This window comes from Vipera ursinii (genome assembly GCF_947247035.1).
Source record: "Vipera ursinii genome assembly, chromosome: 6".
Classification (NCBI taxonomy): domain Eukaryota; kingdom Metazoa; phylum Chordata; class Lepidosauria; order Squamata; family Viperidae; genus Vipera; species Vipera ursinii.
The window spans coordinates 59,801,033-59,903,652 of NC_139515.1; the positions used below are offsets into that span (position 1 = coordinate 59,801,033).

At 38.4% G+C, this 102,620-nt stretch overlaps 2 protein-coding genes across 7 annotated transcripts; both read right to left on the reverse strand.

Annotated features, from left to right (window-relative positions):
- Positions 1–9,152: 9,152 nt before the first annotated feature.
- TEF (TEF transcription factor, PAR bZIP family member) lies at positions 9,153–32,811 on the reverse strand. Its single transcript, XM_083366776.1, is given in 6 exon segments — positions 9,153–18,629; positions 21,642–21,853; positions 23,778–23,813; positions 23,817–23,998; positions 25,887–26,213; positions 32,593–32,811. Coding segments are annotated over 6 exon segments (882 nt in total). The 5' UTR covers positions 32,696–32,811; the 3' UTR covers positions 9,153–18,607.
- An 18,744-nt stretch (positions 32,812–51,555) lies between these two features.
- On the reverse strand, positions 51,556–101,260 carry ZC3H7B (zinc finger CCCH-type containing 7B). 6 transcript variants are annotated; one of them, XM_083366400.1, is made up of 24 exons: positions 101,157–101,218; positions 100,631–100,674; positions 96,255–96,314; positions 95,404–95,437; positions 88,995–89,192; positions 87,654–87,812; positions 85,639–85,719; positions 85,266–85,325; positions 83,178–83,214; positions 81,525–81,784; positions 79,013–79,361; positions 77,500–77,558; positions 76,461–76,626; positions 76,223–76,384; positions 73,953–74,158; positions 72,420–72,520; positions 71,352–71,533; positions 70,185–70,270; positions 64,733–64,866; positions 64,241–64,346; positions 59,836–59,944; positions 58,157–58,287; positions 56,923–57,086; positions 51,556–55,755 (listed from the first exon to the last, which is right to left on the reverse strand). In XM_083366400.1, the coding sequence occupies exons 3-24, from the start codon at positions 96,305–96,307 to the stop codon at positions 55,563–55,565; spliced, it is 3,030 nt and encodes a 1,009-aa protein (XP_083222526.1). In that variant the 5' UTR covers positions 96,308–96,314; positions 100,631–100,674; positions 101,157–101,218; the 3' UTR covers positions 51,556–55,562. The 6 variants fall into 6 exon arrangements, with proteins under 6 accessions (XP_083222526.1, XP_083222523.1, XP_083222527.1 ...); XM_083366397.1 differs by lacking the exon at positions 100,631–100,674 and having other exon boundaries at positions 85,266–85,322; positions 101,157–101,260; XM_083366401.1 differs by lacking the exon at positions 100,631–100,674 and having other exon boundaries at positions 81,525–81,640; positions 101,157–101,260.
- Positions 101,261–102,620: the final 1,360 nt, after the last annotated feature.

The window sequence follows — 102,620 nt, forward strand, 5'->3', positions numbered from 1 at the left end:
TAAAACATTGCTTTTAATTTTAAATAGTTAGATGGAAAACAATCAATAGTTGAGGGAATACAAATATCAGGCTGCTCAAATTAGACAGAATTAGATAAATTTCCAATATAAAAATATACAAGGAAACGAAAGGTTCTGAGCAGATCTCAATATGACATAGCAACTTTGATCTAAAGAGATGCCAGTCTATATTAAATCCACAAAGACTGAGCATGCTGCAAGACAATAATTACCAGAGACATAGGTTAGATACTCAGAAAATGAAACAAAACTTAAGTCCTTATTTTTCCAGAGAATAGATTAGATCAGATGTAACTTCCATGCTGATTTGTTACCTTGAAAATCCTCCCCGCAAATTATAATTTATATCAAGTTTGGAGGGAAATCTTAGCTCTTTCTTCACAACCTTAAATTCTGGGATCTCATCATTGGAAGCGACTTCTGAATCACAGCTGATCTAAGCTGGATCGTGACATTAGTAATATTTCTACTATTTATCTACTTGATAAAAGTTAATTAGTAGACACCGTCACTCATGTTTAAATTAAAGCGGGGTCAAAAGAATTAAAAGATTGAAATTAGTATTGTATTTAATACTAATGTCTCCAAATTAAAAGCCATCTTAAATTTCTGCATAACTGCTTAGAATAAAAAGGCCCAGCTTAACATTATGATCTGATTTTGAATCTGCCCAGTATTCCAACCCTGCAGTAGGATGATTAGCAGGAGGTAGCAAAAGGAGAGAGAGATTACAGAAGTCAGACTTAAGGCACACAGAAGGAATCACTCTTTACTTCATTATTGAGATGTTATAAATCAGAAAACAATTCCAGATATTTAATATATACCCAAATATGAGAAAATCCTTCTAGTTTTTTTCCTTAAAAAGACATCAATTTTACAAATACCAGCCCCCTGCTCATATAGCTACTTCCTAAATTAAACCGAACAAATCTCAGGTTCTTTGTCAGTGATGTGATTTCCCCACTACAACCTTTCTAACCAGACAGTTTAGTTCTGACTTTCTTTGTGTTCTCTCACACTGTATCCATTTTCTCAAACAATTTTGTTTTACTGCCAATCCATCCAAGCACAGTTCACAGCTGTCACTTTTAGATGCAGGAAAGCAGCACGGTGATGCTTCACATCCATGCTGGGGTCCTGTCAGCCTTTTAGAAACAGAACTCTCATGTCACTGCTTCTCTATTCCAAACTTGAAATGATGCTCAAGTGGGAATCAGGATGGAACAGGGAAACTTACATACAATAAGTGAAAGAACCATAGCAATCAGAGAAAGGTGAGAGACAGACAGACAGACATTACTGAAACTCATTCTCATAACTTTTAACTGGGAAAAACAGTGCACCGCAGGACAAAACATTTTGAACCAAGATACCTCCTATGAGCTAACTTACAGAACATGTGCAAAATCCAGGACCCATGATTCCCATGGAACTGAAATATAAAAGTTTATGACATAAAAATTATTATAAAATAATTTATGACATGATACAAAATGTCATAAAACATTTCCTGATGTTTGAGTGCTACACAGTTCAACATAGACTATTTTCAGCACAGATACATCTGATTGTAATTCAAACTTTTCCAGTGAAAGCAATACATTAGAAGTTCTGTCATTGTTGAAGGCATTGATGAATCTGATGAGGAAATATCTCTGAAAGTGTGACTCAAGTGATCATGAGTTTTCTAGTGTGTGTGTGTATGTATTTATGAGGGCTACTATGTTATATTAAAAATCCAATCCTCTAGATTCAGGTAATTTATATAAATATTAATAGTTAAATTTAAATAAACAAACAAAGAACTTTGACAACAAGCTTTAAATAGGAGGAATGGCATGTTCCTGATTATCCTAGTAATAAATATAGAAGATGTGTATACTTCCTTTGATTAAAGATATTCTAAACCTTCAGACTGAACATGTCACCATTTCCACTACTACCCTTTTCTCACTGCTGATCCTGCTGTGTTTTCTTAATCTCCAACCCTGCTCCCTGTAGCACTGCCAGCCCCTCTTTTGGTGTAACATTAGAAAGGTCACGCACTTTCTAATGTCACCCTTTCATACCCAGAACAGGAAGGATGAAGAGATGGAAAAACCAATTCTTTTAATGTTCTAGCATTATAATAATATGACACTTTAAAATTGTCCAGTCAAGGAATAGAAAGTCTAAAGGAAGAAACTGCTTGCTTAAGGACTCTACAGTCACTATATTATTTAAGCTTACGGTATTTTTTTTAAAAAAACATACTAATTTTGGGGGGTGGGCTTTTCTCTTCTGTGTAGATGTATACTTAGTATCTTCCAATGCAGACCATCAACAAAATTACATAACAAGAACAACTTACTCCTATTTTTAATCAGTTTATCAGCCTCTCACACTGAGGGAGATCTTTTATACCTGGTCATTAATCCTTTCAATTTCCACTTGTAAATGGATACCATTTTAAGTAGATGACCATGCCTAAATATAAAAACAGGGCCTACTGTTTCCTAGGGTTTTTGTGCACTGCAGGGAGTCTTTCTAAAAGTATCATTTTTATTATAAAGGTGACAAATAATAGTTGGTGATTACTATGTTTAATTTGATGTTATGTTAATTACATTGAAATCAAATTTAGTTTTTATTCTCACTGTATGCACATTTTAAAAAATAACCTTCAGCACATCACTAAAATATAATCTTTTACCAACTGAATATAGAAAAGTTAACTTCTTTAATGTGAAATCTCCCATATAAAGCCTGTTAGAGAAAAAAACCTTTAAAAGAACTAAAATATGTAAATGAACAACTACAAAAACAAGATCTAATTTTTAAAAACATACCAAGTTACTGCAAGTATATCTTTTTCCATAATGATCAAACACAATTTACACTAACATACTGTAGTTTTGAAATGTGGTATGCATAATTTAAGGGATGCGGTGGCTCAGTGGGTTAGGACGCTGAGATTGTCGATCAGAAGGTCAGCAGTTTTGCGGGTTGAATCCTGAGTGCCGTGTAGCAGAGTGAGCGCCTGTTACTCGTCCCAGCTTCTGCCAACCTAGCAGTTCGAAAACACGTAAAAATGCAAGTAGAAAAATAGGGACCACTACAGTGGGAAGGTAACAGCGTTCCGTGCACCTTTGGTGTCTAGTCATGCCGGCCACATGACCACAGAGACGTCCTCGGACAAGCGCTGGCTCTTCGGCTTTGAAACGGAGATGAGCACCGGCCCCTAGAGTTGGAAATGACTAGCATGCATGTGCGTGGGAACCTTTACCTTTACCTTTATGCATAATTTAAAAAAGAGGAAAATGCCCAGCATATTCACTGAACATACCAGCCCACCCTTTTTCATCCTGGTTAAAAAATGAAGAATATTGGAAAGATAATCCTATCTGCTGTTCTTTAAATAAGCAACTATCTCTGTTGCTCGGTGACAACAGGTACACTTGGAAAACCTGAAGGACCAGGTTGAGAACAGACCTACCTAGACAAAATATTTGTGTGGTTGCTGAGTTGACTGTCAAACCTGACTCAACTCCATAGTTGTCTGTACCTTTTCACCCTCAGCTTTCCCAAAAAAGTAATGGGAGGAGGGTGGTGAATTCCTAAGAGCAGGGGGAAGCTATGGAATGCAAGTGAATCTTCTGTTGCCGGAGACCAAGGCCAAGTCATGAAGAATGTTTGACCAGAGCAGACAGTTTTTCCCAAAACAAAGGAACTGAACTCAGTTCGTGAACTATGAACCCTGGTGGCCCAGACGGGAAAGGGGGAGTTACCTATGTGGGTTTTCATGGGAAAATCCCAGAACTGACTTTGCTTCTGCCGTGCCTAGATGGATTTTTCAATAGTTTTGGTCAATCTAAAGAGCCGGGAGTTTCTTTTCTTGTAAGTGCCAAATGGGACGGTTGTCATTGACATTGATTTGAAGGCATATCGTCATCATCTCTTTGCTACCCTAAAGTATGCTGTTAGGAAACCAATGTTGTAGCAAAGGTTTGTACTGCTTCCTAGTGGAAATTGATACAAAATACTGCATGAATAAGAGATCTGAGTGATAATATTGCTAAAGAAAATAAATATTATTCTGGATAAATCAGTATAAATCAGGTTTGAAAAATGGTCTCTGAATTTAAATCATTAGGGCAATAAATCACATAATATATCCATATGGCTTTTCAGTAAGAATGTATTATAGAGCTATATTTCCCCATATTTTCTTTTCTTCCATTTATCACAACATATTAATATAGTTGTCTATAAAAAGCAAACAAATGAGATGTAAATGTACAGTAGAAACAACACTGGCATAAAAATAAAAACAAGAGATTTATTATTGATCAAAAGAAATCAATCTAAAAAACAAACTTGAATAGCCAATGAGTAACAATACCTAGAAAAATAGAAAGAGACCATGCCAGGGAAAATATTCCAATATGCCAATCTATATTGGGGAAAAAGGCTCCACATGATAAAAATTTATTATATGGATAGGTTTTAAAATGCTTTTTATTTTAAGGGCTTTTTGTATCATTAGCTTTTATCCTGGTTTATTTTTATTTTAATAATAAGCAGTTTGGAAATACCTTAAAGAGATAGATTATTGTCTTATAGCGCCTAGAAAAAGTCTGCATAAGTCTGCCAGGGCTAGTGTCAGTTAAGAATTTCTCAGCTAATTCTAAATCAATTAACACTGGTAAGACCTCTCAAAGGTAACATATATAAAACATTGCAAAAATCTCATCTTCACTTTATCCTAATGCAAAAGGGAACTATTATGGCCAAGCTCCATCTGTTTCAAAAGAGCCACTGTGGCAGGTAGTATATACGGAAATTAAATACAGTGCATAAGGTATTTTTGACCTGTAACAAAACTAGAAGAATTGGTGCTTCTGAGTAAGAGCCTAATCCTTTAATTTCTAAGCCTGTTGGCATTTAATTTAAACATTCCATGGATGTAATTACCAGATCCCAGCTGGATGAGATAGATTGAAAAGCAGAAAACAATATTACTAACTTTTCTTCAATATGGAACTCCCAATACCTCCTGCCCCTTACTTGGTATTTGGGCTGTGCTGGAGCCTTGTGGCTTATTGGGTCTTCAGATCCAAAGGAGAATTGTGTTGTAATCCATTACTGTACAGTTTAAAGCTTTTTTGATCCATAGTACAAATTATGAACTGAACATGGTTTTTTTTAAGATAAAAGTTTAAAAAAAAACCCACAACCTTCCAAATCTGCTCTTTGTAGAGTCAACACTATAATAGAAGAGTGATGAGAAGTAACCTTTTGTACAAAGAAGTTTGTGATTCCTATCTTGTAATATGAGAATGAAAAACCTAACCCCATGAGGCTATCATGCAGCTATAAACAGAATTTAGTAAAACAGAGGAGGAGGGAGGAGGAGGAGAAGGAGGAGGAGGAGGAGGTGATCAGAAAGGAAAGTGGTTGATTATAATAAGCAGGGGTAGGCAACTTGGTGATCTCCAGATGTTAATAGACTACAACTACAGAATGTATTAACGCTGCATGTTATTTGATACTTCTGGAGCTTGTAATCCATAATTTCTGGAGGGCATCAGGCTGCCATTGGAGCGTTTTTTGCAGTATAAAGAAGTAGAATTGAATTCTTACCATTTTTTAAAAAAAAACCTGCATCACAGCAGATATTTTTGTTGTGAGCAATCTGAAGGAAAACAAGGTATACAATCTGTTATAAATCCATTTTGTTTTCTCACAATATTTAAGGTAAAGATAAATGAAGGTGCTTTGTAACCTGGAGGTTAGAAAATTTGTATCTGTTTCTTCACTGACAAACCTCAGGCAAGCTATCACATTTTTCTCTAAGGGTTCTTCGCTCTTTTTTTTTTGCCTTGTAAATCAAAGCATTTTTCATGCATTCACTTTCCTCAAAGCTGCTCATTTATCCAAATAAAACTCAGTAAGAATGTGCGTGTTGCTAGAATCTTGGCCTGATTAAGTAGCCAATGCCATATGCCACCAAGCTGCAGAATTTAGGCTGGATTGATGGCACCAGAGAAAGCAGCTTGCTTCTCTCGTCTTCCTTAATTTCATATTATAACTTTAGTTTCTTGAATTCCACAGGATATCTCATTTATTTCTAAAGCAATAAGGGGAACATGTTAAACAGGAAAGGCTTTACTGGGCAGCCTTGCCTCCCTCAATGGAATAGGCACTGAGCTCAGAGACCATCTTGCTTTAAAGGGCAGTCCCTCCCTTCTCTACAGCAGCGTTTCCCAACCTTAGGAACTTGAAGATGCGTGGACTTCAACTCCCAGAATTCCCCAGCCAGCATAGCTGGCTGGGGAATTCTGGGAGTTGAAGTCCACGCATCTTCAAGTTCCTAAGGTTGGGAAACGCTGCTCTACAGAGCAGCTACCGATGGAAGGCATAAGAGGCAATCTCTTCTGCCCCTCCTCCCAGCCTTGGCATAAAATTGCCAAGGCTGAGCGGTGGAAGAAAAAGCAGCGAGTCAGTGATACGCTTTGGAGAGGGAAATGTAGTAAACCCTGAAGTTCGCTCAGTATCTATTGGCAACTTTGGGAGCTACACTTTAGCACTGAAAAATACTTGACATGTTACTTTTCAGCTTGATTGAGGGGCCTTCACAAACCATGGCAGGCAGTTCTTTTCCTGCCAGCTTTTAGCTGCAAGGGGGAGCTAAATCCTGAGGAACAGAGCCATTTGACAAGAGACCTGATAGATAAAAAGAATCTCTCCCATAATATTCTGCTGGTGGAAATCTGATAGGTACTGTAAATGTATGTAAATAAATGTTAATATTTAAATGTAATATTAACTTTTAACAGGCCTGTGGGTGGGGAAAATAGATTTTGCCCTGAAATGGCAGTGAGAAAGCTGGCTGGCTGTGGCAGGCCTCTGAGCCAAGAGATTGCTCAATCCTGATGTGTACAAAGGAAGAGTAGAAAGAACCGGACTCTCCAATTGCCAAAACCAGAATGGCTCTGGAGGACAATAGCCAAGGATTGGAGGGAGGCAGCTGCTTAAAATGACCAATAGGAGTTGACAAAATCCCATCTTACCTGCCTCACCAATGACATCATCAGTGAGGCATCCTAGATTGGATTAAGTCCATGGCAAACGTTGTGTCAGGAGGAGAGGGAGAATAATTATTTAAAGCTGGAATTGCAAAAGAGGACTTGAAGCTGATTCTGCTATGGACTACAGATGAGAAGAGGCAAAGTCATCAAGACATGTCACATGAAAGTGTTAACTGGAGCATCTTTATGCACTGATTAGTGGGAAACACAAGGATGAACACTTGTTATGCTGCAATATTGCCATCTAGTGTCAGGCTATTAGAAATAAAAAAGAGCATGTATGATTCATGTTCATTCCATTAGTACAGAACTGAACGTAAGTATTAAATGATTTCTTACAAGAGAAGAAATGTGTATATGTGGAAGTGGAGAGAGAACAAAGTCCTTTCCTACCTTATCTCTACTGTAGTTCATAAGAAAAGCTCTGCACCTGGAGAATGATTTACTGCAGGGCACTCAAGGGTAAAAATGGCCAAAGGCTAATTATCCTTAAAAAAAGGCAGCAGAAACAGATTCAAGCCAGGCAAGGCGTGAGCCTGTGTGTTTCCTCAGGCTGATTATTCTATTTATTTTCTATCCCAACTTTCTACCTAAGAGGCACTTAAAATTTATAGCAATCTAAAGCAAAATACAAGCAAGTAAAAACAAATAATTCAAATTCTTACTATTTGCAACTTAGCAGGTGTGGTTAAAGGAAGGTGTTAATTGTTTTTCTGGGGATGGATAAATGCTGTCTTAGTTGGGAATAGTGTATGAGAAGCTTATCCGACCTAGGCCTTTCATGCTAATCTTGCTGCTTTATCAAAGCCACAATGAAACAGGCAGAGTTGTCCCTCAAATAATCAGGCCCAAAAGAATAAATTTCCACTATTATCTGCTGTATTAAGAATTGCATTATTATTCTTAACACACAATATCATAAAACTGTATTAAGTATTCCATTATTATTGCTAATATAGAGTATCATAAAGCTATAAAAGTCAATGCTACTTCCTCAAAATTGCAATGCAAAGTGTTCATTTTCTTTGAACTTTGCACTAAGCATATTTAGAAGCACTTTTGAGTAACTGAAATTGTTAAAAATTGACAGCCACATACATCATAAATATGTTCAGTTTTTGAGAGCAAATGTATCCTGTGTAAATCACGTCATGGATCACCTGATAACCATGCCTGGACAACTGCCAGTACCTTTACTCTGAAATCTTGCAATTCCCATCTGCATACTCAATTACACAAGCTTAGCTTTCTGTGTAAGTCTCCTTCCATAAAAGGAGAAATCTGAAAGAATACCACTCTCTAAAAAGCATTCACCACGATGTAAAAAAGATATTGTGACTCTAGAAAGTGAACAGAGAAAAGCAACAAAGATGATTAGGGGACTGGAGGCTAAAACACATAAGGAACGGTTGCTGGAATTGGGTATATCTAGTCTAATGAAGAGAAGGACGAGGGCTGACATGATAGCAGTGTTCCAATATTTCAGGGGCTGCCACAAAGAAGAGGGAGTCAAACTATTCTCCAAAGCACCTGAAGGCAGGAGAAGAAGCAACTGATGGAAACTAATAAGAGAGAAGCAATCTAGAACTAAGGAGAAATTTCCTGACAGCTAGAACAATTCATCATTGGAACAACCTGCCTCCAGAAGCTGTGAATGCTCCAACACTGCAGGTTTTTAAGAAGAGGCTGGACAGCCATTTGTCTGAAATTGTATAGGGTTTCCTACCCAAAGGGATTGGATTAGATGACCTCCAGGGTCCCTTCCATCATCATCATCATCATCTTATCCTTCATAATCAGAAACTGTATAATTCAATTCTTACATAATATTTACTGTTTTCTACATTGTTTTAAAAGATGACTAAAATATGAAATATTTCAGTATTCTTAATTAACAGTTGACCACTTGAGAGAGGGGCATAAACTAGAGCATTTTACATCTGTGCTGCCAACATGTTTCAAGGAGAGTATGGATTTTTTTTTAATTCCTGGAAGTAGCAGTTATTATGTTTTATGTTTCTTCTGTACTCATGCTATATAAATGTGAAGAAAGGAAGAATGACTAAAATCTCCATGTGTATCATAGCCTACTTGAAATTCTAGCAACAGATCAGAACATTATGTTTAGCTAGTGGATTAGGTATACAATATATTGGTAGTCACAATATTTCAATTTAGTAGAATATATGTTTATTTCTTTTTCAGAAAGAAAAATATACTAACAATTCAATACAATCAAAACATATTTTAAACAAAACATTACAAAAACACTTTAGCAGAGACTTTAATATATTCAGAAAATCCAGCCCTGTTTCACACTCAGAGTTCATAATCTTAATTGCATCCTTTAAAAAAGAAACTGAAATAAAAATGGATACCATGTAGAATTTGATCACTGAAATGTTACTTCCTTTCCAGAACAGTTTAAATCAGAGGTAGGCAATCTATATTTTCTACATAATTAAACATTTCTACAATCCAAATCTCTATGTATACTGTTATGAATTATGAGAATTGTACTACCTGAACGGTATCAGGCTGCCTACCTGTGCTTTAAGCTTTTTCACTTGCCATTCATTAAGCTTTTGCATATTTTGTTTAAAAAAATAGGATTAGAGTATTTGCAGAAATAACAAATATAGCAAGATATAATTTATCTCAGATTTTTAATGGTAATAATCTTGTTATGGTGCTTTTATTCAGAATTCAATGTTTACATACGCATGTAAAAATATAAATATATATATATACATATATGTGTGTGTATATATACAGAAATTGGTCTTCACTCACTACAAACTAGACATACTAAAGAGAAATGCAAAAGATGTTGAAAGTATACAGCAACACAAGTACACACTTTTAATATAAAAAGTATTCAATTTTATAGTTTGTCAAATTTCCCCCTAATGATACAGGGGACTAAAATTGTTTATTCTATTAGAAAACAGGAAGAATTTAAACTGAAGTAAAAAAATAACATCCTATACCCACAATGCATACATTTCATGTTATTACATTAGAGATAGCTGATTACTTGCAACATTGTGATATTCTGAAGTTTCTTTAAAAACTTCTATACCTCTATTGTTCTTTCAAACCATGGAGTTTACCTGCAACTGTTTCCAGTACAAAATACTAATGTAGTGCAAATCTATAATTTTTTTTTCAAATCTATAATATTTTTTGCCCAAGTTTTCAAAATAGTCAATTAGCTGGTAAAGCATTTTGAAACACTATTCTGCCATAAAAAATCAGGCAAATTTTCCATTTATTAAAATGTGATTAGAACAGGAATATAAGTGCACAAAATGTGAAGCATGTCCAATTTCTGATAGTTAAAATGTTAGGAGTTTAAGTCATGAAATAATAAACGGTAATTTGCTGTATATTGATGAAAGGTGCAAATTAAGGCAAAATACAGAGGTCCTTTGTTTTTAAAATCACTATATAATTTTGTCAATAAGTTTTACTGTGTGACAAAACTACGTTAGCAGAACCCTTGTTGCTCAAATGAGTTTGCTTTAAGTACTGTATTACTATGAATAAATTCAGTAATCAAAGAAATAACTTTCATCACAATTCTTAACCCTAGAAATTTAATTAAATGTTTTAATAGAACATTACAATCCAAAACTCAACATTTAATTTTGTTTTGATATTTAATGTGGGAAAAAAAATCACCTTAAGCCATGCTACATTAAAACTTATTAAACAAGTTTGTAAAGATCGTAATGGAAGCACCTATTACTCCATGAGGACTGAGATTTTATATTAAAGTGTATTTACATATTTGTAATAAAAATGAAATATTCCAATAATGTTAATTAACCACCATAGTTCTGACATTAATATAGCATTCAAACATTTTTTGCTATTCTGAAATCTATTAAGCATTTTTTCAATTGAGGTTCCAAAGCAGAAGTAAATGATCCCAGTTCAGCCAAAATAAAATTAAATGATAAAATAATAAAATAAAGCCACCTTACTTTCAGATTCATTTATTTATGAAACTAGATCAAATTCATAATTAATAAAACCCCATAGCGATAAAGATATACCTAATGGACCAAACATGGAAGGAAATAGTATGTCCTTCTTTGTTATTGGATTCTAAATGTTCACAAGAAATATGATCAAGATTTTAAATTGTCACATCAAAAGCCATAAATGAATCCAAACTAATAAAATTAGATTCCTAATAATGACTATAGCATGCTAATATATCTATGGTCTCATTCTTATCCATTGTTTGTTTTACCTATGACTACAGACACACTTATAATTTGTATGATGCATATTTATTGTAAAGGGAAGGAGGCAGAAAAAATATGAAAGATGTCCACTCACTGCAAAGTCAGTTAGGCCGTGATCACCTATCCCAATAAAATTACCTGAAATTTTATTAATTTCAGCAATCTCATAACTGCATTTGGCTTCATCATGTTTGATATTTTTAGATACTACAGGTGGTCCTCAAATTATCTGCAGGTTAACAGCATTTCTTCAGTGACCATTTAAAATTAAAATGGTGCTGAATGACGAGGCATGTGACCCATGCCTGAAATTATAACTGTCAAAGTGCTCCCGTGGTCATGAGATCAAAATTTGGGTCTTTTGCAGTGCAGCCACACTTACAACTGCAGGGGCTAGCAACCTCTTATATCTCTCCCATCTATGCCCTTTTAAGGCTCACTATCACCCTCTGTTTCACTGCCTCAGTTGATCTTAACCACCGTCTTCTTGCTCCCACTTCTCATGAGGCATGCCTGGCCTCACTGCTGGGCCATATGGGGCTGATTTTATGCTGCAAAAAAGAAAGAGAAGCTTTTTCTTTGTCTGCAGCTCAAAGCCAGCCCCAATCCTGCCCAGAACTCTTTGCAACTTTGAGCTGTGAATACAGTAAGACAAAAAAGGTGATTTTTGTTTTCTTTTTCTTAGTGCAAAGCAAATCCCAAGTGCTCCTAGATGAGGCTGGAACTGACTTTGTGCTGGGAAAAAGTGCTTTAGCTTTTTTTTTTCCCCAGTGCAACGCCAACCCCAAAGAGCTTCTTGGATGAGAATCCTGCCTGGATTTTGGCACAGAGGATTTTCAGCCTCACTGCAGAAGGTTTCGGAGGAGGGCTTCCAAAGGGTCACAAGAACAGGGCTAGCTCGGAGAACAGCACAAGGCAGCCTCTATGAGAAGGCTGCACTTCACATAGGATGGGCACACCTGTCAGCAGTTGGAGATAAATGGCAAAGGTTAGTGAGGTGCTTTGCACGCAGTGATCAACTATATGGGAAATAAGGCTTCCCAAATCTCAGCAGCTTTGACTGAGTTTGTGGGCCAGGTGAGCAGTGAGGCTTCCCTGGATGGCTGCAGCTCAGTGCCACATTGCGGCACACACACCCCAACTCATAATTTGCCTGGGCCTCCCAGAGCTTCCCTCACTCCTCTGAGGCACCCCACATTCCTTACCTGGGACTCTGAAGATTAACAACTGCAACCAGGAATGCTAGCATCTCAGTCATTGAGCAAAACTGTCATGCTTAATGACAGTTGTACTCAATGACCAAGATTCTAATTGTGGTCATAAGTCAAGGTTTACCTGTATGGGGAATTCCAGAAGCTTCTATGTCCACAGATGCAGACCTGTTTTACTGTTGCTTTGCCAACAATCAAACATTTGATAAATGTTTGATTGATAGTTATGATAGTTATGGATGCAGAGCTAACAAGTAATTTTGTATCTCTTTTCTACTTTCTACTTTCGGCAAACTGCTTATATAACTATAGTAGTCTTTGACTTATGACTAGAACAGGGACCAGAAAATTCATCATTTAAGTGATACACTCATTAAGTGAGGCATCACATGACTGCACCTGATTTTATAACGTTTTTTGACCTTTTTATGACCATGACTTGTGACCTTCCCTGATGGCTTCCCCCTTGACTTTGCTTATCAGAAGTCAGCTGAGAAAGATGTAAATGGTGATCATATGACTGTGGGATGCCACCAAGAGTGAGCCAGTTACCAAATACCTGGACTGCAATCACATGACCAAAAGGACCAAGAGTTAAGTGCAGGGACCTTTCGTAAATCACTTTTTTTAGCCCTGTTGCAATTTTAAATGATTGCTAAATGAATGGTTATAAGTCAAAGACTGTACTATACTGTAATAAAAACTGTAAAGGAGTTGGATAAAAATACATTTCACTTGTGTATTAAAGAAAAGAACAGTTAAAGTGCAAATGAGTTGATTTGATTAATTTGAACGTAATATTAAGATTGCTGGAAGAAATATCAACAACCTAAGATATGCAGATGATACCACTCTAATGGCAGAAAGTGAAGAAGAACTAAAGAGCCTTGTGTTGCGGGTGAAGAAGGAGAGTGCAAAACTTGGGTTGAAACTTAACATTAAGAAAACCAAGATCATGGCATCTGGCCCTCTCAATTCCTGGCAAATAGATGGGGAAGAAATGGAGGTAGTGACAGATTTTATTTACCTGGGCTCCAAGATCACTGCAGATGGGGACTGCAGCCAAGAAATTAAAAGACGTTTGCTCCTGGGGAGGAAAGCCATGGCAAACCTAGACAGCACACTAAAAAGCAGAGACATCACCCTGTCAACAAAAGTGCGTATAGTCAAGGCTATGGTCTTCCCAGTTGCAATGTATGGCAGTGAAAGTTGGACCATAAAAAAGGCTGAGCGCCAAAGAATTGAGGCCTTTGAACTATGGTGCCAGAGAAGACTCCTGCGAGTCCCTTGGACTGCAAGGTGATCAAACCGGTCAGACCTAGAGGAGATCAACCCTTTAGAAGACCAGATCCTGAAGCTAAAACTCAAATACTTTGGCTACCTAATGAGAAGGAAGGACTCACTGGAGAAGAGCCTAATGCTGGGAAAGATTGAGGGCAATAGAAGAAGGGTACAACAGAGAATGAGGTGGCTGGATGGAGTCACTGAAGCAGTAGCCGTGAGCTTAAATGGACTCCAGAAGATGGTAGAGGACAGGAAGGCCTGGAGGAACGTTGTCCATAGGGTCGCGATGGGTCGGACACGACTTCGCAGCTAACAACAACAACATTTGGGGATTTTTTTAAAAAAATTCCATTTATATCCCGCCCTTCTCCGAAGACTCAGGGCGGCTTACAAGCTTAGCAGTAGCCTTCATTCTATGTATATGCCTGCTTATTAGGGCTTTCACCCCCCCCCCAAGTGGCATTATTACAAAGTCAGCTTAATTGCCCCCAACAATCTGGGTCCTCATTTTACCTACCTCGGAAGGATGGAAGGCTGAGTCAACCTTGAGCCTGGTGGGATGCGAACCTGCACTAACTGCAGGCAGCTGGTGTTACTTAAGGAGGCATTAGCCCACTGCTCCATCAAGGCTCCTTTTTTGTATTTTGTATCAAAAACAAGCAAAGTACCCAAAGCAAAGTATTATGAATATTAGAGAGCCACATCAGGTACTTTTGGTTATTCAAAGAATAATTTTCTAACATTTTTGTAATATATTTGCAAGCTTTTCTGCTCAATCTCTTCCACTCTCTACATCTAAAATACTTGATTATTCCAGGCAGCACAATACAATATAGCTCAAAAAGGACATGGAAAAATGCCAATAAATATATATTTTTAAAAAGCCACAGATTTCTCTGATTTTTTCCAATCATAGAAAATGGCAAACAAAGATAGCATAGATTAAATATTAAAGCTTCGAGAAGCTTCAGAATTTACAACATAAATGTCTCAACTACATTTTGAATGAATTATACCATCTGAGAGACTCAATCAAAATTTTACACAAAATCTGTACAGAGATCACAGAGGACTGCAAAATCTGCTTTAAGCCTAACCAAAGTAGATGGTTCACACAAATATTCAATATTTTTTTTAAAAAAATACTATGCTATGCCTACTCAAATCAATTATTTAAGACTATTTATAATTTTAAAAATATGTTAAAATAGGTATATGCATAAAATTAAAAAGGGATATGTTATTCTCCACTGTTATGAGTTATGGTTGATGGTATTGAATTACTGTTATGTATCTGGTTATTAAAACGATATAGACAAAATGGTAAAATATTGTTTTAAAATGGATACTAAATGTAAAAAACCAAAAGGAAAGCAATGGTTAAACTGGCTAAATAAGATGGCTAAAATTCCCAGTATCACTATACCTCTTTTGACAAGGAACTCAAATATTTGGTAGCTGGTACTGTATTTAACAAAGAGCGCAAATTTTTTTATCTGTAATGGCAATATTTCACATAGAAAGAACCCTATGACATACATTGTCCAGGAGTTTTTAAATGTTTTTTTTTCTTACAATCTTTCATTTAAAATCTTAAGGAAAGCTGAGGAAAAAAGATAATGCATGACAGGCATGGCAAACTCTAAAATACACATTTCCTACCAAACAAGTAAAATAGACTTTTCTCTCTATTTGGTGAATTTTTCATTCAAATTTGCTTAACAAATGTTTTGCAATCTTGTCTAGAATGCCCTTAAAATCACTTAGATTCCTGTATTATTTCATGAATTTTTCACCCCAGTTCTTAGAAGAAATTTCATAACGTGTGGCTATTCAGTCGCAGGTGCATAAAACCTGAATACCCATACAAAACTCATTGTTGCTCATAAACTTTTCCGTTTGTTTACTGTAGATCATACCAGTTTATAAAGAACAGGAGAATTTTTACATCTACTGTCCTGCCTTCATTTTGCATTACTTATTTGGATACATAATACTAAGAATTAGGGCAAATTAAGAATATATTTCTCTGCCACAATGGAATCACCAAGATGAAGAGTTACAAAAAATAGTCAGCCTACTTATGCTTGTAATCTATACATTTTCTCTTAATTTAATTTCTCTTAATTTTCCTAAATTTGTTCTTGAGTTGGGAGTTGGATTGAATTAGGACAATGTCATTTCTAACAAAATTCAGAAACTGTGATATAATTTCACATAGTTTTGTACTTAAATATAAAGTGATTATAAGGCTTCCAAGCAACTAACAAGCAAGTCAAATACTGCAATTTTCCTGCTGTATAGATAATTTTATAGCATGGTATTCAAATATAGTATGTTACACTACTGAAGACTTATATATGCAGGCCATAAATAATTAATAGTATTTCTGCTACTGAAGATTTTTAGTTACATAAATATATACAATGTCACTTGACATATTCCTACAATCTTTGCTAGATTGTATTATGCTGTTTATTAATAAAATCTTCACAAATTATGGCCAGAAAATTTAATGAATATCTAACACATAGATTATTATAAGCTGTATTTGTATCATAGTAGTAAAGTTATAGTAAAGTTACTAGAAATCTGGCACCAAACGCAAGTTATAAGAATTTGCAGCACAGTCTTTAGACAAGCATTAGATAAGATTGATATTATGATCATTTTTTCTCATTGATACCAATTTTCTCAATTTGTACAGTCCACATTCATAGAATTTGAAATAGCATCTTTATTTGCTTACTACCATAATTAGAAACAATCAAAACTGCATTTTAGGAAAGGCAAGGTCTAGCCTACCTTGGTTGACCTGGATAGCAGGAGCAGGGGGTTGGACTAGATGACCTCCAAGATCCCTTCCAACTTATTATTATTATTAGTGTCAGGACTGGAAATTACCAAAAAATACCAAGTCTATCAGCTAGCCTGAGAAGCTGAGAAAATATACTGTATTGCTACCATGAAAACTGTGGATATATTCATGAAATTGCGAGGAGGTGGGCTCAGGCTGAGTAAGCTTTTACTTTACATTTTGAAGTATGTCAGAAACAGCAATATTCATCTCTTATATGCTTTTAAAATAACGCTAACTGAATATTAATCATTAATAGATACATCCAAATATGTATTATTTTGACACACTACAATTTAATGTAGATTACAATTCTAATTTCCAGAATTGTAATTCTCATAACATCATTTGACCTTTGCTATGTGGTTCATCAACTATTTCTAAAACTTCCCAGGCATGTATCAGAATTATATTTCATTATTCTCTGTGATATTATAATTCTAAATTAAACTTTTATGAAAGTTCACAAATTCTCTAGGAAATGTAAAGAAAGATGACAAATAATTCCATTATTATTATTATTATTTTCAATTCAGAAAGCCAGAAAACTACCCCTCCTTTGAGGGGCTAGTACAAACTAAATGATTCACTGAAATAAAGAAAATGAGACACTGAGTTCTCTCCATCTCCATGTAAAATAGAGAAAATGTGGACTAATATTATTGCATCTTACATAATCTGACCTTTATTAATTATAATTCTTGTTTCTTATTAAATAGCTACAGTTAAAAGTACGTTTAGAAAAACAAGGACAAACTACACTACGTTTTATTACAAAGAGCATACTGTGAAAATGCATCAGCTTATCATCACAGTAATCTCACCAGAGTGTCATCGGATGTCAGGAAGTAAAAATGTTAACTTAGAAATCTTGGGATGCTTTCACAAACCTGTCTCATCTCTCCTACCCTATCCCGAGTAGCATTCCTGAAATCTCTGCTCTAACCACCATGAAGTAGACCTGCATTCCTCAGGATGAATAGTGGAAGGGCACAAAAAATGGCAGACAGCCCACTACCCCTATCAACCAGAGGAACAGTAATATTGCCCCTGGGGGAAAAAAACCTGGAGATTGGGAGCAGTAGGGAAGAATTTCCACAGCGTGAGATCCAACAATGGAAATCTTGCTGTCTCTCCTTCCCACCACCACCATGCAAAGAAACACCACAAACCGTTATTGCAGGGTTCCCTCTTGCTCCACAACAGGAGTAACAGTTAATCAGCTCAGTTTCTCAAAGTCCACAGACCCGCAGGACACGGGAGCAGCCCAGTTTCAGATCAGTGTGGCCCTCATGAGTGAAAGAAGCCCTAATGGCAACGTTTATGAATGACAAAAACAGCTGCCAACATTTGATAATATGCAGTCCATTTTAAGCTGCTTGGTTGTTTCACTGATTGGATATTGAATTGGATATTGATATTGGATATACGGTATTCTGGTCCATTTCTTATATTTTCTGTTTCAACAGTATTATTACTTAACAATGCTTGGAAGCAATTATCAATACCCTTTTTTCCAGAATAAAACGGAATTTTTAACTTTTTTATTTAGCTGAAGTGATTTTCAGTTAAAACTTGTTCTTTCCTCCTAAGAATTACCTTGCAAAACTACAGCTTGTCCACACTATATTCTGAATCGCAAATACCACATTGGTTGAAAAGAAATAAACAATGTACTGCAAATTGCCACAGCAAGGAAAAGAGCAGTACAAAGCGTAAAACTAGAGACCTTAGTCTCTTCATCAGGCTCAGCCCTTATGTAGTTCAAGGAGATACTTGCAGAGAAGCAGAGTCATCAGATGTTTGTGTAGAATACCTCAGATGTCTCACTGTTCACTTTGATGGCAGGTGGTTTCATGTGTAGTTTTTAGTTTCTTTGTGATTTTAAGAGTCTTTAAAGATGCATCACTCGGAATCGGATAAGTCACTTTAAACAAAGCAAAGCAAAAATATGACTATTTTTAAGACAGTACCTTTGTTACATTACACTTTCAGTGATGTCGCCTATTATTTTAAAGTATCTTTTCAGTTATTGAAGGAATTTTAAACTAACACTGAAGAGCAGCCAACTGTACCAAGAACAAGGTAATAATAAAAAAGAACAATTCTAACAAATTTCTCATTAATCGCACAAAATCAGAGCACCTTTCATCTCCACTGAGGAACAATATCAAAGTTTAAAATAATTGTTGATCCATATCTGACACTAGGTCTAGCTATTTATATGACAGTTGTTGATTTTTCTATGAAAAAGACAGATTGAAAAATAATGTGTACAGCAGAAGATAACCATTGGCATTCTAAAATAAAGGTAATAACTCAAACATTATCTTTCATTATAATAATAATAATAATTTAATTTCTATACCGCCCTTCTCCCGAAGGACTCAGGGCGGTGTACAGGGCAATACAATAAAAATAATAAAATTAATATTAAAATACCCCACTCCCATCAGACCAGGCCAGCTTGTTCAAATAAGTAAGTTTTTAGGTCACAGCAGAAGGAGCGAAGGTCAGGAGCCATCCGGAGCTCAACCGGTAAACGGTTCCAATGGTCTGGCGGGCCCACAGAGAACGCCCTCCCCCTGGGGGCCACCAGTCGACACTCTTTGACCGACGGCACCCTGAGGAGGCCCTCTCTGTGGGAGCGCACTGGACGAAGGGAAGTTGATGCCGGCAGCAGGTGCTCCCGTAGGTAGTCCGGACCCATGCCATTTAGGGCTTTATAGGTCATTACCAGCACCTTGAATCTCACCCGGAGGGCAACCGGAAGCCAATGCAGCTCGCAGAGTAGAGGTATTACATGGGAGTATCGGGAAGCCCCCACCACCACTCGCGCGACCGCATTCTGCACCAGCTGAAGCCTCCGAGTAGTCCTCAAGGGCAGCCCCATGTAGAGAGCATTGCAGTAGTCTAAACGAGAGGTCACGAGCGCATGAGTGACCGTACGCAAGGCATCCCGGTCCAGATAGGGCCGCAACTGGCGCACCAGGCGAACCTGGGTGAAGGCCCCCCTAGTCACAGCTCCTATATGATCTTCCAAGGAGAACTGTGAATCTAGGAGGACATCCAAGGTGCGAGCTCTATCTACTGGGGGTAATATCTCACCCCCCATAATTAGAGATGGAATAATCTGAATTTCCCGAGATGCCGGCACGTACAACCACTTAGTCTTGTCGGGATTGAGCCGAAGCCTGTTCCTCCCCATCCAGACCCGAACCGCCTCCAGGCAACGGGACATCACATCGAGGGCATCACTGGGGTGGTTTGGGGTAGAGATGAAACGCTGGGTATCATCAGCATATTGATGATACCCAACCCCAAAACCACGAATGATCTCACCCAGTGGCTTCATATAGATGTTGAACAGGAGAGGCAAGAGGACCGACCCCTGAGGAACTCCACAAACGAGAAGCCTCGAGGTCGACCTCTGCCCTCCTGCCAACACCGACTGCGAACATCCCAGTAGGTAGGAGAACCACCGTAAAACGGTGCCTCCCACTCCCAACCCCCTGAGACGCCACAGTAAGATACCATGGTCGATGGTATCGAAAGCCGCTGAGAGGTCTAATAGGACTAGGACAGAGGAACAACCCCTATCCCGAGCCCGCCAGAGATCATTCACCAGCGCGACCAATGCCATCTCCGTGCTGTACCCGGGCCTAAAAGCCAATTCAAACATTTAGCTTCCTTCTCTCTTTGAAACCGTTTATAAAGAGAAACTCTAATGTAAAGAGTCATTTTTTAATAAATACACTTATATCTAAATTTGCTGTACAGGTAGTCCTCAATTTACGACCACAATTGAGCCAAACTTTATGTTGCTAAATGAGAAATTTGTTAAGTGAAGTTTGCCCCATTTTACGACTTTTCTTGCCATAGTTGTTAAGTGAATCACTATAGTTGTTAAAATTAGTAACATGGTTAAATGAACCTTGTTTTCCCATTGACTTTCAGAAGGTTGCAAAAGCTGATCACATGACCCCAGAACACTGCAAATGTCATAAATACGAGTTAGTTGTTAAGCATCCGAGGGTAAATCACATAACCATGGTGGTGCTGCAATGGTCTAAGTGTGAAAAATGGTCATAAGTAACTTTTTCCAGTGCTGCTGTAACTTTGAATGGTCACTAAACGATCTGTTGTAAGTTGAGGACTATCTGTATAATAGTAAAATTATACAAGTAACCATTCTCCATTATTGATATAATTTATAACCTTAAGTTTTCTATTCAACAGTTAGTATAGGTGGGTAGGACAGTAGGCCGGGGGTTGCCACAGAAGGGGATTGGTGAGGAGAGGCAGGTGTCAATTCATGGGAGGCCTGGTAAGTGGGTGTGGGGTCTGTGGGGAAGCTCCACCCCCACCCCTGCTTGATTTTTAGGCTTGTGCCTCAGCCCAAAACTAGGCCTTATTTTTGGGGTAGGGCTTATATTGGGCCCACCCCAAAAAATCAAGCCAGGGCTTATTTTCAGTGTAGGTCTTACTTTCGGGAAAAAGCAGTATATACTTTCCTCAATACAGTATTAGAAATTGTGTTCATTATTTCAGATTGCTTTATACTTTTGTTAATGAATAAGGGAACAGTTTTCACGCATCATTTATTCCACATTATACAATATGTTATAAAGCAAAATAAAATAACTTTTGCATTAAGTATTTTCTTTCCAGTACCAGAATCAATTTAGGAAACCCAGAGAAGCTTGATTCATCAAATTAGCCTTTCTTATTACAAATGTCAAGTTCTATAAATGTGTTATTGTTCAAAAATATTAAAAAGTGACATACCGCAACACAAAAATCAAATCTGATCATGTTATGTTAGCAGAAGTGGAACTTGATTAAGCGATAACAAAAGTGCCTTATTATTTCTGTAAGTCTCTATAGAAAGCTGAACAATTCACATGACTAAATACAGTAAGGGAAAGAGTTTGCTTACAAGGATCCATATCTGCTCTCATATTTAGAGACAATGTTCTTGCATTTTCCCACTTCCTTCCGTAGTTCTGCAACTTCGGTCCTCAAGGCTGTGTTCTCCTTCTCCAGAAAAGCAGCTCGGATTGTGATCTGATTCTCTTTTAGGCGCCGAGCATCCCGAGATCGCTTGGCTGCCACGTTATTTTTCTTCCGCCTTGTCCAATATTTTTCATCCTATGTGGAAATAATCAGATTGATAGTTTAGTATTTAGAGGATATTTCATTGATTCTTGACCTATTATCTGATTTTTCTTATGACCAAATATGACTGGAGTGCTTGTCTGCAACCTACTGCCCACAATCATTGTTAACCATGCTCCAGTAACCTTCAGATTAGGCTACCACAATGAAGTGAAGAGGGCTACATATAGAGATTACTCAGAAATGTAGTCCAGAATATTATGATGTAACAGATACTGGAAGCAATGTAGTAGGAACTGACTAAAGATACTACTGTTGAGTAGAACTAATCAGGTAAAAAACCACACCGATTTTTCAATTAAAATTTTAAATTTTCTGACTACCTTTCACCTAATGGCAATCTTTTGTTCATCTACATGAGAATTTTGTTATGGCATCACAGTGCTCTTAAAATCAATTTATAAATCAGATGAACTGAACTGATAAAAATCAGATTGTGCCATTATTTGATTTTTATCTCACCTTTATTGCTTTATGTAACTCAAGGCAGCAAACATTTCCCATGCACTTTCTTCCTCCTATTTTTCTCATACCAACAACCCAGTGAGGTGGATTGGGCTGAGAAAGAGAAAGACTGGCCCAACGTCACCCAAGATGGCTTTCATTCCTAAAATGAGACTAGAACTTACATCTCTGGTTTCCAAGCCAGCGCTGTAATCACAACACCAAACTAGCTCTTGCCTTTCAATTCCATCAAGGATCTTTAGGAAGGTGAATTTAATTTATAATTAATCTCTACTGCTGGTAAAACCTAGACATAACAAATTGAATAGTCCTTAATTTGGGAAAGGAACAGTCACTTCCCTCAAAAGGTTGGCTTTCATAGCCATTCATTCAATAAACTGGTGACATCTGCTTAGAATGGAAAGAAGAAAAGCAAAAGGAACAAGATGGACTTCTATGAATTTCTAAGCATAAAGTCCACATGCTTTTTCTCCATCTTCTCCACAATAAACATTCACTGAAACCCCAAAGCTTATTCAAGGAGGTAATACTCAGTGGAGAATCAGCTTGATGTAGTAATTAAGAGTACTGGATTAGAAAGTGGGAATCTGGTCCTGTCTTAGTTATAAGCCCAACGAGGTGATTCTGGGTCACACTGTCTCAGCCCATGTAGGTGGTAAGAGTCAAAATAGACTTGAAAGTAAGTAGGTAGGTAAGTAAATTTCAACTAGATTAACTAGGCTGACTGTATTAATTTTACTTGATGTGTGTGGGATTGTTGCCTTCCCTATATTTCCCTTTTCCCAATTCATTTTTTATATCAACACATTTGGCTTAATTAATATAAGGCAATTTTTCATTATAATCTTCCCTGTATATACTATATAGCTACATTTTGTGCTTCAGGTTGTATACAAGATTTGTAAACCTTCTATAGTTCTGGGAATGAAGATTTTTTTCCCCAGACCCATCTCCCCACCCCCGCCACCCCCATTTTCTTGAAGCTGAACTGCAGGAGAAAATACTGGCTACTAAGGCAAAGAATTCTTCAGAAGGATTCTTCAGAAGTAAGGGACAACAGGAAGTTCAGCCTGACTAGTTGCAGTTTATAATATTTATCTTTCACTGGGGAAGCCTTGGAAAATATTTTAAATTATTGTCTGTCTGGATTGCAACAATCTGAAACAAATGAAACAAAGCATCCTTTATTAAATCCTAACAATGTTATTAAATTATATTATGGGGACAAGTAAGAAGATGATAAACTGCCATTCCTCAAGAAACTAAATCCACCAAATTTTAGAACAAATAATCTGCTGATTAAAAAGACTCCATTGTTGAGGGAAACTCCAGTAGCATAGTTAAAATTGTACTTTGCAGACAACAAACGTGATTTCAAATACTTCTGAAATATGTTCACTCATTTAAGCAATAACAGAACAAACACAATTACCTTTTGATCGTCTGGGACAAAGACTTTCTTGGCTTTTTAAATCATAGGCTGTGGTTTTAAGTCCTCTTCAGCAAACTTATGCTTTCGAGGATTAAAGAGCTCTCCTCCAGGCACACTGGACAGCACTAAATCAGCAGGGTCAGGGTTGAAATTCACATCAACCTCAACACAATCTGGATCAACAGGGCTGAGAGTCAATCTTTCATTATCTGGAGAGGTCTCTGGAAAAAAGAAGATAAATTTAATAGTAAGCAGCATGAAGAGGATAACTATGAAAAAACAAACATTAAAAGGAACCCTTTATTCATAAAAACTTATTATGTAGTGCAACACCAGTACCTAACGCTTTAGAAAGAATAACAGATATACAATATTAATAATTTTATGATAACCAACAGAAAGGCAATTAAAAGCGAAATAATATCCATTTTTTCACTTTCATGCCTAAAACCTAACTATCCAATAAAGTATGCATCATACTTTACATCAAAGGAAGGGAAAGATATGTGGCTTTGTGACGAACTATATTCTAGCTATCTGAAAGCATAATCAAAAATTACTGAAGGATATCTGCAGTTCTACCACAGTAAGTTCATAAGCAAAATCCAAGAAATGTACAGTAATAAAAGCTATTATTTTTACTGAAGCAAGGACACTCACATAAAAAGGATGCGACACTGGAAAGTCCTGTATTTAATCTTGCTTTAAGGAAGACAGTAATATTAATTTTCAGAATTCTCATTTTCTCTATGTCCACTAAGAATATTGAGGGGAAAGCAATTTTAAATGGCTCTCCAAATAAATATGTGAAAATCTGATGACAGATAATTTACCTGGCATAGAAAAACATTCCAGGAATTAAAACTAAAAATTAACATCTGCATGGGACTATTCTCATACATATTCCCAAAGGTTTATCTTGCACCTTAGGAGCCTACACAGTAGAGGTGCTTTTTTTCTGGATGAGAGGAAAGTAATGGTCTTCCAATAGAAATTCTTCAGGAAAGAAAGAATAATAAAGATGAAACCAAAAAAGGAGGTCCGCAGAAACTATTAAGAACTCTGAATATTCACAACTGCACTACTATTCAATAAGTTTTATGTCTAGAAAACAAAAGTGATGAGGTGAGAATACTGTTTAATAAAGGCAACGAAGTATAATTTTTAAGTCAAAATGGATTCTGGACAACTATAATCTATCTACTCATAAGGAAATATTTTGGTATTATACCCTTTGGACATTTGACTGAACGTAGAGGAATTCAGACGTATTATAACATGGGAAACATTAGAACATGAGCAAAAACAATCATAACATTTCTGCACTTTATTGGTAAATTCATATGCATTTTTATGTACATTTCTCTTTATATTTTCCAACATTTTTAAAATCAGTTTTTCCAAATAATATTTTTGACCTAGCATAAGCATTTTTCTAGATTGTTCCAAATGAGTATTTTTGAATACAAATTTTGAATGCATGCTGCAAAATGAAATTGTATAGTGTGAATTATAACTACTAACTAGCTAGTTTCCATATAACTTCAACAATGCAATTTCCACTGAAATGTAAACTGAGTATTCCTTTCTTAATAATGTATCACGAGTAAGAGAAGGAAACTGGCAAAATGTTTTCCTCTCCTTCATCAAGTCTGAAACCCAGTGATAAATGCCTTTAATGTAACAGCATATAAGGCAGCATATATTAGTACTAATCAAACAAGACAATTTCACAATAGTTCATTTTACGTTCTACATTTAGTTGAATTAAAATAACGTATTCCAGCACAAAGTAGCATACATAGTGCTACCCCTTTCACCTCGTTTACATAATATTAATATAATCAGTAGTGTGAACCAGTGAAATATTATTTGTTTCTGCCCTGTAACTTGCTCTGAAATTATTTGTTGTTAGATTGTGTATTACTGAACTACCCATTAGATTGTGTATTACTGAACTACCCATTTTTATTTTGCATGACAAGCAAATTGCTCATTCTAACCATTTAATTACTTTTCTGATTTTTGCATTGGAATTAAACTAATAACCCAATCACCACATAGGCAAACTTTTTTTGTACAGCATCCTTTTTTAACCCCTTAACACACCTGCATTTTTGGTAGTTTCTGATAGATTGAAAACCACTGTGGAAGATGATGCAGATGGAGTAGTAGCTTCAGAAAGAGTGGCTGGTTTTTTTCCTTCCAGTTCAGCCACAGGCAGAAGGGGATTCTGATTCAGATCCAGATGAGCAGGACTGGAAGGGATTCCATTTTCCAACAGGAATTCATCAAGATCCATATACTCCAGATGAAAAGACTCCCCGTCATAAGGAATAGTTTTATCCCAAATGGGAGGCATGAGGGAGGCAGAAACTGCCATTGTACTTGCAGCTGCTGCTTCATCTTCCTCAAGTTTTTCCTTCTTCTCTTTGTCTAGAAGAAAACAGAATGATGCTATTAGTCTTATGCAGACCTATATTTAACCATGAGTTTTTATATGATGATCCAAGAACTGGAACTATTTGTTATTTATCAGTCCTACAGATGGTAACACCTAGCTGACCATGGCTGATCCCCTAAAAGCAGTAGACTCTGTACTGCTGCCAAAACAATCTACATGGAGATTAGCCAGTTTGAACTTGCTGAAGAAATCTGATCAATCACCTTTGAGTATATGAACCAACAACAGAAAATAAAGTTGAAGAGGTTTTCAACATTTTAAATGGCTCATTTAATATATAGCCCTTTCATACCCAAATAATATAATAATGCACTGAATATGTGATGAAATGTCCATTTGCATTTCTAAGCATTTTAAGTATTTAAATATTTTAAGTATTTTAAGACATGTAAAAATACAAAGATGCGAACCAATTGGTCGGTTTTCTGTTTCCTGAAAATTATCCCTCCGTGTTCAACTAATTGTATTTTTAGTTATGTAGATATAGGACTGGCTCAATAAAAAAATACTGCATATCCTAGAATAATTTTGCTGCAATAATATATTATTGCAATTTTAGCACCAGAATTTAGTTCTTAATATTATAGCAATGTAACATGCAAAATAAACCATAGATGTTAAGAAATTAATTCAAGAGTATGAATTTCAAAAATGTAATCTTGTTTCAAATACCAAAACAGAAATGACTAATAAGGCAAAACATTATATATAGTCTTAAGTCCAGTTGCTTTGTATTCTTCAATCAATATGTAAAATCTTGAAGTTACATGGCTACTATGTCCTGAATATCAAGTGCACAATGCTGCTGTTTTTTTTAAGAAGGGGGAGACAGAGGATATCAGAGCTACGTTCATATAAATGAATATTTAAAACAAAAGATCTGATTATTCAAACTGAGGCACCAAGTGTTGGAAATTAAATCACCACTAACGTTTGCTGCTGAATTCAGCTAATTTACTACTTTCTTCTCTTATGCCACTGGTAAAAAAATGACTAATTCAGAGCATTTAAAAAGAAAATACGTAATGACAGCATGCAAAAGTCAGAAAAGCATTCATCTGGCAGATAAGGTAAAGAAGTATATGACACTACACATCCAGACTCAAACAACAGAAGGAAATCCCCTCCCAAACTAAACACAGAACCTTTTTTTTAATCTCAATTATTTTAGACAGTTATGCCACACGCAATTATCAAGAATCCCTCCGCGTGGCTTGTTATGAAGCGCCGAAAATAAATACATTCTAATTCCCCCCCCTCGGTACCAATAAATAACAACCCTTTGAAATCCTCGCGATTTCCCGAGCCTCTTTCTCAAAACTGGGAAGGGAAGAGCAGTGCGTGCATGCATGTGTGCGCCTTTCGCGCCTGTACTTTGCAATAGATAAGTGCAACAGCCCGATCCGGAACCTGAAATCCAACCGCTTCCCCGAAGGCAAAGGGTGTTCTTCCAGCACCCTTTCGGGGCCGATCGTCCCTGCAGGGGTCTTCAAACTTGGCCCTTTTATGACTTGTGGACTTCAACTCCCAGAATTCCTCAGCCAGCTTTGCTGGCTGAGGAATTCTGGGAGTTGAAGTCCACAAGTCATAAAAGGGCCAAGTTTGAAGACCCCTGCGTGTACACGGTTATCCCAAGGAAGTCCCGCTGTGTTAAATGCAGATTACTTTCAAGAAACCATTCACGGTTTCGCCGCCTCACGCGCTCAAGAGCTTCAAAAAACAGGCCCGGATATACGCAAAGAAGCGACGGGCGCTGCAGGTGCCGGGCGGTGAACCGCTCCGCGGCAAGCCCGAAAAGCAACCCCGTGGGGCGCCCGCCAGGCCACACGGCAAAAATGGATGCGACGTAGCCGTCCGAACTTGAGGCATTAGCCGCCGCCGCCGCCATTCCCCTATGCTCTCCACCGCCTCCCTCCCGTCTCCCTCCATCTGCGGAGGCCGAGTCTACCCCGAGACGCTCCCGCCCCCCTCACCCAGGCGTGCGTCCCGCGGAGGGTTTTCCATCAGTTTCTTCAGCACCAAGGGGAAGGCGCCCGTCAGGCCCCGTTCTTGCTGCCCGGCTCCCGCGGTCTCCGCCGCCGCTGCTACCTCCTGAGGCGCGGCACGGCTGGACATGCTATTGATGTGCAGGGGCCGGCCGGCGGAGCTCGAGCCCCACTGGAGGCCCAGAGGGAAGAGAGACGCGAGAAACGACGCCAGCGGAGCGGACGCCGCGGAAAAGGGGGAAAAAAATAATAATAATTAAATCTAGCGTTTGTCCGCCAAAGCTCACGAGAGCGCATGCGCCACTTCCCTCGGCCAGGAGATAACTTATTATTCGTGACCGCCTTTAAGTGGCTCGTGCTGTGATTGGCTGGCCCTGCCGAAAGACGGGAAGTGGCTTTGAGACCGCAGCCACTCCGCGACGAGCTGGAACGCAGGCCTGGCACGTGCCGCGGAGCGAGGAGCATTTGGCGAGGATGTGGGCACCGCCCCTTCCCCTCTGCTGGCGTCAGGAGCCCCGCCGAGACTCCTAGCGTTGAAAACGCGACGAGCGCCTCCAGAGCTAAAACCTCAAATGACCCCAGAGGGCGCGCCAACAATCGGAGAAACAGCGGCAAGGCGGAGCTTTTGAGCTGCAAGGAACTCTGGGGCGGGGCGAAGTAGAAAAGGAGCAGAAGGCTTTCACACCTCAGCTGGCATCAGGACGCTTAGAGCAGGGGTCTTCAAACTTGGCCCTTTTATGACTTGTGGACTTCAACTCCCAGAATTCCTCAGCCAGCTTTGCTGGCTGAGGAATTCTGGGAGTTGAAGTCCACAAGTCATAAAAGGGCCAAGTTTGAAGACCCCTGGCTTAGAGGGCCTCCGCTTCCAACGAAAGTGAGGCGCGGGAAAGACCGGGGTGAAAGGGAGAGGAAGGCGGTGATTGAGTAAGCTACTCCAACCTGTGGCCTGCCGGTTGGGTTCTACTACATTTCCTCATCTGGAGTGGTCAAAAGCCGTGGCCGGGCTGGCAATTACGGGAGCCCATTCAAAAATCTGGAGGAGCGCAGGTTGAGGAAGCGTCACGCTCGCAAATGTATGCCGTATATTATTCATTCAGGCAAGAAATGTTCAGGACAGGGCAGTCAAGTGGCCTGACCATAGGTCCAGTGAAGATGCTATATCCCTTTGATGACATCAAAATAATGCTCTGGTGGCAGTCCAACTGACTTAGCGACTGGGCTGGGAGGGAAAACACAATCTTGTCCTTCAAACAGCAAAACTTTCTTGGGCAGCTGTACACCCTTGAGGCTGAACCTTCAAAAATAGTTAAAACAGTGAAATACAAAAGAAAAGGGTCCATATATGCAGTCCCACCAGTTACCCTTTCATTGATTGCTCTTGTCTTCCCTATTGGCCATTTTGAATATAATTTCCTTGGGAAGTCAAATTTTGCTGATTGATAAAATGTTGCAGAAATATTAATTGATTGACATTTGATTCTTCAAAATCCTCTCTTAAATATTAAACATTACAGGTCACATCAAGTAATTGATCTTGGGGGGAAAAAGCTAATCAGGATCAGATCTGGCTAGTCTTTGGAGAGCAAGTCACCAGAAAATTCTCATATGATAAACTAGACTGGGAACTTGAAAAAACATCCCATAAGAAGATAATTACAAACTATTTCCACATTACTGCCAAGTAAACTGTGTGGACACTAGGAATTCAATTCAGTTTAAGGAAATTTTTAACATTAAATGTTACAAGTGAGCATGACGTACTATTACTTTGGCACATGGGTTAGTTTGATTGGTGTATGTATTCATATCGATCTTTTCTTACCCTACTTCAATAATTCAACAGGTATTAGTAAAGGTTCTAAAGAAACAGAGGCAAAGACTAGTTTCCTAGAATACACTAGTCAAAGTCAGAACAAAATAGTCTATATGAATTCCTTTTGATCGTTAATTCCAACACTAGCTGCTTCCTTATTTTTGAAAAATTCAACTGGATATTGCATATTCAGTCCCAAATGAAAACATTTTCTTGTCAGATAACAATAGTAACAACACCTCCAACAACAATAACTTATTAAATTTATCTAGAGCCTATGTAAACAAAATGAAACTCTCTCTGAAAAAGAAATTTGGAGCTCAGAATAATACAATTAATCATAATAAGATTTCTACACTCTTAATATATCCTCAGCACAAAAAAATGACGTGATGATTATCATATTTATAGCTTATATCCTCCAAGTTACTTTAACCAGACTATTTATTGTGAGGGATTGAAATGAGTCCATGGTACTCTTGCAGTTTGGTTGTTTTCTTGCAGACATTTCATTACACTGATGCTATCTAATTTGGGTAATGAAATATCTGCATGAAAACAACCAAGCTCAGAAAGCACCAAGGACTCCTCATTTCAACCCTGAGCTACAAAAGTTCTCCTCTGTTGATACCATTTGTTGTGCTTGAGAGGATGACCTGGTTAACCTCAGTTTGAAAGATGAAGGGGACAGGACCAAAGAAGCAATTTTCTCCATTATTGCTCTGATCTACTGGAGTAAAATGCACCTCCCCTCCCCAAGATATCTAGTTGGCCTCAGTCCCTACTTATGTCATCTTTTGGAAAGCTGTCAAAATCTAGCTGTTCTGACAAGTCTTTGGAAATCTGTATCTGTTCTTTGCCTACCATCTGTTTGGCAATACTGTATGCCAGACATGTCAAACACAAGGCCCGGGGGCCGGATCCGGCCCGCAAAGTGGTTTCATGTGGCCCACGAAGCCATCCTGGAAACAGTGAGGGAACGGCCCCCACTGCTTTGGCCCTGGCCCAGAGACCCTCCTTCTGCCAGAGACCCTCAGATCTGTCCCACTCCTGCCCAGGCCCCCATAGGCACCCTTGATGCCAACGATGTAGAGCTGGCCACGCCCACCCAGTAGGCCATACGCACTCTAGCCACACCCACCCAGTAGGCCACGCCCACCATGGCCAAACCCAACCGGCCTCCTGAGGGCAACCACAATGCTGATGTGGCTCTCAATGAAATTGAGTTTGACACCCCTGCTGTATGCTATCTTAAATGTACATTGTTTTAATGAATGTTACATTTTGGCTTTACCATTTTATTACTGAAGACAGGTTTTAAGATATTTTCAATTATGGCAGTATACATACAAATGAAGACAGACAGACAGACATAGAATCAATGACAACCTGAATTTGAGTCAAATGATTCTTAATGTATCTAGGAAATCTTATATGTTGGTGGCGTCTGCTAGAAGGACAACGATCTGATTTATGTTAACTGTCTCTGGTCCAGGGTCACAGTATTAGGAACTAGGTTGTTTCTTGCCTTTATTTTTAAATAAAATATATAAATACATATATTGCTGCCTCTAAGCTATCCAAAAAATTGTACCCATCAATTGGTGCATATAATGGCATCAGAATCTGAAAATGCAATTTCAAAATAGTCTAGATAAATCTGAACCTTTAGAGATCTCATTATTTCCTTAATATCTGATTCTATAGAATAAATTCCTTCAGATTTATTGACCAGCGAACAGACACTTGGTTTCATGTAACAGAGTCAGAACAGAGTCTGCAAGGAAGAAAACAGACTTATCAGTGATTTTAAAAAAATCTGTGTTAAGGGATCCCTAAACAATACTAACTATTGCCCATTTCCTTTCTTTTCATCATGGCATAAAATATCCATTCAATATCATTAGCCTCATATTGAAAAAGAGGTGCAGACAGGCGCAATCTCCTTCAATATTTCTGTTAACATTGTTATGGAGTATTCTTTTTCAAATTCATTACCTTAAATTTACAACTAGCTTATGTGACAATTTAAACAAGTATTCAGACTAGTATTAGTAGCCCAGTATTCAGAAATGCAGGAAGTGAGCAAAATTGTACCCTCATCAGAAAACGAGAACTTCCATAAATGAATGTTTCAAAAGTTGTAACTCTAGAGCCAACTTTTCACCAGAAATTCATTTTTAGAACACTTTTAAATAATGTTTCTCTGGAAAAGAGACTAGAGTAGAGAATAGAAAAGAGAATATCTGAACTGCTCTCAAAGTACATAACAAGTCTGAGAATTTAAATCGATCAGCAAAGGCCCACATCCTGCACTTTGTAGTCTTCCCCCCCCCCCTTTCTTGCATCTTCTTCAGCTCCTATCCCACTCCACATGCTCCTGGACTTTATTGCTGTTAAACTGCCTACTATGTTTCGTGGCACATGCCCTTTTCAAGATCGAGGGAAATTCACAAATGTCAGGCACTCAAACAGAAATCAAGATGAAATTCACCCCTTCCTTCTCACCGTCTGGGGAACGGAGAGGCGTGTGGTGGAGGTGATTTGTCCTACCTTTCAGAGTGCCTATCCAGGATAAACGGTATTCCAGAAGTGATTTCAGGACCTCAGGAAAGTCCACAGGTGGACCGGCCCCGCTGTTGTAGTAGCTAGTCATGGCCAATCAGGGGGCCGGCGGGAAGGGGAAGAATTCTCTATCTTTCCAAGGAAACGGCCCCTGGGTTGGTGACTGAGTGAGCCCCTGAATGCAAATAACTTTTTTTTATAACAAAAGTAACTTGAAGGCTTGGGCTATCTTTAACTATATTGCTAACATCTGTAATCTGAAAATGAGGAAGGAGTTTGAGAAAGGGAAAGCCAATCAGAAGTGAAACAGCATTCTTTCACTGAATTTCTCCCCCTCCCTTTAATCAATCAGCCAGTAATAAAAGAGGATTGGCTGAGCTGTCTGAGCTGGCTTATCAGGCCCGCCTCAGCCAATCAGAATACAGAGAATTGGGACAGTTATTTAACTTAGGAGTGGAAACAGTTTGGTGGTAAAAAAAGGCATTATACCAAATATGAGTGAATAAGCAACGGTAGCAAATGAAGGTCTGAAAGGGTAATAAGCTTACTGCAGTAGATTGACTGATAAAATCTGAGGTTCAGTATTCTGTTACAATCATAAGTGCTGGCTAACAAAGAATATTAATATAGAAGAAATGGATTAACATAAAGGCCCAATTTCTTTGAGGCTCTGAAAAGGTTTTAGTATTTTTAGTTTATCTCATAACAAAAAAAATCAGCTTCTTTGTGGGAAGATCATAACTCGAAAGATCAACATTTGGAGCCTAACATGGACAATTCTGAATATGAACAGAATTCAGAATTGTCTAAATGGTTGTAATGTATTGCTGAATAAGTCTCAGTCTGATTACAGTACCAATTACAGACTGATGCAATAAGACACAGGTAAATAGATATACAGGTATTTGGGAAGATACTGAAGTTACTCCAGAGAGCATTTTGACCAGATTTAGCTGTCCACTATTTAATATCTTTAGTTATTATTGTTATTATATACTTATGGTTCATTGCACAGTCAGCCAGATATTCTGACTGGATTTAGCATTTTTTTCTGCCTATCGAATCCTTTCCAAGGATCTGGGATAGGCAGATGTAAATGTTTGATCGTGTTACAGATATGGTTGCAGGTTATTATTTTTTGCTAATTGTGGATATATTGTTTTTTGATACCATGTCAAACATAGTTGAATAAATAAATAATAAAATAAAGATACAGCAATTTGTTGTTGTTTTTGTTAGTTGCAAAGTCGTGTGCAGCCCATCGCAACCCCATGGATAATGTTCCTCCAGGCCTTCCTGTCCTCTACCATCTTCTGGAGTCCATTTAGGCTCATGCCTACTGCTTCAGTGACTCCATCCAGCCACCTCATTCTCTGTCGTCACATTTTCTTGCCCTCAACCTTTCCCAGCATTAGGCTCTTCTCCATTGAGTCCTTCCTTCTCATTAGGTGGCCAAAGTATTTAAGTTTCAAATTCAGGATCTGTCCTTCTAAAGAGCATTCAGGGTTGATCTCCTCTAGGACTGACAGGAGTCTTCTCCAGCACCATAGTTGAAAGGGTTCAATTCTTTGGCGCTCAGCCTTTTTTATGGTCCAGCTTTCACTGCCATACATTGGAACTGGGAAGACCATAACCTTGACTATACTCACTTTTGTTGGCAGGCTGATGTCTCTGCTTTTTAGTGTGCTGTCTAGATTTGCCATGGCTTTCCTCCCCAGAAACAAGTGTCTTTTAATTTCTTGGCTGCAGTTCCCGTCTGTGGTGATCTAGGAGCCCAGGAAAATAAAATCTGTCACTACCTCCATTTCTTCCCCATCTATTTGCCAGGAATTGAGAGGGCCGGATGCCATGATCTTGGTTTTCTTAATGTTTAGTTTCAACCCAACTTTTGCACTCTCCTTCTTCACTCGCAACAAGAGGCTCTTTAGTTCCTCTTCACTTTCTGCCATTAGAGTGGTATCATCTGCATATCTTAGGTTGTTGATATTTCTCCCAGCAATCTTAATTCCAACTTTTGATTCATCTAGACCTGCTTTCTCATGATGTGCTCTGCATATAAATTAAACAGGCAGGGTGACAGTATACAGCCTTGCCAACTCCTTTCCCAATTTTGAACCAATCAGTGGTTCCGTGTCCAGTTCTCACTGTTGCTTCTTGACCCGCATATAGGTTCCTCAAGAGACAAATGAGATGGTCTGGTATTGCCATCTCTTTCAGAACTTGCCACAGTTTGTTGTGATCCACACAATTAAATGCTTTAGCATAGTCAATGAAGCAGAAGTAGATGTTTTTCTGGAACTCCCTAGCTTTCTCCATGATCCAGCGTATGTTGGCAATTTGATCTCTAGTTCCTCTGCCTCTTTGAAATCCTGCCTGTACTTCTGGTAGTTCTTGATCCACATACTGCTGGAATGTAGCTTGTAGGATTTTAAGCATAACTTTACAAGCATGTGAAATGAGTGAAATGGTGCGATAGTTTGAACATTCTTTGGCACTGCCTTTCTTTGGAATTGAAATGTAAACTGATCTTTTCCAATCCTGGGGCCACTGTTGAGTTTTCCAAATTTGCTGGCAAATTGAGTGTAACACTTTTATTGCATCGTCTTTTAAGATTTTGAATAGTTCAGCTGGAATACTGTCACCTGCACTAGCTTTGTTGTTGTTCAGCTTTCCTAAGGCCCACTTCACTTCACATTCTAGGATGTGAAGTCCCCCATGATGATAAGGACATCATTTTCTGGTGTTAGTTCTATAAGGTGCTGTAGGGCTTCGTAGAACCGGTCAATTTCAGCATCGGTGGTTGGGGCATAGAGTTGGTCTATTGTGATATTGAATGGCTTGCCTTGGATTTGAACTGAGATCATTCTGTCATTTTGGGGATTGTATCCCAGTATTGCTTTTCCTACTCTTTTATTGACTATGAAGGCTACTCCATTTCTTCTTAGGGATTCTTGCCCGCAGTAGTATACCGCAGTAGTAGTGGTATCTGAATTAAATTCACCTATTCCTGTCAATTTTAGCTTGCTGATTCCTAAGATATCGATGTTCAGTCTTGTCATCTCTTGTTTGACCACGTCCATTTTTCCTTGATTCATAGATCTTACATTCCAGGTTCCTATGGAGAAAAAATCTTTACAGCATCGGACTTTCCTTTCACCACCAGATACATCCACAGCTGAGCGTCCTTTCGGCTTTGGCCCAGTCGCTACATTCTTTCAGGCGCTACTAATACTAGCCCTCTGCTCTTCCCCAGTAGCATATTGGACGCCTTCCGACTTGGGGTCATCTTCCAGCATCATATCTTTTTTTCCTTTTGGTACTGTCCATGGGGTTTTCATGGCAAAGATACTGGAGTGGGTTGCCATTTCCTTCTCCACTGGATCACGTTTTGTCAGAACTCTCTGCTATGACCTGTCCGTCTTGGGTGGCCCTGCACGGCATAGCGCATAGCGCATTGAATTACGCAAGCCCCTTCACCACATCAAGGCAGTAATCTATGAAGGGGATACAGCAATACTAACTTTCAAATGGATTAACACAAAACCATTATTTCCAGAGTAGTTTGTATTTTGGAAACCTAACTGGAAGTCAAATCAACACAATTGACCAGTCACACATAAATTCAGGGACCTTGGGCACCATCACATAACATTACAATGGTTTACATTAATTATTCCAGGCAAAATGTCCGTTATCTGCAGTTTCAGTTATTGTTACTCCCACTGAACAAGTTATTTTTAATCAATAGTTGTTATTTGAATACTTTAATTTTTAAATCATGGTAGCTAATGAAGGGCTAGAATTATTTTCTTCCTAAAGCTTTATGCATTTATCTAATATTTTTATCTTTGTGCACTTTAATGTTCATTAACAGAATCTACATAAAGAATATTCTGAGAAGTAAAAGTAAATACAACAGCATTTTTAAACATAGAGAAAATTAAATACAATAAAAACATCAGAAAGGAGGGAGGGAAAAAAATTTAGCAGCTAAATCCAAGAGCATCCATGGGTTAACTTAGCTATGATGTCATTTCTTATTGAAAAACTGGGTAGCAATCTACTGCTCCACAGAAATCATGTCTGTTGGGAAAGGGTTTGATGACACTGCACAATGTATGCAGAAACAAAACCATAAAAATCCCACAATTACATTATTCTTTCCAAACTGGTATGTTGTAGTGAATTACTAACACACTCTGATTAATCCACTGGTGAAACTGACAGTGCTACAGTATATTTAGATCAGGATGCAAAATAATAATTTCCCACTGAAAGAAAAAAGTAATCAGTATCCAGTTGCAACTGTTTATGTTGGTGGCCATGAGCTTGGTATCCTTCATTAGACTCATAGAATTATAGAGCTGAAAGGAACCTTGACGGTCTTCTAATCCAGGGGTCCCCAACTTTTAGGGCTTGGTGGCCCATCGGGGGGGAGAGGGGAACTAGCCCATGCAAGCAGTGGGCTAGTGTGTTCATGCAAGTGCTGGCCTGCCACTCATGTGAGTCAAGCTGCACACATGCTAGCCCGCCACTCGTACAAGTCGAGCTGCATGTGTACCTGCCCACCACTTGTGCGACCCACTTCCAAACCAGCCATGGCTTTGTAGTGGGCTGTGGCCCAGGAGCTGGGGACCCCTTATTCTAGTCCAACCTCTGCCCAAGGCAGGAGTCCTTATATCATCCCAGACAAGTGGCTGTCCAATTTTTTTCTTGAAAACCTCCAGTGAATGAGTACTCACAACTCTGGGAGGCAAGTTGTTCCACTGATTAATCATTCTCACTGTCAGAAAATTCCTCCTTATTTCCAGGTTGGATCTCCCTCTGACGAGCTTCCACCCACTGTTTCTTGTCCTCTCCTCAGGTGTTATGTAGAATAAATTGACCCTTCATCTCTATGACCACTCTTCCAGTATTGGAAGATTGCTTTCATGTCTCCCCTAAGCCTTCACTTCATTAGGCTAAGCACACCTAGTTCCCTTAACTATTTAACCTGCAAGACCACTTATCATCTTTGTTGCTCTTCTATGCATTTTTTCTAGGATCTCAGCATGTTTCTTGTATTGTGGGAACCAGGCATGTGGACACAGTCTTTGAAATATGGCCTCATTAGTGCAACATAGAGCAGTACTATCACTTCCTGTGATCTTGACTGCATTGCCTTTTTTTAGCAGCTGCAGCATACTGCTGACTCATACTTGAGTCACTAGGGCACCTCAATGCCTCTCATAAGCACTACTATTGAGCCAGGTACTGACTATCATGTACTTGTATCTTTGGTTTTTCCTGCCTAATTCCAGGAACTTACCCTTTTCACCACTGAACTGCATCCTATTGGATAGGGTCCAGTGCTTAAGTCTGTCAAGATCCTTCTGAATCTTGAGTCTACCGTTCAAAGTGTTTGCAATTCCCTCCATCTTGGTGTCATGCACAAATTTGATGAGTGCCTCTTCAATCCCCTCATTTAAGTTATTTGTGAAGATGTTGAAGATCATTGTGCCCAACCTTGGTGTATCCCACTGCATATTTTCCTCCACATAGATCTTGTTCCATTGAGGATTACACGCTGAGTATTGTTGATCAGCCAACTGCAAATCCATCTGGTAGTGGTACTGTCTATCTCACACTGTTCTACCTAATTAAGAAGTAGGTTGTGGTCTACTTTATTAAATGCCACACTAACCCAAAGATGCTTTTTTCACACCTATAGCATCCCCCCCTTTTAACTGAATGTTGGTTTAGAGGAGAATCAAGCAGATAAGTCAGAATTTATAACAATCAGTCTTTCCTGTTAAAATAATTGCTATATTCATTATTTCACCCTGTGTGTGTATGGTCTCTGAAACTCTGGAGGAAGTAAAACCAGCCTTACTGACATATCCAAAGAACCTTGTCATTCATATCTAACCTTGCACTGAATTATTCTGCCAAAATCCATTTATCATTGGGGAATTAATGTAGCAGCTCACTTAGGTCCTTGTCACTGATTTGGGATAGCAATCCACATGCAGGAAAATAAGCATTCATTAATTTAAACCTGATTCTTTATCTGCTAGTTAATAGGAATAGCCACTTGGGCACAGATTACAAGAATAAAAACGGTTGAGCACAATTTGACAGAAAATAAGATAGTGTGATAGAACATCTAACATAGCCTGGGGACAAGAAGGAGGGAGCAAGACTGTTCTAGAAGGAATAAAACCAGTATAGAAAAGATTCTTTGGTTCAGGAGAGGAGGCAAATGTGAGACAAAGACTTAGAATAACTCTGCCTTAGTTATACTTAATATAAGTTGATCTGGAGACCTGCTTTGCCAGGGTTTCAAGTTTCTGTTACATTCCTCTACTAGTAATAAAGATCATCCAGAAATCTAAATGGTTCTTGTTTCCTGAATTTGCCAGCCTCACAGGGCTTGACATTAACATTGAAAGCCTCCAAAGTAACAAGACAATTATTTTTCGAAGACAATTATTTTGTGTCTTACGCTTTCAGACAATAGGCCATGGACATCTTCATACTCAAAGAGTTTCATTATAACCCTCTTAATAATAGTTCTTTCAATCATTCCTTATGGGGCTTAGTTTATAGCCCCATTATCATCATTATTTTCCTCTGAACCTCTTGCAATTTCTCTGAATCTTTCTTGAAACATAATGACTGGACACATTACTTGATATGGGCTATGACCAATGAAACAGTGATATAACTATTACTTTCAATTACGTGGATTTTGTTGTTAGCTGCAAAGTCATGTCCGACCCATCGTGACCCCATGGACAATGTTCCTCCAGGCCTTCCTGTCCTCTACCATCTTCTGGAGTCCATTTAAGCTCACGCCTACTGCTTCAGTGACTCCATCCAGCCACCTCATTCTCTGTCGTCCCCTTCTTCTCTTGCCCTCAACCTTTCCCAGCATTCTCCAGTGAGTCCTTCCTTCTCATTAGGTGGCCAAAGTATTTAAGTTTCAAATTCAGGATCTGTCCTTCAAAAGAGCAGTCAGGGTTGATCAGCTCTAGGACTGACTGATTTGATTGCCTTGCAGTCCAAGGGACTCGTAAGAGTCTTCTCCAGCACCATAGTTCAAAGTTCATAGTTCATTCTTTGGTGCTCAGCCTTTCTTATGGCCCAACTTTCATAGCCATACATTGCAACTGGGAAGACCATAGCCTTGACTATACGCACTTTTGTTGGCAGGGTGATGTCTCTGCTTTTTAGTGTGCTGTCTAGATTTGCCATGGCTTTCCTCCCCAAGAGCAAGCGTCTTTTAATTTCTTGGCTGCAGTCCCCGTCTACAGTGATCTTGGAGCCCAGGAAAATAAAATCTGTCACTACCTCTATTTCTTCCCCATCTATTTGCCAGGAATTTAGAGGGCCGGATGCCATGATCTTGGTTTTCTTAATGTTTAGTTTCAACCCAACTTTTGCACTCTCCTTCACTTGCAACAAGAGGCTCTTTAGTTCTTCTTCACTTTCTGCCATTAGAGTAGTATCATCTGCATATCTTAGGTTGTTGATGTTTCTCCCAGCAATCTTAATTCTAACTTTCGATTCATGTAGCCCTGATTTTCTCATGATGTGCTCTGCATATAAGTTAAACAGACAGGGTGACAGTATACAGCCCTGCCGGACTCTTTTCCCAATTTTGAACCAGTCAGTGGTTCCATGTCCAGTTCTCACTGTTGCTTCTTGACCCGCATATAGGTTTCTCAGGAGACAAATGAGATGGTCTGGTACTCCCATCTCTTTAAGAATATGCCACAGTTTGTTGTGATCCACACAATCAAATGCTTTAGCATAGTCAATGAAGCAGAAGTAGATGTTTTTCTGGAACTCTCTAGCTTTCTCCATGATCCAGCGTATGTTGGCAATTTCATCTCTAGTTCCTCTGCCTCTTCGAAATCCTGCCTGTATTTCTGGTAGTTCTCGATCCACATACTGCAGAGTCTAGCTTGTAGGATTTTAAGCATAACTTTACTAGCATGTGAAATGAGTGCAATGGTGCGTGTAATGTATTGGGCTTTGTCTAGTTAAGGGAACACCACGTGGGTTAATTGCTGGAAGGTTGCTTAAGCTGGGAAGCTGGCTAATGGCTCCTAGCTCCTCAGACAACCCATCTCCAGCACCGCTATTGGTTGCCTCTAGGGCGGCAATAGGTTGCTTTAAACCTATTGGCCGCCACCTAGAGGCCAGGGTATAAATTGCTGCATTCGCAGCCCTGTTTCTCAGTTCAGATCCGGCAAGCAATAAACTATGATCTTTGCTGAACTCACTCGCCTCATCTTGTCATTGAAGCAACAAACCCAGTAGATAACAGTGCGATAGTTTGAACATTCTTTGGCACTGCCTTTCTTTGGAATTGGAATGTAAACTGATCTTTTCCAATCCTGTGGCCACTGTTGAGTTTTCCAAATTTGCTGGCAAATTGAGTGTAGCACTTTTACTGCATCGTCTTTTAAGATTTTGAATAGCTCAGCTGGAATACTGTCACCTCCACTAGCTTTGTTGTTGTTCAGCTTTCCTAAGGCCCACTTCACATTCTAGGATGTCTGGCTCGAGGTCAGTGACCGCCTCATCGTGGTTATCAGGGACGTTAAGCTCATTCTTGTATAGTTCTTCTGTGTAACTTTGCCACCTCTTCTTAATCTCTTCTGCCTCTGTTAGGTCCCTGCCATTTTGGTCCTTTATCATGCCCATTTTTGCATGAAACATTCCCTTCATGTCTCCAATTTTCTTGAAGAGATCTCTACTCCTCCCTATTCTATTGTTTGCTTCTATTTCTTTGCACTGTTCATTTAAGAAGGCATTCTTATCTCTTCTAGCTATTCTCTGGAATTCTGCATTCAACTGGGTGTATCTTTCTTTTTCTCCCTTGCCTTTCACTTCCCTCCTGTTCTCAGCTATTTGCAAAGCTTCCTCAGACAGTCCTTTTGCTTTCTAGCATTTCTTTTTCTTTGGGATGGTTTTAGTTGCTACCTGTTGTACAATGTTGCGAACCTCTATCCATAGTTCTTCAGGCACTCTGTCTATCAGATCTAATTCCTTAAATCTATTTGTCACCTTTACTTTATATTCATCAGGGATATGATTTAGTTCATACTTGCTTTTCCCTACTTTCTTCAGTTTAAGCCTAAATTTTGCAACGAGAAGCTCATGGTCTGAGCCACAGTCAGCTCCTGGTCTTGTTTTTGCTGACTGTATAGAGCTTCTCCATCTTTGGCTGCAGAGCACATAGTCAATCTGATTTCTGTGTTGAAAGTCTGGTGATGTCCATGTGTAGAGCCGTCTCTTGGGTTGTTGGAAAAGAGTGTTTGCTATGACCATAGTATTCTCTTGACAAAATTCTATCAGCCTATGCTTTGCTTCATTTTATACTCCAAGGCCAAACTTGCCTGTTATTCCAGTTATCTTTTGGCTTCCTACTTTAGCATTCCAATCCCCCATGATGATAAGTACATCATTTTTTGGTGTTAGTTCTATAAGGTGCTATAGGGCTTCATAGAACCGGTCAATTTCATCCTCTTCAGCACCAGTGGTTGGGGCATAGACTTGGACTATTGTGATATGAATGGCTTGCCTTGGATTCGAACTGAGATCATTCTGTCATTTTGGGGATTGTATCCCAGTATTGCTTTTCCTACCCTTTTATTGACTATGAAGGCTACTCCATTTCTTCTGAAGGATTCTTGCCTGCAGTAGTATACCTGATGGCCATCTGAATTAAATTCACCCATTCCTGTCCATTTTAGTTCGCTGATTCCTAAGATGTCCATGTTCAGTCTTGTCATCTCTTGTTTGACCACATCCAGCTTGCCTTGATTCATGGATCTTTCATTCCAGGTTCCTAAGGAGAAAAAATCTTTGCAGCATCTGACTTTCCTTTCACCACCAGATACATCCACAGCTGAGTGTCCTTTCGGCTTTAGCCCAGTCGCTTCATTCTTTCTGGCGCTACTAGTATAGCCCTCTGCTCTTCCCCAGTAGCATATTGGACACCTTCCGACTTGAGGGGGTCATCTTCCAGCTTCATATCTTTTTTCCTTTTGGTACTGTCCATGGGGTTTTCATGGGAAAGATACTGGAGTGGGTTGCCATTTTCCTCTCCAGTAGATCACATTTTGTCAGAACTCTCTGCTATGACCTGTCCGTCTTGGGTGGCCCTGTACGGCATAGCTCATAGCTTCATTGAATTATGCAAGCCCCTTTGCCATGACAAGGCAATAATCCATGAAGGGGAATTATGTGAATGCTCTCCTTCTATTAATACAATCTGATATTGTGTTTACCATTTTAGAAGATTCATATTCAGTTAGTAATCAGCTAACAGCTTCATATGTTTATAAGTTAATGATAATTAATGTGGTTAATGTGATTCTAGTAGCAGTTACCAAGGGGAGTCTGATTGTTTTATGGCATGGCATGGTTTTAATTGGTTTCATCATTTTATGGATATGGATATGGAAGTAAATCCTAAACTAAACCACCAGAATTAGTGGTTTATAATTCCCTGTAGAATTAGTGGTATCTTATAATAATAGCTAAATTAGGAACATATGCCTCATGTCTATACATTTTTATTTTTGTCTTAAGTGGAGCATTTTGCATTTGATTCCATAAAAATTCATTATACAATTTTCAAGTCATTTCTCTAACCCTCAGGCTCATTTAGAACTTTGTTTCTATTTTTTAAAGTATTGTGTGTTATCTGCAGTTTTAAAAAAATCAAAGTTTTTATTGTAAGAGGAAAAAAGAATAAATGGAGGATCCAAAAATAAATTATATACGGTAAGTATTTACAAAATGTTAAAAGGTAAAACATCTCACTTTTATTCTTACAAGTAACATTGAATTTGAATAGTTATAATCATTTATCAGCCTGGCATTTTAAGAACTATTAGAAATCAAAACTAGCAAAACCAGCCATTTTTACTTTTATAATCAAATTAATAAAAACATAAGATATAAGAATTTCTAATTAATCTGAAGTAACCCATATAAGCTGATCACATATCTAATATTTTAAATTTTTGCTATAAAAAAACCTGAAATTTGAGTGACAGAAATCTCTGTGCAGAATTAGTCCATAAATAATTTTGAAATTAAGTTAGTATCAGATTTATCCTTTTAGCTATCAAATTATTTTTTACATTGATAACATATTCCCCAAACTTAATCTGCCGGTCCTCTAGTGAAGAAATTGAATATAAGTGAAGAAATTGAATATAAGTTATTTATAGGAATAAAAAGCTTTCACTTAACAGAAAAACAACTGCCATGAAGAGGAAATAATTGTTCAAAATTTGATTCATCCTATGGTGAATCTTCTTCTAGCTGTGTTACACGGCCACCAGATTTGTAATAATTATCTGGATTATTCTTACATTTCTACCAGGGTTTTGAATATGTATTATCCATTTTAGCAATCAATAGTGGAGTAACATATTTATGAAAAACATGCCAATTATCTCTGAATGGTTTTGATACTTATCTTCTATTGATATGCCCATTGTTTCATCTCGATGGTACTATTAAATTCCTCTTTCATTTAATCATACAATTTTTGACTAGCTGAATTTCTGAATCACATTTCATAGTACCTTAATACAATATATACTGCATAACCTAATGTTGCCGGTGGTCCAATCTGTAAGTCAGTTCAAAATTATCTTAATTATTTAGCTTAACATTTTATATAGCAAATAGATCTTGTTCTTCTGCACCTTGAAGAATGTTGAGTTTGATCTTCAGTATTGTATTTGAAAAAAATAAACTTATTAATTTGTCTTTGTCATTCACTAATGTAATTCTTTAATTCTTATTGGGGCCATTTGAAATAAAGAAATAATATGTGCTAAGATAATTCATTTTTATTATTATTTTTTCTAGCCAAGATAGATTTAGCCTTTTCCATCTTAATATATCAGCCATTATATTTTTCCAGATTAATGATGTTGATGATGATAGGTGAATAAAAATGCTAGATCCAGTCTAAACATCTGGCTGACTATGTGATGAGTCATAATAATAGCTAAATAAATGGTGAAGTCCTAAACTTAAGCTGAAGGAACTGGATGAGCTTCAATCTGTTACTAGAATCTATCACAATACTGAAGCCAGTCTTGGACTGGATGAAACTACTTACCACTATGGACTGGGTGGGAGAGAACTCACAGATTGTGGTGAGAGATAAGAATAATCACTAAATAAGTCTTGAATTATGCTTTCAAACAGGAGAGTGACTTGTTAGGAAATGAATTTTTCATTACAGCAGTATCTGTAGCTCTAATTTAAATTTAGTCTTGCTGTCAGAACTATGGCTATTAGAATTACAGCTCTATTCCAAAAGTTGTATTTTGGTATGCAATAAATATTGATCACTTAAACCTACTAATTTTAACTACTTTTGCTTTTGAATTTTAAAATGGACAATGCTTTGTGGTTGAAAACACAATTTATAATTATAGACAAAACATCTTATGTAGTTTGCCATTTCATCCTGCATTTACATGCAAATTACTCAGAATCAGTACAAACAAGCCTCAGCTTCTCCTCGGAATCTCTCCTCTAAGTCTTTTCCATAATCTTTCTTCGGCCTGAAGGCCTTATGTGTAAAATTTCTGCCCTGCCTCTCTTATTCCTTTCACACTTGTGGGTGTGCCACTTCTGAATAGCCTTGCTTCAAAAATGAAGAGAAATATTGTCTCCAAAGAATAAACAAAAGAACTGCCCAGTTGCTCCTATAATGGCTAAATATACAATTATTTAACTGACATATAGCAGAGACAGAGAGAGGGACAAAAAGGGTGGTGGTGAGAGAGATCCTTAATGAAAGATATTGAAAGACTAAGGCCGTCTTTTGAAGAAGACTGGACTTGCTATATAACAGAGCACCTGTGGTGAAATATTTATCATAACCAGGTTATCCCAAGTTCAAGGAATTTTAATTTTTCACAAACTCTTTTGTAAAATACAGTGGCAATGTTGATACTAGGTAGCTATGGGAATAAAACAGAAAAAGAGAAAAAAATAATAAAAAGTTCCTAATTTAAAAAAGATTCTATTGCTGTTATAACAGTCAAATAATTTTGAAAAGAGAATTGCATTTTAGAAGATGTGAAACAATAATTTATGTGCTTCCGAATGTGTTTAGAATGAATATCTGTATGTAGCTCCCACCCAATTCTTACACTGTATTTGGCATCAGAATTGGCAGGACCAACCTGATCTCTAGTACAAGTATCTTTCTGTAAAAAATGTGAAGTGGGATTGACTCAAAATATATTGACTTGCTTAATGTCTGCGTCTGAATAGAGATTTAAATCTGGATTTTTATGTGTTTAAAACTAAATTTTATCTTTGCACTCACTAGAACGATTGCCAATTTCTTCTGAGTGCATTTTGCATGATATACAGGTAGTTCTCAATTTACAATTACAATTGAGCCCAAAATTTCTCTTGCTAAGTGAAACATTGGTTTAGTGAGTTTTGCCCCATTTTACGACCTTTCTTGCCACAGTTGTTAAGTGAATCACTGCAGTTGTTAAATTAATAATAGGATTGTTAAGTGAATCTGGATTCCCCATTGACTTTGCTTGTCAGAAAATCACAAAATGTGATCACATGACACCAGGACTCTGCAACCGTCATAAATATGAGTCAGTTGCCAAATATCTGAATTTTGATCATGTGACCATGGGCATACTACAACAGTCATAAGTGCAAAAAACACTTATAAGTCTTTTTTTTCAGTGCTGTAACTTCGGTCACTAAATGAACTGTTGTAAATCAAGGACTATCTGTATTAATAGCAATCTTTGAATAGATAGAAGATAAGGTTAGTAAAAAGCAAAATTATTACCAGTCACATAACAAGGGGAAGCTAATGGTAACATTTTGCAATAAAAAAATAGAAAACATACAGCAAGAGACAGAGTGTAACTCAGCATGAAAACTATTATTTTATAAATCTAACGCCCAACTGAAAGAAAAAAGAAAGTACAGCTGCTAGAGATTTTGACACATTTATGTCAGCACATTGCCAAATATGATAGTTCATTATTATCTTAAGCATGTGGATCAGGTTAGAAATACATGATGGCATGCCAGTTAATTTAGTTACTGACAGTTTAGCTTTTACATAGTTCCATCTATGTGGAATAGAAGAGTCTGCTCATAGCTACTCATGCTTTAGTTAGTTGTACTACTACAGTGACACTGACTACTGCAGTGTGCTGTTTATAGGGCTGCCCTTGAGAAGCATTTGGAAGCTACCTCTAGTCCAAAATGTAGCAGCAGGGAATCTGCGCATGACCATGATGGCTGTCTGCTGTTTCTGAGCTCCTGGGGAGGAACGGATTTCGGCTTTGTTGGATGTCCATGGGACTTTTTTGCCATCGTTTGGTCCCCATCCAGTCAGCTGAACTATCAGTGGAGCGTTAGCACCCTCCCCCATCAGGATATGCCTGGAAATGGCAGAGGACGGAGGAGGAGAAGCCGGCCATCCAAACACACACACCGGTGGGAGGACGCCGGCAGCTAGCTGTTGGAGGTCCAGCGGATCCGAATCTGATCGAACACAGCTAAGAACCTATCTTAAGTCTTACCTAGTGGCGATGGAAGCGGCAAAGTGTGTCTACTTTTCTGCTCTCATTGCGTCCGCAGATAACCGCCCAGCCGCCCTGTTAGAGTGACCCGCTCCCTGTTTAATCAGGGACCAAGGGATGACCCCTTGCAGGGTAGGGCTGAGGAGTTTGTACAGTATCTGCAGGACAAAATCACTCAGATCTGGACTGTCTTGGACTCCGACTGGGCGGAATCCGGCGGAGTGGAGAGGGCAGGTCTTGATCATACCATTTGGGGTGAGTTTGACCCTGTGACTCTGGATGATGTGGACAGGATCATGCGTAGACTGAGCACTACAACTTGTTTACTGGACACATGTCCGTCCTGGCTGGTTTCGGCCGCCTGGGAGGTGACGGGGTTGGCTCCAGGTAGTTGTCAATGCTTCTTTGATGGAGGGTGTCTTCCCCTCAGCCTTAAAAGAGGCAGTGGTGAGGGCCCTCCTCAAGAAACCTGCTCTGGACCCGGCCTCGTTGAATAACTACCGTCCTGTCTCCAACCTTTGCTTTGTAGCGAAGGTTGTTGAGAGTGTTGTGGTGTGTCAGCTCCCACAATTCCTGGATAAAGCGGACTATCTGGACCCGTACCAGTCCGGTTTCAGACCTGGCTACAGCATGGAAACGGCATTGGTCACACTGGTGGATGATCTCTGGTGGGCCCGGGACAGGGGCTGTTCCTCTGTCCTGGTCCTACTTGACCTCTCAACGGCTTTTGATACCATCAACCATGGTATCCTGCTAAGACGGCTCGAGGGGTTGGGAGTGGGAGGCACTGTTTTACAGTGGTTCTCCTCCTACCTCTCAGGCTGCTCGCAGTTTGTATTGGCAGGGGGACAGAGGTGTACCCCGAGGCCCCTCAGTTGTGGGGTGCCTCAGGGGTTGGTTCTCTCCCCCCTCCTGTTTAACATCTATATGAAGCCACTGGGTGAGATCAGCCGTGGCTTTGGGGTATCACCAATATGCGGATGATACCCAGTTGTTCATCTCCACCCCGAGCCAACCCAGTGATGCCCTTGACATGATGTCCTGGTGCCTGGAGGCGGTGTGGGTCTGGATGGGAAGGAACAGGCTCAGGCTTAACCCCTCCAAGACCGAGTGGCTGTGGATACCAGCATCTCGTATTGTCCAACAAGTCCCATCTCTTCTGATGGGGGGGGAGGTATTGCCCCCCTCAGAAAGGGCTCACAACTTGTGTGTCCTCCTGGATTCACGGCTTAATTTGGAAGATCATCTAACGGCCGTGACCAGGGGGGCCTTCGCACAGGTTCACCTAGTGCACCAGTTGTGCCCCTTTTTGGACCAAGATGCCCTATGCACGATTACGCAGGCCCTCGTCACTTCTCGCCTGGATTACTGCAATGCTCTTTACATGGGGCTGCCCTTGAAGAGCACCTGGAGGCTTCAACTGGTGCAAAATGCGCCCACGTGGGTGCTTATGGGAGTATCTCGGTACTCCCATGTTACACCACTCCTGCACGAGCTGCATTGGCTTCCGGTTACCCTCCGAGTGCGATTCAAGGTGCTGGTAATAACCTTTAAAGCCCTACATGGCTTAGGCCCGGGGTACTTGCGAGACCACCTGCTGCCATTGTCAACCTCCCATCACCCGGTTTGCTCCCACAGAGTTGGCCTCCTCAGGGTACCGTCGGCCAGGCAATGCCGGCTGGCAACCCCCAGGGGGAGGGCCTTCTCTGTGGGCGTGCCAACCCTCTGGAATGAACTGCCCCCGGAGCTGCGGATGGCCCCTGACCTTCGGTCCTTCCACCATGACCTGAAGACCTGGTTGTTCCAATAAGCGGGCCTGGACTGACTACGTTTTTTAATTAGTCTTTTTACCGGGTTAAATTGTCTTGTAATTTTGCATTTATTGTTTAATTCTTTTTTTAAAAAAATTTATTCTATGTTTTTTAATTTTTATTGTTGTGAGCCGCCCTGAGTCCTCAGGGAGAAGGGCGGCATATACATTTAATTAAATAAAATAAATAAATTGCACCCATATAACATTGCTACTTTTGGAGTTGAATTGCTTACTGATTTGTTTTCAGTGTGCTCATCACCTTTAAAGCCATGCACAGATTGAAGTTTGGATACATGCAGAACCAGCTTTTCACAAATAGGCCAGATTCTCTTCACTCTCTCCAGATATGCCATCTATAGGGGCTATAGAAGCATGTCTTCCTTATTCCAGTCCTGCTTTGGAACAGTGTCCCCCCAAAGACATTTGAATGGTCTTCCCCCAGTGGCATTGGTGTAGCTCTTCATACAAATCCTAGGAGATTAAGTAAAACACTGGTACCTCTACTAGCATTTTAAAAAAATGGAGAGAAGGGATTGTAATTACTTGCTGAGTCTTATACTGTGATTTGCATGGCTTTGATTTTTCAGTTATATTTTATTTTAATCTGAATTTTATTTTATTAATTTTATTGTATTTTATTTTAATCTGAATTACAAAGAATTCAATTGTGGAGTAACATATAAACCCTGTAAACCAACGAATGCTTTTGAATGGATAAAACATCCCTTGCATATCTGACCAAGGACAGTTCGTCTTCATGATTACTTTTGCAGCCGTTGCGCAACTGAAAACTAAGGCGGCCTTGTCATGAGGGAAGAACGTGAGGCAGCATGAGACTCATCAGCAAGGCTTGGCAACGTGGCTACTGACCAAGACTGGGTTGTTTATCTTCTACTTCAGTACCCTTTTTTCTGAGTGGGATGTTGAGGAATGTGATTGCATGATTGTTAAAGTATCCTTCAGCAGTGCATGTGACAAGTAATCAAGAAGCATCACTTCCCATATCTGTATCAGTGTAACCCTGTAATTTCCCTTCTTAAAAGAGGAAGCCTTGTACATCTGGCTTAGAGAGGATAGTGAGGTTAATGGATTTGGTGGAGATGGCAACACTGATTGCTTTAATCAAAGAAAAGACATTGTCTAGCTTGGTTTCCACTTGGAAATCACTTTTGGATTTTTTGCTTGAAACTGAAATTAAATTTTAACTTTAGGATTTGATGATTAGAACAGTTCATGATATAGAAGTACTAGGTGTTATGGTTCATTTTAGAGGAAAAGATTACTGCATTTCATTACTGCATCTGTACTAAGAGTTAGAAGTTACTCTTTTTTTCTCCGCTGCACTCCCAATCTTGTGTTTCCCCGGAACTCTCCACTTTTTAAATTTTTTTTCTTTATCTTTATATAGTAGTGACATCACAGGTGTTGCAAGGAAGACTAATTGTATGCTTCAAAAAATTAAGATAAATAAAAGAAGCACCGGCTCTCTTTATATCCTAGTTAGGTTCATATTATTAATATATTCCCTCCTCATCTTTTGTTACTTTACTTGGATTATAATTCTATTTTTATTGTTTTTATTGTTTTTATATTTATCTTTTATGGTTTTATTGCATTTAATATTGTAAGCCACCCTGAGTTGCTTTGAAGAGAGATGGGTGGCTAATAAAATTAATAATAATTAAATAAGCCCATTTGAGGTACTTTGATTCAAAAACTGCTCTTTGATGCAGTTTCACGCAGTTAAGGTTATAGGAACACGATTTTTAGTAGTTTCATCGGTCATTCAGTTGTGTCTGACCTTTGGCCATTCTATGGATCAGCACTCGCCATATCCCTCTCTCACACTGCCTCCTTCAGATTCACCATGACCATCGTGGTATTATCCTTATAGTGTTCAGTCAACTAGGGTAGCCCCTAGTTTTTCCACTGATCATTCCCAGCATTGACTTATTTTATTTAGTAAATGTGTATGCCATCTGACATTGCTTCAGCATTTGGGGGAAAAAACTTCTCAAAGTTTTTCAAAGCACTACAAATATTGAGAATTTCAATTTATGACGAAATACAAGATGAAATGATTAAAAAAGGATGTCGCAACCAGTCTACAGTAGGTGATGCAATTCAGATGTATTGACCATGGTATTTCAGACACTTATCTTGGAAATCCAGCCTGGTGGTTGTGATCTGCTCAAAGAAAAGTTGGCTGAAGCATGTGGAAGAAGATCTAGCAAATTATAGACTGAACCCAATAGAAGTGAAACAACTGGTCTACAACAAATAAAATTGTAGCCACCTACTGTTACTCCAGGAGTGGGCAATTTTTCCAAGGGGCCACATGAGAAACCAAGATTATTGTGGAGGGTTGCCACTGCCTCCCCAACCCCAGCCACTGCAGGCTAGACAAGAACTGCAGAAGGGCTGCAGGCCATAAAATGCCCCGCTCTGAGTTATGTTGTTGGTCATTAGCCAATGTGAGTTATGTTGAATAATAAGAGGTAACATTATAAGGGTAATATCAGTATAAAAAGCACAGGGTGAAGGTTTAAAGTGCACACTTTTATTTTCTATTACAAAGGCTAAAAGAAACAAATTTATTAAGAACAAGAATGTTATTAGGACATCTACAGTATTATTTGATTACAGGACTTTGTGAAAGATAATTATTAATTACTCTTTAATAGTAAAGTGTGGTATTCTTAAAATATATTAATAGATATTTTTAAGGACTCTCGAGCATATTACAAACCCAGCTTAGAAATAAAGCATCTCCCTTCATTCGCTTTCCTCTCTCATCACATTTCTAAGGGACAATCTGGTGGAAAGCTTAGTTAACCAGCATCCCATTCAAATTTACCTTGCCCCATTTTCAGGTCTAGGAAAAGAGCCTATCAGCTTTTTTTCTCTTTGGCATCTTATACGGTATCACTTTTTATATAAAGAGTAATAGGTCACTCCAAGATTTCAGAAGCACATTTTGTATTTACTAATAATTACAATCAATGACATTTCATCATTTTCAAATGCTTTCTGAAAAACCAACTTATTAAATTTTAGTAACTATATCCTGTTTTATTGTTTAATTCAGCTGTTAAAAGCCCTGGACTTAAATGCTGCAGGATATAGCAAGAAACGGATGGTCCTGTAACCTCAGGAATGACAAAGGAAAAGGAAAGAAAATGTCAAAAGAGAGCCCCTACTCTTGTCTGGTATCTCCTTCCTCAAAACAATAAACAAATTTTACTTCCTCATTAGCTGAATATTTATTTCTATGAATAAGGTTTGCAAGGTTTTACAAAATGGTAAATTCATGACTGATGGGGATAATAATCAGTGCTTTATTGGATCCCAAAGAAATATTCATCCCCTTCCCACATCTTCTTTCTTTCAATGAGAGATGCTATATTCCCTGGCTTGAGTCCTTTTCCTTAACTCTCAATAAAGATTCCTTAATACCACACACGTATATAATATTATATAGAGATATATATTTAATACCTGTGTATATATGTCTTATGAAAGGAGTACATATATACACACTAGAACAACTCTGGTAACAAAATACTGCAACACCACATACCAGATTATCGTATCAGGAAATAAACTGCAATGCCCAGAATACGTGCATCCACCGTGCTCTAGCATCATAATCCACAAGCCTTTTTTCCCTCCAGCACAGCTGTACTGAAGAGGGCAGAAAAAGGCTACAACTAATTACTTTTTTAAGGAAACATTTTATTTAGCTCTATAATCTAAATAAATGCACATATCTTGGATTGACACAGCATATGGTTATATTTCTAGATTCAGCACAGTTTAGAATGTTAAGCATCCATCTCTTATTTACCTATATTTTTCTTAAGAGAAATAGGACCAACAAATTGAACATCTAATAGTGTATTGTGTAACTTACTCAACACATCTATGCATGGGAAGAGGGGTTGCATCTGGCTCATTTAATTGCAACTGGGGTCCTGTGACTTCATTTAATCCAGAATCAATAATTAAGACTTCGGTATTTAATTAGTGAGGCAAGAGACAAAAATGTACTCCTTTTATAAAAATAAACTTCTAGGATAATGGAAAATGTGTATCAGAGTCTGAAAAGTCTTGTTACAAGTTCTATAACGATCAAACTGGGGATGGGCTGATTTAAACAATTTTCAACCCAGATATATATGGGTTCCACAACAGGATGACAATTGGGGAACATCACTACTTTTAAAAGATTTAGAAATGCAAAGATTCTCTACTCCATACACAAATTTCCCTGCTCAGTCACACTCTAGATTGATAAACAATTTCTTTCATTGCAGGCCATCAGTCAATTAACATGTTCAATGTTTACGATGGGAGTAGCATTGTTAACACATTTGGAGGGCATCAGGTGCACGGTGCTAAAGTATTCTTCAAAACTTAGAAAAAAGCATCCAAACTTTTCTCAGGAAAGGCTGATCTCTGCATCATTAATATAAACCAAAAATACTTGCTTTTATTTAGGGAACAGATGATTTTAGACAAAAATGTATGATGGGCAGAAATGAGTCATTAAATGTAAAAGGTATCAGAGAAGAGTTAATAATCCATCTATATCAATTAATAATAGCAGAAAAAGAAACTGACATTATATTCTTTGTATTAACTGCATTTCCTTTATAATTATTATACATTTTATAATTATTATACTCATTTTTCTTCTTCAAATGAACAAGGGTAGATCAACTTGACTGATATTACTTCAAAAGAAGAAAGGTATAATATTCTACAGCATTCACACTTCATTAAGGAAGAGAGAAAAGCATTTTGTAAGCAAGCCTACAGAGTCTAGATAGGTATCTTTACATGAAACCTTCATATTCAGGTTACACCATGCCTTCATCCACTTTGCAAAAATATAAAAGCCAATTCTGTAGCACCATATACCCTAAACATATATGTATTTCCCTATAAGTCCAATAAAGATAATTGCACTAAAAATGCGGAGGGTTTTTTGGTTACAGCTGCAAAATCCATACACTATGAATCATTTGTTTTTTCCTATCACATCAAACAATGTGACTTTTTTCTGCAGTCTATTATAATAATTCTTTGAAATATTACTATCATATTTTTTGTGACTTTATTGCTCAATTAACCACTAAGTTAGTGGAACTTAATTCCTAGTAAAGATACTTTAATTTACAGCCTCTTGTAGTTCTTTTCATAGGTACTTTAAATATTGGCTCAGTGGAAATTTTCTTGTTTCTTTATTTAAGAAAAGGGAAGGAAGCTTAACGTTCTACTCTTATGTTTAACTTCTATTAGTTTGGGATATGAAACATTTAATTGCAAGTCTCTTATTTGCAATTTAAATTAAACAGATGAATTTTTGAAGTTTATTTTTAATTTATTTTGCCCCTTGAGATCAAAATTACCAAGATACTTTTATAGTTAGTGCTAAATTATTAATGCCAAGGAAAGTTTACAAACCTGATTCTTTGGCACAATCAGATTTATAAAATCCACACCTTGAAAACAAACTAAATCCTTTCATCTCATTTCCATCATTACTGTTTTTTCTTATCCACCAGAACTGTACCTACTAGAGAGAAAACTATATGTACAGTGGAAACTATTCTTTTTCAACAAGCAGGTTCTCTGCAGAAACCCAAATATATTAACATGTTCCTGTACAGGCAAATTCTCAGATATTTTTAACGTTCTCTCTAGAGAAGCAAAAATTAACTGTTGTGATTGCTGACCATCAGAAATAAAAGTTATCTTTGACTTATGTATTTCATACAAGGTCTAAATCAATCATCAACTGTATTTTAATAATCTTTAATATGAAAAAAATAATTGCTTCCAAAGACAACCAATTGCTTTTCTAATGTCATGTGACAGGATTAAAATTCTTTTGTCTGCTTTAATCTGTGATGGAATCCTGGCTATAAGGAGAAAGAGACTTAATGTATTCTTTACTAGTATTTCTTTAATTACCACTTAGTAGTATTAAAACAGTAAATACTTTACTACTATTATTTAAAAGCAACTACCAGAGTAATCTGAATGTTTTAGAATCAGATTGAAGTGGTAAAAGCTTATATCTTATTCATATTTAACATTTTGTATTGTTAATTTCAACACTATGGTTTGTGACCAGAAAGATCTAGCACATAAGTCTAGCTTGAACAAAACCCTGCATTTCTGACACATTTCCTCGGTCTAAGCTTTGCTTCTGTAATACCACAATATCCCATCAAAAATTAAATGTTCAAAATAAGAATTGGCTGGAAAATTAAAAGGAAGAACATCTTCTCTTTTATAAAAGAAAAAAAAGAAGCTGGTAACTGACCGAAATAATTTGGAAAACAAAATGATAGAAGCATTGTGTCCACTGGCTACAGATGATTCAATCCTTAATTCCATTCAACATTAGTGAATCATTTTGATTATCTTACAATCAAAGCCACAGTATTGGAACAATGATCAGGCTCTTTGTAACTGCCCAAGCTTCATTTTACTCAAGTTCTGAAAAGTCTGCTCGTTTCCACCACTGCCCAGAATTATATACTATCACGTAATAGAAAGTTGTATTTGCCAAAGTCATCATCTCGAGGGCACAACAGCATATCCTTTCGAGCTTTAGCCAGTTTCTGCTTCATTACTTCCCTGCGATCAAGCCATTCTGTCAACTCATCTTGTCCATGAGCAAAGTGACATTTCTCTCCTTCCGGACAGCCTTTTGTCTTCTGGAACCTGTAGCAGGGCAGTACACGACTATCAATTTTTTAAATAGGAATATCTCTTCTTTAATTCTCTACTATTTTAACTCAGAAAGGTAATTTTAAATTACAGAAAGATCTTCCCCTAAAGCCACAGGGCCCATAGCATGAAAGGGACAGATTTTTCAGCAAACAATCCAGATTCTAGCACATGTGGGATCTAGATCAGTTAACAAAATATTCTGCCGACAAAGTGGCCACCTTCAAACAAATCACCTGAAAGCAGGTATATCAATTATGAAGATTAACTAAAGAATCAATAGTAGAAGAGAGAAACTATTCAGCAACATTTTAGAGCTTCTGAAATCATCAGCCCAAGAATAAACAAAGTTCCTATATCAACCATAAGAATATAAGGTACTAATTTGCTTAAAATACACTATTTCTTTAGTTGGTAAACAAGGACACGAGCATATTATATCTGAATGCATATTTAAGCCCGTCTTTGCAAGAAAAATTCTGCATTTAAATTAATGTTTCTCAACCTTGGCATACAACCATACAATCTTGTATGGATTTCAACTCCCAGAATTCCCTAGCCAGCATGCTGGGGAATTCTGGGAGTTGCCATCCATTTATCTTCAAATTGCCAAGGTTGAAGAATACTGATTTAAAGACTTATCTGCGGCCATGAAAAATATCTGAATGTAAGTCACAGACTTAAAGGTAAAGGTTCCCCCGCACATGCGTGCTAGTCGTTTCCAACTCTAGGGGCCGGTGCTCATCTCTGTTTCAAAGCCGAAGAGCCAGCGCTTGTCCGAGGACGTCTCCGTGGTCATGTGGCCGGCATGACTAGACGCCAAAGGCGCACAGAACGCTGTTACCTTCCTACCATAGTGGTCCCTATTTTTCTACTTCCATTTTTACGTGCTTTCGAACTGCTAGGTTGGCAGAAGCTTGGACGAGTAACAGGCGCTCACTCTGTTAGGCGGCACTTGGGATTCGACCCGCCAAACTGCCAACCATCTGATTGACAAGCTCAGCATCCTAACCCACTGAGCCACCGCATCCCTTCAAGTCACAGACTTAGCAGAGATAATTTTCTTTAAATTGTAGTTAAACTGTAGCAAAAATTTCACACACTCCCCCTACTCAACAGGAGTACATGACCTAAAAAAATGGGAAATGTTGTGGGTTGTACCTTTCACACAGCCGAAACTCTCCCATTGGGAAACGGTAATTCCAGCAGCTGGAGTCATTTTCAGATGTAAAGACTTTCTCTTTATGCTTCTCAGATTGGATGTGCTGCTGCCACTGCTTCTTACTGTTGCTGTTCTTTCCACAAAGCCAGCAATGGTAACCCATCTGGCCACCAGAAAACAAGAGAATAGAGTCCTATAACTTACTAGGTTGCACTGATGACTGCTCTAAAAATGGCTGGGAAGCCCTTTATTGTCAAATAAAACTAATTTTCCATAGCTAAATCCATTGTTCTTTTGAGGATTCATACTTATTTGTTAACAGCACTAACTGAGAATCAGCAAAAGATATTCTACTATTAAAACAGTCACGTTTCTTAGAAATTAAAAAATACTCAGGAGCCCAAGATAATGATTCTGTTAAAGGTGGCACATATTTTCCTGTTTCCACTTGGTTACTTGACAGAGAAAGACCTGCAGGATGCATTACCAAAGGTATGGATTAATAAACATTTTCTAGTTTCCTGCTAAAATTCATGTGTTGATTGATGGAAAAGGGTAACATTTGTTTCACGGGGAAGGTTTGTTCTACAAAAAAAATCCTACAAGTTTGATTTCCATCTAAATATAATCAATAAATATAGAATGACCTATCTCTGTATCTTACTGATGAACAAATCTTATGTTAGTAAAATGTATATATTGCTGGCTTCTGAGATCTTCAGAGCTTCTTAGGAAAACATGTAATTTATTAAAGGGCCCTCAATCTTCTATTCCAGGGTAGGCAATCATTCTTTCTGTAACAATGTATAATGCGACAGTCTAAACTTCCTTCTCTGTGTAATGAGATCAGAGCATCACTATCTCCAGCAGAGCACATGGAGAAGAACTATGATTTAAAGCAAGAATATAAAAGGGAGGGAGGATTCTTTTTTTCACAATGCTTTCACAAGTTGATAAGCTGACAACCACTTCATCACCTCATCAAGTAGCTGTGTTTGGGCTTTAGAAGATAATGAGAACAGCTCTTGGGGACAACACTTCTCATGTGCCATGTTAATTTGCAAAATTATGGCAAAACCAGCAGTGGCTGAGCATGTATAGTGCTGCACTGAAGATCTCTATGGGATGCAAGTTGCTGATATGGGTTTCATTTTGTAGCACACTAGCTTAAAATATTCATGTGCGAAATAAAAATAAACAAGTATCACAATATTATTTAGGATATGACGCTACCATGTCAGCATAGTCAGTGGGCATCTGGATCTGCTTTTCTCCTTCTCGTGATGTTAGAGGTGTTCCCTCTCCAGGCTTTCCAGGGTTGTGCTTCTTCAGCCACATGTCATAAGTCTGCTGCATATCCAAAACTGCAACAATAGACCAGCTGGATTAACTAACGTCACTTTTGCATCCTACCAATACAATCTTTCCAAACAGAAATGTTTGGCTACCAACATTGAAAGCTTTTTTATTACCAAGGCAGAATCTTATTCAATCTCACACAGCACTCTTCAGTTGTCGGACAAAAAGTCTTCCTCAGCCCTGCTTCAGGATTCAGGGACTAAACCTAGGATCTTTTCCACGCAAGGTACACGTGCTGTCATTCAGCTGCAGTATCTGAAGACTGACATAGAATAGGTGCCAGTCTAACATATTTTATCAAATGAAGTAGAAAGAATGCAGCTCCTCCTGAACATTGAAATCTGTTGCTTCCAAACAGTTGCACAATTCAGCCCAGATCTTTTTTTTTTAATCCCATTTATATCCCGCCCTTCTCCGAAGACTCAGGGCGGCTTACAATCTAAAGCACAAATCAATGTGCTTAGCAATAGCCTTCATTCTATGTATATGCCTGCTTATTAGGGCTTTTGCCCCCCCCCAGGCGGCATTATTACAAAGTCAGCTTATTGCCCCCAACAATCTGGGTCCTCATTTTACCTACCTTGGAAGGATGGAAGGCTGAGTCAACCTTGAGCCTGGTGGGACTCGAACCTGCACTAATTGCAGGCAGCTGGTGTTACTTAAGGAGGCATTAGCCCACTGCTCCACCAAGGCTCTTGCTTCAACCAGACGCATTTTCAGGTCCTGGATCTGGCCTAATCCCCACATCCTGGGACATTTTTAAAGGCAGCCACTATTGAAAAGGCAGAGCTACATTGCCAACTTCCTCTCCAGCGTAATGGTTCAAATACCTTTCATTAATACCAACGGAAGCCAATTTAAAAGTTCATTGTAGCATGTAGACATTTTCAAGGGGACATTATTCTGGTAATAATTATGAATTCAGGAAACCAGAACCTGCATAAAAGGTAAAGGTAACGGTTCCCCCGCACATGCGTGCTAGTCGTTTCCAACTCTAGGGGCCGGTGTTCATCTCCGTTTCAAAGCCGAAGAGCCAACGCTTGTCCGAGGACGTCTCCGTGGTCATGTGGCTGGCATGACTAGACGCCAAAGGCGCATGGAACACTGTTACCTTCCCACCGTAGTGGTCCCTATTTTTCTACTTGCATTTTTACGTGCTTTCAAACTGCTAGGTTGGCAGAAGCTTGGACGAGTAACAGGCGCTCACGCGGCACTTGGGATTCGACCCGCCAAACTGCCGACCTTCTGATCAACAAGCTCAGCGTCCTAACCCACTGAGCCATATTCATATTCATTCCAAAACATAAATCCCCAGCTTGAGATAATAATGACTTACTAATGACAATGTTAAATCTTAGTTAAACTTTGTCTGCTTGCACACTATGTTTCGCCAGAAGCCAGTTATATTGACATTGAGCATTTATTATTGTCAATGAGTACTTGGAGATGGGGATGGGAGGGAGAAATCAGAAAGCAGGCAGGCAAACAAACAAACAAATAAATCTGTAGCTCCCAAACATGTATAAAGACACAAATTTAAATATTCCACTTACTCTTATTTTCTTTCATAAAGGTCCACATCTCTCTCTCTTCAGGGCTATGGGCAAAGGAGCAATTTCCAACATACTGGCATTTCCTACCATTTTGGGCATGAATACAGAGCTGGAAAGAGACAGAAAAATTTATGGCCTTCAGAAATACTTTCTTTCTCATGTGAATTAAGTTGGCAAAGATCAAATAAGGAAAAGATATGTAAAGTACTGTGAATTCATTACACACCCAGTACTGATTCTATGGGGGCAACCTACTGCCCATATAGGGTTCCTTGGAGGAATGCAACCTACCACAGGTTTCAAAGCTGCTGCTACTCTGTTTGCCACTTTGGACATCACAACAAACAGCATGAGCATCCCATTTTCCATTAGAATTACTATGCATTCAGCTCTCCAACTGCTTGCTTATGGGGAAGGTAGTAGATTTAATCATCTCAATATCTCTTCCCTTTCCCCACCTACATGCCTGTTGATGAATGCAACAGCATACAGGGTGGGAAAATGTAAGCTTTCTCAGCCCTATGTACTGTGATGATGAGCACATTTTGGTGCCAGAGGGGAGGGAGAAAAGGTGATAAAATAGCCTTGACTATATACATAGCAAATTGCATATGCAAATCTAGAAAATTGCATATGCACCTAGAAAATCACATGTGGAAGTATTTCTACAATATGTGCTAAATTTCTGCATTTTCCTGAGGTTGATCTTTGTTAAGAGCTTTCAGGCTTTACCACATGGAGTATACATATTCAATGTATGCCTGATATCTACATGCCTCAGGTCTGTGCCACTCTCAACATTCTGATCATTAATAGCCACAAAAGATATACAGGTAGTCCTCAGCTTACAACTACAAGTGTGACATGTGTTAAGTGAGTTTTTGCCTCTTTTTATGACTTTTCTTGCCACAATTATTAAGTGAATCTCTGCAGTTCTTAAGTTAGTTACAAGATTGTTAAGTGAATCTGGATTCCCCATTGACTTTGCTTGTGAAAAAGGCGCAAAAGGAGATCACACGACCTTGGGACTCTGCAAATGTCATAAATATGAGCCAGTTGCTAAGCATCTGAATTATGACCATATGACCATGGGGATGCTGCAATGGTTGTGTGAAGAACGGTCACAAGTCGTTTTTTCAGTGCCGTTGTAACTTTGAATAGTCATGAAGTGAACTGTTGCTAAGTCGAGGACTACCTGTACAGGGAATAATAGGATTAATATGGCATAAAGTGTGCAAAAAAGCAATTATTGTGCAGAATACAATGGCACTCCCAGATTGTTGGGGGCAATTAAGCTGACTTTGTAATAATGCCGCTTGGGGGTGTGTGGTGAAAGCCCTAATAAGCAGGCATATACATAGAATGAAGGCTACTGCTAAGCTTGTAAGCCGCCCTGAGTCTTCGGAGAAGGGCGGGATATAAATGAAATTAAAATAAAAAATAAAAATAAAATTTTAGGATCTAAGGATAGTTTCCTGCCTTCTTCTCTTCCAGAGTGACAGAACCACGTTCTACCTTCATAAATATGCAAGGATGGTTCTCATGAATGAAGGCAAATATATGTGTCCAGGATAATGCTGCAGGATCCAGTCTGAGTCAGCCACAGGGACCAGAATTTTAGTCTTCCAAATTTTCAGACTCATGCTGGACCCCATCCACAGGGAACTTCTCTGTACCAGAATATGTCAGAGAAGTTCCCTGAAATTGGGCTCCAGCACAAGTCTGAAAGCTCGGAAGACTAAACCTCTGGTCCCAGTGACCTACCGAGATTGGATCCTGCAAGGATGACTCTTTCCTTCATAAGTTGCTATAAGCAAACAATATACACCAGTCTCTAGAACAGTGTAATTATGTCAGTAACCTGTCCTTCTCTTTTTCTCCATAGCATCTGCTTTTCCTTTATCACCTGTTTTGTTTACCTTTGCCTTTCCTTTAGTTTTCTTCTGCTTAAAGAGCCAAGATGAGGGAAACTTGCTCCTCCTTTACAGCTCCATAGCCTTATAGCCATGACAAATCCATTTTCCTGTCTGCTGAAAATCTGTTATTGCTGAGTGATCAATGTGTCATTCTCCCTCCCACCTCCCTCTCTCACTGGCAATGCAAAGCTGGATCTGTCATGCAGTTGCTTGAAACCAGCAGTATGACAGAATTACAGCCTTCAGTTTCCCCTATAGGATTAACATAAGCATCTGGTTGGCCACTATACTAAACAGAGACATTAAACTAGACTACCTGGCAACATTTTTCTTATATTAATTAGATAACATTTCTGTCATGATGCATTGCTTCAGCATTATGTTCCCCTCATGTATTAAGCAGTACTCAACCATCTAGGCAAGGTCTTCAAACTTCAATGTTTTACCCTCCTCTCCATTCATTCCCTTAAAATGAAACAGAAAAAAACCTGGTGCGAGATATTTCAGGGTGTGGATCTAAACTCAGATCTACTGCAGTAGCCTCAGAATGCTGTGGACATTTTTTTAAGAAAAAAAAATCTATGACAAAATTTAGATAAAAGTTCTTAAAGCCCATTTGCCAATTCTTTTGCCACATCAGAAAGCAGCTCTGTACCAAATCACATCTCTGTGTTCAGGAAATGAATACAAATAAGACTACATTCCCAAAGTGGATCTAATGCAGCCTCATACACCAGTGACCTCTGCTATTATCTTTTGAGGACTGCGACTGAAAAGGACAAGTCACTTAACGTCTGATGGACTGACACTTGCTGTTACAGAGCAGCCTTTTCTTCTCTATATGCTACATTTTCCTAAAATTAATGGTCACTAAAGTAACCATTAAAAAAGCAGAGTTGGCATGTCATCTCCAAGCAATCTTATTATTATTTCCAAGGCAAGGGAAGAAACTATTTTGATTGGGACAGGAAATATAACTATGAAACCTTGCAAAAGGCATTGTTGTGTAGAATGAAGGTGAAGGTTTTAAGCCCAAAAGGTTCCTAGGTCTTAGAAAGCTTTTTACATAAATTTTCACATAGGTTTTAGAATTCATGGATTGGATACAACTCCTCAGCAGAAATTACTTAAATGATTGATTAATACTCTAATTAATATATAGTACATAAGGACACTGTCTTTAATTAATATACAGTACATAAGCTGCAGCTCTGCAACTATACCAAAATAAAATGCATCTTCTGATTGCTTCTTCAAATTCAGAAAGCCCTAAGTGGCATAGAATCCAGACATATATAAAATTTCCAAGTCCCACTGCATTTTTAAAATTTTCAGGCAGAAAGATAGTGCCTGGAGTTAGAATATTCAAGAATGACATCCTGACTTTGGAATATGAGTTTGACATCTTTGGGCACAAAATGTAACCACACATCCCAAGAGCAGTTGAAGAAAGATTTCTTTTGCTGTGAAAAAAAAAATCTTGTACAGTTCTCACAAGACCACGTCCTAAAGTTATACTGGAGTTTCCAATTTCCATTCTATAATTAAAACCATTCATGTATATTAGAAAAATGATCTGTTTATCATCGCCCTCTCTTCTTCTTACTCATCACTCACATACGCAAACAAAATATTTTGGCTTTTTGTTCAAAGGAAAGAGGCACACATTCCAATTAGAAACAGCCTGGACTGATATTTCCAAAAATACCAAAAATCTGCACACAATTTTACCAATCAACAAAAACACAATTAGATTGAATAACAACATTTCCTTTCATAGTAAGTCTTAAGCATATGCCCAAGGATACACATAAAGTCTATGCAGATGCACATCCCATTGGATGCATCAACGTATACTTTTTCATCTATTTATATAAAATGCTGCTATTTCTAGCCTTATTCACCTTCAAAAAAGTAACCCCCAAAGGCAATAGTTTCAGTTGTGACTATGTTGTTTTTATTTTGAAGTGTTGCATTTATTTTTTAAAATTTTCCTTTTAAAACAAATGCTTGACTAGCTATTTAGCTGTGTCACATCTTTTCTAGCAGAACATCAAGCTTCTTTTTATACCCCTTGCTCTACCTATAACCTGCATAGAAGAAAGAAGTGTAGTATATATTTGTCACTTTCAGAACCAAACCATTCTGAAACGCTACAATTAAAGAAATTTGAATGCATTTTTCAATAGGTATCAAATATTCGCTCAATACTGAATGGCAGATACCTTTGGACTTCAATACTGGCTGCTGAGCATCTCCTTCACCATTTGAGCTCTTGCTCACATTTTCCCGCATGCAGAATCACAAGCAATGGCAATGGCAATGGCACCTAGACTTATATACCGCTTCACAGGGCTTTACAGCCCTCTCTTAGCAGTATAGTGTGTCAGCATATTGCCCCCAACAATCTGGGTCCTCATTTTACCGATGTTGAAAACATGGAATAGGCAAGATAGGGTGGGCAGTGTTGTGCAAAGAGCATTACTTACATCATATTGCTGAGGAAAATTGCGGATAGAAGGCAGGGGTCGAACAGATACCCACTTTTTTTTTGCTTTGGACATCACTAGTAGGACGCGGCGCTCCTTGGTCCAACTGGAGGAAGCATGTTGCAAAAAATAGGCAAGCAGAAAACAAATGCTATAAAAACTTTATTTCACTATAATGGAACGTTAAAACTGATAATTCTTACTAAGATCAGCTTCCATGGCAACCAAGGAAGGGTCCAAAGGGGTGCACCATAACCATAATCCCACAAGGGAAAAAGCTATGACAAAGGGGCGTGCACTTTTTACCAATGTTAACTGAGCAACAAAACTGCAGCCCCGCATAAGCTGTTGGCAGCACATCCAGTCATGAATATTTATAGACTGCACTAAAAAATAAAACTGAGCAGTTACTTCAATATAAGATACCAGAATAATGGCGGGAGGTTCTACATCGCAGGGAGAGGAGAAAGCAGACAAGGAAAAGGTACCTACCAATGGTGTGCTTTGGCACTACAGTATTTGAGGTCTTTGTCTGGTTCCACAACCTGTCCATTTCTCCAACACTGGCCACACACAAATTTCATCTGAAGGTCAAAAGTGTTGGAAATGGGAGTTCTGACAGATGCCTAAAATCAGGAAGGAGGAGAAAGCAAAGTTAACTGAAAAAACTGTGTTCTAAGATATATTCTTTTATGAAAAGAAGCAAATAACAAAACATGGCTACAAAAAATCCAGCAAGATAAAAATCCTTGTTGCTAATTTCCCATCATTGCAAAGTGAGAAGCTGAAGAAGCTGTACATGTAGGACTGAAAATAAAAATTCACAGAATCACATACCACATGTAGTGTATATATGTATGTATGTGTGTACACACACAAACATACACACACTAAGCAAACCTACTCTCTTTAGGATGGTTAATACAAAACGCTCTTTGTATCAATTCCTGACAAAGGTCTCTCTTTATGTTCCACTGAATGATGGAAATTGACAGGGCTTTTTTTCTCATAGAACGCTCAGAACGGCGTTCCGGCACCTTTTTTTTTGGGGGGGGGGGAAAAGCTCCGTCTATTGGCTTTAAGAGTAGGCAATCTTGGCCCTTTTTTTATGACTCGTGGACTTCAACTCCCAGAAATCCTGAGCCAGCCACACTGAGGGGAAAGAGAGAGGTTTCCAAGCTGAGCCATGTTGGCTCAGGAATTCTGGGAGTTGAAGTCCTTGAGTCATAAAAGAGCCAAGTTTGCCTACCCTGCACCAGAGGAGGACATTAAAATTATTTACAAGGTTACTTCTTTAGGAACTAAACTTTTAACCCTAACCCTAACCCTTAAACACCTAATTCAAAAAAGCCAACAGGAAAGAACCTCACATTTTTCATCTGCTTCTGTCTTTTGGAAGGTAAAATTAGATAACAAAATAATCTATTTCCTATGTTAACATCTCTGCAATGAAATCAATAAAGGTAACAGGAAAGAAATGAGAAACATTTTTCTCAATGTAATATGTCTAATTTAGCTGATGCTAGGGGGAAAAAAGTATCTTTTGTACACTCTTGAAAACTATTTTGAATCTATAACCATCTATTACAACTAAACCACTTTAAATTAAACAATTCTTAAGAATGAAATATTCTTAATTTGGACTTTACTTTTACTGTTTGGACTGCTGTGTGTTTTGAAAAATAGATTATTTAGAATCTAGTTATGTTGCACTTCAGTCTTTAAATAATTAACTTAGTATATACATAACAATATATGATGTTTTCCATGGTGAGCTTTAACATCAATAACAACATTTATTAAAAAGGCTAAAATAATTTCTGGTGGTATTATCAGTACATTAAAATTTTGTTTAGTCACAATCTTTCACTTTTCACATTCTGGACAAGCAGTGGTCATGTATCCTAACAAAAGATGTTACATATGTGGATAAGCGTAGTCAGTAGCATATGCCTTTTTAAAAATATCAAACATGCAAAGAAAAATAAGTCCAAAATATCTGTATTACATCCAGAAATGCTAACTTTGCAACCAATATTTCTCATCCATAACTATGGCACCCTAAGGATACCTGCATACATGCAAATGCTTCTCTGGGATCAGTAACGCAGCAGGGATTGCTTTTTCCTTCCAGTAACAGATTGCTGGGAAATACCAAACATGGCCTTGAGAATTCCAATGTTTGTTACAAATTTTTCTGGATGTGGTTGGAAAGAGACTGTTTGGCACCGGAGACCACTGCCACGAGGAACAGAGCTCTGGGTCGGGGTTCGGAGCAGCTCCGAGTGGGAGCTCAGCACGGGCCACGGCGTGGCAACTGCGGGGAGGGGAATCCCCACGGCGGCTGTGGGGATGGGAATCCCCACGGCATGTGGCTCTGAGCCGCAGGGGCAGGGGTGCAAAGGACGGGCGGTGACGCCATAGCAAGACACCGGCATCGCTCCCAGTGACAGCACTTCTGAGTTCCAACACCTTTTTTTTTTTTAGAAAAAAAGCACTGGAAATTGAGCAGTACATCCAGTGAGATTCCAGGATGGTAAAATCTCATCTAGAAGTGTGTTACTGTATGCCAATCTTCGTCAATCTCCTATCATCCAGATATGCTCCAGATATTCTAGAATTCCCCAGACCAATAGTGAAGCTGGGAGTTCTAGGGATTATAGTTTATATCTCAAAAGTGTAATTTGGAAAAACTTGTTTTAAGGCTGGGCGTGTCTAGTTTCAGAAGAAAAGCATTGTTGGTACAAGAATGGGCAGCCGCTAAAGTTAGACTGGGTTTGGAGGACTACCTATTTCTTACTGTTTCTGCCCTTGAACTTTGGTACAGTGGGCAGGTCCCTCGTGTCATATGCTAAACCTGGAAGGCAGGCCTTGTCTGTCAAGGTTCCTACCATCCGGAATGACACCGTCCCTTCCACCCAAGATCTGGACGGTTCCCAATCTGAGGGCATTCAGAGGTTTTCAGGCTTTGGGACTGATTTATGTTGGATGGCTTTTTATTTATTTGTCTTCAAGCTGTTTATGCATTTTTCTTTTATTTCATTTTTAAACCATAAGCTGCATAGTCATCAGGAGTTGAATGGCCTCCAAACTGCAATATCAATAAATAATTTTTATTATACATTTGTATTTTATCGTTATTATTCTTTTGGCATTTACCTTTAATTCTAATCTATTCGACTTTCATTTTATTATAGTAACAATCATTAACATTTAAATTGATATGGCTTGAAACTGCCTAGGATCTGCCTATGAAAATATGCCTTGAATAGCGTTTTGAATAGTTATTTTAATCCTTCACTTTCAACGGGCTCTTTCAAGAACTTAATAGAACAGAAACTGGAGCTTTAAGGTAAGCAGTCCAAAAACTTTGCACAATGTAACCTTTTGCCAGATAAAATTGTGTTTATACATGGGAAAGAGATTAAGTAGGAAGGAAACCAAAGCATTTAGTAGACATGACAGTATTTTGAAAAGAAGACATAGCAGACTGATTAACTCTGTAACAATGTTACATAGAAATCAGAAGTTGCAAAGTGTCCACTGGATTGATTGAGCACAAAAGGCATCAGGTAACAGCAGCGTCTGCTTCTATGAGGCCAAGAGTACATTATAAGTTGGTAATTAAACTGTACCAAGCACAGGATTAAAAGATCTGTCTCAGCAAAGTTTGGATTTGTTATTCCAAATAAGACAAGAGGCACACTTCAAAGAAAGGGTAGAGCATGGAGTTACATAATATAGCACATTACTAGGACTTCTAGCATCGTAGGAAGTGGTCCTGTTTTCATTTCATTCAGCCATGTTTTCTTTACATCCCCTTCCCAGTTTGCTTTCTTTTCATCTAAAAGATCCTGAGTTTTATGGTCAATGGACATATTCTATTTGTATTATTTTTGCTCCTTTGATTTTCCCCCATTTTATTGTATTCCTGTAAATCTTAACTTTCCCCAAGCATGCTGATATCACTTTCTTGCAGACTGAGTTCATAATTAATATACACGAAACTTGTTAAATCATATCTGTATCTCCAAATAAGATTCAAAATGATTCTTAACTGCAGCCTTAGCAATGCAGACATTATAATACTGACAAGATAGATCACTGGTCTTGCTTGATGTAAGTCAGCTTTCTAGAGAGATATGGGACTAGGCAGCTTTATATAGATATAGGAACATACAAAGTTTTTGTAATCTTCTCTTCTCTTTGTTTTAGCCAAAGTAAAACAAAGAGAACTTTACTTTACTTACTTACTTACAACACTCATTTTAGTCCAGAACCTGCAAAATTCTTGTTAACTCTTTTCATAACTGTTCCTTGATTTTATGTCAGCTACATCAAATTTCTTATTCTTTACGTTCATTCATGCTTTCCCAAGAAGTTTAGGTACAATGGTGCAAAATAGTGCCTACGGCAGTTGCATACTATGAAAATCTGCTTTGCATTGCTAGGATTGCATCAAGCCACAATCTATAAAATATAGATTGGACAAGTCATAACATGTCTTCCTGAACTGAAAATGATTGACAAAGGAAATTGGAAATACATGATAAATTCTATTTTACAGTCGGATACATTCTTTGCATCTTCTTTCTTTTTCTTTCTTTTTTTTCTTTTTGCACTTTAGCTTTCCCTTTTATTTCTTTTTCTTTATTTCTTATTTTATTTTAATTTGTATTAATTTTACTCTTGGCTTTTAAAACTTCCAACAAAATTATATTTAAAAAAGAAATTAAGGTTATTTCAATGATAAAGAAAAAGGTCAAGAATTAAGTGTTCTAATTCAAAAATTGTTTTAATTCAATTCCAGGATTGGACTCCACGTTAACTACCCAGTCACTTTTTTAGCACTCAAAAATGTCCCCCAAGAGCAACAGATTATAATTACTAGGCAATACTTTAAAAATTGCAGCTTGGTTTTTCAAATAATATCTTACAAATTAATAATAAGTTGGAAGGGACCTTAGAGGTCATCTAGTCCAGCCCCCTGCTCAGGCAGGAAACCCTATACCATTTCAGAAAAATGGCTGTCCAGTCTCTTCTTAAAAACTTCCAGTGTTGGAGCATTCACCGCTTCTGGAGGCAGGTTGTTCCACTGGTTAATTGTTCTAACTGTCAGGAAGTTTCGTTCTAGGTTGCTTCTCTCCTTGACAAGTTTCCATCCGTTGCTTCTTGTCCTGCCTTCAGGTGCTTTGGAAAATAGCTTGACTCCCTCTTCTTTGTGGCAGCTCCTGAGATATTGGAACACTGCTATCATGTCACCCCTCGTCCTTCTCTTCATTAAATTGGACATACCCAACTTGATTTAAGGCTGGAACCTTAGAAACAATGGCTTCAATGGCTAAGAGTAATTTTTATTTACTCAAACTGATAGAACAGATGTCAAATAGAATCTCTTATACAACCACTTCTCACCTCTCAGTTGAGTTACATGCTAAGCTATCTGTGAAGGTGGTTCAGAATTTTAGTCAGTCCAAAAGTGAGTTACTCAATCTCAGTTATGGGATTGATTGCTACAATTGTATCATCCTAAAAATTCTTTGTCAGCCATATTTGCTGCCATTCCATTTCCAGATCAGATACAAACAGTGATGAATGTTAAACTCTTGACTGGCTTACAGCCAGATTACCTAAAATATTTTTTTTGTCCCCGTGTTCTTACTTGAATAACTCCAATGGGATTTCTCAGTTGGACAACCTTTCCAAAGGGAATACTCTGATACTGCTTTTGGGCACCACGTATAAACACTACTCTTCTCTGAAGCACTTTAGATTTTGATAATTTAATTTTAAGTTTTCACATAGCACTAGAATAATGGCTTTTACATAGGCTTTTAATATTTTTATTTCCTGGCTATTTTATTCATTTAAAACTTTTCTTTTAACTTCTTTATTCATGCGATTCTACATTTTATAAGGATTAAAATAAAACTAGATAGGTTACCATATTGTTGTTGGCTTTGCTAGCATGTGCCTCCATTTGCTGCCAATATTTTTTAGATTCTTGTACAATATCTTCATGGGTCATTCCTAGGATGACAAAAGTAGCTTCAGAGATTTAACAGATTATAACGATATAGTAAAAACTCTTTCATTGCTTTGTTCTATCAGTGAGGAGGAATCAAGTACTTCTGAGATGCTCGTTTTCCTGAATTTAATAAGAATCCACTATATATTAGCAAATATTGGAGAAAATGACACTTAATAGTAACAAATTTTCATAAATGGACATAAGAGGTTGTACAATATATCTTCCACCTAAAATTTAAAAACAAATTTTTAGTATTGGAATCATTGCCCTTAGCTAGTAATTGAATGAGCATTGACTCGCTACAGCAAAGGATTCTAACAATTCAGTCCAAACCAATTCCCCAAGCACATTCTACAATGTTCTACAGAAGACACAAATTAGTCAAGGATTATGTTTATTATTACTTATAGTAACTGTTCTAATAAGGACCTACTCTTTTGTGTGCAAGTAATCTACCTTCTCTTTTACTACATACACAAACTCTTTCAAAGCCACTGTCTAGAATTGTTGATTTCTGCGTAGTTCAACAGAGAGGACTGGATGGAATACTAAAGGTTTGCATTCCTCCATTCAATAATGGCCAAAATATTGTGTGTTCAAGGCTACAAAAAGAGGAGAGGAAAATGGTTCTGCTGATATCTGTGTTTATTCATTTCTGCACAATCATTACAAAAGTGTTACTATAATGTACACAAGCCAAATGTCCGAAATGCAGTCCTGCTCTTAGCCTTCCCTCTTGATCTTTGATCCCCAGTTATTCTCATCAGGGACCCTATTTAGAGCAAATACTTTTTGCAAAGTTTGTAATATTCATAACTCTTCCTTCAAATCATTCTCATTATATAATCATGCATGTAGGACATTAATTAAGGTTGTCCCACTGGACCCAATCGTGTTAGAAGACACATGCAGTTCTATAACTAAGAGTATTGTACATATAATTTTTTGAAAATCATTTTTTGCCTTTCTTCAATTTCTGGATGACATTCTGTGGGAGCTCACAGAAACAGTGCACACATTGAAGCCTGAAACTAACCTCCCTGCAGTCCTCTAGACAGTCCAAGCCAAGTGATTACTCACCAGAATACTGCTGCAGCAGCCAAACCTTAAGCTCTATAAAGCTGTGAGCAAAATGGCAACTATCTTCACGCAAGCAGCCATAACGCACTTCATGCCTGCAGACATCAAACTGAAAATGCTCCTGAAACTGGCGGATTTTAGAGTATTTTAGAGAGGTGGAACGAACAATATGAACCAGACACCTGCAAAAAAGAGATTCGTTCATACCAATCCTCATTAAAAAGCCATTTACTAAGAACATTTAAAGGTAGAGCTGAGACAAAACAGCCATTTTTCAGTTTGTAACTTCCATTCATCAGATACTGAGGGAAGTGATGGATGGATGAGTGAGTTAGTTCATCAATCTGAGTAGCTATCATCATCCAGCTTTGGAGATGCTGTGAATCCACTCTTGCTCTCTAGGCCATCTCTCCAGACGTCAGCTCCTTGTGTGCACCTTTAGATCAGGTTATATTAGTACTTGTACTTGTATTAAGTTCTCCAAGTGTTATGACTGGTATTAGCATAACTGATCCTTGTATATTACATTATTTACATTATTAATACAAAGGAAAATGATGTTTTAAATGTTGGTCAGGTACCTCTCAACTCCACCCCCAGCCCTATAATTGTCTATTCTGGTTTCAATTATAATGTACATTAAGAATTGTTTTTTAGAGTTGCCGTTGATTTTATCCCCTTAAAACATAATTATTTTGTTTTAGGGTACTAGAAAATAGATTGTGAGAACAATGCACTTGAAGCAAATGAAATATATCTTAATAAATTAGGAAAATGCTTAAGGATTACTAGCCTCGTGGAAAAAGCATTTCAACCAAATTAAAGCTGTTTAGTATGATGATTAAAATAGGCATAGCTATATGGAGTTACTTCAAACTACCAGCTAGTAATCAGAGCAGCTCAAAATAAAGCATGTGGGATCAGGAATGAGTAATCTTTTCAACATTCCTATAAAATAGCATAACATTGCTCCCTTTATAGAAGAAATGTTATTGTGACTTTGTAGCTCAGTTTGCCTTTTATAAGCAGTTACATATTACTGGCTGAAGACAGGTCCAACTCACTTACTTATTATCATAAAAATTATGTTTTGCAGCTAGATTGGAGCACACTGCTGGAGAGTCCTTGAGCCCTTTGCTGATTATTCGGGGTTTGCTATCAAAGCAGATCTGCAAGCATATATATATATATATAAAATAGCAGTTATTTTTTTTTTTGCTCTGCACATTTATATAAAAGACGACATTTTTTCAATATACTTCCATTTTTGCCTACAAAAACATACATTTCCCTCCAATTCTTGAATATAGATCATTTTACATACAAAAACTGACACTTGGAGGCTAGCGCAGAATCAGAGAAGTGAAAGGAGTCATTTTGTCATTGACCCTAGATTCTGCTCAGTATCTCTAAGAGATATCTACCTGCTTTTAGTATTATGATGCTTTTCTAACAGTCAGAATTTGCTTTTTTATCATTTAGTCTATTATTTTATAAGTTGAATTCCAGAATAACTTAGACATGTCTTGACCTTTTTTGTGTGGTGACCTCCCTTCCCAAATTTCTCAAGGCTAAATATTCTGAATTATTTCCATCCCTCTTCATATGACTTAGAGCAGGGGTGTTAAACTTCCAACCAGCAGCCCAGAGTTGTCATGCAGAAGCCGTGCCCACCCCATGGCTGGCAATGGCAAAACAGTCCCGATACGTCGCAAGACATCACACGATGTCGCAAGTTTGACGTGTCTGTCTTAGAGTCTTGTTCTTTCTCACTGCTGTTTTCTGAACCTCTCCTATTTTGTCTAAATCTTTTAAAATGCAAGGGCTAGAATTATCAAAACACAAGGTAAGGTTTGAGAAATACCAAATAGCAGAAAAATTTATTACTTTGGAAATTGGGACTTCAGGAACTTTTCAAACTAGGATACTTGCTAACTTAAGTATCCTCTTTTTATATTGATTTTATTTTCTAAGCAAAATACTTTGCATTTGATTCTACTAAATATCATTATTTTCAATCAATTTATCTAATCTATTTTGATTTTATTTCTATCTTCTCATTAGCTATATGCTTTCTAATTCTGTGTCATCTGAAACGTAATAGCTCAAAACAATTTCACAATAAAAAAACAACAACACGTCTTCTGAAGCCAAATATAACAATCTCAAAGCATGATGTGATTTGTCTGGGATTTAGTAATGTGTTTAGTGTGTTGTGAAAATACAGCTATATCACCAGTCTGTTTATTCAGCAAGCTGTGGCTTATTGCAATACATGAACTACCTAATGGCTCTCTGACCAGTCACTTAAAAAAAAACATGCTTGCCCCACGTGCAAGCTAAAAAAGTCTTCAACTCTGATTGGTTTCCTAGGCTGACCATAAACTTTTATGGAGAAAAACAATGTCACTCATTCTCACATAAGCCTTTTCTGTCCATAGCTCAATTTAAAGGTGACAGTCAGTGACCTTCAAAACCCAAATGTCAAAAGCTGGCATTGACCAGTTTTCCTATGATGTAATCCAGTAAGCAATTACTAAAGGCACAGTTGACAACATCATGAAAATACAATCTTGTATGTCTGCACTGGCTATTTCATACCTCACAAAGAAAGGTGAATATGCCCTGGTGTTCTTTCAGGATCTTGGTAATAGTTAGGTTACCTCGTTTGATCCCACCCAGTGGATCAAACAAGAGGTCGCGATTGAGTGTCCCCTTTCGCTCCTCTGTCCATACATCAATCTCCTCCTGGTGGTACGCGAAGGTGCAGTTATCCCCGTATTTACAGTCCTGCTTGTTAAGCATATCTACAAAGCAATAAACATCAGAACACCATACATATAGTGGAGGCTAGAATCAGAACTAAGGTCTCTTGCTACTCCTTATACTGTTTCCTTCTCTCCTTCCCCAAGCTTCACAAATTGATAAAGAGAAACTGAAAGGTTCATGAAAGACCAATGAAATTTACTGAAGCTATTACTACTGAAAGTCCTTGACTTACGATCACAATTGAGCCCAAAATTTCTATTGCTAAGCAAGATAGTTAAGTGAGTTTTGATTCATTTTACAACTTTTCTTGCCACAGTTTTTAAGTAAAGCTCTGCAATTGTTAAGTTATTAACATGGTTCTTAAGTGAATCTGGCTTCCCCATTGACTTTGCTTGATCACATGACCATGGGGGATGCTGCAGGTCATAAGTTTGAAAAGTGGTTTTGTCATTTTTTTCAATGCCATTGTAACTTTGAATGGTCACTAAACAAATGGTTGTAAGTCAAGGTCTATCTGTATTCAGCCCCTCTTGACTAAGAATGATTTTAATGGTACCCTATTTTAATGGTACCCTACCCTATACTGAGACACACTAATTGGCTGCCTAGGGCAAATATATGTAGACATTTGCCAGATTTCATATCAATTACAGCAATAAATCTGTATTCTCCTGAAACTCAATTTTGCATTCATTAGCTGCTAACAGAAGAAGCTGACTTCACCTATGCAAAGTTGTTTTACTGCAAACAAGAAAGAAGTTTTATAGAAACGTAAGATCTGCACTGTAGAACTAGTTTGGTTTAATGATTAAGGTGCCAGACTAGAAATTGGAGACCATGAGTTCAAATCCCACCTTGGCCATGAAACCCAGCTGCATGACCTTAGGCTAGTCACTCTCAACCCATCTCATAGGGCTGTTGCTGTGGAGGCAAATAGGAGGAGGAAGGGATATTAAGTGTGTTTGCCACCTTGAGTTATTTGTAAAAATATTAAAGGCAGGATACATAAATAAATTACAAATATTGGAGAACACAGAAATCAAGTCCTATATATATGTTTGTGTGTGTGTGTCAGCCTTTAGGGTTTAAATCCTAAGACTTTTCCTCCCACCTTTTGAGTCAGACGTTTGGCCGTTCTTTTCCTAGCCTTTTGATTGGGAGGCCCCTGTTCAATTCTTACAATGGTTCTGTCAAAGCTGAGAATTGTTGGTTCCCACTTCACCAGTGTCAAGCCTTACATCAGACATGTCAAACACAAGGCCCGGGGGCTGGATGCGGCCCGTGAAGTGGTTTCATGTGGCCCGCGAAGCCATCCTGGAAACAGTGCGGGAACGACCCCCACTGCCTTGGCCCTGGCCCTGGTCCCATCTCCTTCTGCCAGAGACTCTCAGATCTGTCCCACTCCTGCCCAGGCCCCCATAGGCACCCTTGAGGCGAACGATGTAGAGCTGGCCACGCCCACCCAGCAGGCCATATGCACTCTAGCCACGCCCACCCAGTAGGCCATGCCCATCCCGGCCATACCCACCCGGCCCCCTGAGGGCAACCGCAATGCTGATGCGGCCCTCAATGAAATTGAGTTTGACACCCCTGCCTTACATCATGATGCAAGGGCAACAAAGTATTGACTATTTATTATTATTTGCATTTACTTTCAGTGGGGAGAAGAGACAATGTTAAGACTGCTTCAAGTACCATAACTACTTCACAGACGTTGACTATTTAACTTGGGTTCTCTCATTTTGGGTTGTCTCTAAGGATGTATGACATTCCACATCAAATATTACTAAATTAAAACCTCACGATGACCATTAGATGAACAGTAGAATATTTCCTGAATGTTCTCATTATGCATGTTTTCAATTTTACCACTAGCATGAGTACTTTTTGTGCTCTCAAGTTCGAGTTTTAACAGTTTTAATACCTGGAAATTTTTAAGAGAGTTTTATAAATCCCTACAATCAGTAAACACAGGGATTAAGTAAATAGACAAAAGTTAATAACGTATTGCCCTCACATTCTTCAGCCCACCCTGCACAGAACTTTTCCTCCTTCATGAAACAGTCTGCATTTTATTACATTCTCCTCTTTCTTCAATTCACCTTTGCATAGATAATAGGATCCCACAAAGTTTGTCTTGGTTGGACGTGGGCGAATTCTCTTCCATGTTTTATCTTCGGATAGACGACGCCTGCCCAGCAGTATGTCTCGCTTGCACTTATGTTCCAGACCTTCTCGATAAGTATAATCACCAGCTTTGGGACCTACGAAAGAGGACAATATTAACAAGTGTCCAGTTTTGCTAATCATCTGAGGCCATCTTCATCATAAGCAGATGACCTGTTTTGGGATAGCAGATGTGACAGGCCTGTTTGAAAATGTGAGTGGACACCAAGGGATTCTTCACAAGCAGAGTTGTGTTGGACATCACCAATTCCGGCTGAGACATAAGCAACTCTACAACTTTGGGTACTGTGGTGTGGGTACTTGACCCGGTTTGGTTTGCCTGAAAAAGATAATAAAATAAGCTTCCTTAGAAATCAGAAACATCTACTATATCTACTATTCCCCAAGGTTCTTCATTTTTCAAATGAACAAAAATACAGGTAATCCTCGACTTATGATCACAATTGAGACCAAAATTTCTGCTGCTAAGCGAGACAATTGTAAAGTGAGTTTTGCCCCATTTTACACCTTTCTTCCCAGAGTTATTAAGTGAATCACTGCAGTTGTTACGTTAGTAACACGATTATTAAGTCAATCTGCCTTCCCCATTGACTTTGTCAGAAGGTCACAAAATGTAATCACATGGCCCTTGGACACTGCAACCTTCATAAATATGAATCAGTTGACAAGGGTCTGAATTTTGATCACATGACATGGGGATGCTGCAATGGTTGTTAAGTGAGAAAAATAGTCAGAAGTCACTTTTTCAGTGTTGTTGTAACTTCTGAGTGGTCAGTAAATGAACTGTCAAGGACTACACCTTTAACAATAATGATCAACTTAACCTGCTTCATTTTCAACATGTAGTATCTCACAGAAAAGAAGTTTTTTTTCCTATTGTGAAAGTATTAGCAAATATTAAAATAAGCAGTATTCTTCTTATAGAAAGATATACGTTCCCCTCCTGCAAGGTTTCGAAGTTCGCTTGTTCAGTCATAAAATGTTTTAGACTCAAAAGGAAAGTGTTCCTTTACTCATCCAACATCAAATCACTCAATTTATGATCACTCCGACAGACTCTTTCGAATGGGCTGGGAAGTGAAGTTAAAAAAACGGAAGTACAGCAATATTTTGCTAATGAAATTGAGGGCCTGGAGGAAAACAGTGTAATAGACATTTCTCTTCTTCTTAATTAAGAGTAAAGGTTACTCACAACTGGTAGTGACTTTTGAATTCCAGCAGGCTGGCGGGGTTCTTGGGTGCTGGTTTCCTCTAAACAGTGGGGAGAAAAAATTTAATTTAAAATTTATGTGAATATCAATTATGCAACATCCTATCAACTATGGCAGCAGTACTTATACACAAGCCCTTTCTTTGTACTCCTCAAATTTCACATATATTTAGGGCTGAAACCCAATTCTGGAACCCAACAGCCTGAAACTAGAAAGGACCATTATGAAAAGAATGCAAATGACTTTCATATCCAAGTCCAAAAATGAGTGGCAGGAAATCTATTCCCACATAAGGGTGGGGGAAATAGTGGTAATATTTAAATCTTATCACATACAGTAGGGTGGACTGTTATTAGGATTTCTTTTATCTGCCATAAGAACAATTTATTTATCCAAGCTTTGGCCTTGATTCTTCCACTGCTAATGGCTCAGTTCTAAAGAGGAATTTATTGCCATGCCTTGGGTGAAATTGCTGAACATCTACCATTCTAATCAGCATGGTCAATGGTAGACAATCCCGGGAGATATAGCCTGCATTAAATATTAATGTTTTCAGGACAATTCATTCCTGTTGTAAACCATGCATTATTTTCAGATTTGTCTATAAATATACAACAGGGGTTCCAAACCCCTAGTCCCTGGCCCATTGGGAACTGGGTTGTGCAAGAAGCAGGCAAGCACACAAAGCTCCATTTGTGTAAGTGGCAGGTGCACATGCAAAACCATCCGGTCAGCTGTCCCGTTGGCATATGCAGCAAAAGAAATCTCTACTTGCTTGACACATCCGCTCCCCACAGCTGCTGCCGGTCCACATAGCCAGAAAGGTTGGGGACCACTGATGTGCAACAATGGATCCCCTAAAGCTATTATTCAACACTTTTAACGTCAACCACAATAGATATTATACAAAATGACACAACTCATTTTATAATCACTAAAAGACAACGTGGTTGTAGGAGAGTAGGAGATGGGAAAATGAACCATAAACAGCAATGGAGGGACTGATCCAAGACAGAGAAATGCCATCTCCTTATGAAATACTGATGCAGAATTACTCTTTAATAGATTTATTATGTTTTTATCCTGCCTTTATTATTTTATAAGTAACACAAGGCAGCAAATATATACAATATTCATTCCTTCCTCCTCTTTTTCTCTTCAACCACCCTGTAAAGTGGGTTGGGATGAGAGATTGTGTGGCCCAAAGTCACCAGCCAGATTTCATGCCTTGTATCAGTGGTCCCCAACCCCAATCCGTGGACGTGGTGGGCGAGTGTGCACAAGCTGGCAAATCTGCACTTGTAAAAGCAGCATATGTGCGTATGCGAAACATTCCCCCCAGAAAAAAAACTCCACCTACCCAGAAAGGTTGGAGACTATTGCCTTACATGAATTCACAGTCTCCTGCTTTCTAGGCAAGCACTTTAATCACTACACTGAACTGGCTCTTCCTGTGTCACATGCAAACATTATTTAAATAGTTCCCATACCTACCAACAGTAAAGGTATCTAAAGCATCCAATGATCCCCTGCTGGTTCCAAAAGCATCTAACATATCCAGCCGAGACTCTGTGTATGGGAGCAGATCTAGTGAATCCAGTGAATCCAAAGGAGATGTGCCACTGCCCCCAACTGGTGTTTCAAAGGTATCCAGAACAGATGAAGGAGAGAGTTGTTTTGTAGCCTCCATCACTAGGCCAAAGGAGGCAGGTGGCAGCGGTGTGGAGACTGGAATGTTTGCGGTCACCACAGGAGGAAGAAGAGGAGTACCACCTGGAAACACAGGGATGAGCTGGGGCACCTCGCTCGGCAGATTGGCAGGAATGGCACCACGGACAAGAGACTGGGGGGGGGGGGTGAAATAAAAATGTGTTATGATTAAAGGGGAGAAGTTAGACTTTCCTATTTTACACTTCCAGACATATTGAACTTTATAACAGATTCACCTCTACACCACTGTAAAGCAAGATAGGATGTAGCCAGATAAGACAAAATGTCACAGGAAACCAGTTCACTCTAAAATTAGTCCGCAATTACTTTTTCCAATGTGGCAGCAACATCAAGCACGAAACAAATGCTTCTGTAATGCTATTTATCACTTAGGGACGTGCAACACTCTGGACTCAAGGGAAAAGGATGTTTCTGAGTATATGGAGCTTGAACTGCCTGTAACTCCTTAACCAGCTGTGTCTTTTTCTAAGGATGGAGGAATAATTATGAAGAGTTATTATGCAATCTTGAAAAAAATGTGCAGTTGCTCTGAAGAGTTGCAGACTAGTGCTACATTCATGACACTGCACAATCTGAAGCCTTTTGTCTCTAAATACAAAGTACAGCTCTACGACAGGTTATACGTATGCTGGCATCAATTTAACCATGATTAAAGCTAAATAGGTATTCAGGGCAAGCTTGAAATAAGTAGCATAACTGAACAAAGGGAACCCAAGCACACAATAGCCCAACTATCCCAGTGGGAACATAAACTTTGGAAAGTTATAGTAAATCAAGGAAAAGACTAGCAGAAAAACAATTAGCTTGAACATCTATCCAACAAGTACACTATTCCAGGTCATTTTTATAGGAACTGCAATACACTGGAGACAAATCAGCTCAAATGAAGATGAATATATGGACAACAATCACTCTTATGACTGCTTTTTGGATATGAAAGAAAAACTGTTGAGACTGAGCTCCAAAAGTTTTAGCTAGGTAACCTATTACATTTGTCCAAATTTTATTACTTTTAATAATGGCCTAGATGTGTTAGGGACTCAGACCAGCAATTTCTGTATGCAAATGTAGGCGCGCTCTACCATTAAGTGATGGATTTCCCTATAACAGATATCAGAGCTCCCTTTTAAATACAATTTGGGAAATGGGAAAAGTGTTACTAAAGGTAAAGGTTCCCCCGCACATGCGTGCTAGTCGTTTCCAACTCTCTGTTTCAAAGCCAAAGAGCCAGCGCTTGTCCGAAGACGTCTCCATAGTCATGTGGCCAGCATGACTATACGCCAAAGGCGCATGGAACGCTGATGCCTTCCCATCGTAGTGGTCCCTATTTTTCTACTTGCATTTTTTACGTGTTTTCGAACTGCTAGGTTGGCAGAAGCTGGGACGAGTAACAGGCGCTCACTGTTACGCGGCACTCGGGATTCGATCCGCCAGACTGCCGACCATTTGATCGACAAGCTCAGCGTCCTAACCCACTGAGCCACCGCGTCCCTGAAAAGTGTTACTAGGAAACCCTAATAACATTTAATCAGCTATGTCCATTCTTCTACAGACTCAGGAATGGCACTGCACTGCAGCTCAGGGTTTTCTTACAACTCCACAGCATGCCAAAAAGCTCCTTTGTGCTTCTTGGTGTGGGACTACTTTGCACTATGGTGCTGTGAATTCCAAGAGTCTGATAGCCCAGTCTCTCACACTCTCTTTCTCAGGTCTCCCTGAGGTTGTGCCACACTGCAGCAACCTCCCCAAACACTCATGCAACCTGTGCCAGACCTCCCCCACTCCTGCAGTTATCTGGAACTCCCTCTGCCTCCTCCTTAATGACCCATGTGTCTGGAGTTACAATAGCAACTGGGACTGCCAGGATTGCAGTTGCTAATGAAGCTGTCACATGACATCATGCTTTATGTCCGAATCAGTTAGTGACAGAAGCTCAGGAGCCAATTGTGATTATAAATCGAAGATTAATTGTAACTCAAGGAAGTGGAAGCTAAGAAGAGGAAGTATATAATCTTAGTCTTCAATTGCTTATCCTTATTTAGACAATTTCAAATATTAAAATTGCACTAATTCTTTCTCTCCCTGAGATAATGAACAATTCCGTGTACCATTATGTAACACACATAACAAATGTCCTCCATTACTTAGAAGGGAGACATTTAAAAGGCAGTGATGGAGGGTGAGCATGGAATCTGCCAAACCCTGTAATGATTCAGAAGAAGATGCAAGAGATCAGTGACTAAAACAGAGGAGCATCTACAAAAGTCACTCTTACTAATGAATACTGGGATCCATCTGCAATAGAATCCAGAATTGAGTCCAGTTCATCTCCAAGAACTTCTCCTTCAGTGAAGTCGTCTACACTGTCAGATTCTGGTATAGATGCAACATCTGTAGGAGGGAGAAGGGCAGTAGCAGGGAGTGATGTTGGCAGACTTTTCGTTTCCAAATCAGTTGATGAAAAGGCATTGGCTTTGCTGGCAGTGACAGAAGAACCACTAGGAGTGACGATGCACTGAAGGAAAATAGAACTGTCTGGAAGACGAAGTATGAGATTACAGCTAATCATGCATCGCACTCGAGAGAGAAAATACAAAGCAAATGTCAAATAATAATATAGTTGTCTATGTAACTTAGCATTGACTATTGAGTAGTAGCTGCTTTCCAGAGTCTCAAGAGAGAGATGATTGTACTGTATCATCTTTTTTTTAAAAAGCCAAAGAGTCCAGTATCAGAACACAGAACATTCTGAGTGAAAAGCATTTCCTCTACTGCTCAACTAATAATCTCTCCCATCTTCAAAACAAACTGTTCATTTTTGTGAAAAGATTCTTCATTAGCCTATATATATACACTAGAATTATACTCGTAGAAACTGTCTCATGATATCCAATTCAAACACACTTTTCAGAATTACAAACCATTCTTACTGTGTTTCCCTGAAAATAAGATCCGGTCTTATATATATATTTGCCTCCAAAAGAAGCACTGGGTCTTAATTTTGGGTGGTGTCTTACCTTAGGACCACCACAGCCAGGCCTCCCACACCCCGACACCTGTTGCACCGCTGCTTGACTCTTCAGCGGACGCTTCCCACTTCTTGCAGCTGATCACCATGTGGTGGGCAGGTGAAGCTTCTCCATGAGCCCAGAACTCCTTACCTTACCAGAAGGACTGTCACAGCCAGGCCTCCCACACCCCAACACTTGTCAAGCCATGTGGCTCATCACGGCAGTGCCGCCGCTTACAGCAGGAGGTTGCACAGCACTTCGGGCCATTGCTGTTGCTCACGGCAAGAAACCCAAGTGGCTCTTCGGGCCAATGCTGTCGCTCGCGGCAGGATACCACATGGCGCTTCAGGCCGTTTCTGCTGCTCAGCCGAGCGGCTCTTTGGGCCATTGCCATCGCTTGTGGCAGGATGGCCCGAAGTGCCATGCACCATTCTGCTGCAAGCGACGGCAGTGGCCCGAAGAGCTGCTCGGCTTCTTGGTGCAAATGGCGGAAATGGCCCAAAGCACCATGTGGCGTCCCTACCCCCGCCCCCAAACTAGGGCTTACTTTCGGGGTGGGGGCTTATATTAGGCCTATCCCTGAAAATCAAGCTGGGGCTTACTTTTGGGGAAACACAGTATACAGATGTGATCAGGAAGGTCAAATGTTTCTAGCAACGGCTCTATCATTGCCACTATTCACATTTATAAACTTCAGCCTGTACTGGTTGCACAGTGAGAATAATTGAAAGAATTGTGTTGACTTCTCAAAAAGAAAGGATTTGTCTTTTCCCAGGCATTTCCTGCTATTCCCGTTAGGAGCTTTAGTGATAAATTAAACTGATAACCAAATATTTCTTTCTGAAAGCAAAACCTCTTGTTCTGTTTGAGGATGGTGGTGGGAATAACTATGAATCAAAGAAGCATAAATGCATTACCTGTTTCAATGTCATCTATGGAGCCTAATCCATTGGTCTGCAGCAGGAAGAAAAAATAATCAATTCTCTTTTGAGCAAGTTCAATTTCATTTTCTAATTTTTACAAATAACTAATCTAGATGTACAGAAATGCAAGACTGGATTCCCTATGAAACAATGTTTTGGATTGAAAGTTGTTCCTTTGAGATTGGCTGGATCCTATGATAATATTTTGCAAAACTTTTTTTATTGTTACAACACACAGCCATCACCAATCCATATAACTAGCTTCTTCTGAAAACAACAAAAATTACTTATTCTTAAACTCTCTGGAGGAAGGTTTTATGTTCAGCTAATAAAAGCATAAGTGGGCATTCACAATGTTCTTAACACTTGTATGATGAGATACATCCTTCATTATCTTTTCATTTGGATTACCCCCAAATAGTTGTTTATTCTTCTCTTTTTAATATTTCAGGCTGCTAGCTTTCAAATGGAGCAGGGCTCCTATGCTTTCAATCACTGACATTTAGGTTTTTCTCAGCCCTAGGAAGAAGGCAGTAGCCAACCAACTCTGAAAACATTTCCTAGAACACCGCAGGAATTTGTTCTGACAGTCACCAGTAGTCAATAATGATTAGAAAGCAGAAAACTTTTTCTCTCTTTTGAGATTGATTTCTCTCTCAAAAGGAGAGGAACTAATTGTATGCTTTTATACTAAGTGGGCAAAGACTGCATTACATAAATTATTATTTCCATTTTTATCCTTAAGTCACCAAAAAGACAATCATTTGGGAAGCCTCTCTCTTTTACACATCAGCATTATGAGAACGGACACATTCTGGAAGACCGGTGGCAGTGAATACTACCAAACTACTACCCAAGAGACAACAGATAGAGCCATCTTGTGTAAACTAAGTGGGCTTCAAAGCCAGCTTACTGTTACAAATTTTAGTCTATTTTACTATTTCACTTTACCCATCTTTCATTCAGGACAGCAGATACCCAGTTCTCAAAGATTTCCCATTTGCATCTCAATTAAACTCAAATCTAGTCAAGTGCTGTTCGTGTATTTCTAGACTGTGCCTTGAAAATAAGCCTTAAATAATCATAACAAATTCTCATTTAAAACATTAGGAGAAATCAATTCTTCCCAAATCACCCTATTGCTTTAAGATCTATAGGTAGCCCTCAACGTATGACCAGAAATGGGACCAGAAATTCAGTTGCTAAGTGATGCAGTCATTACATGAGTCCTGTCTGATCTATAACCTTTTTTGCTATGGTTGTTAATAAAATCACCATGGTCATTATGTGAATCTGGCTTCTCTCAATGAATTTGTTTGCCGGAAGCTCCCTGGAAAGGTTGCAAAGGACAATCATGTTACCCCAGAATGAGCCAGTTGCCACCTGAATTTTGATCATGTGACCACAAGGATGTTGTGACAGTCGTTAAGTGCAAGAACCAGTCATAAGTCACTTCTGTCAGTGCCAACTGAATGGTCATAAGTCGAGAACTACCTATAGTCATCAAGAATTGTACTTGGGCCTGAAGCTTATTTTTCAAAAAAAGTGAAAAGCAAAAAGCCAGCTCTTAAAAGGATATTTTTTTGTTCAAATCATATAGGCAGAGTTAATCTTATAAAAACTGAGATGGTGTTATCCATCTCTTAAATACCTTCACTTTTAATAACTTTTTAAAATTTAAAAATGATCAGAAATTATTTAGAAAATTTAAATGCAGATATACAGAGTTATGTATAGTTGATTGTGAGTTACTCAGAGACTGCTTTTAAAATGAGTGGACATATAATTGTTTTAAATAAATACAAAATAAACATAGCTCACTCTCCCTCTGAGATTCTTGTCCACAAGGATGTCTGGAAACTTTGACTAGCTGCATCCTTCTAAATGGGGAACATTAAAATGCTCTTCAGATGGGTGATGCAGCTCTTCATCAACACAACATTTTGCTCTATCTACCTCTTGCCTTTTTTAATCCACATTTTTAACTAAGAATTTCGCGTAACAAATTATGTTCACCCAAGCAGGAAAACATGTCATCTATTTATCAATTCCACTCAAACTGTTTAAACAGTAAAGATATACCTGATTTGATAAGGCAGATGTCAGGCCATTACTCAGTACAGAAAATGTTTCTGAATCCTGCTGCAAAGAGAGAAAGAGAGAGGAAGTAGCAGACACTTAAGAGACTTAAACAATGATAAGTGACACATTTTCAAAGAAATTTCAGCTTTAATAAGGGAAAACTACATAACATATACAGGTAGCCAAGCTTGGCTGTGCCCATATATACTGACTATGCATGACCTTTCAATACAGACCAAATGCTTTCAGCTAATATTGGACTCTGTAAGTATAAAATGATACAAAAGATTCAAGCTTCAGGATTGGGGGGAGGGGGGAAAATAAAAATATGTGCACTGTCATGGGAAGTTAAGGTTGGATGCAAATATCATACCTGAGGCCTCTTATATGCTTTCCGGACTCTTAATCCCAGCTTCTGTGCAAGGTCCTGACCCAACTGGACCACACTTTCATCCTTCAGTAGAGAAAGCAATTACAGATTACATATAGTCCTCAACTTATAATTATTCATTTCACAACCATTCCAAGTTGCAATGGCACCGACTTACAACCAGTAAGTGACTTAGATCAATCCAAAACTTATAACCATGGCAGCATTTCCAAAGGTGTGTGATCAAAATTCAGGTGCTTGGCAAGCAGGTCTTTACAATGGCTGAAGTGTCCTGAAATTATGTTATCGCCATTTGTAACCTTACCAGTCAGTTTCCAACAAGCAAAGTCAATGGGGGGAAGCTGGATTTCCTTAACAAATGCATTATTCATTTATCAACCATAGCAAAAAAAGGTTGTAAAATTGGGTGAGAGTCAGTTAACTGCCTTGCTTAGCAATGAAATTCTGGTTCCAATTGTGGATGTAAGTTAAGGACTATCAGTATTTCCAGATACAGTAGTCACAGATAATACAAAACTGTTGTCATCTATTTTATTGGCAGTGAAAAGTCCAAAAAGTAAATAATTTAAACTTGTATTATTTGCAATAATTATGATTTTTCTTTTAAGAAAGCCCATAGCAACTTCATACACAGTGAAACAAGTTTTACTTACTTTTGAATTGTTCTATCCTTTGCTCTTTCAATTCAACTGAACTCTTTTAGGTAGCTCTATTAACATTTTTTATTAACATAAGGAAAAAAAATCTTTGCATTCTAGTGAAATAAATTCTGCCACATTGTAAAATTAATCAGAAATTATAACAAGTATGAAAGTTATAATGGTACATCATCAACAGATTTTTTGCTCCAAATATTTCATTATATATCATATATCAAGTGTAATCGTGATCACACAGAATTTATTCATTAGAACCAGATTTCAGACTTTTGTAACTTAGTACTGCAGAGATAAAGGATGTAACATTGTTGTAAATATTTACATTTGCTAATGCAACAGTAACTGGCACCAGAAACTGCTAGGTAATGCCGTTATTATAAGGCATGATGTTTCATGCCTGCAGTTCCAGCAGTCCCAGTCGCCACCATTAGGTGAAGACTGTCCAGATGCAGCATCCCGAGGTCCTGGGTTTACCACTTACAACCCCCTGCCAATTTCCTCATTGACTTTGCTTATTGGAAACCAGCAGTGAAGACTACAAATGATGATCACATGACCACTGAACAAAAAAAAAAAATCAAAGTTCCAGCTGTTGCAGTGCATCAGCAGTCTTGTGAACAAAGCTACTTGATAATCAACCTGCACTCATGACTGTTTGCAGCATCCCACAGTCATGTGATAACCATTGCCAACATTCTCTGGTTTTCCACAAGTAAAAGTCAATGGGAAAGACAGAGGGAAGATCACCAGTCACTCAGGTAAGCCTTCCCACCAGCCTTTCATGTACACACACTGCACCCTTCTTCCTTCGGCATCCAGTTATACCCTCCAGTGCCCTTTCTCTAGTTTCCCTGTGTTCACACATAGGCACCCACCCACCAGTGGCCTCCTTCCCTGCCTCCATGGGCTTGCACATAGACATGTGGCCCCCAGCACTTTCCTTCCCTATGGCTCCCTGCATTTGCATATAGGTACATGCCCCACATCCTCTTTCCGAGCCTTCCTGAGTTCACCCAGCCTGCACTGGGCCTCCCCTACCTTCCCACACTCGTCTGGGACTCCCTCTCCTTTTCACTTAATGACCCATATGTCTTTTGGTTACAATGACAAATGAGACTATCCACAGTACCATTGTTAGTGAGATAGTCACATGATATTGTGCTTTACAACCATATCACTTAGCAATGGCAATTCTAGTTGCAAATGGTGTTGAAACTAAAGGACTACCTGTAAAATATGCTACAACTGTAATATCATTTTAGTCATTTAAAATATTTACGGTAACTACTTTTCTATTAATAATGCAAAATATTTAGAAAAGAGGAAATTACCACTTACATGTGGGAGTGAGAGCAAACAGCGGCTGTTACATTCATAAGCTTCCTTGTGTCTTCCTAGCTCACTTAAGCAGCGGGCCTTCCGGAAGAGAGCACGGATGTTCTCCTTGTTGAATCCCAAAGCCTTCTCACTGTCTTCTAAAGCTTTTTCATGTAAGCCCTTTTAGAAAATTAATAAATGTGATCATGAGAACTTTAACACAAACAGAACTCTCATAAGTCCTACCCAAAAAAACCAGAATTCTAATAAATTCACTATTCTTATGGACACTTAGTAAGGGGAAAAAGGAGCAAATAAAATCCTAAACAGATGAGGATTCTATCAGAAGCACCTAACCAACCATATGGCCTTTCAGATAGCAGATGTATATTTCTCTCACAAACACTCAGTTCACAGTACATGTAGTTCTTGACTGATGACCACAACTGAGCCCAAAATTTCTGTTACTAAACAAGACAATTGCAAAGTGAGTTTTGTCCTATTTTACAACTTTTCTTGCCAGTTATTAAGTGAATCACTGCAGTTGTTAAGTTAGTAATTTGATCATTAAGTAAATCTGGCTTCCCCATTGACTTTGCTTGTCAGAAGGTTGCAAAAGGGGAACACATGACACTGCAACATCATTCTTAAATATGAACCAGTTGCCAAGGATCCAAATTTTGATCACATGGTCGTGGGGATGCTGCAACAGTCATAAGTGTGAAAAATGGTCAGAAGTCACTTTTTTGATTGCCATTTTAACTTCATATGATTCCTAAATGAATAAATCAAGGACTGTATAGACCTTCCATCTTACTAAGACCTAAGAGAAAAGTTAACTATGTCACCTTGCCATTTGCTTTGATCAAATTATCTTCCTTCCTCTTCGCTCTCAAGTTTTGTGGTTTTGAATATGAATATGCAAAAGTGGCCTCCACTTCTATTCAGAATCATGCACGCAGTAATTTTCTCTATAACGTTCTATGGAAATGAAAGTTGGATTTATCAAGTTATTAAATATATGTAGTCCTTGCTTACTGACCGCTCATTCAGCGACCACTTGAAGCTACATAATTTATCCTCAAAATTACAGCTTTTGCAGCATCTCTATGGTCATGTGATTACACACTGGACACTTGTTAATGGGCACACATTTGCAATGTTTGCAGAGTCCCAGGGTCACCTGATTGCCATTTGCAATCTTCACAGTTTCTAACAAGCAAAATCAAGGGGGAAATCAAGAGGAAGTCACATTTTATTTTATAATGGTGTCACTTAAGTGTTGGAGTTGACAGTCTCAACTGCAATCGGTAAGCCACAAGATTCTGTACACAAATATGAAGCAGTCAAAGGAGTACTCACCATTGCGAAGTAGCAGGCAGCTCGATTGACATGTAGTTTGCATAAAAGATCCGCAGGAATGTTCACTTCATCTGAAGCTGCATATTCAGACACATTTAGCCCTTCAACATACTGCACCAGTGCCAGCTTATAATCCTTCTCTCTGAATAATTCATTGCCCTCTGCAAGTAAGTTTTGCACCAATTTTTGTAAAAAGGCCTATAGGGAAGAATGGGATTCAAAACAATGAATATTTTCAAGCCTTTCACTTATGGTTCCCTCCACAACATTTTAACATATTATTCTTTGCAACAATGGCATAGTAGTACTAAATAATCAACTGTCAATAATCAATAAGTCCTTACATGGCATGGGTCCGGAATACCTCGGGGACCAACTGCTGCCGGCGTCGACTCCCCTCCGCCCCGTGCGTTCCCACAGAGAGGGCCTCCTCAGGGTGCCTCCGGTCAGAGAATGTCAGCTGGCGGCCCCCAGGGGGAGGGCCTTCTCTGTGGGCGCCCCGGCTTTATGGAACCAACTGCCGGTGGAGCTCCGGATGGCACCGGATCTCCGCTCCTTCCGGCGCGGGTTAAAGACCCATTTATTCGAACAAGCTGGCCTGGCCTGATGGGGGAACGTCTGGGTTTTTATGGGTTTTTATATTTAACTGTTTTAATTGGGCAATTTATTTAATCTTTTTTTAACTTTTGTATCTCTATTTATATGCCCTGTTCACCGCCCTGAGTCCTTCGGGAGAAGGGCGGTATAAAAATCCAATAAATACAAATACAAATACAAAATACAAACTGTACTATTGTAGTCTCTTTCAGACCTACCTATTCTTTGCAACATGATGCTTTCATTACACAATAGAGACCAGATGTAACAAATCCCTAGTTTTTAGTATGGTACAATACTGCTCTCAAAATCATTTTGAAAACCGACTTCCAGTTTGCCATCGTGGCACCTGCGGACACAGGAATGCGAGTTCCGTCTTCTGCATCTGAATTCACCCTGTTAGGGGACCCTGGAAAGGGTCAAAAGTTGCCCTGTAGGAGCGACGAGCAAGGAGGTGACCCCCGCTTGATCGCAGGAGGGCGGCAGCCCTTCCACTTGATCCAGGGCAGCCCTCCAAACCGACAGGGGAAAGACCAGCCATAGCAATATGGCTCGTCACTAAGCTGCTGACGGCCGAAGTCAAAATTACTACAAAGTACTTTTAAAGCAACACGGATGAAACTGGGTGAGATCTGATCTTCTCTTTAAGACTTTAAATATCTTTTCCTGCAAAAGCTACCCAAAGTATTTTTTCCCCTGTGAGGAGAGAGGGAAGGGAATTTCTACCCCACCCTCTAAGAACAGCAGCGACTGACTACCCAGGGGAACAGAGCAATTATAAGAACTTTAAACTAATTGGATGCATACACTTTTGAAAATTGGGGACTAAAAGTTTTCCTATTTAAAAAGAAAAGAAATAAATCTTGAAAAATTATTATAAAAACTTTGGACTTAAATAGTTTTAAATGGTATCGGTGACATATTGTGGCAAAGTGTGGTATTACAACTTGTTATTGACTAAGAGAGACTTGGCTTGAAGCCCAGACTCTAGAAAAAAACTCTTTTGACCTTGACAGATAGCACCTGTGAAAATCTCAGCTATAAAGAAGGAGCTTTAGGGTGGCATATCTGACCTGTTTGAACTATGAAGGTAAACCTTTGCTGATTTTCAGAGTTATATGTGGGGAATTGCTTTCCTATTTCTTTACATGAAAAGCATCTGTTATTACACGAGATGATGGAATACTTTGGACTATAAATTCTTACTTGGCAAACAATTTCCACTATAAAGACTACCTACAATATGTGAAATAGATGTCCCATACCTAGTTATAAAAAACAAAAAACTATTTTTAATGTTTGATTTTAAAGTCTTCAACTTAACACATTATCAAGAGAATATGGATGAAAATCAGTAAAAAATCCTTTCTATGTTGAAATCAATACACGAAACCTTTCTTTCAGCTTATAAAATAAGATGCAACATAAAGGAACAAGATGCCAGCTTAGATATACAAACCCAGATCTTAACTACAATCAAAGAACTAACAATGCAGAAAGTAACAAGAGAAGTAGAACAAGGACCCAAGTGACCAACAGATCCAGCCAATGGAAAATCAGAAAAGGGAGTGACAACATTGAAAATGGAAAAGACTTTTTACATAAATCAGAAGAAATCTGAGGAAAAGGGAGAAGAACAGATTGAATGGAAGATAAACCTATCAGGAGAACTGTGGGAAATTGGAGTAACAGGGAGGCAATTAAATGAATACAAATGGGCTAGTTCTTCCAAAAAATTGCAACCAAATCATCTTTCTTATTCCAAATAATACATATAATAATAGAGGGAGAACTGTTTGAGGATTCAAACGTACTGACATGGAAGGTTAAGAGTTAAGAGTAAGGCTGAATGTAGGTTTTGATCTATTAGAGGGGATTTTTATGCTACTGATTAAATCAGGGGTGTCAAACTCAATTTCATTGAGGGCCGCATCAGCATTGCGGTTTCCCTCAGGGGGCCGGGTGGGTATGGCCTGGGTAGGTGTGGCTAGAGTGCATATGGCCTACTGGGTGGGCATGGCCAGCTCTACATCGTTCACATCAAGGGTGCCTATGGGGGCCTGGGCAGGAGTGGGACAGATCTGAGGGTCTCTGGGCCAGGGCCAAGGCAGTGGGGGCCGTTCCCTCACTGATTCCAGGATGGCTTCGCGAGCTGCATGAAACCGGATCTCGCCCCCGGGCCTTTTGTTTGACATGTCTGGATTAGATGGTTGAATATGGTGAAAAATAGACAATTTTTAGAAAATAAAGTAACATTATAATTGAATAGGTAAGATGTGTAATAAGACTAACAAACTTTTGGTTTAATATGGTTTCAAAATAGATAACTTTTAGAAAATAGAATAAGATTATATGCAAATAGATGTGTATTTAGAATATTAGATTTTGTTATGAAAAGGGGAAAATGTATAAGTTGAGATGAGGGAAACTTTGGTCACCTAAAGCTTGGAAAATATAAATACTAAATGTTAATTTGAATATTGATGGAAAATTAAAGCCTGGGGGAAAAGCAATAACAGGACATTGATTGTATACAAGGATTGAATGCAAACACAATTAAGATATGTATAAGCGAAAAATTATTGATAAATGTAACAAAGATGTTTTTTACTTAGTTGATAATAATAATAACTATATTAGCCTAATAGGAGATAGTAGATATTAAGGGAAAAAGAGAGGAAATATCTGATGTTGTAACTTGAGATTTATTTATTTATTTTATTTATTTTATTAATTAGATTTCTATACCGCCCTATTCCCGAAAGACTCAGGGCGGTTTACAGGGCAAAGTTAAAAACAAAACAGTACAAAGGTTAAGATAAAGTTAAAATTAAAATAGGATTAAATAACAATAGCCCAAATTTAAAATTTAAATTTAAAATTTAAAAATTTAAAACCCCTCAGTCCAGGCCAGATAAATCAAACAACCAGGTTTTTAGGTCCCGGCGAAACGAATGAAGGTCGGGGGCGGTCTGGAGTTCCACAGGTAGGTCGTTCCACAGTGCAGGCGCACCCACAGAGAATGCCCTCCCCCTGGGGATCACCCACTGGCACTCACTGACCGGCGGCACCCTAAGGAGGCCCTCCCTGTGGGAATGCACAGGACGATGGGAGATTGATTCTGGCAGCAGGTGCTCCCTAAGATTTGTGTTAAAGATTTATGTATGTTACTGAATTACTGATTACCCAGTTACCACGTTGCTTTTTAAATATTTTATTTTAAATTTAGAAAACTAAAAATATTATATAAAAAATCATTTTGAAAACCATCAGCAGCCTGAGAGATATGAATAGACAGAAATCATCTTTGGCTGCTCAAATAGCTTCTCAATTTGTTTTTAAAAAACATGGTACAGCTGTTGAAAACTAGTGGATGTACGTGTCATTCAAACCTCGGGGCCATTAGGAAAGTGGGTTCCTCTAACAAGTAATTTTCTGACTTAAAAACTTGAGTACTTTGCTCAACTGAAGCACCAAGCAGTCTCCATAGATATTGAGTTTCAATTATTCTTCACATTCTATAAAACATTGAGGACAGTGCTCAAGAGAAAGAAAAAAAGGAAGGAGAAGGAATACATAGGGTCTGTTTCATAATATCCAAACAGAAGGTTCTGGCGATACCATCCTCTCTGCATTGAACACTCAGCCTCTAACATATACTGAAACCCAATGTTTTCTTCAACCAATAGGAATTTGTTTGCTTTAGTTGATTGGTCTGATTTTTCAAAATACTGGGTGTTTGATAGTTGTCTAATTTTCCTTATATAATAGTCTAACGGTTGCCCCAGCCTTTTGGGCACCAAGGACCAGTTCCATGGAGAAAGGTTTTTCCATGGACTGGAGGGGGCATGGTTTCATGTGCTGCCTGCATCCTGCGGATAGGGCTTTGCTTGTTTGCACGGACCAGTTTCTGACATGCTGTAAACCAGTTCCGGTCCATGGACTAGGGATTAGGGACCCCTAGTCTAACTCTAACCGTACAACCATTTGAAATTACAATGGTGCTGAACAAATGGTGGCTATGACAAGTCCTTAGAGTTCCAGCTGTCTTATACCCCTTCATTCTATATCACAATCTGGGTGCTTGGCGATCAACTAGCACTTACAACCATGATTACAACCACTGTCATTTGTGATCTTCCAGTCCCAACTGCCATCCTAAATTGAGGACTTGTATTTGCAGTAACATCACTGGTTTAAAAATGGAATTTCTCTTTAAAATCATCCAACAGAAGAGAATTTGTGTAGCTCAGGAATGAATCAAGTAGAAAATCTAATTAAGGAGCCAGCACTGGCAGGGTAAGCTACTTGTATATAAGCAGGGAACAAACCTGACACTCACTAGCACTGATGTTATTTAATCAGATAACAAAACACCGCAAGCAAACAACTAAGATCAAACCAAAGCGCCAAAGACTCCACATTAAAACCATCTTCATTCTGATCTTTTACATATAAGATTCAAGGTGCTGGTAATGATCTATAAAGCCCTAAATGGCATGGGTCCGGATTACCTACGGGAGCACCTGCTGCCGGCATCGACTTCCCTTCGTCCAGTGTGCTCCCACAGAGAGGGCCACCTTAGGGTGCCGTCGGTCAAAGAGTGTCGACTGGCGGCCCCCAGGGGGAGGGCGTTCTCTGTGGGCGCACCAGACCTTTGGAACCGTTTACCGGTGGAGCTGCGGACGGCTCCCGACCTTTGCTCCTTCCGACATGACCTAAAAACATACTTATTTGAACAAGCCGGCCTGGTCTGATGGGTTTGGGTTTTTTTAATATTAACTGTATTAATTTTATTGGAATTGGGCTGTTTTATTTAATTCTTTTTTAACTTTTGTACGTTGTATTTTTACTGTATTTGCCCTGTACACCGCCCTGAGTCCTTCGGGAGAAGGGCGGTATAGAAATTAAATAATAATAATAATAATAATAATAATAATAATAATAATAATAATAATAATAATAATAATAATAATTATTATTATTATTATTATTATTATTATTATTATTATTATTATTATTATTATTATTATTATTATTTTATTTATTTTTCCAGGGTTGGCACAAGAATTGTTACATTTTAAATTGCTGTCTTTGAGTAGGAAAATCCAAAGCTTTCTTTTCTATTTTTCTACACTGGGCTGAGTGAAAAAATCCTTGTCAGAAAAGTCAACAATTCTCATTTCAACTAAGCCAGAAGATCCAGCCTAGTTACTAATAACTTAACCCAAACAGCAGAAAATTCTTAGTATCTGCCTCTGTACTTTGTTGCTTCTTCCCAGGGTCCATACACTCTTTTCTCTGCTGTATTTCCAAAAATGCATAAACCTTTCTTCAGCAGGGCCCTCTCATTACTGATCCTATACTTCATAAATGCATTGTATGTGTATCTTTTTGCTCTTTTGTTAAGACTATTGTGTTTAACAGTATATTTTAGTTCATTGTCAGTTCTGTAGATGTAATAATGAGTAAACATGAATAAAATATTTATAATAAATAAAAAATATACAAACTTGGTCTCCTGTAAGAATTAAGTGCAAGGCCTGTTTGGGGATTATTTTTATGATAATGAAAAGCAGTAAAAATGTTATAAATAAATGCAACCTTACTTAGTGAAATTCTGCTGTAACATAAGATAGAGCCGAGAATGATTGCTGATTTTTCCATATAAAACTATGCTCATCTAACCACTCTAGAAAACTACTAGTACTATTCTTCTGTTCCCCAACATAATCTATGACAACAGATCAAAGTGTATTTACATAATACCATTAGATACTTTAAAATTAGAATGTGAAATCTTAAAAGTTACCTCATAGTCTTCTTGGCTTAATGGTAATGTAGACCTAGAATTAAGAATGAATGAAACGGTTATGAAAGAATGAAACGGTCATGAAATGTGTACATTAATCTAACATGCATGAAGATGTGGACATATATATATATATTACATATATAATTTAATAATGGCTATGAAATTTCCTCAGTAAAATGAATACCCCAGTTTTCTAGAAGGACAGTATTATTAGGTACCAACTTTACAGACTGACTGATATACTGGTGTTTGTCAAGAACTTTGAGCAACTTTAATGGGTAAAAAAAGTTCAGTAAACATTCCAAAAATGAAAGAAAGAAAATTTTGTGGCTAGCATCCATGGTCTACATATGTAGGAAGGTTTGTAAATATGACAAAGCTTAACTCCTGCAAAATTATAGTCATGGAAAACTGACACCAATGAAAACTGAATATAATCCTCCCAATTTATTTTATAATATTCCTATAAAGCCAATCAAAAGAATAAATTAGCTGAAGAACATCACCTCAAATTTAGTCTCAATCAACAAAAGAAAAAGATAAATAGAAATCTAAGAAATTATATTCCTCTTTAGAATTAGAAGTTCCCCTTTATGAGTATGTTAATTAAAATATGTTGTTGGAAGTCTAATATTTCTAGGTTCCAAATTCCACATGAGGGTAATATGTTTAAATTAGGTCACATAGTTCCAACAGGTAACTTCTTGTGCACTGCCATATTTTTACACCAATGCAACCATAATAAAATTGTGATTTGATTATTGCTTAGATATATTGAGTAAAGTGGAATTTTATATTACAAATAAATGAAAACAGAAACACCACCATCCCCAAATATGGTTACTTACTGGATGAACTGAAGACCTTTCTCTATCTCTTCTTTTCTTTTTTGTCTTTCCATTGCATCACTGCAATTGTAAAAAAGAATATTTTTATAGTTGTATAAATTTATTGATTTCAAATTTTAACATGGACATAGCACAATTATATTTCTTTCCCAAATTTGTTAGTATTTAGTTTTTCTTTCCATCCTCAAATAAATACAAAATGTAAGCACTTAGCAATACATTATCCGCAAATGTGAGTAAATAAATTCCAACAACTTTCCTTCCTACAAATACAGAAAAAGAAAAAGCTTATTTCATTATGCTTCTCAAAAGTATATACAGGATTTCTAAGGAGAGCAAAGGAATAGGAAGAAAAAAATTCAAGAACTTTTAACCTTTCTCAACACTTTGGAAATTTTTGGAATTATTTAGAAGACTGTATGTGACTTTAGGAGAAAATTGCAAGTAGAATAAATTTTTAAATAATTGTAATAATGATTAAAGAATGAAATCTGGTGAGTTCACTACAGGTAGCCCACCACTTACAGCCACAATTGTGCCCTAAATTTCTGTTGCTAAGCAAGACAGTTGTTAAGAGAATTTTGCCCCGTTTAAGGACCTTTCTTGCCATAGTTGTTAAGTGAATTATTGCAATTGTTAAGTTAGTAACATGGATGCTGGTTTCCCCATTGACTTTGCTTGTCAAGTCACAAAAAGTGATCACATGACCCACATAATCATAAATATGAGCTAGTTGTCAAGCATCTGAATTGTGATCACGTGATCATGGAGATGCTGCAGGGGTTGTAAGTATGAAAAAGGTCATAAGTCACTTTTTTCAGTGCCGTAACTTCAAATGATCACTAATGAAGTGTTGTAAGTTGAGGACTACCTTAAATAAGAATGCTGGCTGAATGGTTTCACAATGCTTTGCTGGATAGTTTTTAGCCCCTACCTGTACTCTTTATACACTTATGATTGTGTATCATCTGACCCATCCACTGCGATAATCAAGTTCGCAGATGATACAACTGTGGTGGGTCTTATTACAGGTGGGGATGAGACAGCATATAGGGCGGAGGTACAAAAACTATCCATATGGTGTAGTAACAACAACTTGCACCTAAACATCAGCAAGACAAAAGAGATGGTGTTAGACTTCCGGAGAAAAAAAGAGGAACCTGCCCCACTTTACATCGGGGAGGACTGTGTAGAGAGAGTTCCCTCCTTTAAATTTCTGGGAGTCTACCTCTGTGAAGATCTGACCTGGAAAGTTAACACAACCCAGGTGGCTAGAAAGGCCCAACAGAGGCTTCACTTTCTTAGGATCTTGCGGAAGAACAGGGTAGAACAACAGCTAATGACCCTCTTTTACCGGTCTACCATAGAGAGCGTCCTCTCATATGGTATTGTGGTTTGGTATGCCAGTCTGACAGCCGCGGATAGGAAAGTATTACAGAGGGTAGTGAGCACAGCACAAGACATTGTGGGCTGTTCCCTGACACCACTGGATGACATCGCCAGGGCTCGTTGCCTTGGAAGAGTGAGGAAGATTCTCAGGGATGACTCACACCCTGGACGGTATCTCTTTACTCTCCTACCATCCGGTAGGAGATATAGGAATATAGCCAGCCGTACCAACAGGCTGAAGAATAGCTTTTATCCGTGGGCTGTTAGGCTTTTGAATGGGATGTAATCTTATGCAGAGTTGACTTGGGAGGCCGGTGTGTGGTGTAGTTGGTTCACATAGTGTGGTGGGATGGAGGGTTTGTTGTCACTGTGTGTTGGGGGGAGAGAGCACAGGGGGAGGCTCAGCTAATCTCAATGTACACATGTTGTACTTTGACAATAAAGGTTTATTATTATATTTGTAACTTACTGAATAATTTAAAAGATTTACAGTCTATTTTTTCAAACAAAGTAATGTCTTTCTCAAGTTTTGCCTCAAGGTAACTACATAAACTCTTTTGTTTTCATGGCAATAAATAATAGCAGGAAACTGCCTTTTTCTAGGAAAATGAATTACAACAGTTTATTCATACACAATCCACAATCCTATACTGTATAATATATTTTATAAAAAACTAAAACTAGTTCAGGATTAAAAGAATTTGCAAAAAACTTTTAAGCTAAGATTCGGAAAATCTATTTGAAGGCTTGTGTAATCTTGAAATATCAGCAATTTAGAACATTATAAACAGACTGGACCAAAGAACACTAATAAAAATAGCATTAGTAGCAGTCAACATTGTACAAGTTTACAGCTAGTCCTCAACTTACAAATATTCTTTTAGTGACTGTCTGAAGTTATGACACTAAAAAAAGTGATTTATGACAGATTTTCACACAACCATTGCAGCATCCCCATGGTCACGTGAACAAAATTTAGACAGTTGGAAAATGGGCATGTATTTATGACAGTTGTAGTGGCCTGGGGTCATGTGATCACCTTTTGCGACCTTCTGAGAAGCAAAGTCAATGGGGAAGCCAGATTCATTTAATAACCATGTTACTAATTTAACAACTGCAGCAATTTATTTAACAACTGTGGAAAGAAAGATTGTGAAATAGGGCAAAACTCACTTAACAAGTGCTTAGTAAGGGAAATGTTGGGTTCAACTGTGATCCTAAGTCGAGAACTACCTGTACTGTCTATTGCTGAAATTTGAAAAAAGAAAGGCTTTTTGTATCTTTGCTCACCCAAACTGGCCTTTAATGATATGGTCCATTAATTAAAACTATGTACTTGAAAAATATTGTCAATATTATTTAAAAAAATAGTTAAAGTCCTACTCAGAATGGTATCTTCCTACAATTTCTTGTAAATAAAATATATGTGTGGGTGTGTAGGATGTTCACAAAGTAAACAATAGTAAACTTTTATGGTGCCACAAGGAGCAGAAAAATAGAGGGGAAAATGAACATTTTTCAGAAAAAAAATCAGAATATAGTACAGAACTACCAGTTGAGGTTCTGATACAAATTACAAATAAGAAAATTTATTCTTGATTAGCCTTGGTTGCACTATAAAGTATGAATGTTTCAATTGCTCAGATTAAGTGCAGGTTTGAGATCCTTATACAGCAGCTAATTCAAAGCACAGAACCAATGTGCATTTGTACCATCCCTTCCTGTTCACCTTAATATTTTCTAACTATAATGTAAGATTGTTCTAATTTTGCCATAATATCCTTACCATTTTTAAAGAACTTTAAAACTTCAAGTTTAAAAATTTAAAAAGCACTGTTCATTAATTGAGCAGTTATAATTTTTGCATATATTTGCATGCACCTATACATCACATGGAGACAGAGATGGGGGAAGATAAGGTTGAAAACTGTAGGGACTGAAGATTACTTGCTGCCTAATTTCAATTTTTAAGCAATTTTGACATTCTATTATAAGAATCTTAATTGCATATTATAAGAATTAGAAATTACCAAACTTCCAAAAACAAAGAATGCTAATCCATATATGATTTACAGTCACAAATCACCTACTCCTCCAATATGATTAGGATCATATATATGGTTAGTTCTGTTTTAAAAAGTTGTGTAAAGTAGTGTAGTAACTTTTTAATTAAAACATTGACAAAATATGGTAAACTTAGGCTAAGCTTACTTAAAATGAGTAAAAGACAGATTAAAAACACAATAACTAGATATATCCAAAGGCTTAAGCACTATACACTACAGAATATCCCACCAACCTGGAAGTTATAATGCCTAATTTACTTGTTCCTGGCACTCACCTACTTTCCCCCTAGTCATGCATGATAAAACACTGCATTCATTGTCAGTAGCAATTTAAACACATTTGCCATTCTCTTAACTATGCATTCTCCATGTTAGTAATATAACTTGTTTAACCTATTATATTAATGCAACAGGCATACGACATTTATGCATGAATGGTAGTTTTGTTATATTAACAAATATTAGGAAGCCTTTGGGATTCAGATTATAGCACAATATGCACTTATGCACAATAACTGTTTTTCATGTTATATTACTTGGCTTCTTCAAACCATTGTCCTTACTTTGCCCTCATTAAAAAACACGATTTTTAGTTGAAATTCCGCTGGATTAAAACCGTTTTAAACCCTATTAATCCAAGGCCTCCAAGCCGCGGCCTCGCTTAGCAAAGCGAACCGGCATTACATATATCTCTATGGCGGAAGTAAACGGAAAAAACCTACAGTATAATTTACATGCACTCTCCCAAACTCGTAGCAAGCTGTTCCGATTATTTCCAAGCTAAAATAGCCCCACGGCACAAAAAGATGTTTGTGATATATACAAAAAGATTTACATAATACACAGGAAACCATTTCCATGCTGTTACACTGGTAACTTAGATAAGTCAGGCTACAAAACGCCAGATCCAGCAGAACTAACCTTTAAGCAGGACCCACTCATACGCGTCGGCAGTTTTTCTTTCACTTAAATTGCATATAATGAATGTTTTTAGTAAAAACTGGCAAGCCAGCTTACAATCCCCTTGCCCCATCGGAGAGAAATAGTAAGAAGTCCCGATCGTTCGAAAAGGATACTGGGTGCGCCATTCACTCCCAAACTCCTGCCAGCCCCCCTATACCCATCTTGTTGGGGGAAAATCGTCTTTAAAAATACAGTTGGGAGCAAATTCTAAAGAAAGACCGAGACGTTTTGATATGGGAGGATTTGGCTGCATCTGCAATTACGGTATTTGTCACTGTTCTGCGAATCTATGTAATATTGCTGGGGAGGGGGGGAGGAATTTCTCACATCTTTCTCCACCTTTTTTTCTTTCCTTCCTTATCAGACAAAAAAAAATAACCTACTCACCCCTCCTGCTTGAAAATTTTCACTATGGTTACTTGCCTTGGTTAATGGTATGGTAGTACTAGATATATTATTATTATAAATAATTAGTCACTATTACTTCATTGCAAAAGGCAGCATTCTGATCCTACAGCAGCTTCTGCTGCTGCCCCTGCTGTTCCCTCCATGTGCCTCTTCGTCTTTTTTACTTTCATTTCCAGGTCTCCCTAATACAGCCTTACCAGCCAGACAAAATGCATCCTTGGGATCCCTCCAGGTCCTAACGGCCACCTGTTTCCCACCATAGGTACTATATCTATCTATCTGTGTGTGTGTGTGTGTGTGTGTGTGTGTGTGTGTGTGTGTATGTGTGTATGTGTGTATATATATATGTATGTGTGTGTATGTGTGTGTATGTGTATATGTATGTGTATATGTATGTGTGTATGTGTACACACACACACACACACACACACACGGTGTACAACAGTATTTTTTTATTTTATTTTTTAAATGGTAAAGCCTCCTTCAAATTGAATTCGATTCAAGTAATTAATTAGTAAATTTACTACCGTACTTATGCCCAGACTTTGAGATATCATGCTTAAAACACAGGAAATAAAAGTATGTCTAATTTTACCTATGTAGTACTGTATTTGAAGATGGTAGAGGACAGGAAGGCCTGGAGGAACGTTGTCCATGGGGTCAGGATGGGTCGGACACGACTTTGCAACTAACAAGTACTGTATTTGCAAATAAATCCAAAGAAAACATATATGGGGGTAGGGGGAGACAGAGATACAGATCAATGAAAAAAACTAATTCAGTGAGATTTTTTTAAAAAACCAGCCTGAAGTTCTTGGTTATTTACTTTCAGGCATATATACATTGGGAAGATTTGTTTATTTCAGATGCAGTTTTTCAAGGCAAGATCCTTCCAAACTGGCAGACACCAATTTATAATATTATCATGTAAATTGCATTTTGCAATAAAAGGTTGCTATACAATGTTCTGCCAATTATAAGGGAAAGGTGATTTAAATTAAATGTAAAGTGATCCAAATTGAAGCTGCAGTTTGAACTAATCAGAGTAAACCCTGGAGTCATAGTAGGTAGTTTACAGAAGACTTTGACTTGGTGTGTGACAGCTACAGTAGAGAAAAAAAGTAAGTTCTATGCTAGATGAATAGCAGCATAGGAAACAAAGATGCTGTCATTATAACATCCATAGTACATCTGCCATCTGAAGTACAGTTTATATCAACACTTTTGGAAATGATAACAGAGTGAGAAAGGTCAGAAGATTATAAATGAATGATCAGAATGTGTTGTAGCGTGGGCGACCGCGTGGACACAGGAACCAGTCAACATAGTGCAAGGTACCTTTATTGATTACAAGATGGAACTGAGTCCCAAAACCCCCCAGTGTCCTCTTATAGCCTACTGATGCCATGACTCCAGCCAACCCGGTTGCTCTATTTTCCCGCTGGCCAGGTAACACCCAACCTGGTACTGTATATTTCCCACCGGACAGGTTGACCAATCAGGACGCCCAACCAATGCCACCTGGTGTTGTGGTAGCTAT

Bases quoted from the DNA above. Each gene is read 5' to 3' on its own strand.
- ZC3H7B (XM_083366396.1), bottom strand. From the start codon at position 101,176: ATGCTGCCTTTTGCAATGAA. The intron at 71,534-72,419 runs GTAAGTGAGTTG...TCTTTTTTGCAG, and splicing joins CATAATTTTTATGATAATAA to GTGTCTGGTTCATATTGTTC. The intron at 57,087-58,156 runs GTAGCGTCATAT...TCTGGTGGCCAG, and splicing joins CCACTGACTATGCTGACATG to ATGGGTTACCATTGCTGGCT.